Here is a 130,007-nt window from a genome sequence, read left to right as displayed (position 1 = left end):
GGCAGGTATTAAAGCAATAAAGCAAAGCAATATAAATAAATAGATAAGTAAAAGAAAAAAACAATTAAAAGATGTTAAAAAACGATTATTAAAAAAAGTCATCACATCAGAGGAAATTAAAACAGATAAAAATGTTTGAAACAGTCAAACAAATAAATAAGTAAATAAAGAAAAGCAATAAAGGACGGTAAGAATAGAACATCAGATGAGGACACATCACATAAAAGCAAGTCTGTAAATCTTCTTGTCTGTAGATCTGTTTGTGGAGGCCTTGTTGACTTTCCTGTTTTAGCCTGGTTTGATGTGGTCGCCTGCTGCTCACTGTCCACCATAATGTGAGCGATGGGTTCACTAAGCTCCACAACATTTGGGAGCATTTATGTAACTGTTTAACCTTGAAAATTTAGCATTCATCAAACTCTTGTTCACATTCGGTCACTTCTGTCTCCTAAAAGCCAAGATGAGAATGGCCAAATTACTAAAGCTTAAAAGCTGCTAACCACAAACCAATGGCTACATCCATTTTTATACACGGTCTATTAAACACACTCCCAGAGTTCACGAGAGAAAAGGTAAAGAGTGTGAAGAATAAAGGTCAGCAGTAACTTGTTGTTTTACTGGCTGTAATAAAAACAGCAGCTACAGATAAAGTTCATAAGAGGACGTTTGGTGATTCGATAAAATGTGTCTAAAGGGTAAACATTAAAACATTTCAGCCACAGAACCATGCCAGCAAAGATGTGATATCCAGTTTCACGTCCTGTTCTACTAAGATGAGCTGTTTCACCCTGTTGTCACTCTTTATGGCAAGCTAAGCTACAACTTCATATTGAACAAACAGATATGAGAGCAATGTCAATTCTCATCTGACTCTCTGCAAGAAAGCAAATGTTTGCCAAATGTTGAACCACCTGTTTTTTTATTTATTCTTCAAATCCATTTTTACTACTTTCTGTCTGACATCATATTTTTATCAGCTTGTTCCTACTTTTTATTGAAGCTATATGATATTAACCCTCAAAAATCTGCTAATAACTACATGCAGCACCATTATATCAACTGCTGGGCCGGTTGTTCAAAGGTAATCTGATCGGATTAAGGCTTTCAGCTAGGATCAAATCTAAGACCTAAGATAAGGGAATCAAATCTTGGCTTTTATTCGTTTAAAACCTCCAGTTTGTGTTCAAAACTTCTGACTAGGATTTAGACGACTTTGCTCCCAAAAAAACTTTTACCTAGCTTAAACAAAACAACATTTTAACAAGGATGTTGATACTCTAGATGTTTTTTTAATGGTTTGCTCTTAAATTGTTTTATCGCTACCTTACCAGAAATCATCCACATAAAATAACTCACTAAATATCTGTTAATATCAAACAAAAACATTTTCAAATTAAAGCAACTGTCAAGATCTTTTATTTTGTGTGGATTTCGGCGCCCCCTGTGGACAAAGTATGTAGCATGTCGTCGCATTAAGAGCTCTGGTTATCGGGATTTGGTAACTCTTAAAAGGCTGTGTCTGGAGCTGGTTGATCCTATCAAGTTTTCTTTGAAAAACCGGGATAAAAGTAGGATGGATTATCTGATCCCCGATAGAAAATGTGGATAATTCTTATCCAGATTAAACTTTCTGAACAGCAGGGCCCAGTATGTCCTGAATTTTTATTTTATACCCAAAGTTCTGCTGTCTACTTGGTGTCTCTGGTGACTTTGAAGTTGAATTGACTTTATTTTGTTTGTGAACAAAGAAGTTTTAACAATACATGTGTTTTCTTAGTTTTAACAATATTGGACATCACTGATACCGACCTGTATCATGTCCATGTTGAAAACATCATAAATTCAGACTTAAATTTGGCCACAGGGCATTTCACTTAGCGACATGTGGTGTCTTAAATAAACTTTTTCGCTGATGTGTTGGTTCATGCCCAAAGAATGAGTGTCCTGAATGAGTGTGTGTGTGTGTGTGTGTTAGTGTGTACTGTGATTGTGTGTGAATCTCTGCCTCAGACGCGGTGCTGCGTAGCTTCCTGCTGGTCTCATGGTGCCCCCTGATAAGCTGGTGCTGCAGAGGGTTTCAGAATGGCGCCGGTGGCAGTGGAATTAGCTTCCATTGTCATGATAATGACAGTGATACTCTTGCCCCATCCCCGACTCAGACCAGCCATTGTATGGAAACAGGAATGCAATTTCTCCTGCAGCGGCAAGCGACAATCCTCTGTGAGAGTGAAAGGTCCCTAAATGACTCTCCATTCAGGCGAGGCTGAGGGGCCAGCAGCCAATTAAAGTGGGAGCAGCAGCACAGCACCAACCAGAAGACCTAAGACTGCCTCTAAACACACACATTAAGCAATACAAAGACACACGTTCATACACACACACACACACACACCTATTAGTCGCTGTATTTTCCTTTTACAAAGAACATCTAATCCCCTAAACTATCTTTCCCCTTACAGCACTAATTCTTCTGGGGGCACCGGCAGCTTGTGCTAAACACAGGAGGTTTATTCAGCACAATGCGTACGCACACTCAGGAACACGAGTTATTGATTTGAAAAAGGTTAAATATTGGAGTTGGGAGGCAGAGCTCCCGAGCAGAGCGGAGACTTTCTCCACCTCCATCCGTCATGGTTAAACTCGGCTGGTGTTTATGGTATCAGAGAGTCTCCTCTGGGCGTTTATCTGGCAGCTGAGGCAGAGTCACCACGGAGGGTGAAGGGTTTCAAAAGTGCTCACGCTAGGAGCTGTTAGTAAAGTGGATGTGTCTGCGGGGCTCTGAGAGCGGAGGAGAGGCCCATCGAGCCAGGTAAGTTTGTTTAAAGGAACAACACTAATAATGGCTCACCGCAGCTCGATGACGATTACTCAGAGGTTCTCCTCAGCCTTAAACACTCCTCTTCACTCCTCTTAAACATGCCTTTTTTATTCTGCAGCCACCTTCTTCACAACATATTTTCCACTGCATATCCAAACACTTGTTTTTATAATCTTTAAAGCTCTATAGTATTCTTGGTTAACATACACATTTAAATGTCTGTAATGCACAGTTTCAGGTGGTCGGTCATAGTGTTGCAGACAGTTGTCCACATGAGAAGTGAATATTTATACGGAAAAGTTCAAACTGGCTCATAAATGTCAGATGCGGACAATCCTGTCAGGACGCCCAGCAGGGAGAGTTCAGTCCAGTCTGCAACAGCTGGACTCTCTGAGATAACTGTAATTACTGCCACTGTACGGTGACCCTGTATAAGAGCTTTTTTCATGTGGTTATAGAGCTTTTTAAAAGATCTGATACAGGAACTAGAGGCGTCTGTAAGATCTCATCTACCCTGTGTAGTGTTCATGTTTTGCTGTGGCTGCTTTGAACAACATGGGCACTGTAGTTTATTTTAAGCCAATCCTTAATTCCCCCTCATTGGGTGCTACATGTGCATCAATAAGCAGCTGAAAATTGTCTAACTGATTAGTCTAGCTGCTCTAGTTAATTATTAAGCCTTTAAATCATTAAGCCTAAATTATACAAATAATATAGAAGCGATGCATGCCTATATGTGACCCTTTCTTAAAGTTTAAGGTCTTCAGTAGGAACCAGTGTTGTAGTCGAGTCAGAAGTAGACTTCATGAAAATAGACCAATTGGACATACGCTATAAGCTGGCTATTAGCAGTATGTTGGCAAGCACAGAGTATAATATACATTTGGCCCCAGCAACACACACAAAGTGGAGAATATCCATCGGCTGATATCACAAGACGGGCTTAGATGAAAGCTCTCAACAGACTACAGGATTTTTTTCTTATTGTAAATGAGGCTCTTACGTGTTGAAGCATCTTGTGATAGTCATTGAAAGCTGCAATCAGGCGCCAATTATCGCTCTTTACATCTCAATGAGGAAATCCAGCTGCACCGTGGGACATGATGATACAGGAGGAGGAGAACTGTGTATGTTTATGAGGAGAGGTGGAGGATACTTAGAGACAGAATTACAGGGTGATTTCTAATCATCTGAACAAATAGTAAGGATTGCATTAAGTACTCGCTTCATGTCTCCACCTGCTCGTGGGTTGTGTTTACTGGAAATAGGACGGTCTCATCTCTGCCATGCTCTTTCTAGTGGTTTTTGCGTATGCACATTTCTGTTTTGAGCCTCTATTGTGAGAGTAAGATTGAATTATGATTAGAAATTCAATTTAATTATTTGTCTGAGTCAGTTATGCTCGTCTAGCTTCGTTTCTAGTTCTAAAAAACTCAAATGGACAAAGAGAAGTATTGGTAAAAAAAATACTTATCAGAGTTTCAGATATGAACACAGTTTAATTTAACATCAAACCAATATTCAGTCTAGTCAGAGGACCACGGTGATTATTCTGCCCGTCCTCAATCACCATTAAACCATTATTTCTCCGCCCTTTATCTACATGATGCCCCCTCTCCCTCTCTCCGTCTGTCTGTGTCGCTAACGCTCGCTTTGTCTTTTTCTCTGTTCAGCGCAGACAGTATTGAGCGGTCCACAGCATTTGGATGCAAGATGAACTTTGATAAGAGTTAATGAGAACACAGCATTGTACGCAGAAAGAATGGCTCAGGCTGCACTCAAGAGCCTCCTCACCAGGAAATGGACCGTAAAGAGCGCCAGACGCACACTCCTCCGGGTTTGAAGGAGGAGGAGAGGAGAGTCAGAGGGAGACAATGGACGAGGCCAGGGAAAAAATGTGTGAAGGACAAAGAAAAGAAAAGGAAATATATGGTTGAGACACAGAAATGTGGAGTACAAACATAATGATAGAAAATTACTGTATGTTATTTGAAACAACTAAATCGTTCTGGGCTCAGATGCTGTATGTCTCAGTGTATGTGCACAAAACTGTTATACATTTGTTCTATAATGTTCAGTTTAAAGATGAGTTTTCTCTGCTGTTACAATGTGTTAACTGAACTGTGGTTGAATTATTAGTTACAAGTCTTCTTACAAGTTTCAAAAATGAAAACCCAAACAAGGTTCAATAAGCTTAAGACATTTACATAGATACAGTTGCCATAATGTTCTTCTTTTGTTAGCGTCAGGTCCGAATTCGATACTAGCATTCACAGTCTCGTGTTTAGGTAAAACAACAAAGGGAGAGGACCCAAATTTCTTTAAACATAAAAGACGACAAAAAAACAAGGCAAAAACAAAAGACTTACTTTTAATCTGGGGAAAATCCAAATCCAAAAGATCCAACTTAAGATCCAACCAAAGCAACTGAAAACACAAGGAGAGCCACAAGGAAAATCCACACTACAGTCCAGGTATTATCTTAGCTAAGTCCACAGGAGAAAACACGGGGGACTTGGCGAAAGGTTTGACAAAAGACACACTCACACAGAGACCAGAAGGCAAAAACTAAATATACAGGGGAGGGGAGGGTTATCAAGCACAGGTGAGACGAGCAGGGGGCACATAATCAAACAAGTCAGAAAACACCCAAAGGCAGGAAGTACAACATCACAGGACACAAAGTGACAAAGTAAAACAGGAAATTATATCTGAAAAGCAACAATATAAATTATATACAAAACTAAACAAGAATAACTCATGACACAGCAAATTTCCAGCATACAGTATGTTTTCTTCAAACCACGAAAAACAAGGGGAGAGTTTTCACTATCAAACAATACATGCTGGGAAGTCTGCTAATATATTTCTTCTGACTTCAACATATAAATGTGTTCTGAAGTGGTTTAAAAAACGTAAGTTTAATTAAGTACATATATAAAAGAAAGACAAGTACAAACGTGAATTTCCGAAGTCTGATGCTTTGCTGATGACACTGTCATTTACTGGTACGTTTAACCATGCTTAGGTTTTGCATCTTCAACATTGCTTCAATTGCAACTTGTTCTAAATACAGACCAAAAATCACCTCTGCAAGAACAGTAAGACCAGCATTCTCTGACAATATTGTTACCCCGGATGGTCAGAAAATTTAGTTAATGTCCGCTATTAAATACCCAGGGTTTTTAATTAATGACCACTTTTTTATGTTGCATGTCCAGCATGTTACTAAAAAGTATTGCACAAACAAATCTTGCTTCTCTTCATGTGAACGAGTGGAGACTACCTTGTTACCTTTACTCATTATGTTGATGTGTTGTACAAAAATGCCTCTGCTTACTGTCCTCATATGCTTGACAGTGTGTATTATGATGCACTACAAACGGTGGCTTTATTTCTCACTATAATGTTTTCTATTCAAAAGTGAATTAGCCTACTTGGTCACAGCCTACTTGAGTCCTGGTTTCCCCTGCCTTCCATGGTTACAGCACAACTGTGTGCAATTGGATGATTGGACTGCTGAGAGCACACCTGTGGAGGATGATCATCAAGAGTTGAATTTGAGAGCTGGCAGCATCATGCTGCCAGAGCGTTGTAGCTCCTTGTAGACAGTAGTCGACAGCAGTAAAAAGTTTTGTCATTTCTGCCTTAAAGCATTTTGTAAATTTGTAGTTTTCAGCCTCTCAGTTTTTAGGTTTTGTGCCTTGGTTTTGCTTCGAGAGTGCTCCTGTTTTGTACTTTGTTGTTTGAAGATCTTCAGTAAAAGATTGCAAATTCCCAACTCCCCTGTCTGAGTCTGCTTCTGGGTCCTTCTACATACCTCGTGTCATACTTTGATCCAGACATTGGCTTGTTTTTATTTATATACTGTATGAAATGATCCTACCACGTTAAATAAAGGTAAAATAAAAAAGGTTTATCAGAAACATCATTAAGATTTACACTAGATTTTTGTATTAAGTTTTAAATTGCAGTGGTTTGACTGCTGACCTTTCTGCAGACATAAAAGTGTGTACAGCAGGGTGTGTTTGTACACCTTGAGGCACATGTGAGCTAACAGGGTGCCCCTGAGGTAAAACATACTTAAGGAAACTGTGTTGATAAAGTATTAACAGTATGCACAGGTTTGAGAAGAAAGTAGTTTTCACATTATCCATAAAGAAATGCATTTTCAGCCTTAATGTGACCGAATGTAAACTTAGCATGGGCTAGAAGATTATAATATGTGTATGTTCATTTTAGGATCTTAGGTCTCTATTTTTTAGCCCACTTCTGTTTTCCGGTCAGTCTATGTGCTTTAAGGGTTGGTCAAGCTTTTCTTGTTATTTCCAACAAAACCCTTCTCTGTGCTTCCTGACTGCCTGCAGCAGCGCCTATAGTTAATCCCTGTTAAAAGACCTTAAGTGCACACTCTTGTACATTAGCATTTTTCTAATATTTTAATGCTGCTAATCTGTGATTATAAGGTCGTGGCCTATGGCTGCCTGAACGACAGGAAAGATTTATGGTTCACAGTTCAATGCTTAAAATGGTGTATAAGACATTTCTGAATAGCAGATGAGAAAAGAAATGAGTAAGACATTTACTTTCAGAATTCAGACATTTTCCATTTAAAGCCTTATAAAAATAAAATATCAGTGTGCCTAGAAGGCCAGACATCTTTTTTTAACTCAAGTTTGTCAAGAAAGATTCTTAGCACTAATTCCCCCACCTGGATCACCTACCATTGTCTCTTTCTGCAGAGCGGTGTGTGTCTCACTCTGCTGCCAAACATAAAAGCAATGCTTACAAAAAGCACAAAGATAGCTCATCATTACTTGTAGTTGTGTGGCAGTTCAACTAAACTCGGAGTATCAAGATGCCGTTTTTTTACATGAGCTGTGGCAGGCGTGCAAACTTTCCCTTTAAAGTTTGTCTTGGCAGTGTAGACTGTTCTCAACAGAGAAGCAAAATCACTGCATATTCCCAATCGTCTCCTTCCTCAATCTATAAAAGTTGCCTCTGGCGAAAGAGTCTGAACATTGTAAGAGTAAAATCTCATCCAGAAAAGCCCCTTTTGAGGAAAAATGCTTCTGGGAGAAGATTTAGACAACTTTGGTTCAAAAGTATTGATTTTAGAGAGACATTCTACAGAGCGATTCCTCCTCTGAATGTTGAACTGAAGCCACTTTACAAGGTTGCATTTCATTTCTTAAGTCTTCATTCTCTTTTATATATTCCCTGCTTGATTTGGTATGTTAAACTGGCTTGCAATGATGGTTTGTTTCATGACATGCGATGATATTTGGCATTTTGAGTTGTCTTGTAAGAAAACCATCTAACCAAACACATTTCCAAACATATTTCAATTGAATTCCTATGAAATCAACTCAGTTATTTCAGGCCATGTGAGTAAACACACATCTTTCTGTACCTTTGTATCGAAGAGGAGAGAGATGGTGGCAGAAGAACAAGATACAATGATGGGAGAAGAGGACTGACGGACAACCAACAACAGAGAGTATCTATTTAAGGGGGGATATCATGATGAAATCTGTAGAGGAACAACCAAAGCCCGTTGTTAGATGTGATTAAAAATAAGACATTAAAGCCTTTATAGTGTAAAGCAGTGGAAGTGCTTGACACACCGACGAGAGGGGTCTCTAACAGCAAAAGAAGAGAAAAGAGATCAGGAGGCAAGCGAGTGGAACATCTTGAGAACGGTGCAGATAAATGAATAAATAAAGAGTGGAGAGAGGAGAGGGCTGCTCAACGATGTCATATCTTAATTGAAAATGACAGCTTCAATTAAAAATGTAATCATTCTGTCCGTTTTCTAATTAAAAGCGAAACGACTGATAGTTTTGAGTCATTAACTTCAAAGAGTGATGCAGCCTGACAGAGTGGGGGAAGTGTATCATTTGCTGAATGGAGAGAAGGAGCGAGCAGATGAGAATTGGTGCAAAGGATGGAGAGAGCTGATGTGTCGGGTGAGGATAATCTGCTACAGTCACTTTGTATAAGAGAGGGAGACACAGTGCCTGATCAGTGGTTAAATAATAATAACCAGGAGGTAGTGAGTTTTATTCAGTGTTGTCATTAAGGTTGTTAGGCCCGTCAAAAAGCAAAATGCTCTCAGCAGAAAGTGACAATTATTTTTTTAAACAGAGCAGACACAGTTTCCCCTCTTAACGAGCCAAGAAGACCCCCACACTGATCTGATGCTCATTACTTGAGCCAAATGTTTGATTCTGACATCAGGAGAGGGCCATTCAAGATCCAGCCAACCGTTTCAGAGGTTGTTCGCCGTGTGTGAGGACAATCAGGATCAGCTTTATTGGACAAGTATGTGGGCACATGCAAGGACTTTTACTCTGGGGTTTCTTTGCTCTCAAAGTACAGACACACATACTAAACTTAAAAACAAAGACAGGTTAAACAAGGAAACACAGACACTTGGACACATTTTCTCATCACAAGTGAATGGGATAATGTGTCCAAACTTTTGACTGGTAGTGTATATGTATGTGTTATATTCATAATCTGTTATCGTCGTGTGTAATGGTTCAGACCGTCTTGTGGTGACAGTGTGCCAGTATGTGCCGTCGTTAAGCCTTGGACAGTCTGATGTAACCTCTGGTATTAACAGTAAAAGTAATGTCATAACGACTTCACAATAAACTGGTGAGACGTTCCCCATCCCCATCCAGCTCATCATCTGTTGCCTATGTGACAGAATTGAGCTCCGTCAGGATGAGAGGGAAGCTGCAGCTTTGAGAACCTATGACAATTAATCAAAAGGAGGGAACGACTTGTTAAAACGAGGCCCCGATTTACTGTCTGGTGCGCACAAGGTAGTAAAACGTGCGCTCGTTTTATTTTATTTTTATTCCATGGCCACTCTGGGGCTCCGTAGTCACCTCCTCCCGCACAGATTTCCAAGGGTCAATGACAATTAGACGAGAGTTTTTAGACAAACACTTCTGCAATTTTTAAATGACAGTGGGTGCCAAGCTGCATTTGTATTCAATGTAATTTTTACTAAATTTATTGTCGTGTGAGCACACTTCACACCAGCAGATTAAGATTATCCGGAGCACATGTTGCAGGTTCAAAAAATAGTTTTTCATACAGTTATTTAACTGTTTTTAAGGAGCAGCATAAATAATAGTAAAACCAAAGACACTTTCTGCTGTATGTGTGTGTGTGGTATACTATATAAATTATATATTATGATTGGTAACACTTTACCTTAAGAGTACCATTTATATACTTAAAGGGCTATTTCAGTTTGTTTGAAGTGGGGTTGTATAAGATACTTAACAATAGTAAGAGTACTACATTCGGTGGATGCCGGTCAGGTCCTGGCCGGAGTGCTGGCACAGAAGCTAGGCTATATGCCACTGCAGATAGGGCCCTAAAAATCAATAGTGGTATCGATTGTATGCTATATTTGAAGAATTCACAGCATTTCACTTTTCAGTAAGAACGCCTCTTTATTTGGCCCTACTTTGTGTGGACCGCAACACATGCGTGTTAACTTACTACGCCTGCAGCGTACGGTGTCAGATCAGTTGTTCGTGTCAGCGGTTTGTAGAGACAACAAATAAAAGGTAATATAATATTATTATGACGACAAAGTGCTGTTCACGGTGGGGAGAACAGAGGACATTGTTTTCCTTTCATGTGTTTAGTGTTTTATACCGTATGTCAGCTGTTTGTGTCAGAAAGTGCTGCGGCTAGCACAGACAAACTTCACTTTTCTGAAGATATCACCGTTGGTGCTTGCTTGTTTTTTTCCCGGACTGTTTAAACAAAAAGTGTCCCGATATCCTTATAGATTACACTGAGTTCTGCTGAGTGATCATGGTGTTAGATAGCAGCAGCTGCTCTGCTAAATGTAAACATCAACACTCCATGCGAAACACTGAGTCAGCTCCACAGCTGCACCGATCATTTTTCTGAAGAGGATTAATGCAAAATCAACGCGAATTATCCAGCTGGACTCTTGCTAAAAAGCAATACTGTACCTAACTATCAGGAAAATTAAACAAATGAAACAACTCACCAAACAACTGCAGAAGTTTCCCCCTGTCTCTCTGTCGGCCAGTACCTCCTCTGTGTTCTCTGGTTCGTAAAAGTATCCTCTAGTCTCCACCGTGAAGAGCCTTGGTTTTGTATAATCCGCTTCAGACAAATGATCGGTGCAGGCGTACAACTGACTGAGTGTTGCGCCTGAATTTTGGACCGCTATCTAACACCATTGTAACCCAACAGTATGAAACACTTAACAGCATGAAGGAAAACAATGTCCTCTGGTCCCCACCATGAACAGCACTTTGTTGTTTCCATAATATTGTATTTTCTTTAGTTTGTTGTCTCATCTACGAAACGCTGACACAAACAGCTGAGATGACAACCATACGCTGCAGGCGTAGTAACACGTATGTGTTGCGGCCCACAGAAAGTAGTGCCAAATAAAGAGGCGTTCTTACTAAAAAGTGAAACACGGTGTATTATTCAAATATAGCGTACAATCGATACCACTATTGATTTTTAGGTGGGACGTCCTTGTAAGTGGATAAATTAGGTGTGGAATTGACCCTATCTGCAGTGGCATACAGCCTAGTATCCGTGACCGGCATCCACTGCATGTAGTACACTAACTATTGATATGTATCTCATACAACCGCACTTCCAACAAACCGAACTATCCCTTAAATTAATGCTTAACTAATGCATGACTCATGATAATTTAATACATGAATTAAGGCAGGATGTATAATGAATTCCTGTTGCTCACCATTCACTCACCTTCCAATGTTTTGGGCTAATTAGCTGCAACAGATTGAGGAGCGCATGGAGTCACACAGGCTTCAGTCATTGTTGGTTAGAGGCGGCTTGCGCTAGAGCCTTTATTTTGGTGTACTTCGGCTAACCGGCAGTGTGAATTTGCATATTAGCTAAATATTTTGTTTTATCAAGATCAAAAGTTTTATTAGATATCATATTTAGAATATCCTCCTCAATCTGTTGCAGCTAATTAGCCCAACACATTGGAAGGGCCGTTTTGGCTTCAATTCAGGCTTTGAGCGATACAACAGCATCCACCACAGACAGAACTCTGTAAGTTTGTTTTCTAACTTGCACGTTCTAACATGCTATCCAATGTTAGCATGTAAAGCTAGCTATCGTTATCCCAGTATTCATTAGCTTTGCTGTGTAAGCCTGATGCGTTGTATCATATTTGCGGTGGACATTTGTTGTGTTGTGAAGCATGACAAATTCACTTGTCTACCACAACTATGACACAAATTACACACTACATAGGCTAACCCATCAATGCTTACAGTGGGTTAACGTTAGCTAGCTTTACATGCTAACGTTGGATAGCATGTTTGAAAACGTGCAAGTTAGAACACAAACTTAGCGAGTTCTGTCTGTGGTGGATGCTGTTGCATTGTTCACGTCTTAATACTAATTTGTAAATGATTACTTAATGAACAAAAAGGGAGTATTTGGTAGTTGAGTTCATCCTTACTAAATGGTCGCATGGTATACTAAATGGATATACTAAATGGTTGCATATCAATCAATGTATGAAGTAACTGTGAATTAACATTCCTTAACTGATGATCTATTAAGTGTAAACTAATCACACAGTGACTTCATCTCTTAATGGTGAACAACAGGAATTCATGATAACTCCTGCATTAAATCATTGTGAGGCGTGCATTAGTTAAGCATTATGTAAGTATATAAATTGTACCCCTGATGTGAAGTGTTACCATGCTTAATATCCATATTGATCACTACAGCAATATTTACTTTTCATCAGCCCTCCCTGCAGAACTAAAGAAATTCCCATCAGCCTTTGCTGTACTTTGCATTTCATGCTAAATAAGGGTGTAAATCACAGGTTTCATCACAACATTTTATCGATTCGTTGGACAATGATAAAGAGGATATGATTAGATTGATGGGTCTAAATTGCAGTATCATCCTAGGCACCACAATGGTTGACAATATCAGAGAAATGCCATCTTTATTTGCAATGGCAAACTTTGTCCTTTATTTAAGGCTTTTAGGTCACGCCAGCATTGGTTCCTTAGCTGGCCCGAGCCCTGTATGGAGACCTGGTAAAACTCCAGCGTACTGGAAGAAACCTTTGGACCTCCAGTTCAAGAGTGATCCCCTCCCCACAGAAGGAAAGGCAAAGAGGGGGTTAGAAGGAAGTGGGGGCTAAGGAAAAGAAGGGGTTAGACAGAAGTAGGGGGCAAAGGAAAGGGGGGGGGTTAGAGGGAAGTGGGGGCTAAGGAAAAGAGGGGGTTTGAAGGAAGTGGGGGTTAAGGAAAAGAGGGGGTTAGAGGGAAGTGGGGGCTACGGGAAAGAGGGGGTTAGAGGGAAGTGGAGGGATAAGGAAAATTGGAGGTCAGAGGAAAGTGGGGGCTAAGGGAAAGAGGGGATTAGAGGGAAGGGGGGTTAAGGAAAAGAGGGAAGTGGAGGGATAAGGAAAATTGGAGGTCAGAGGTAAGTGGGGGCTAAGGGAAAGAGGGGGTTAGAGGAATGAGGTTAGAATGAAGGCTGGGATGGTTTGAGCCAGGGGTGGAGCTGAAGCCGTTGGAGAGTTGCCCAGTCTTCTGGGTTGATTGTTAGACTCTGATGTAGGAAGTCCAGGCAGCCTAAAGAGAAGGAGAAACACAATTTAAGATTTAAGAAGAAACAAAATACTCATGCCTGTTTTGAGAATGTAAACATGGCAGATGTTCAATTAAAAACAGATCGTGAAAAGCTGTCACTCATCTAATCTAATTCAGACTCTTGTTATCCATCAGTCTCTTGTGGTTAACAGAAATATAAACATGAATTGAAAATGGCCCTCAGGAACTGATAAAGCCTAAAGATGTGTTCCGACGCAAAGCAAAGTGAATGTGGTAACAAATCATCAGGTCTCAATTAATGCTGCGTCAGGTCCGTCTGCAAGACAACAAGCAAATAACTTTAATATGCTTGTTTGGATTGACTGTTTTTTGAACTGCAAAAGACTCATGTTTGCTGAATTTGCATTTAACAGTAAAAATGTGCCTCCTTTGGCGTCTTTGTGTATCATTTTGGAACACAGAAATTAACTTCACTTGTGGTCTGAGAGCACTCTACAGTTCTTGCTTTCTCATTCAGAAACTGGATGTTGTACCTCTGGATATTTGAGAAAGTGCACGGTGCTGAATGACAATCCGTGCATCATTTTGTAGAGCAGGGCGCCAAGATGCCAGACAGTGGTGGATCTAGCCCTGTATTCTTGGTGAATGTGATACTCTTGAAGGGCCAAAGAAATGGTTCCTGGAATACAGAGAAAAGAGAATGAAGAGGGAGCTCAAACATGTAGGCCAACAAGTAATAAGCAGCAGCAGAGGACAGATATCATACCGCTGTAAGACAGGTGGGTCTTCTCCATCTCAGTGCTGCCGCAGACAAAATCTATGATCCCCAGGCGTGGGACTCTGGAGGGGAATTCCACCAGGATATTGACTGATTTATATCCCGGTGAAAGACCCCTCTGTTTCCATGTCTATCGCTGCTGAGATCATCTGTCGCATGAAGGCCTGACATAGAAAGTGAGAGAAACAGATGCTTTTATACACTTGTCAGTGTAAAAATATCAAGAAGCTGTTGCCTTGCTTGGATGAGGAAGAAAAATGTGGCTGCATTAAGAAAAACAAACTGCAAAAATAGTGCAAAAAAATTCAAACGTTGACACTTAATTGACGCTGAAGCATGATGAAGCATGGGATTTTAAATCTTCAGTACCTTAGCTACGTCCTCCTTTAAATAGCCCCCTTGTCCCTGGAGATAAGCAGAGAGGGTGACCGAGGGATCCAGCCTCTCCATTATGATGACAAGCTCATTCTCCATGTTGTACCAGTCGAGCAGGCTGATAGCGGCAGACGTGCCAAATGCCTGTTGTCCGGCAGCTTTCTTCATGAGCTCCACCTCATGAGGGATCTTCTGCAGCTATGAAACCCAAAGAGCTGTAACCACACACTCTAAAGAGAAACGTGGATGTGAAGGAGAAGGAGAAGTTAAATGATCAGATAATAGAGCAGAAGATGAGTGATCAGTTTACTTACTTTGAGCTCACGTTTTATGCCTGGCCCTTCGATGCATTTTATTGCAACCTATAAGACAGACACAAGATATGAGTTTTCATTTTCTTTGGATATGGTAAACAGTTTATTGTCCATTTATATTTCTTTATAAATAAATTGTAAATAGTAGTAGTGTATAAGTAAATTGTATCGAGAACCAAGTATCAGGATTCGTATGAAATCGTTGAGTGTATCGATACATCCCTAGTATTAAACCAACACACAGACGTGCAAACAAAAACCTCCTGCAGTTTTAAATGACAGTCACACAGTTTAATAAAGCTACTTGAATGAACAGCTTTTTGTTCAACGAGTCAAGGTCGATAACCAAGACTATGAGTTTAATGTAAATTATGGTTACTCAAGATTGTTGACTACATCATCTCATGTTCCTGATAGACCCCTATGTGATGTGAGACTATGAGATTAATGATTTTATGCTTAATAATGATGTTATGAGGTAATAATATTGTTTCATTATACATGCTTATGTTTTTCTCCAACCAGTCAGCAACCGTGTAATTGGTCCAAACAGCCTCAATCTGTGAGTATTACAGATGTCACTCAGGCTTATACAGGATATGGTGTTTTCCTGTTTAAAATATTAATTTGATGCACAACAAAACCACAGTAAAGATAACTTGTGGGGATTTTGTGCAGTTAATGGGGTGATTCAGTCTTGGGCTGTCTTACACAGTCTGACAGGAACTGGCAGACACTTGCAGATTTTTATAAAAAGATCCATTATTAGATACAGAAATACCACGTTTGCTCTGCCCCATCCCCTCTTTTTCTTTTTAAACAGCCACCTTTTATGAAACATTCACAAGCCACATATTTATTCCAACTGTGCTTTGTAAAATCCTTTGTTGTCGTTTATCGGCTGTACATAAAAACATTTAATACTGACTTTTTCTCACAGTTTTTTACTTGTAATACATTTTTTTAAGCAAAAAAGTTGTCTGCGTCCTATACACCAGTGCTACCAATATAGACTACCAGTATAAAATAGAGAGAGAGTTATTTTATTGTGTTACATTATCCAGACGATGGCACTATAATGTATTTATGTATTTTTATTTTTTATGTACCAACACGATGATTAAACTCTCTGTCCAACCGACTCGGGCTGCTCTCTAGGCCTCTTGCTCCATCCTTGTCTCTTGCGCCGCTTCCAGGGTCTGGTCCAGCTGCAGTTGCATTTCTGTTATCGTTGATCTATTGAAGGTCACACTGACCCTTCTCCCAGCTTGAACACCTATCTCATATACGACCAGGATATTCGTATTTGCACCTGTTAGCAGTTGCGCCGCCTGAGGGCTGATCTCTGAGGCAACACCTCGCCTGAACTTGACGAGGTGCGAGCCTGAAAAAGTGAGGCTTCAGGCGGCTCCAGGAATCTCACATAAGGGCCAAAGTCTCCTAGCGTGACAGGCCTCCCTGTAACGCATTAGATCACTAGTAAAGATGTTAAAGCCCAACTCCGGCATCTTATTCAACATGATCAAATCTCTCAACAGGATGTATACTGCAATTCTGCAGTCTCGTAGGTAGTGTGTGAGATGTTGCACTACTCTCATCCAGGGTTCTGCGTGATAGGCCTTAATACTCAGAGCTAGGCAGACAATAGTCCATCTTACAGTCAAAGATTTTCTTAGCAAACGAGCAATTGTGACCATTAACCGCCCACTGAATTGAAGATGCTGTCCTACTGTTGCGAACACCCCATCTATCACATGTCTTACCCTGGTTAAAGCGTTCCTGATGGCAGCATTCTGGCAAGTTAAAGCTTTCTGTGCTACACAACACAAAGGCACAAATGGCGCTCAGTACCTCCTGCAACTGGGCATTTCCAGCTTGGTAAAGGTCAGGGTTCCTGAGCGCACCCATGTTGCACCTGTTGTATCTGTTAAGAGCCCCTTCCATTAATTCGGCACATAAACTGCACACCGTCCTGCACCCCGAGGATCAGACACTGGCAGAGCAGCGCCTCCGCCACTTCACCGTGTGAACCATTGTCTGGGAGGCCTACTATAGCCTCCATGGCCAAGACAGCTGCATGGCCAATGTCCCTGTTGTTGAAGTCAGGGTCTAAAGCAAGGACCGTCTTCTCATGGGCATGGACAGTTGTATCGGCAGTCGACACTCGGTATCCCGCGCTTATTAGCAGCAGATGCCTTGATAAGTTCAAGTAGGTTTATATGAATGGGTTGAGCCATTTCGGAAGAGCAAGTAAGAGAGAGCAATGAAACATTACATTTTTGTCTGTGTGTGCTAAAATTTTGCTACAGCGTTGTCACTGACATGCCCCAATGCCGCGAGCCTCACAACTATCAACGTTACCGTAGGCTGAGCTCAACTACTGCACCGGTAGCTAGCAGGATTGCAAGTCGACATGCAGAAAACAGAAAACTCGTTTTTATTAATAAATAGCCATAGAAAACCTTTTTTCCCTCTGGGATACCCCCCGAAACAGACTGCGGCATAGATTCTGTTGTGAATTGTATTCCAGATTTTACGGTAAATCACTTAATTTGGTAAATCATTTAAAGCAACGATAAGGCTTAAGTTAGTCAAAGCAGGGCTTGAGCCCCCGAAGCAATTAGAGAGCATTAGAGTAAAACAATAATGTAAAACTGCTTTACCTAGTGATTTTAGTTTTAATCACTGGGTTAGTTTGAGGATGACATCCTATAAAAAATAAACAGAAAAATTCCTAACCAAAGTACAAGCCAAGCACATTTAAAGAAGTTAGCACCAGTTCAGCTCGCCGCTCATGACTTTTGGACTTAATCATTCGGCCCGGTGAAAAACCTTAAGAAAAAGGAACGCTAAAGGGTCATCTTGGGACAAGGTTTGTGAAGCTTGCCCAATGCTCCTGCATTGCTGTGTACAATGACAGTAAAAAACAGAAGTGCAGATACTCAATGGACTCGTTTCAAGGTCTCCTCGACTCATGTTTCGAATCGTTAACTTTTAGGCCGTCCTACAAACAACAGGATACCATCAAGAACATAAGTGAAACACTTCTTTTTATCATGTAAAATGTAACTGTTTTTGTTAGAAAAAAATACAGAGTTGATTGCCAATGAAAATTTCAATTGGGAAAATGTATGTACCTTACAGGCCAGCAGCGGTTCCCAACTCCTCTGTGGACAAAAACCCTGTTTACCTTCAGTGGGTGCTGCTGCAGGAGTGCTGAGTCCGGACATCATTTTCTGCTCTGCCTTTGAATACCATCTGTGAGCTTAAACTCGCTACTCTGTGAATATTTGATGTTGACAGCTTTCAAACACCAAAATCCCACCTACACTGCTCATACACACATGTGCAAACACAGTTTCTTTTAGTGACTCTAAAACAAGGCCTCGGCTACAGAGAAGCCTGACATGATCCCAAAGTGCAATCATCTCACTGAAGCTGAACATGACTAATCATTCCCAAATGAGAGAGCAAATGTATCATTACACCATTAGCCTGCATAATGTTGCTACATGAGATAAGTGGGAAACAAGGCTCGACTGACCTTCATCTGCCCAAAACACATACAACCTTTGAGAATGAAGACAAATAACTGTAATATTCAGTGATTATTTAGTTTAGTGTCAGTTGGAGGCCAGATAAAATCACAGAAATGAAATGCTTAAATAGCAGAGTAGAGCGCAGCCTTATCTGCTCAGCTTAATAACAGCAATGTTTTGGTTTTGCTTTTCTGTTCTGGTCCAATCTCACCGCCCCCTTTAACCTCTTTTACAGTTGAAGCTGGCAGCTGTTTTCAGTCCCAAAAAGCCCTAAAAACTCACAGTACACTACCTGCCCAGCACAAAATATCCACATAGATCATGGAGACTGTCTAAAGGACTGATATGTTTCTCCATGTTGGCTCACAGGTTTGCCAAATCAAACTGAATGCAGATTAAAGTGCAAATCGAATGTAAGCTCCTGTGAGGAGTTTTCAGCTGGTTGTGATAGAGAGACATTAATACTGATGCCTCTTAATGAGCTACAAAAGCAAACAAGACCATCAGAGACAAGATTAATTGTTTTCTATATAGGCCAACTAATTTTCAATTCCTACTGCTGCCTCTGCCTCTACGCACTGCTGAAACAGAGAAAGATTTACATTTAGTGATACATGATACGCTTAATTCTGTTTTTGTGACATAATTCCAGTAGGATAAGATCAGTAAAGAGATAAGACAGAAGATATACTTGCTTTTTAACCTTACGTTCGCGTACACAACCGGCTGCATCATGAATGTAATTGTTCACATACTTGTCTGTGCACTACCTGTGTTTCTGGAGGATACCTCTAGAGGGCACACCAGAGAGCTCAGGCTGTATGTGCAGGATGTAAACATGCAAACATGGCGACACTCGATTATTAATATGTTAATTCTGAGATCACGGCGACAGCTTTCGTATGTTCGGTGGACAGAACACACCGTCAGCACCGTCCCCGCTCCGTCTCTCCAACATGCTCCTCTTTGCACGGATGCAACGGTCTCTGACTCGTTTCCATTTGGTTTTGCAGGTTTCCACATCAACTTCTAAAATGGAACTTATCGTCTCCAGCTATTCTGACAGGCATGTTTGTCGCTGTGCAGTGGAAATGACACATCGTACAGATGCTTGCTTCTCTTCAAAACTTTCTGCCGTTGTTGTCCCTGCTGCTGTGTCAACCCTGTCACATCCCCTCTGCCGCTACACTATACCGCTCATGTGCATACTGCATCTCGCGTACGAGTAACCTTAATTTTTAAGAACATGCACAGCTGACACTCCAAACAGATGCAGGGAATGCGTGGCAGCCATCATGCGCATGTAAACGTATAGTTAAAAGCAAGTATATCGCCGGCTTTAGACGTTTACGCTTCGTCCACAGGGGTCGCCAAGATTGACACAAAATGAAAGTTCTTCACAGTAGCTTAAAGTATCTTAAATTATTCTGATAAAAAAATGGTTGAATCGTCCAGAAAGGTTTATATTTTCAGGTCGTTCTCAATGCAATAGCCGACTTCAGACTGATTTACTTTTGCATTGTACTTTCTGAATATATATACACATTTAGGGTGAGAAGTAGTATCCAGACAACCTGTATTTGAAATTCATATACTGTTTATACTTTGCCAATAAATGCTAGAGCATCAAAGTGTTTTTATTTTTTTGTAGCTTCTATAGAGGATAATTAGTCTTTGAAAAAGACACATGATTTATGATTTTTTACACGAGGGCAAATACCTTTTCTTTAAATGTTTGCCACTCTTTTTTGACGTTGCTTTTGTGTTGTGTATTTCTCTCAGCTCTGATTTCTGTCAGGCTCTCCGGATGACAAAGAAACGTCTGCTTAGTTAAGAGAGAGGTTTTTTTCCCCGTCTCAGCTGGGCAGTCTGAGTGAACAAGGCTATCCCTGACACAGAGAGATAGGGCTGTGGGGGATGATGAATGGGGCTGCTTGAGAATGCTACTCAGATCAGCCAGTCTCTCCTTTGTGTCTGTCTCATCGAATGAGGCAGGGGAAGAGGTGCTAATGCAAAGTTAACTGAGTTCTACTCTCGCACACACTCTCACTTTCTATCAGCATAATTGAATCCTCCTTCTAATTGCTGTTCAGAGGCTGGCCGATAATAAATTGGATTATCCTCAGAGGAACCTGCTCTGTTCGTCGTTGAGACAGTTTTTCTTTTTTACAACACACGTTTGGAAACGACGAGCAGCCGGCGTGTGTTCTGTATCCCAGAGATGCTCGAGGGAAAGAGGGCGTCATCCAAAACTGAGATCAAACTGGACAGAGGAGACGCTGGTATTACAAAACCAAACCCTGACAACAGACTCTGTCTTCATGTTTTACATCACTGTACACCAGCTCACAGTTTCACAGAAAGCAGGGGAAGTTTTCACTTTAATTTCCCCTTTTTTATGTTCAGATTTTGACATTTTTACACCTTTTGAGATAAAAATGAATCATAAGTTCCCACAGTGATTGGTTTATATGCTTATACTTGATTAAAAAAGACACACTGGTGCTTAAGACTGTTTTTTTATTGGACGAGAGAGTCTGTTAAGTGTAATATCTGCGACCTGGCAGCAAAGCAGAGTGAATGTGGTGCCATTTAAAGCCTGTGAAATGTGCAGCTGGCTACAGGCCTCATCATCAGCCTGTCCAATAACTCTGCTGCCACACTCACCTAATGCTCGAAAAAACTCTCCTGGACGCTGTCACACTGATGGAGGCCTTCCAGATTTATTCACCGCTGATCACACATACACGTACGAGCGCACACACAAACAGGCATGAATGCATGTGTATCCACGCACACGCAGGAACACAATACAGGCGCACACTGGCTCAGACCTGGACTGTAGCTCTCTGTCCAATTGAGTTTGCAGGTCCAGTAGCAGAACATAATGAGGTTTTCACACCGAGACACTCCAGCCAGAGAGAGTGGCGGGCCCGGACGGTGTGAGGGGGAGTCAGTGGGTGTGACACGGAGAGAGGAGGGGAAGGAAAGAGAAAAGGCACTCAATGATAATGTATGAGCTGTCTGCACTGCTCTGTGTTGGGGGGGAAGAGTGCAGCAGTGCATTTAAAAAGAAGATTATCATGTCAAGATACAGAAATACCTCGGTGCACACTGATTTTCATTGTTACTGCTGCTCTGCTCTGTCTGTCTGTCTGGGTGTGAACACTAAGAGGGAGTAATCAGGAGAGGAGGGGGTGAAGGGGGCGTGCTGGCTCCAAGATGGCTGATAAAAATCATCATGATGAGTTAAAGCAAAAACCAACCAGAGAGCTTACACTGTTTTTTGGATGTAAGACTACTGATCTTATTTATACAAAGTAAAATTTGAGTGACCTTTCCATTGGATTGTTTTGTAAGTTGTAAGAGCCGGTCCCAAGTTTGCAATTTATGTGGAGGTTGGTTAACAATATAGAGTCGCATCTTCTGTAGCATCATGTCTCATGCAGTTATATGTGTGGACCAGTGGTTTCATTAAATCCTTCTACGTGCCAAGCGGGTAAGAATCAGTTTGTTCCTTTGTTTTAATTCCCACCAACATCATCACACCATCCACACACTCCTGACATGACTGATTTCCCTTCGACTCACATACCACATCAATTAGTTGAATGTTTACTGATGTGAGTTATGTGGTGCAAACACTACAAGATAATCAAGACTATTTTGGGCATGATTCCCTCCTTCCAACTAAAGTAGGCAAAGTCACGATTTTTGGATGTTTCTAAAGATTATCTTACCAGATGTTCCTGTCGTATGAGGGATGTTAAGAGTGATTTTATTTCAGCCGATCTGATCAGAAGAACGTTGTGTATGATTTCAAATCATGAATATTAAATATTTATTCTGTTGTGTGGGGGGAACCCCGAGGACAGCCAAGCACACAGTCTGTGGATTGTCACATGGAACGAAACAAGCAAGCTGACTGAAGAAGGAAGCACAACAACCGCTGTAACTCGCGCTAGCTCAATATCCTATAACATGTACAGCCCATGTTCACGCTGTCTCCACGACTTCATCCATATTTTTTTCTTTTTCTTTGTGAATTTTCAGTAAAATGTACAAAAACTATCGTCAGTTTTGTCCTGCCCATCATCCACTACGTCTGTTTACTCTAAAGTCACGTTTGACCATGAGAGATTTTGTGAGATTTCCGGTTATGAGAGTGGGGACTGTGGTTGTTGGTGCAATGACTCTGTTAGTGTGTGGTGTGCTGTTTTGGTCATAGTGTAGCTCTCCACACACTACAGGAACAAAACTGTTAAATCTATCATTATTTGTCGTCATGTGTCTCTGTCTCTCACATTTTCAACATCTGTTAAGGTTTTAAAAATCTTTTTGTGTGGGCCAGGCTTGAGACGGTAACAATTAGTAGCCTACTAAACCACAATACTTTTCATAAACAACATTTTTAGGGCTATGAAGTTTTTTTGGTCATACCGTCTTGTATTTTGAAAAAAAACCTACCACCATTGAATCCAAACAATATATATAACTAAAAGTAAGTTCAGTTTAAGGAGTCTGCATGACCTTTCTTCTATCCCATAGAGATTTACTGCAGCGTCTGCCATGTTTTTCTCCGCCTGCTCTTGGCACCGCCCTCTTGTACCCTGTTCAAGTAACAGGGACAAAATGATCTGCCAAAGCTCCAAACCTTTGATTTCCAACCATTTTTCTCTGCTGCTGCTGCCAGCGCTTTATTTTCCTCTCGTAGGCCATTTCTCCTGCATCCTCCCATGGGACTGTCAGGTCCACCAAACACACAACACACTGGGTTTCTGATAACAACACAAGAACTGGTCTTAGATTAGTGGTTGCTCTAGAGGAACAATGAGGTGTTTACCTGATTTATACATTCATTTTCCAGTTGCTCCCTGCCCTTTAGCTGCATTACATCATGCCTGTTCCAAATGTCTTGCTGGTTTACCTTTTTCATCACACAAAAAAACCAACAAAATTCCATCTTTTTTTCCTTTTGCATCCAGTGTGTTCATTTTCTAAGTGTGTGCTTGTTTGTATTGAGACACTTCCACACTTGGTCCGGTCTCGAGGTGTATCACCCTGGAGACAGGCTTGCTTTACCCCCTGATGCAATGTGCCAAAGTAAACCTAAACATAAAGGTCACGTTGGGTCCTTGCCTTTCTCGACTGCCCCCCCCCCCCTCCGCTGCCTTCAACTTTGGCTTTTCTGCCTCTTGATTGGAAAGAGAGGCCGAGTCAAAAAATGGAGAGAAAATAGATTTTCTGCTGCATATTTATGAGGGTTGTTCAAAGAGTACACAACACAGCATTTAGGTGAATGATGAAAAACCATTCATGGTTGGTTTCAGATGATTACCCCCAGGGGATTCTGAGGATGTGACACAACATCTCAGTGATCTCAAAGTTAGAGTCATTTCAAAATCCAAACGACCCTATGCTTCAGTGTTAGTTTTGCTTAGCAAGAAATAAGGAGTCATATGTACAGTACATGTCAGGGATGGTGAACCTACTGGAAGTTCTCGTGCAACTCGCTAAAGTAATGTTTATTGGAAGAACATTGGAACATGAGCACCTTCAGTGCTGGACAGATTAGGCAGAGGGACTAAGGATATCTTTGGATAAATGTCAGTAAAGCCCCGTTCATCAGTTGAAGCTGTGAAATCATGGGCATGCCCAAGCAGTGAGTATGATTGCTCTTTCATTGTTCCCTCCTTTTTTGGATATTACGGCAGATTGCGAAAATTGTCTTCACAGACTGTCATCCACTCACCCACTTTGGGGCTCCATTGTGGCTGGAAAGCCAGGCAAAAAGGCAAAGCTTATAAATTATATCAAAAAGGAAAAAAGGCCAGAATGAAGCGAGGACAAAGAACACTGGTACCACTCTAAAGAGCAGTTTGGGCCTTCGGGATAAAGACAATGAGAAAGCTGTTGAGACTTCAAATAGTCTTACCGAGGCACCTGTCTTGGTAATCGCCAACTCAGGACTGCCTTAGTTCTTGCATATTGATGCAAGCAGAGAACATTTGTTCTTTTGTAAAGGCTTTGCTTCCAGTCGCTTTACTCAGCAGAAACCTCTCTCCTACAGAAAAAAACTACCCCACAAAATCTGGCTTCGAAACGGGCCATCACCAACAAAATGCATGAATAATTCTATGGGTCAACTTTAAAGCTGCTGTGAGGAGTGTTTGGGTGGTTATGAAACAGACTGAATTAATACTGATGCTTCAATATGACCTACAAAAGCAAGCCAGACAAGTAGTGACAAGATTGATTATTTCTATATAGTTATTTTTAATGCCTGCCACTGCTGCTGCGGGGTAGGTGTCAGACCAGGAGATTGACAGCATGTGGCGAAAAAGCCTTTGTTTACATTTTTCACGGCAAAGATTCTCGATGAGTGATATGTTTAAATGATAAAAGAAAGCAGGAAGAGACTTGTCACCAGAAAACACAACTTACATGTGTACAGGACAAAATCAGCAAAGAGATAATAGGTACCTCTTTGTCCACAGGGGACGCTTAAATCAGCACAAACACAGGAGCTTTAAGGTCCACACAGAAAAATCACTGTTAACATGTTGCCTGACCACAGATAAGTTGGAAGCAGAGGGGCATATATGGTTAGATGCACTGTCAACATATGAATTCCTCCTAAAGCTGATGTGGATAAATTGCTACAATCAACAATGCTTCTGAGGAGGAGGAGAAAACCATGCCTGCTGTAACAGTCCAAGCTGTCCGTCACATGTTGGAAGTCAGGCCACATCTGGTCTTTTTTGGGCACTTAATAAGACCCATTGGAAAACTGCGACATGCTTTTATTCAGAACATTGCCTATTGTGCAAACAAAGGGAGATGTCCTTACGTGTCATTGTTAAAAGAGTTGGACAAGCTAAAGTATCAAGACTCAAGAATGAGTTAGAGACCAAACAAACCACTCCACCAGCAAATGTTGTCCTCACAAGGGTTCAGACAGACTGTGATCCAGTCCTCGCATGACCGATCAGACCATCTTGGGTTTTACAAGACTCATGACCTGATGCAGAGAGGTTTTATTGGCCTTGAATAAAACACCGACTGACAGGGACTGTGAAGGCTCTCCCAGGTAACCAGAGCTAATAAATTACTGTATGTCAAGAGCAAAATGCTGTAGTTTAAGATGTATATAACTGTGCAGGGATGTGTTTACAATCTGACATGCGAAGACATTAATGACCTTAAGTGTGAAGTGTTGTCGTTGGTTTGAGTTCTTTTTTATTGATGAGGCAGATCCAGGAGCCTCCCTGAGGTCAGGGCGACTACAGCTCACAACAAAGGTATGAAAAAGGAGTACTAGACAAGAACTTGGAACAATAATAGCACATTTTCTCTCAGGCAGAAGTTCAGGAATGATGAGTCAAACTGCAGCTCACCAAATTAGCATAAAATAGCAAGCATGTTTAATATCAAAAATAGCACACAGGAAACAGAACTTTCTCTTTCAGTCACCAGTTATACCTCAGAGTCAGACGCTCATACTCAGGTCTGTCTACACTTTTGATATCTTATTTTCAGGTTCACCCTTCAACCCATTTGCATTTCAATCTTTATGTGAACTCAGCCGTGACTCGACTTCAAATTACTTCTGAATGCAGCAGCAGTAAGTGGTTTCTGTATAATAAAGGCGTGAAAATCTCAGTAATCAATCATCTACTTCTGACTTCTCAAGATCCATCAAATAACCAACTAAAATGCAACCAATCTTCTTGCACTTAAGTTTCCAAGAAGGAAAGATTCCTACATTGTTTGGGGGGACCATACACGACAGAGTTGTTTTTATTTTTTTTGTTTCAGTCATTACTTGCTGCCTGCTGAACCTCAGCGTGGCTGCCTGCCTGCCTCCTCATGAGAGTTCATCAGCAGCACATAGCCCACAGCCAACATACCCAGCTACGTGGTCAATTTGTCAGTTGGCTAAGCACAGCTTGAGTACGTCAGCTAAACCAAACCTTTCTGCAGACCCATGAAATACTTTTAACATTAATGCAGAGGTGCTGTTTATTACACAAACACCTCTTTACTTACCGTAAACAGCAAAAACACAAATTGTTTTCTTCAACCTAAATTGTCTTTAATGTATTTGTTGTTACCAAACCTGCAAGTATATCCGAATGTGAATCCATCCCTCACTAAGGCTCCTGTCTATCATCCCAATTATCTTGTTTTCTCCTGCACTGCAAGTGTTCTTGGTCATTTTTACTTACTCTTGTAATGGGTCCACATTTGTTCCTTGTACTTTTGCACTATTTCGAACCATTTTCTCAGCATGCAGGCTAATTTTCTCTATCTTCACCCGCTTCTCCTAGCTTCAGCCCTCCCTGTTTAGGTGAGTCAGCCAGCTGGGCCGCATCGAGCCGAGTTCTGCTCCACTACCTCCCTTCCTCCCTACTGTCTGCCTCTCGCCCCCCTCGACTCTCTGCTGTTTCTCTCTTTAATCCCTCTGAGAGCTGACGGTGAGCCCAAACGCACCTAAAGTCAAACACCACACTCTATAAAGTTATATATAGTTAGTACATTTTATTTTTTGGTGTGTTTCTGCAGAAATAGAGAGGACTGTCTGTACATGCTCCTGATTCCTTGTGTGCGTAACAAGCCTGCAGGAGCTGCGCTGGCAGGGCTGCAATTTTAGCACAGTGGTGACAGTCTGAATTGTTGTTCATGTGAGGCAGTCTGGCCCGGAAAACCTATTAAAAACCCTGGCTAAAACTAAATGAGAGGTTCTTGTGTAATCCGAATCGTTAGCCAGGCTCAGCCAAACGTAACGCTGAAAATATTGGTGGTGGCACTGCAAAAGTTATTTTCTCAACTGGTTTCTACCCTCAAACAGTTTGGTGTCTTCTTGTTTGGCCTCCACATTGTCCACAGGTGTGAGCTTTTGCTTCCTGGGCCTTGATTAAAATTTTACAAATATTGAAGCTGGTTTGAAGTTCATCATAAAAAGAGTAACAATTCACCCATTTGCAGTTCAAGGTCTCCTATCAAACGTTTTTACCAAGATGTTTTATTGTAGCTCTATGGGGGAAATGCTTTATGGTCCACAGGAGACTTTTGTATTGTTGGATGCTGCAGTGCGAGCTCTCTTAATAAACCAGCAGCATACACAGGGTGATCCACTCTATCTGGATTGAAAGCAGCCTCATTTTGGGACTATATTTGGCTGCTCTGACACAACTGACATCTTCTGCATTTTTTCTGCTGGTCCTACTGAGTATACCGTCAAGGGTACTGATATAAACCAATCAGCCATAACTAAATGACCACTGACAGGTCGAGTGAAGAACACTGATTATCTCGTTACGATGGCACCTGTCAGTGGGTGGGATATGTCAGGCAGCAAGTGTGTTGTAACCGGTAAAAATGGGCAAGCGTAAGGATGTGAGCGACTTTGACAAGGACCATATTGTGATGGCTGGACGACTGGGTCAGAGCACCTCCAAAACTGCGGCTCTTATGGGGTGTTCCCGGTCTGCAGTGGTCAGTATCTACCAAAAGTGGTCCAAGAAGGAAAACCAGGGTCTTGGGCAGCCAAGGCTCACTGATCCGCGTGGGGAGTGAAGGCTGGCCCGTGTGGTCGGATCCAACAGAAAAGCTACTGTAGCTCAAACTACTGAAAAAGTTCATGCTGGTTCTGATAGAAAGGTTTCAGAGCAGACAGTGCGTCACACGTTGTTGAGTATGGGGCTGCATAGCCGCAGACCGGTCAGGGTGCCCATGCTGACCTCTGTCCACCATGGAAAGTCCCTACAATGGGCACGTGAGCATCAGCAGAAGACAAGCCATTAATGAGGATGTTACTTTGACACATACCATCTACCTTAACATTGTTGCAGACCAAGCACACCCCTTCATGGAAACGGTATTCCCTAATGTCAGTGGCTTCTTTCAGCAGGATAAAGCTCCCCACCACACTGCAAACATGCTTCAGGAATGGTTTGAGGAAGACGACAACGAAATCAAGCTGTTGACTTGGCCTCTAAATTCCCCAGATCTCAATCCAATCGAGCATGTGTGGGATGTGCTGGACAAATGAATGAAACCTTTATTGCACCTAGAGGAATTTGTTTTGCACCAAGAGCATGAAACGTAAATAATAAAAAACATCAACAAATAAACAGGACAGCACATAATATACATAAAGTAAAATATAAAATCATCACGTGGTAACCTGCGAAGAGTAAGTGAAATAAAGTGCAGACTGTTTGGACTAATTTCAGGGCTTGTTAAGCAGCTGAATGCTGCATGGAACAAAGGAAGTAAAGCCTCTTTCAGTCCGCACCTTGGGCATTCTGTAGCTCTGACCTGAAGATAGAAGTTCATATTTAGACCATAGGGGGTGCAGTAGGTCCACTATGATCTTGTGAGCTAATTTCAAGGTGTACTGATCTGTCAAGACTTGTCAAACAAGTCCGATCCATGGAGGCCCCACCTCCATCTTACAGGACTTAAAGGATCTGCTGCTCACGTCTTGGTGCCAGATACCTCAGCACACCTTCAGAGGTCCAATGGAGTCCATGCCTCGACGGGTCAGGGCTGTTGGCTGCAAAAGGGGGTCCTACACAACATTAGGCACGTGGTTGTAATGTTAAGACTGATCAGGCTATACTTTTGTTAATACCTAGATATATTGTAATTTAGTTTTAGCTACTCCATCTTTATTTATTGCTCTTTCCTGCCACTTCGTTTAGTGTCCACCATGTGAAAGATTCTACTGTTTACATGCTTTTGCATAATTAAGACGCAGATGCTCACCCTCTTCATTCAGTCACATCTCATCAGAAAAACTTACTGCCAATGTATCCTCATGTTCGGTTATTCCAGGCATTAGACGAAATATAAAAGAGTAATGCTGACTAAATACGAGAGAGCTGAGAGGGCTGCACCCACACAAGGCCGAGTGAGCACTAAACCAAACTAAGCTTTTGTCATGACAGTTTGGCATTATGTTAATCTGTGTTTGAACATTTTATATGTCATCAACATATAACACATTTTGTTCCCCTTAAGCCTTATAATAAAAGTCTTCACATTATATATTGCTAACCCAGTGCTAATGTACCTTATAGACGGTCAGCCGGGGGCTAATTTATCTCCTTGTCACACTGAGAGAAGAGTTACCCAAGGGTTAACAGCTTAATAATGCAATTGTGCTGGGTTAAGTGTACTGTGAAAAGAGGTAATAATCATTTTAGAGTTGACTAAGATTAAAAGTTTGGCTCACAGCCAGTCTTACTCTGTGATGGTTGTTAAAGAAGCTAATTAAACCCACATGAAAGCCTCTCCTCCGGAGCCAGGAAAGATTAACAGCCTCAGGTGTGTTTTCTCTTCGACTACCACAAAAAAAACAACAACGATTAGACGGGATGCGCGGTTTGCAGCGTGTAAGGAAGAGATGTGTGAGGGTGTGTTTCTTAAACGTGGCTTTAGTTATAATCTAGATCTCAGCGGTGGAAGTATTTTGTTCTTATGATGATGCTGCTGGAGATTAATCGAGGCTTCAGTCTGTTTACATGCAGATCACCTATTAAATGTGCTTCAGGCTTAGTGTGCAGATTAAGACACTGTTTGTCTGAGCATTTCCAACTTATAATTGCTTATTAGTTCATCAAATATGCTGCAGTCAGACAGCAAATGTTGTTAATCTTTCTGTCTCATGTCTTACATAATCACACCAGACACTGTTCTTTCTTCAGCGTGTGTGTGTGTGTGCGTGCTCTACTTACTCCCATATGCCTCCCTTTAATACTAACTAATACATAAACGATCCTGTTTAAAGATGCTAAGTCTCTTTTTTCCCCTCTTTGTCCCCTCGTAAGTGTGATCCAGTGTTTAATCTAGTAGTCTGCAGAATGTCAGTGTGAAGGAAAGCAAGTGCACAGCTGTGTCTTCAGGTTCCTGCTCTTTGACATGTGTATTAAGGCACACACGCTTGCACACACACTCCAGCAGCTTCCTCTCTCCGCCTGGCTGGAATTCGTGAGCCCCGAGCTCCTGTTGCTGAGGGCAAACCAGCTGCACCCTCATCCAATCCTCCTCCCAGCTCTCCTGCTAATGGAACAGCCCGGTGCACCCCTCTCTCCACCCCTGCCACAGGAAAACATTTGGTACATCCCATCGGTGCTTCTCTAGCTGGTTTGTTACTGACTCAGTAGTATCATCAGCAGTCAGCCGAACAGCAGCCTGAAAACACAGAGAGAGAGAGAGACACACACACACAGGAAGAGTGAGGACGTAAAAAGAGAGAGTTGCAAGAGAGAAGCAAAGAGACCCTCGGCTCGCCTGTCTTCTCTCTGCCTCCTGGTTGTTTTGCATCCCTGATATGACCCTGTTCAGCCCAAGATGTGAGTATAGCAGGGTTTGTTCCTGTGTATGTGTGTGTGTGTGTGTGTGTGTGTGTGTGTGTGTGTGCGTGCGTGTGTTAGTGGCTGTTTGCATGCAGAGCTGTGTTTCTGAAAGACTATTTTCCACTGTGCCTCTCATTTCTGTGCTCCCCCCCTCCCACCTCCTTTACAAGCCTTTCTTTCATGGACTCAGACTGTATGTGCTTCACTTCATCCTGTTCACTCTCACGTTTCTACTGGCGTTCTCATACTGATCCAGTCAGATGAAAAGGATCTGTGGCGTGTTAGAGATCATGATTTAAACATTGTGATGCATTAGCAGGTTTTCAGGGACAACTTGACGCCAACAAAAAAAACTGCACAGGTACATGTGATCAAAGCTCAACCTGTCTCTCGCGTTGGCAAGGTCAGCACTCGCTCTCCGGGCATCACGGCTTTACTTATGTTCTCGGCTGATGCACTAAATCTTCTTTTTCTTAAACTGTGGAAGGATTGATGCATCTCAGTGAACAATTCCTCATCAGGGCGACTAAGAGACACACAGGCGGAGCACTTAGACTTCCTCACAACTTCCACACTAGTTCAGACACAGCACTCCACTCACAGAGGCTTCAAAAGACTTTGACTCAGACTTAGAGGCTCTCTCTCTGTATCGCTGTCATGTTGTAACTTTTCAGGGTCTGTAAGCAACACTGTGTCTACTGTATCTCCCTTACAGTAACACAAAAGCTTCCACTCATCTCCTTTCTTCTCTCCACATATTCCATCTATCTGCTTCACTCTTTATCTGTTAGGATATGAAACTCTTGTTTTATGCTGACAGCGATTGCTGTGATTATATTGCATTTCTCTTCATGGTTGCTCTAACTTTGACCTGAGGTCAGTTGCAGTGCAGGAAATGAAGAAGATGCAGCGTGACAGAATGCGGAGCCTGTCAGTAAGAGGCATGCACGCTGCACTTTTATACCCACTTTAACAAACTACCTTCTCTTTATGTAAGGCTGCAAGACTGTGCATGATTAACACGCTGTGAGGGAGTGAGGGCTACCAAGATGTGTGCGTGTTATTTTTGAGTTAGTAAGCATTTTAGAAGGAAGGAAAATGCAGGATGCAAACAAATATAGCAACAAAAGACCTAATAGATGATGTAAATGGTGAAACATCATTCGCCATCTAGAAAGAGTTAAGTACCAAGATTTTTACCATTGCAATCAACTTCCAGAAGGCGTATTTCTTTTATGCCTCTTTTTGTGTTTTTAAGCACAAATAATTTTTTATTTGACAACTTTATTCTAAGCCGAGATGATCAAAAAGTTGAAGCTTTTAGCAACGTCATTAAAAAATCGAGGAAATTGAATAATAAAGAGAAATGCACCAAATGAAATCAAGAGAACATAAAAATATATTACAGCAGCTTTTTTTTAGCAAGGTAGAAAATAATTTCTTGATTCTGCCAACGTGGAATCAAATTTCAGTCCCAGTTGCCGTAGTTGAAATGATTGTTGCAACTGTGTTCAGCCATAATTGCTTTGTTTTCTGTTTGAGAAGAGATTTGTGAGCAGGATTACAAAACGTGTTCCTCAGATTAAAATAGTCCTGAAAATACGATCAGCTCCAGCGTTTGTGTTCTGCTCTGATATTAGTTCTGCGATTTCGACATTGAAAAACACGTTTAAGATGTTAGCATGCGGTTCAACCCATTATGTGAAAAATTGAAGAGGCAGGGAAAAAAAGAGCATGAAGATGGAAGACAGAAAATGTAGCGTTCTTTTTATCTGATCATGTTGTTATCCCATCTCGCCCACATCAGGGACTTCAAAGCGCACAGATTAATAGAACATACAGGAGCAAATTACATTTCCTCACGCACATTACTGTGTTTTTATTTGAGGGCAAATTATTCTGGCCTTTTTCCAAACGCAGAGTGAAATCCTGCAGACATGAATAGAAGTGGTAGCATGCGTGTGTTTGTGCGTGTGGTTGCTCAGGAGGTGGATGAGGCTGCATGCCAAAAAAGCCTGTGAACATAAAATTCCTGCTGTGCACCAATTCCCCAAATTCACGTGTTTCTGCAGAGGCCATAACTTCTGTGGTGTTTCATTCTTGAGTTTTACGGTTGCAGGGAGGTGAATGCACAGGTTCACACGTAAGCTTTCCTCGAGCTGGAAGGAATTGAGTTGTCAGAGGACGTCTGGTCAGTTGCCCTGCCCGCCCTTCTCCTGCCTTTTCTGGTGATGCCGAATCACTCTGAATAAGCTTTTTCACGTGTTTAATTTAGTTACGTAGTGTGATTAAGCCGGCTCTCACTTTGGCTCGTTATGAAGCGACAATCTGGCACTCAGTGTGGCGTTCGCTGATACAAAGCGCAGTGACAGACTGTGGTGGATGAGGATGAGCTTTTTAACTGATTATGTCTGATCGTGTGTGACCTTGATGCGTCCTCTGCTGCCCTCTGCTCCCATGTTGTCATCTGTTATCATCCATACAGGCTGGAGTCTAACAGACTTGTCTCTGATTCAGCTGATCTGTAATAAGTTCCATGATTCATGACGTTTAAAAGAAACGCCCATGGTAATTAGGATCACCATACAACATTTCCTGACAGTCAATATAATGAACAATAATTGTCTTTGAAGTATCCCAACATCTGTGTAAATGAAGAGGCAACATTAGCACGAAGATGGTAAAGAATCCTTCAGAAATTAGGAATCATTTCTGTGCTACACAAGTGATGTCACTTCTTATCCCATCTGAGTATCCCGCTTTAGATTAGTCATCAAAGTAAACTCTGTTTTGAAGGTGCGATATGGATAACGTTTTTTTTGCATAGTTTTATTAACAAATGTTTTCATGGTAAAATGTATCATTTTTGCACATTTTCATCTGCATTCACCCTCATGATAGCTGTTTATAAAGCACTGCTTAATATTTACATTATGCATATAAAGGCTGAATAGGGTAAGTTAAGGTTAAATGCTACCGATAAGGATATCAGAAGGGAAAAATTGTATAAGTGCATCACAACAAAAAGTCTCCTTTATCATCACATTCATCATCGCCAGCAGTCGGCACAAAGTTTAAGAGTAAGGGCCGCTGGTTTAGCTCAGTGGGTAGAGCAGGCGCCCCGCATACAGGGACTACGGTCCTCGTTGCCACCGCCACAGGCTCGACTCCCACGCTCGGCCCTTTGCTGCATGTCATCGCCCACTCTCCTCTCCCCATATTTCTTGCCTCTCTTCAGCTGTCCTGTCGATAAAGGCACAAATGGCCCAAAAATAATCTTAGAGTAATGTGAGTTATCACTGAAGACGTGTGACTTTACGTAGGCTTCTGTGTTAAAGTAGAGGGGGAGAGCCCATGTGAGGCTAACACAGAAGTAAATCCATCATCATCATGCCATCATTCAACTTTAAAGACCAGCCCCAGTCGTGTTTTACGACAAATACAATGCTCTGCTTGAAATAATACATTGTGTCTGATATGTTTTTTCTGCTAAATATATTTAATTACCTTGTTAACATCCTCCCAAGGCATCTCCTTCTTTTCCTTCATTTAAAATTCATGAATCTGCATAGGCCCCGCCCACTCTGTGCTATGTTTCTCCTTTTTTTAAAATTAAGCTGAAAACAAAACACGGCAACTTGTTGAAACTTAGCTCGCTTGAAATGTAGTAATTAGCAGTAGTAATGTTAACGTTAGTAGTCAGTTCGGTTACAGTTACAGCTGGCTTGCGCATCGCCAAAGTGGTTTTCATAATGATATGCATTGCGTCACCCCGCCCATTAACGGGATTGGCTCCTTAGGTTTGTGACGTCTCAAACCTGCCAATCTGAAAACGTGTTGTTCAGCCTGTCCTTGGTACACTGCAGTTTAAAAGCAGACAGGCCCAGCCATGGAGATGACTGCTGATGTTGTCCCTGATATGTCTTGTAGCACATGAAGAACACCACATGGAGATGTTTACAAGGTTAAACACTGGATTCTCACTAGAGGGGGGCTTAAATCCTTAACCTTCGCTTAACTGCTGAAAAGCTGAACAGTTCTGAGTTATTATTCTATCTGTACAAAACAGGTTCAACACAAACCTCAAACACCAGCTCAAGAAAACAACTTAAAAGCTGTAATCAATACATGAATCTGTCAATGTTTGTATAGGTGTGTGTGTTTGTGTGTGTAGCATCTACACAGGAATGGTGTATAGGCTTCTGTTTACCAAATAGCAGTCTGATTACCTCCTGAGGTTTAGTTCCCGCAGAGCGAGACAACTGTGCTCAGCAGCTTCCTCCCCTCTCTTCCTGTGTAATGGCTTCCTCATGCAGTCAATCATACAGTCATCATGAGGCTCAGCAAACACATCATAAAACTCTGTTGTGGCTCCTTCTGCCACACAAACACTCCAGCCTGAACCTGTGCAGACGAGAAACTGTCTGCTATTTGAGAGAATTTCTTCAACACCTTTCTTTTTCATCTGGCTCAGACCGGTAATAGTTAAGGTATCGGCAGCAGGGGCCACTTCCACACCAGCAGAGACACTGTTGGCTGCAGAGGAGCCGTCCTGCAGGTCCCTGTTTGACTCTAAACTGTCAGAAAATTATCAGTGCTGCGGGAGGTAAAGGCACATACACGTGTCTAAATTTCTTTTCACACATTCGGAGCCATACTTAATTAATTGCAGCTCCCAGCCATTTGACAGTCACGCTGTGCGAGTGTATGTGCAGCTGGCCCAGTCACACTCCATTCACCGCCCATCTGTCCATGTCAGACCGGCCTCCTCTCTTCTCCTCTTCTCCTCCTTTTTACTCCTCTGTTTTATCCCCACTTTTACACTCACCTTTGGTAAATCACTGCTGAGCCGTTGGCATATCCTGTAATCAAGATGGCTCACGGTTAATTTGCTGATTGGAACGTGTGTGTGTGTGTGTGGAAGTGTTTGCAGGAGAGACATACAAAGAAAAAAGAGAGATTTGGTTTGGCTTTTGAGACAAGTTTAAGCTGCACCAGTGTCGTGATGTACGCTTGCAAATGGGAGACAAAAATGGGGGTGAACAGCTGGCTGGGAATGGCAGAAGCAATCAGCAGAGAGTGATAGAAGACGCACAAGAAAAAGAGGCAATGTCAGTCACAGCCGGCCCTTTGGTCATTATCCTGTCAGATGATGACAACAGCTACAACAGATTAGGTCGCACAAATAAAGAGTACACTTTGGTGCGGGATAAACATGACCTGATAATAAAGGTTTTGCAGGCTTGATAATCATCTAAACATCTGCTGTGTTGTTGTTTCTCTTTGTTGTATCAGTACAAAGCTAATTGGCTGCTCTTCCATGCAGATATGAGCATGAGTGGAGAGTTGAAGTCCAGCCGCTCCAGGGCAGCGAGTAAGAGGGCCAGCAACACCACTTACGGGTGAGTACGAACCCCCCCTAAAACACACGCACGCGCACAAAACCCCACTCAGAGATAATCATGCACTCCATTATTTGCTGCAGCCCTTTATCTGTAACTCAATAGCTGCACCTCAGAGTTGCAATCAATGCAGCATTATTGGTTATTAGCTTCATAGCATCTGTGTATGTAAGCTGTTATTGATTTTGGCGAGGGGCGCTGTCTCCATCAGTCAATGCTTTAATCTATCTGTTGATGCAGTGCACACGTATGATTGGAGCTGATTACTGTTTATTGCGAGCGGTTCAATAGAGCGCTGTGGAGCTACACTAACATTAATTGTGTGCTAAGATAGATGGTGAATGGAGCGGAGGACAGGAGGGGGAGAAGTCAGCGTGTGGGCTTGTTTGAATTAATTCATGCCTTCATTACTCTTACCTGCAAGCCTCTCCTTGAACTGCATCTCTAACTCCGCTCTGTAGACTTCAGCCCGTCTAATGAGCACAGATAGTTTCTCTGTGTGTGTGTGTGTGTGTGTGTGTGTGTGTTAAGTAGATTCTCATTTCTTATCCCTGTGACTGTGCAGCTGTGCAGGTGCATTCTCTCATACATGTCCTCTGGAAGCCCTATAAGGTCCTTCATACGCTGGAAGACGTGGGAAAAATAAGCAAACCACTAAACACATAAATTACTTAATCAAAAAGAGAATAGCCTCAGCGTTTTTGCAAAAATATCGATATTAGCTTCCTGGAAACATGCTCTTGAATCCTCTTGCAGAGATGTGAAAGAATAATAATGAAATTGCACAAACACAAAGCTTTTTGCTGACAGAGGAGATAGTGGAAGAAGAATTACTCGCATTAGGGAATCGGGGTAAACATAATAAATAACAATGAAATACTTTGAGGGACATCCACCCTAGGACACCAAAATGCTAAATAGTTCAGGAATACAAAGTAGAATAGGGAATGAATATTAACAGATGTACTAATATTAATGCCAACTTGTTTGTCTCGCGTCTAATCAGCAAATCTCATTATTATTCTATCTCCTGCATAACAAGGGCTGCACATATGTTTCCTAGCTCCACGATAAATACTCATGTTTTCCATCCTTGGCAGCTCCATTTCCTGTCCATCTGTTATATTCATCCTATCACACAGCCGTATATGAAGGTATAAATATCAGTGTCCTTCAAAACAGTGAATCCAGCTCACTCCATGCTCCCCACTCCGCTCCCTCTGACCGTTTCTGCCTCACCCTCAAACCCCCACACGTTATTTATTTGCCCAGTCCACCATGTAGTTATTCAGCAGCGTGCAGCCATGCATTAATGAGGTTAGTCATACAACACACACACACACACACACACACACACACACACACACACACACACACACACACACACACACACACAATAACAAACCACAAATGGAACACACCTGAGGTATCAGGCCTGAAATAGCCTGGGCCCGTCTGATTTTTCACAGAGATGACATGGACTTTAAGCAGAACAATTCGGCTCCCTGTGGCCATTTCAGGTTCATGGACACGTCCGGTGGACTGAAATAAGCTGAGGACCTGTCCAGCCTGTTGACATTCAGGGAAGAACAAGAGTCCTAAGCCAAGCTAGCAGCTCTCTGAGGCTGTTATTATGCATGGTGGTATTTTGAGAACAGTGCTAACCTCAGCATGCTAATAGGCCCACAGTAAAGATGCTGACATGCTGATGTTAAGCAGTTCTAATGTTGACCATGATCACTATCGTAGTTTAACATGTTAGCAAGCTAACAATTTGGAATTAGCACCATAGACTGTCCCTAGGAAGTGGGCGTATCCACACCATAGACTGTATAAAAAGATGGACGACATGACAGCTCCCTAAAAGTGAACCCTCTCTATCGCCCCCTGCTGACTGGCTGCAGTATAGGTCATAAAGCCCGCCTCCTCCATGTTAACAGATGGGACATGAGTCAAACTATAAAATCAAAATAGACGCCAAATAAATGTTTTTCAAACATGGTTTCTGTCATTATAGTTAGTTCTTAACATGCTGATTTACTTGCTTGATATACAGTTATTGATCCATACCCACCTGTTTTGTCACCCATTGGTTAGTTACTCCCTGTAATGAAACTGTAATGGAGTTTGGCATATTGGCTCTTGCCATCTTAGTTTTTTGGAGCCAGAAGAGACCTCATTTGGACAGGGTAGATACACATTGCTACGCCTCTTTACAGCTATTATTGTTGCCACAGTCGTTTACAAAATGAATACCGTGCTGACGACTAGTAATTGACGCGATAAACCCACAGGGAAAAATGTCAACTGAGACATTAAATTAACTGACAAGTTGGGTCATACCATTAGACTTCTTTGATAACCATTGGAGTCAGCCCTTGATGGTTATTTGAAAGAATGAAGGTTTAGGGAGCTTCATAATGGCTTCACTTTTGAGACCATGAAGCTACGTCCCCTACTTATAGTCCATGATTAGAACGAAACACCAGCTGGGGCTGATGGGAATGCCATTATTTTTGCACATATTTGGTACTAAAAGTATAAGATTTTGACCCAGTGATGGTACTACACGAAATTACAATCATCCCATGTAGAGCATAGGTTAACTGTCTGGCTGTGGCTAAAAGGTAAAGCAGGTCATCTTCTAATTGTAATGGGTTTCATCCTTTGGGAACCACGAATGTACAAAATTCCATGGCAAAGCATAGCATGGCTAAAAGCCTTCAACAGCACATGATGTGAATATGCAAATATAATAAGTGATGCAGGCAGCCTTTAAATGTATTCCTTCTTTTCAATACTCAAGAGATTTCAAGTTTAAGGCAAGTCAATCAATATAATCACCTCTGAGAGACAGTGACTACAATACAGCTAGAGTCACAAATGTAAATCATGGCGAGACTGACACCAAAAACCTCTCTGTCCAGACTCCAATAATCCTGCTCTGTGCTGCTGGCAGCAGTGTAACCCTTCTCCTCTCTCCTCCCACTGCTCCCACAGCGCAGGCCAACAAACACCACTGCCTGTGGCCTAGATTACTCTGCAAGCAAACTTTCCACCCCTTGTCTAAGACGCTGGAGCAATGTACTCTGCCCATGCAACACCATGTGGGCTGCCTGCAATTCTGAACTCTTATTGATAGAGAGTTGGACTATAAAGCAATAAATACATAAAATTCACCTTTTTTCTGCAGTTGACCTTTGGTGTTAATGTCATCCATACCGTGATCGCTTATTTCCCTCCCACTGCAACTATACGTCTCTCACTACACCATTTAATCAGAGCAAAACCTGACAACATACAGGTTTTTTCCATCGTTTATCGTCCGTGCTTTCTCACTGCCACAGGTGCCCTCTAGCTTGGCGAGCCCCAGCTGTGGAGTGAGGGACGGGTTACAGAGAGTGGCGAGCATTTCACAGCCCAGATGCTGCTGCTGCTGCAGCCTTGATCTCTGTGTGCTCCAGTGCACTACTACAAAAGCTCACTGTACTGTGTGGCCTGTTCAGGGAGGCGCAGGTGCAAGAGGAAGACCCCAGGGATTATGTGTGTGCGTGTGGGTTGTGTGTGTGTACACAATTGTCTAATGAGTATAATAGCTGTGTGGGTTAGCCAGGACAAAGGCTGGAGATTTCCCAATGCCTCCCAAACTGATTCAGTTTTGGTAGGCATTGGGAAATCTCTAATCTGATAGTTAAGTGTTGTCCAATACCAAATACACCCCCCAATACTTATAATAATATACAACAAAATATAAATATTATATTTGTAATAATTAAACAGCTGTAAGCTTTACTGTAACATGATTGCTAGCATTGTTGTATAGTCTGACTCAGTACACTCAAGAAACCTAAAAAACAAGCTGAGCTAATGTTAGCGACTGCTAGGCTGTTAGCAACTACTATGCTGCTAGCAACTGCTAGGCTGTTAGCAACTACGCTGCTAGCAACTGCTAGGCTCTTAGCAACTGCTAGGCTGTTAGCGACTGCTAGGCTCTTAGCAACTACTAGGCTGTTAGCGACATGCTGTTTCCCTTTAAGTTTGTCATAGAAACCCTTATTTTTAACAAGAAACTGCTTTATTTTGTGTTCTATTAATCTTGACCTTAAAGAGCAACTTGCAGGTTAAATGTTTTTACTACATTAATACCGAATCTTGTCTGAAAATGGCTGTGGAAAAGGTTAATCCTTGATTTTATATTGACGTAGGGCACAAATTTTGAGGAAAAGGTTTTCAGTAAAGCTACTTAAAACGTCACATCATATTACGTAACAAGAGGGACTCCCAGTGTCCGACTCTGCCTTAACTCAACGTGCAGAAATAGGTGGTAGTGAGTCTGAGCGTTCGTATCGTATTGTGTAGATATTATTTCGATAGTCTAACAGTGAATTTCACCAGTTGTTATGATGTTACTTTTTGCGTTGCACAAATTCTAGCTTGACAGGACACAAGCACTAATAGCCTTTGGTATGTGATAAACTTAACATTGTTGCGATGTGAGCACAGCGTTAGATATTGCTAGCTAACACCAGTCACTCATCACGACACTTGCCCAGTTCTCCTCTGGTTCTCGTCACACTGCAGCTCACAGTCTCTCCTGGGGCCGTTACTTCTCCTCATCCTGGCCTGTTCCTGGTCTCTTTGTTGCCTAACAGGCTCGGAATTATAAGCCTGTGGTCCATTGTATGCATATTAATTAACACTTTCTTCATCTTCAATGACAAGACTGGGATTTAGATCCATACACGTCATTAATTGGCGGGACTCCCTTATGTCACATCCGGTTGTCTGTTTTGATGCAGAAATATAAGAAAACTATATTATATATTATATATATTATATTTATATCATATATTTTGTTGAAAATATAATTACTAAATCATTTTCCTATACATTGATTCACTGGAGTCTCCAACCTGCAAGTTGCTTTTTAAATTGAATGAACATGATTGGAAACAGTGACTGATGACATTTGGCTATTTTTGTCTATGCTACAGTCTATGCCATTACCATACTGTCCTTTTTGCCACATTTAAACAGTAGTTGCAAGTGGCCGCCATAATAAATATTATTGCCTTACAGTATAGGCTTCTATTTTGGAGGAGAAAAAACAAGTTTATTTTGGTGAGCTAATAAATTATTGTTTTATAACCGCCAGAGACTCGAGTTCTCCCCAGTCCTCGCTAATCAGGATGCATATTTAAGGCAGCATAGGAGGCATTATGGATAATGGTGTGAGGACAACTCCACAAGAAAGTGCTGTAGTTAAGCAGTTTTTTGGTTATTCTTACTTTGTCTCTAAGCCTGTTACTGTTGCTCGACTCTTTCTTCCCTCACTGATGGTTTAACCAAACCTCTGACGTAATCTAAGCCTCCAGCACTGATCCTGAGTCTGTGGCTGGGTGGTACAAGTTTTTTTCTGTCTAAATGCCCTGTCTGTGTTCAGGTCAATACAGCCATCATTTTATTATCTGCTCCATTTTGCATCTCAGTAAAGAGGCTCTGGCCTGAACACAGAGGGGCAGAGTGTGCTGAGCATCTGGTCTCTGGTATTTCTGTCTGCTTGCACGCTTTATATTCCCTTTAACATTCTCATCTGTTTTGTTTATCAGAAGGGCTCGTTATAGAGGAGTTTGATTTAGGATGGAAACGATGAAGCATCTCCATCTGTCATTTGGGCTCAGAGAGGCTGATCAGGGCAGAATAAGTGTCAGGATATGAACTGTTCAGTTACCAGGAGCAGCGAGTGATGATTTCCTGTCTGTATCATGTGATACACAGCGTATCGCAACTTCAAGGCTTATCTGATGACACATATTACAAAGATGGAGAACAGGGTGACAGGAAATGGGTCACAAAAGTAGACTGGGGCAACTTTAGAGATGATTCTGATTTATCTGATTTCCTGTTTCAGATTAGACCATATGTACTTGTGTGTGGCTGACATCTGGTCAAACGATGGTCTTACTGCTGGTTTCTTTCCCATCTGACTTTATTATAGTGCCAACCAAACTGATTCCATATAAATACATGAACATGACTTTTTTTTTTTACATTTTCCAGGGCTAAGATTGACAGGGAGAGCAAAGAGATAAGAGGTACCGTTTTGTCCACAGGGGGCGCCAAAATCAACACAAACCGAAAGTTCCTTATTGCACCTTTAAGAGAAGAGGAAAGCCTTTCAAAAAAGTGGTAAAATCAGAATCAAGTTTATTGCAAAGTAGGTTTACACATACAAGGAATTTGCTTTGGTGTTTAGGTGCAGAACAATTAACACAGAACTAGAAATAAAAATAAAGATAAATAAATAAATTTAAAAAAGTAGAATAAAATAAAAAATTGACAATAAGGATAAGATATAAAAAAGCAATATAACACAAAATATGTACAACAGTTGTAATTAAAGAGCTGTACAGTATATAGTCCAGTGTGCATTCATCTAACGCATAAATCTGAATTTAAGACTTTACATTAATGTGATGTTAAGTGAGGATGAGAGTCCATGTCAAGTGGGGTGCATGGGGTCGGGGCCTTGCTGACGAGGCTGGCAGCAGAAGGGAAGAATCTGTTCCTGTGTCGGGAGGTTTTGGTCCTGATGGAGCGCAACCTCTTGCCGGAAAGGATGGTCTCAAAGAGTCTGTGTCCGGGATGAGAGGGGTCGGCCTCAATCTTACCTGCATGCCTCAGGGTCCTGGAGGTGTACAGGTCTTTCAGAGATGGCAGATTGCAGCCAATCACCCTCTCTGCAGAGCAGATGATACGCTGCAGCCTGCCCTTGTCCAGTGAGAGTGGTGTCGTCTGCAAACTTCAGGAGCTTGATGGACTGATGACTGGAGGTGCAGCTGTTGGTGTGTAGGGAGAGCAGAGCGGATGGTTTAGGCACTAAAACTACTTATTTAGAAAAAAGAACATGGTTTGGGTTAAAATAAGTCAGTAAAGCTATGTTTGTAAGTTACGTTAAGTTATGTTTGTGATTAGAGGTAAATAAATCAATATAAGCTTTTGTCCCGAACAATGCAGTAAAAGTCCTGTGTTTGTTTGACTCATCCAACGGCCACCACAGACAACCCACCACTCAATCTAGATTTAATGGCTTATGCTACATCACCTGACTTTGCAACGGATCCTAATTAGATATTTTTGGGGGCCTTTTGTGTCTTTATTTGAGAGAGAGGACAGTGGATAGTGAGACAGGGGAAGAGAGAATGGGGGATTACATGCGACAGGGGGCCGGGGTGGGAGTCAAACCTGGGGCCACCGCTTTGAGGACTGTAGCCTTTGTACACAGGCCGCCGATTTAACTCCTGAGCTAAATCTGTGCCTGCAAATGGATCCTAATTGACTCCATCGGCATTGTTTCAGTAAAGCTGGTATTTTATTTTAGCACATTACGTGCCACTACCATGCAATGCGGTGTTAAGGGATTGTTGCCATTTCACACAGTTCTACGAGACCACACTTCTCAGCTGTTACTTTTGTGAGTACAACCCACAGAAATGATGAAAAAGACGCTTAAAAAAGTTGGTTATAAACCTGAATTACTCTTTAAGGTTTAACAGAGGCAGTCCGGCAGTATGTTTCTGTGATCTCCAGTATGCAGCTTTTGTTTTTCCTGGCGGTGTAATTTTAGCCACATCATCCTCCGTCTCATTTGTTCCCATGTAACACTTGTCACTTATTATGACAGATTGTATATGTGCATTTAGCCTGAGGCCGGGCTGGCTGACATCTGTAAAACCACCACAAGCAGTGAAAAAGCAAAGGGCAAACAGCAGCAATCTGCAGCCAAGAAAGCAATGTTGAAGTTCAGCCGTTTTTTCATGAACGACCTCTTTCTGCCCGTCATATTTATTCTACATCACTCTGGTTGTCACAACACAGCTGACTGCCAGCTGCTGTGACACCCACCCACAGCTAAACCTGTACACACAACATCCTCATCGGCTATGAACATTATTCAACACGCACAGGTTCAAGGACAGATATAACTTGTTATATATAGTTGATGGAAAAAGGTAGCATGTTGTTGCTCATGGAAACAGAAATCAAAGTATAACTAAGTTTGCTCGAGGTCATTGCAGCATTTACTTGATGATTCTTCATATGTATTCAGAAAATAGACTAAGAAACAAAAACGAGGCAAAATACTAGAAATACAAATCACTTACTGCAGCATGAATTAGGTCTGGCTGGTTGATTTGCCGTGTATTGAAAATCACTTCAGAGTAAACTCCAGTTCACAGACATGAATTTCTCTCTGTTTAGTTTCTCCTCGCGTGAAGCAGGAGCGTTCTGCTTATGTCTGCACCTTGTAAAAAGAAGTTAAATGAAGTGTGAAGAGAGTTCCAGGCCTGTGTGCAGTGTTTTTATTAGGAGTTAAAATGTTGTTAAAGCCATGTCAGACACCATGCTGACAATCGGGTCCTCTAACCTAGCATGAAACCTGAACACGCTTGGTGCAGACCCTGGCTTTTCCCCAGCTCATTACAGGGAGACTTTGTGTGAGCTATTCAGGGCTGGATGATAAAACGATCTCAGTGGGGATCACAAATACATTTAAGTTGATAACGCTGATAAACTTTGACAGAACATGCCGCGATACACGCCCACGTCTCCACTGCAAAGCATTGTTTTAGCTACCAGTGAAGAGAGTGAATGTGTTGTGAATGTGAGAAAAATAATGAGTGGAACCGAGGGGCATGAAGCGGTGAAAGTGAACTCCTGTTATTCTCCAAAGATGATGAAAGCAATGATTAAAAATGTAACGCAGTCAATTATAAGGATGTTCGGGTAGTTTGGCCTCCTCACCGGGCATCCTTTGTCAGCCGAAGAGTGTTCGAGAAACACAGTTCTCTACGTTCAAACTGCTCTGTTTTTTACCAGTTTGATTACCAGGTCTGTTTGTGTGGAAAATGATGAGACCTCTGCTGATTACTCCACCCTGGAAAAAACCTTGTGAACCACAAATACTGTACGAATCCTCACCCAAGTGCCAACTAAATCCTAGAGACAAGCTGAGCTGATGCAGTAGCTTTTGACACTTTATTTTTTTGCGTGAAAATCCTTTTTTTAAGTGTTAATTACTGGTTTTATATACCAGGTCCCTTTGTTTTGAAAAGTAGAAGACCTCTGCAGGTAATTAAGCTCCTGTTGAAAACCTTATGAACAATGAACACTGAAGGACACAAGTTTACAGCAGTTCAGCTCGGCTTCAGTCCCTGGATTATTCATTGCCGTGTTTTCAGCATAACATGAATCAAACCAATCAGAGCGTCAGCTCTCATTCCATTTAAGAGCCCGGTGCGCCTGCAGGCAGGCATGTAGCTATTTACATGGCAGATTTCAGTCATTCTTCTCAAATAAACCGGACTCAGACCAGCATATTTAACTAATTTCTTTCCTCTGTTCCCCTGCACGTGCACATGAAGAGAGATGCTGTGTACGTTTACGCACGAGGCACAGCGTAACATTAATTATTCCAGACACGCCGTCAGGATCGGACAGGATCTTATGTTTATTAAAGTTCTGTTTGCTTATCATCAGAGAACGGTCGGCTTTAAATGTTTATTTACTTATTGTTGCTGCTGGATCACATGGATGTATTCTTCACGTAATGGACAGTGTTTTAATATCTGTGGGCACAATTGTCGGTGCCACAGGGAGCTATGTTTGAGTATGGTAATAAATTTACCTCGTTGAGTGTGTGTGAGTGTGTCTCGGTTTCTGCTGTATTATAGAGTGCGTGCGTCAGAATAACCGCACATTTTGGAGAGCTTTGATTCGGTCTTGGTTGTTTTTGGCACATGCGTGGCTTGAGCAGGAATCTCCCTGAGGTGAAGCAGGTGTGTGTGGAGGCAGCGGTGAGCTCCGGCACTTCTCAGCAGATCGGTAACAAACCGAGAGCAGTATCATGATTAAAGGAGACGAGGGAAACAAACGCTTGCAGTCTCAGAGTCCTGTGTCCCATAAACAATTTATTTCACTGTATCTGCAAACACACTGCTTTTTCCTAATGAGTAGAAGCGCTGCTGTGCGTCCCTGTTTTGAGTGACAAGCAGACTTGTGTTGTAATCTTGCCGGTGTATACCCATAATGCGCCCTTTAAATTGCAATCACAGATTGTGCCATAGACTTTAGAATTTAGACCAGGTTTTTGTTGGCCGCTAACGTGGGCGCTAGCCCAGCTAGCAGGGAACGTTCCCATAACATTGTCTAACATTACCTACAAGTTCTAATTACATTTGAAAGAAAACGTTTTAATCTAAGGATGTTTATCATTTCAAATAAAGTTCTTGTAACGTTAAAACTTAAACTAAGACAAAACGTTTTAACTGCAAAGATATTTTCAATGTCGAAGGTAGAACATGCTCACTGCAACATTCTGAGGATCCTTTCAGGATGTTAGTGCGGCCTGAACTATCAGAACGTGATTTATAAAACGTTCCAGAAATGTGCTTTGAACATTCTCACTGCAACTTTCTGAACATGTTTTCAGAGAACGTTCTGGGAACCAAATAAAAACGTCCCGCTTATAACATTGCCAGAACATTGCACGTAACAGTCTCAGAACGTTCTTAGAACAAAACATTTCCAGCTGGGAGATCACTTGCTATTTACACAACGTGGGCGCTGGGCGTCAAAATGACGGCTGCATGGTGGAAAATAGCAATGACACTTGTGCTGTGCGCTTTGCGCCGGCTGTACGATACCAATAGGTCATATGAAAATTACTTATTTAGTGTTTTTACCTGTTTAAAATATATATAATATACTCTAACACACCTGATTTGAATGATCTGCTCGTTATCAACCAACTGAAGCTCCTCAGGGGACTGATAAAGAGCGAAACATTCGAATCAGGTGTGTTAGAGTACGGAGAAACCTAAAACATGCAGGAAGGTAGCTCTCCAGGAGCAGGGTTGGCCACCCCTGATCTATCCGATAATATTTTCTGCCATTTGCCCAGCCCTAATGCTGTTATTTAAATCCATTAATCACTGTCTTGAATGAATGAAGGAGTAAATGTAGAAATCTGACCGGCTGTAAACTATTGTATTATGTACCCGTTGGGTTGTACAAGTGAAGCGTGTTCATACTAGTTCCTCTGAACCATACTGAACTCTCAAACCGTCCCTGAGTGAGCAGGCCAGTGACCACCATTGGTAAAAATAGTAAAGCCAGTAAAGTTGTCGCTTGTCCTGTGGCAAGAAACGACTATCTTTCACCAATGCCCCCTGTACCTCCCCGTCCACTTTTACTTTAACAGTGAAACTGCCTCTCTCATTTTTATGTGCGGCTATTCCCTTTGTCCTTAATCGGCTTTCTCTCTGCATGGACGCACAGGCAATGTGCTGTCTGCAGTCCGTTCCTGGTAGAGATGACAGGGGCTGTACTGTAGGTAAAGGTCAGTGCAGTCAGAGGTGGATGTACTGCTGGGGAAAAGGTCACTGTGTGCAGAGGAGGGAGGAGAGTGCGTCTGCTGGTTTCAGGGCCGACAACAGTGAAGAAGAGAAGATAGGGGGCGGGTGGATACAGAGAGAGAGGTATAAAGAGAGGGTGATATGGTTTCTGTACACATGATGTTCTGTGGAGAAAGGTCAGGAGTTAGCCGCGGTGACACCAGGAGCTCAGGGCATGAAGGCAAGAATGAGCGTGATCACTTTACTGACAAAATGAAGACATTCTCCCAGTGTGTGTGTGTGTGTGTGTGTGTGTGCGTGTGTAGGTTTGCATCCATATATTCTGCAGCTGGGTGCATTACCAAGCCATATGAGTTACCTCTCCGGTCCTGCAGGCTTATCACTCTGCAGGGGTTGGTCCCTCTGCTAATGAAGTCATCTCTATCCCTACTGCCGACTCGACGCTGGGAGGTGAAAAGTAAGGGAAGCAGGTGGGAGAGGAAGAAGAGGAGGCGTGAGGAAGGATTGATGCAAAGACAAGAAGAGTAAAAACAGCACAGAGGATAAGTTTGAAACAATTGAAAGAGAAGCGAGTGGATAGTTGAGAAAAAAGCAGCGAGAGAAAGAAATAACAACAGTCAAGGAGAGTGAGGGGTGAAGAAAGCAAAGGAGGGAAAGCAAGTGAGCACTGCACTGCGTGTCATTGGCCCCCTGGCGTGAACAATCCATCTCAAATTGATCTTGCAGCTCGGCCCAGCAGGGCATTCTGAATCAATCTCAAATTGATCTCTGTGCCAGAGGTCGGGAAAACTAGCAGCGGAGCTTATCAGAAATATAGTGGTGCTGGGAGGATCTGACAGGGAAACTTATCACACTGCACAACAGGAAATGGGCTCCGAGCCCCCGGGGCAGCGAGAGGACGAGCCTGCTCCCTGTACACACACACACACACACATACACAGAAGCACACACAGATTCAATGTCTCTGCGTGTACCCAACACAACCATACACTGACACATGCTCCCCCAGTGTTCAGCACAGTACGGAGAATGTGCACAGAAACACACACACGTGCGCGGCACAAGCATCAGTGCACAGCTACAGGCTACCGCTGAAAATAGAAAGTTTGTCAGAGCACAATATGTCAATATATTTTAAGTTAGACAGGTGAGATTTGAGGCCTGGAGCTCTTAATGACTTATAACACGTTTAATGTGTCCTCAGCAAGGCTGCGTGAAAGGCCAGAGGAAGGACGATCAATACCGGCTTGCATTTAGAGTCTCAGTCAGCTTAAGGGAGCAACCTGCCTCTCCAGGCCCTGTGAAAAAAAATGAAACCATAAAAACAATTGCTCAAAAGTGACTTTCATCTCACAGCATCTCTGGAAACACTTAGAAAATACAGACTAGGGCTGTTGAAACTCAGCACTAAATGCATATTACCCAGCCTCCCAAGCAAAATGAATGTCATAAACTCATAAAACTATAATAAAATAGACTCGTTGAGAGTATTTTGTAACTTCTCCAGTGTGCTTTTATTATTGTCTAACGGCATGTGTTTCCATCTTCAAGCGATTGTGGACTATGCTTTTTCTCACTTCTCTTCCCTCCTCGCATCATCACATTGAAGCTGACAGCAACTTTACAGAGCACGACCAGGGACCAGAACACACAGAAACCCGACTCAAAGTTCATTCAGATGACAGAGAGAGCTGCAGAACGACACAGAGATAGCGTGAGGGGAGCAATACAGCCACTGAGAGACTGAGGGAGAGCAATGAAAAGCATCGAGGAGAGGAAGGGAGGAAGTGTGTCTTTGAGCGTGTCAGCTTTTGGGAGGCAGCAGGAGAGCCTTTTCTGTGGCCTGGACAGGAAAAGCTCTCCGTCAGCACCGAGAGGTAATGGAGGTTAGCAGGGTGAATAGAGGGAGCGAGGATGAGTGCGTGAGTTTATAGAAAAATGTAAGTGTGTGGGTACAAGTGGCTGCATGTCCCCAGGAGCACGACAGTGTATCAGTGACCCCAGTGACCTTACAGGGAAATACCAGAGCACACATACATGCAGATACAGCCAACTCATCAAATATGGCAGCTTGTTTAGTGATCCAATGCATCAAAATATGCTGTCCTGGATGGTAAATGGACTGCACTTATATAGCTCTTTTCCGACCACTCAGAGCTGCTTTTACACTACATGTCACATTCACCCTTTCACACACTCATTCAAAGGCCTAAGTGCTAACTTCCAATCTGGATCTATGCCTTCATATGCGATGACTGTGCCTTCGGGAGCAATTTGGGGTTCAGTGTCTTGCCTAAGGACACTGTTTTAATGTGTCGTTAAAGTCAGGTAACGTAGTATGAAAAGTACACAAGTCTGTCCATGGTCAGAGGGTATCAATGGGCCAAACACAAAACAGATTTTCATCCAGTAGATTGCACATCCAAAAAAAAAAAAAAAAGGTCAGATGTTATTTCAGCAAGCTTTGCTTAAAGGAGCAGTTCACCCCCGGAAAAAGCCACTGTCAGTCAAAGCTGGTGTTTTCTGTAATCGATAGAAGCAATAAATATTTGAAATTGGCGCCATAGCTGTGGAGAGAGTTCTACAAACAGCTCGTTGTTTCGCACATTCTACATTCGCCCCTCCCTCTGAAAGGAACGGCCCAGCGAGAGACGCTGAAGTGAAATACTACCGTTTTCACTGCAGGCAATGGCTCAGAGCGGTACAGGATCCGAAATACGATGAGAATATACCGGTGGATCGTCTAAGGAATCTTCAGATCTGCAGTCTACATTTCAAACCTGACGATTTTGAACGAGACATGACTCTGCATGGCATGAGCAGGCAGCGTTTCAAGGCGCCTCAATGATTCCATTTTATGGTGTCTGTTTTTTTCAACTAAACACTGCAGACATCGGAGGCGGGCGTCCTAGATTGAGGAAGTGTAGTTTAGCAGGCTCCCTGGCCTCTGGGCTCCAGGGCCCATTGGAGAAGCGGATAGCGTTCTCCAAAGGAACAGAGCCAAATTGCCTTTTTTTCCTATCACAATGGCATTAGCTCCCCATAATAGCATGATAGGACTGAGGTTGAAAATCTGCAAACTGGCCCTTTAAAAAATCTTTTTGGATGTTACCTATTTGCTGATGTTGCTTAGTTGAACACAGAGCCCTGAACTTAAAAACAATTACACTTGAGGGGTACCTGCATCGTCATATTTTGAAGCTTAAGGGTGCTAACAAAGCTGCCTTATTTGAGATGTGAGATACAATATAGCTGAGACTGGGAACGTATTTATATATATTCACTCATAAACCACAATGCATCTTAAATTTAAAAAAAGTCACAGTGGGGGGAAACTAGTAACTCTGGAAATCAATAGCTGCGATACAAAGACAGAAGCTGATTTAAAGACGGATCGTTAAATTGACAGGGTGTTATAGCACAGCCCTTTTTCACCATGTAGTGCTGATCAGTGCAAAAGCACCACCTTGTGCTTATTAATGCATCAGCAAAAAAACCCAGACCCTTTTCTGACCTTTGGCCCCCTTGAGAGATACACACATGCATGCACACACACTTCAAATCCACCTCCCTGCAGTTCTTTCAGTCTAACCTCTGTTACCTACTGATGAATGCCCTTCAAAAACCACACTCACAAACCTTTCCCCATCGTCACGCAGACCTTTATCTGCTGGACGAATTCAAAGACCTTTTTCACAGCAGATATTTCTGACTCGTTGTAGCAGGAAAAGCAAATAACAAATGTTTTTTCATGATTGTTTGGTTGAATCAGCCTCCCAGTAAGCCATTCTGGCAGTTGAGCCAGCAGGACTCTGGAAGTAGTTCACCTGAATGGACTGAAATTAATATTGTTATCAATAACACCTGTGCTTTCTGCTACGACGAGCCAAAACCTGTGGAAAAGGTCTGTTGTGCATGCTGACACAATGTCACTGCTTCCCAGGACAATGAATACAACAGAGCAGTTGTTAATGGCATTAGCAGCACCTGCGTTTCCAACTGAAGAGTCAAAATGCCTCTTATAAAAATAGATATACCATTATACATATACCCCTTATCTTAACCATCACTAATGTGGAGTGGGGCAATATGTAATCTCTGTTTACAGATTCTGCATAAAGTAGTGTTGTGATGTTCACCAACGATCCGATTCTTTTGAACGGCTCTTTGGTGTGAAAGACGGGAACTGAGTCGTAGGTGAGAGACGTTCCTTTTGCAAGCCGAGACCCTCTCCTTTATGCCGAACTACCACAGCCAGCTTTTTTCAACTGCAACTCCGCCATACCAGGCCACGTGCAGCCGAGTCATGTCACCACAACATAGTGCTGATGAAGAGCAACATTATAACCCTCCACCATGTTTGTTGTTTTTTGTTGACATCTCTGTGGTCATACAGAGATGTATCACAAAGAAAGGAACGGAGCCAAAAGATCCGGCTCCCTTCAAAGAGCCGTAATTCCCAACACGAGCATAGAGAAGATCTAATTTGATGTGTGTTTGTAGTCTGAGTAGTATCAACAGGATTTGGTAGCAGGCAGGAAAAACAGCAAAAGAGTCGACAGCAAAAGGGGTGCAATGCATCAGCTTTAATGCCATCTTGGCTCCCATCGGCGGTCTGACGACGATTTCACTGTCTATTAATCGCTTTAAACAGACATCTGCATGCAAATGCAGCTAACAATGTGTTTAATAGACGTTTTATCGTAACTGAAACTCTCGCTTCTCAAGTTGCCAGTCAGACTGTAAACAATGCAGTGCGCAAAAGTCGTGATCGTCAGCCACTGGCTATACTGGAGACCCTGAAAAGTTGACTCCGAGCGACTATATTGCCGTCAGACTATAGTAAATGAGGTCCGAGATTGAGCAGTATGGATAAAACCTCTAGTATGATATGTTAATCTATATTATCATATTGTATGTCATGTTGTTCTTACAAATCCAAATTCTTACAAATCTGTTTATAGAGTACAACTGTGTGTGTCAAAGAAGAGAGAGCTGCGTTAAGCTCGATGAATAGCCTGAGGTCGACAAGACGAAGGAAGCGAGCTTACCAACCAGATAATATTACAAAAATCATAATGGTAGACATTCTGTATGTTTGTTGTCTTACTGAAAATCTAAATGTCACGCAGTGCTAATTCAGACCAGCCTGATTTAAATGCTGCCCTTACTCTCAAAGTGTACAATTTAATCATTCACTAACTCTGAAGGTATAATCACAATTTTCTAACATATCCTCAAAAACTTTGGTCAGAGTGTAATGTGAGCATTTAGCTCTGCTGTAGGCCTGGTTCCTCCTCTGCTAATGGCTCCACTTCTGCAGAAGCAGCCCACAGAGGTATTGTTTCAGCTGTACAAACACAACGTCTGAAAGTCGTACACTCGTCTCCCTCCTTAAACACATCTCTGTCTCTGATTTCTCTCCCCCGTTTTTAAACCTTATCTCAGTAACAAAAGTCAGGCAGATTGATACAGGAGGGTTGTTGACTTAGCATAGCTAATGTTAGCTGAGGTTAAAGTTTTGTCCAGCGAGGACGGCAGACTGCAGTCGGAGGTTGACTCTGTAAATGTCAGCTCTGTCGATCACGGTTAAAACCACACTAAATTCTCTTGAGGCCATTTCTGAATGGCAGCTTAGTATTTGCCTTCAATATCTGCTAAATGTTTCGATCCTCTCCTGGGGTCCGAGGAGAGAACTGGATTTGTTTGCTCTTCAGCTGGATTACAAAGTCTAACTCGACACAGCTACACACATACACAGAGCATTGGCGTCTTCGTGACAATGTCTTGTCTTATATACTTTCCTTTCAGTAGCAGGCTAAGCAGCTAATTTTAGCCTGGTGTAGCCATGCTGCTTTGCCCTTCATGCAGTTGAGCTGAAGTGACTTTTAGCTTTTAATTCTTCGGTAAATTCAGGACAACAGAACAGTTCAGGACATGAAAACGATGCAGGGGCTTGACAGGGTGGAAAAGGCTGGAAGGATTAATTACTCCAGGCAGCCTCGGGTAACCTTTTAACTTTGAGTTGGTTTTGATGGGGGTAGTCGCCCCCTTTAGAGCAAGTGTGCTTCTCACACTCTTTTCACAGATAATGGGTTGAGGGGAGGTGTCTCTGTAAGTGCCCTAGATGTCACTTGTCACCTTACTGCTGTGTAATGCCGCTAATTAGCTCTAAATATCCTGAACTCTGATATTTCCAATTACTGCTCCCAGCGAGACCCTGAGCTTTTGATGAATGCCACAAAGCTAAAGCGGTCGGCCCTCCTGGAGAGAAGCCACACGTCTACGAAGGAAGACACGCACTGCATCGCTGACATGCTAACCAGCCAGTTTCCCACTACCTCTTTCCTCTCTCGTGAGCCCGTGGAAAAAGCCTCTTCAAAGTCGGTAGAAAAAATAAAACTAAAGCAGCATCGTTTGCTCATTTTGTTTTGTGTGAGTTGAGTGCAGATGGTCTCAAGTCATGCAGGAGAATCGGACTTATCCCACTCCAAACACTCTGCCTCCAGCTGGATTAGGCCGCATTGTCGAGGCGACTGAGGGGAGCATGTTTCTACATCCAACACTTATCTGCAAATGCACACATTTATGCGTGCATACATACCTTCACCCACATACATTGTGCACTCTTTCACGCAGTCACTGTAGCTGTATGCCTTCTAGTGATTTAAATTCAGAGGTTTGAGTTTTTTGGCTCTGTGATCTTTTTATATATTTAGTCTTGCTTTGTGTTTCTGTAGCAAACAGAGGCCAGCCAGATCTAGCACCTGATCACACTGGGTTATATAAAATGTTTGTACTGTGACAACAAAACATGTACAGTATTCATGAGTCCATGTCCTGTCCTGCGAGAGAGCTAAATAAGTAATTAATATGAAAGCTCTGTGGGGTTTTAATCACAGTCAACACCTGTAACACAGTCTGATTTGAAAGGGAGATTATGTTAATCTGTTGTTTGGACAGTCCAGGAACATTTACAGTGAGCTCCCCTCCTGTCCTGTGCCTTTTTACCTCCCCCTACTGTATCTGCAACATCACCGTGTTTCATCTCACTGATTCTTTTATGTTTCCAGTGATGTGGAGCTTCTGTTCAGTCTTTTTAATCCTTAACAGTTTCTGTGTGATCAAAGCCCGGCCTTAATGGTGGCATTATTGTGTACCGGTTACAGACTTTAATAGAACTGCCCCCTAAAAGTCGACAATTTGAATCATCGCTTGAAAAACTCTGAGTCAGTTGCATTTTATAAGTTAAATGTTGGCCCTTTTGTTTTTTAACTGCCTCATTTTACACACAGAAACAGCATGGCAGGCTGTAAACTTAACAGAGAGTACATTTGAAAGGTTTTTACTGGCAGGGGAATTATGCGCAGGCGTCTCCTCGTCTCTAAAACAAACAGACCCTGTAATTAAAACGGCTGAATAAAGTAGTCTCATGTAAAAATCAGTGTTTCTCTCGTGCGCTTCTTTGTGAGACATGTAATGTCAGGAGGGTCTGCGAGGGGAGCTCCTGTTTGCTTGTTTGATGGTGCAGAGCTTGATTGGGATTCCTTTCAATATTCATTGTTTCACAAGGTTTTACCAACAGCCGAATTTAAGAAGAGGCCTCCAAATCTCCAAAACAAACAGAACCAGTGATTAAAACCAGTAAAATCACTGAATACAGCAGTCTCACGTTAAAAATCAGTGTTTCGTCAATGGTCTTTGGAGGCTAGCCACTGTGCCGCTATCTTTAGCCCACTAGCTAGCTAAAATCCTTCATCCTGTCAAATGACACAGTTAAAAACGATGGTGACGTTACTTGAACAATTAAGAAGATGTATCGGCTCAAAGTGTTTTAATGTTCAATCGACAATGGGGTGTGTATTACAGGTAAAACTTTAGATTCATGTAGGGTGATACAGGTGTTGTAATGATAGTCTTCCGCCTTAAAGGGATAGTTAATTTTTTTTAAGTGTGGTTGTATGAGGTACTTATCAATAGTAAGTGTACGACATACTGTACATAACAGTCAGCACGGCCCCTGTTAGGAGAAGCCGGCCAGAGTTCTTACACGGAAGCAAAGCAAAGCGGCGCTGCAGACGGGGTCACGAGTACTTTAGCCACTTAAAAGAGTCCGACATATAAACAAACATTTCAGTTGTACCCTGTATTTTATTTTTTCATCACCACTTCACATTGATGTCAGACAGCCCTTTCCTTGTGCAGTGCAGAGTCTGCTCTATGTCTTGCTCTGCACGATGGTATACCTAATACGCATGCACCGCAGGGTATCAGCTGTAGAAGAGACAACAAATAAAAGAAAATAAAATATATAATATAGGAAGGACGAAATGCTGTTCACTTCCCTTTGCTGTTACCGTTCCCAGTATCTCTTTAATACTCAGTGGTGCCAAATGGTCAACATATTGAGTAGCAATGAGCTGATGGGTGTCAGTTTTTTGTTGGTATTGACAGTGTCATTTATGAGACTTGCTCATGATTTCCAACACTAAGTATTCTGGTGAGTCTCCTAATCAAACATTAACCATGACACTCTATTCCACGCCTGGTCGCTCCCATGGCTGAGCCTACAAGCCGGCCGTATCAGCGAGGAATGTCCACACCCTGACAGCTGTAGGGGAATCTGACTCATTCCTCTTTCTGTCCCCGTCCTCCTTGTCTCTTTGACAAACGAACCACTCATCCTTTCTCACCCTCCCTGTCCTCTGCACTTTATCCACTCTTGTTTGAGAGCGTTGGCACGGTGGCACTGCCCTCTCCTGCCGTTTGAGTGTTGGTTTACTGAGGATGAGTATGAGGGGACAAGGAGGATGCAGTCTGATGGACAAATGAAGGGTCAAAGAAGAAAAATCTTTCTCCTGTGGGACACTTTTTATTGAGTCTCCTGTTCCCTGATGCGTGCCTGTTGTCTGATAAGTACTGCCTGTTATGCTCCAGCTCCAGTCCTGGCTCCTGTTCAATGGCTTATTGATGCAGCAGCACTCCCCAGCTCCACTCTATCAATGCGCTGCTCCTCTTTTTGGTGTGGCGGCAATCAAACCTAAAGGGCTGTCAGCCATTCAGCGCTACTTAAACTAAAGTGAGGAGGGATGAGTGCAATCCGACACAAACCCTTATCTCTGTACCTCTATTCCTCAGACTGGATAAACTGCTCTGGAGCCATAATTTAACCTTGATGCATGTAGGATATAAATTTACGAGCTCCTTGAGTTGCCATTACTCTAGTTCCTCTCATGCTCGGGGCCTGTGGCTGTATATCACCATCCTGCAGTACATACTGTGTGATGCAGACCAGTGGGCCAAGCAGTAATGGATGTCAAGGAGCAGCATTACATGGTGATGCGTTATTGATCGGCTACTGTCCTGCACAGGTTATTGATTAAAGCAGCAGAGCGTGTGATCGCTGCATGTGTAAGTAGGCGCTCAGGAAATAATAAAGATGCTCTTTGTCAAGTGGTAATTCTCCCTCAGGACGAGTTGTACAAGCTGCCATGGGGGCGTGTCTGTGTGTAGGGGTTTGATATAGGGATAAAAGCTTCCACAATGGTGAAGGTCATTTTGTACTGCAGTATCCATATGTAATATAATACTATCAAATATTGTCAGATGGGGAAATCAGGCAGCCTCAATCCATAAAGCAGTCTTTCTCAGTGATAAAATTTGGCATGAAGTAGTAGAAATGCATATATGACATTAGAGTCTCATCAGCATCCATGAAAATCTGTGTGCCAAAAATAGACAACAGCAATTGAAAATCAACAACCATGGGCCTACATTTTCTCCACGGCTGCCAATACTTGGCCCTGCGGGCAACGCTAACACTTGGTGTAAACAGTATAGCTGTAATGTGGCTTCTCCTGTGATGGGATCAGGTGATTAATAACATGATAAATATCCAAGCTTAGCTACGCCCAATTCAAACCCAATGTCGGGAAAGTTTAAATGAAAATATTTTTAATTTTGAAACAAATTCTTTAACACATTTCAGAAGCTGAGTATTATGTAGGCTATGTTTCAAAGTAAGATGTGGATTGCATATTTGGGTTTTCGGTGACTAAAAGGTGCCGTATCTTTTGTATGGATATTTTCATATTTTGCATGGGTTTCACATCTTTGGGTGTTTATTGTTCACAGTGAATGACATGTTTAAAAAGGTCGCCTCTGAAATGGGCCGTTCAGAACAGCTGCAGGTTTCTACGTAGAACCTTGCTTTAGCTGAAATCAGCCAATCGTCATTCACCGTCGTTCAGCTCAGGCTGCCTTCTTGCACTCGCTTGTAGTCAAGTCAAGATTTCGACTTACCGTTCTGATACCTCCTGGCGATTCTGGCTCGTACATATAAGGCTGCATAACCGATCCTAGAGCAGCCATGTTTTCTACAATTTTGGAGTGACAGTGCAGTGCAGCCACTGGGGGAGGGGCTACACGTTCACTCTAAATACTGTCAGCCAATCGTGGCTAAGGTCTGACCTTTGAATGTCAAAATGTCTTGTTCGTTTCAGGAGGAAGGAGAGGCTCCAAGAAATATTTTTTTTTAAATATGCATACATTTTTAAAAATGAAACAAACTGATTCAAAAACACAGTAGAATAATAAGAATAATTGATGGCATAATTAAAATAAGTCCCCTTTAAAAGTGATAGTGATGTTACCACAGCCTCAGACAGTGGACATCCTAGTCAGAGAGAGTGGGCGCATATAGCTTACAAGATATAATTAGAGAAGATTGACATTTTATTCTCTGGCTTACAAATGACATATAATTGACATGAATCCATCTGAAATAATAAACACTGTATTTATCTCTGTCTGTGTGCACTCAAATATATGCATGTGTGTATTTAAAAGTATGGGGATCTGAAGCATCGCTCGTGTGCAGAAAACTGGAAAGACTCCAGTGTGAATGTGAGTAAAATGGAGTAAATAACAGCGGCAGTGATTAAATGAAAGTGAAAGAGGGAGTAGATTAGCTCAGTCTGTCCTCAGTGAGTGTCTGAGAGAGAGGACGAGCTGCCAGCTCTCCCTTCATCTTCTCCTCCTCCCTCATCAAAGCCTCCCTGCTCTCATCTTGATCACGCTCGCCCCTTACGACCCGTGGTCTCTCTCTTTTCTCCTTCTCTCTCCGTGTCTCCCTGATTGTCAATCCATGAACACAAATGTAGTTTTCGACATCATTTTTTTCCCGTGGCAGGGCGAGGAGAAAAAATCCCAGAGCACAGTTTTTACACACAGTAATCTCATTTCTTCTTGACTGCATGCTGTTTTCAGTGTTTCTATGTAGGTGTGGGTTGTGTTGCAATGTGTTTCCTGTTGATTATTCTGCTTTGTTGTGTTTTTCTTATATTGTCCTATGACTGTGGTTACATACCATGTTGACTAGTAAATACACACTATGACTGTAGCTGAGTTTTCCCGACTCTAGTGAAGATATAAACACTTTCTTTACTACCAGGCAATTAAAATTCTTATATCTGACTGAACAATCCTGTTAAAGTAAAGGCCGAAGCGTGTGTGTGTTGTTAACGTTTGGTTTAATTCAGGCACGAAACAATGATAAGGGACCATCGTCATGCCTGTAATAACTGGAGCTAGATTAGGGGACAATCGTGTTCTGAGTTTAAAAGTATCCATCGTTGGCTGAAACAGGAATCAAGCAGCCGTCTCCCCTTTTAAAGTCTGATGTTTTGTTCACCCATCGATCCACCCTGACCTCCCCCATCTGTCGACTGTGTGGCTCTACAACAACAAACAACATCACACCATTATCTACTTTGCCCCTGATGGATAAGAGTCATGACTCCTGCAGCCACTGAGAGACCTAAAGTTGTCTCCGGGCATGTGAGACAATCTCGGGGCCTTTAATGGCAATGTTGTCTCTTCTGTTGAAGTAATCACTGTGGTTTAATGATGAAAAAAGTTACTGTTCAAAGGTTATGTTCATCTTTTGTAATTTCATTGCAACAAGATTTCAGGCCTTGTTATACATGTGTGCTGGTCTTGTCTGGCTGTTTTCTACTTTCCAGTCTGTCCTTCAGTTTCATCAGCTGGGTTTTTAACATGTCTCATTGCACTCCACTTTGACGAACGCAATTTAATGACTTCTTCTGACCTTTGCTTTTCCATCACAAAAGATATAAGAGCTCTGGGAGTCGCTGCTGGGTGTTTAATGGGCAACTAAGCTGTGAGAGAACATGGAGAAAATACTGGTAACCAGCAAGTGTCTTTGGTCTGTGAGTCAGTCAGACACTGAATCTCTCTAATTTTTCCTACTTTCAAAACACATCAGCCTTTCAATTATCCTCCTGCTGCCTGTTTGACTGTGTGAAGAATATGCAAGCAAATCTACTGCTCATTACCACAGGTAAGCAGTGTGCAATGGAAAACATCAAACCATTCACACGCTTAACATAATTTGGTCACAAAGACTGTTAAAGTTCAACTGTTAGTGGTGAGTTTCAGTTCCACTGTAAATAGTAAGTTACACAGAGGCTTCACTCTGGCTTACTTTAGCGGTATGAACCTGCAACAACTTTAATTAACGGGTTTTACCTTTGCCGAAATGTCAACATCAAGATGCAGATTAGTAAAAAGTAAAAATGAAGCTTTGTCAGGTCTGTCCTCAAGAGGAGAAGAAAACTACTTTTAAAATGCTCGTTTGTTGAACGGACGCTGGATCGATCATTTCTGATGCATTCAAGGAAGTTGGGAAATCTGAGCGCTGAATGGCTTTCGTGACACAGCGTCAAAGGAATTTATCTCAAGTTGAATTTTAGATCTAGAACAGATTGTTAGCTGTTAGCGTGCAGATGTCTGTTTATAGAGATTAATAAGAAACTAAATCATGTCAGATCGCACTGATGGGAGCCGGGATGTCTTTACGGCGCATTGGCAGCCTGCTGATACGTGATTGGTCAATACTACTCGGACTACAAGCATACTACAAACGCGAACAGAACACTTGCCTTCCCTAAAATGTCCACGTCCCTGCCTACAGATTCTACATTTATATATAATATCTGTAAATAGAGATAAGTACGCGAGACATACAACATAATGTCTTTTAAACAAAGACCCAGAAAGTTTCTGCACACTCTAGCATCGGTAAACACCAGCCCTAGATTTTCAACCATAGACTGTATATAAAAGGTTGGTGTATCCTCCAGGTTTGCAAAGTGAAGCTAAAGCAAAAATGCCTTAACATGAGTTCTTCTTAATGCTCAGCCGGGAGCAAATCCAGCGGTTGCAAAAAGAAGTCTGATTGTATAAAACTAGTTGTGAAAAGAACTGTACTTCTCAGATAAAACAAAACAAATGTATGGTTAAGTTGCTGCATGTACTTGGACGAGAGCCTAAACAATCCAGAAATGTACTCCCGTACTTCATCCTGCAGTACGGCTTGATAGGTAATTACCAGAGTTTTATATTTAACTCTAAACTCCGCTGGTAGATAATAGAGAGAGGCCAACACTGGAGTAATTTGCTCCCTGCGCTTCCTCTTTGTTAAAAGATGAGCTGCAGTGTTTTGAACCAGCCGAGGGCGAGCTGCTGCTTCTTGGCTGAGACACGCATATAGAGAATTACAGTAATCTAAGCGTGAAGACACAAAAGCACGGATTAATTTCTGAGCACTTTAAAGGAGGGAATATGTCTCATCCCAGCATTATTTCTTAACAGGAGAAAGCATGATTGAGTAAATGTGTTAATACGTGTGGAAAGAAATCCAGACTGGTTTAAAAGGGATGTAAAACGGCTAAAGTGAGGGGGCAGTCTGCAGCGTCTGCAAGGGCTTTTTTTTTTTTAAGGGCATGCATTATTTTCTATTTGTGTCATTCGCAGTCTGACTGCATTTTCTCATATGGCAAATTGTGTGACAGGTGATGAGGTGTGGAGCCAAAAAATACATTATTGAACACAGTGAGAGGCACATACATAACCTGCAACTTGCATTCATAAATCCAGTACCTCTGTACATGCAGGTAGGCTGCACAACAACCTAGATTGCTTCAGTGAGAGACACTTTGCCTCTTTATTGATGGATTTATGAAAAGAAAGATCATGTCAAACTCCGTCAGCGTCAGTAGTAATGTTAGCAACTGGTCCAAGAGCTTTAATTGTACAGAAGTCATTGTATGAAGGAGATACTGTGAAGTATCTGAAAGGTGTTTTTTGGCTTTTTACATAATTTCCAAATGCATCTGTATGCAGACGATACCATTTTATCCCAAGCTGAAAATTCAGTTGCTGTAACAGATTGGTTCGACCCAACTGCAGCACACGAACACATGGGATCATGGTTAGGCTTAGGTGAAGGTGCAGGTAGGAGACGAGGCTGAGGAAGCAGTGGGTCCAGCACCAGGGTAGCACTCAGTTGAAGCAGAAGAACCAGTAGACAGCAGACGGAAGGTGAGTGGGGGCCAGGCGGAGATTTGGGGACACAGTTAGAGTCTCTGAGCCACCGTAATCCACAGGTAAGCAAAACAAAGAAAGGGGAACACCAAGCAGTCAGGGGAACAGGCAGAGAGGAACCAGGAATGCTTCGGCAGAGCGCATGGTCGGGGACAGAAGGCTGAGGGGATTTCTGGGATTGCGACAAGGCTGGCAGGTCAGAGGCAAACACGGCTGGCAATGAGGAATCAGTCTAGATGTGAGTGCTGGAGAGTCATGCATGGAAGGTGAAGAACAATGTGGAAATGAGTGTGTTAGAGCAGGAGAGGCTTATAAACTGGCTTGATCGGAGATGAGAAGCAGCTATTCGTGCCCAGGTGAGCTGAGTTGGCTGATGAAATGGGAGTATAGAGTGGCGCAGTGGTGGACTAAGTGGAAAAGTAATTGAAGAGGGCAGAGGAGCAGTGCAGGAGAACTGTGACAATTAGTTTTTGTTGTCAGATTAATGACATAATCCTGGTGTCCTGGTGGTTGGTTTAGACTGTGCGGTGTTTCATTGAGCTGGTGGTTTGGTGGGATGGTCGGGATGTAAGGTTTGCTGCCGTGTCTTTGTGACTACTACATGTTGCCAATGTCAGAAATGTTCAAATCAGGCTTTAAATAAAATATTAGATTAACTTTTTGTGCAGAAACAACATGAGTTCTTGATTATGGAGACACGTTGCTTAGTCTTAGTTGAAGTACCAATTCAAATCTTTGCCACTCTACGTGGCCAAGGGCAAACCCGCTACAACAGCTCAAAAGAAAAGTCCAGAACAATTGCAACAAACTGAAACCTGCTGAAAATGAAAAAAAAACGTGTTGCAGAAAACTCAAACAAACATATTACCAGCAAATGTGCTGCAAATTCATGTGTATCTATTTGCCCGTCAGCTACCTTAATCAACGGTACAAGAGTTCAATATTCACACCTGTATTCTTTATCGCGTGTCGCATCAAGTAACCTGCTGAACCGTTTCAGGAAAGACACGAAATCCACCATCAGCATCATCACCATCATTCAATCTGTACTCTAAAAGTAGCCCAAGACAGTCAGTGAAACATGTCTGACTCTTTATCTAATTTAATGCAAATGTAAATCAATGGCCGTCACATCTTTGGAGGCGGAGGAGAGAGAGAGAGAGAGAGAGAGAGAGAAAGGGAGCTCATAATAGGTGTTGAAATTAAGTAAGTGGAACTAATTCCTTCTTTTCCTGTGACGAGCGTGCTTTACAAATCTTTCCACTGTGCATGACCAATGAATGAAATTATTATTCCTTTTCATTAACACTGGAACAGTTTTTTGCACAGATTGCTTCATGGATTGTGTGAGTAACGTTTGTCTGAGTGTTTGTCAGTGTGCCCAACCATTTTCCTGCAGTTCTGAATATGAAGGAACATAACGTACACGTGTTTAGAGATTAATTTGTCAGTAGCGACTGTGTGGGATCAGTGGAACAGGTTCCATTTTAAAAGCAACATTTACCTTCAACAGATAAAAAGGAAAAATTGACGGAGGCCCAGATTTTTGCTATTTTTAGCTTCCATCTACTTTAAGATCTAACGCCCAGCTGGAGGTCCACGTTACACTCTGAACAATCACTGTGTTAAGGCAACACTTTGGTGACTTCGACAGCTATTTTAGATTCTTAGTCTTTAGAACAAAATGCTTATTAGTTTTAGTCACATTTTAACCTTTTAAAGATTTAGGCGACGACAACTTGTAGAAGACGTGTCAAATGACCCGTGACGCGCCTTTTTTTCTGTGAGCGTGCGCAGAGCCTGAAGCAGAAAGCCCGAGTTAACACAGAAAGGTCATGATACCTGATATCTCTAACCGGGGCTTCAGGCTTTGTCAAGCCAGCTTACGTAAAGAAAGCCTGGGTATGTTGAACTTGCTTTGTAGTACTGCCCTCCGTTTTGTGTGATGTCGTCATGTTGTTGTCAAGCTGCCAATTTGGGACACCATCACCTGTATGGCTGGGTGGGACTCAGGGGGATCTGCACACCCCAACCAATCAACCAGTTACAGGGATGCACTGCTTGTATTTTGAAAGATTAGACGCACAGTGGGGGAAAATATGGATTTTAAATGTGCGACAGTCCACCACTAATATTTTAGTCCCGTCTCGTCTCATTAACGAAAAACAAAATATACGTGACGTCAAAGTTTTTATTATCAAGGTTCTATTTTTAGCTCGCCAACGTCTCGTCTTCGTCATGGACAAAAAGGTTTTTGACGAACATTTATCGTCATAATTTTCATTCATGAAATTAACACCAGGTTATAATGAAATTATGGCCATTAGTTTGTACATATTGTAGTAACATCAATTGTATTCTGACTCACCAGTCTGATAACTACACAGGGAGCTGTTGACAGAGTTTTGAATTGTTGGTAAAGACGTGCAGGACAAAAGACTAAAGTAGTGATTATTTATCACCCAACATGTCACCACAATCAAGAAAACATGAATCCCACAGAAAACGTCACTTTGATTCATTGTCAGTGAGATTTAGATTGCATCTGTCAAGTCTCTAAGCCAACTGAATCTCTGATAAGTCATCGTGCACGTGCACACACACAGAATCACACACATACACCTTTGAGGTTCTATCATTGATTCAGCGTCTGTGACTGAACTGATGGTTTTCTGCCTTTGGTGCGTGTTGACTGTGCATGTTGGAGGGCTGCTTGGTTCACAAAAAAACACGTCTTTGTCTAATGCACACCCTCACACTTACACTCTCTCTCTCACACACACACACACTCTCTCTTACACACACAGGCACGCTGAGGCTGAGATGATTTATAGCCAGCCATGTCTAATGGATTGCTTTGGCACTTGAGAAATTATGAAAAGAAATTAATTAGCCTTTAGTGACCCTGCTGTCCATCTGCCTCTCTCTCTCTCTCTCTCTCTCTCTCGCCCTCTCTCCCACACACAAACACACAGCTACAAACACACACACGGGGACCCAGGCACTTGGCTGCGCACTTTAAAGGTAATTGCAGTTTAAACGAGCTGTGCTTACCTGTCACGTGTATTGTGTCTAAATCATTTGTGTCACATGAGACTGTTCACTTTTGACGTTTTTATGCCCTCACCATGATCACAAGATGAATGACCAAATATTTATCACATTCAGCGTTTAATTATCACAAAATACAGAATAATGACCAGACCGATACTTTTTCATATCAAAGTGTTTCTGTTGAATTGTTTTCATTGAAAATGTTCAAATGACGTACTGTGTGTAGTGTAATAGTGTAAATACTTGAACATTTATTGCTCATTATTGCCTGATGATTCACACATTGTAAGATTTTAGTGATGTTATGCACAAATAACTAAATAATGGATGTTGTCACCGTGACGCTATCCATTGGATTTCGAGATTTGGCCGCCATGTTGGTTTTCTGAAGCCAGAATGACTGTCGCAATCCAGGGGCTGCATCCTTCGAAGGACGTATTTCAAGGCTGATTGCGTCACAGCGGCGCGTTGAAGGCTGTCCCATTTTGACGGCTCCTTCAGATGCAGCTGACAAACGCGTCCTCCTTTTCCCGGGCCAAGAAGGATGCATCGGGTGCATCCTTCGCGGCCCAACGTTTTCCCAAGAATCATTGTGTGCCACTTCAAACGAGATGGCTGCCGAATGAAAAAGTTTGGTGATGCAAGGTAGACCAGTCCACCTCGTTTCAGTTTGGCCTTAGCAGTCTACGCAGGCTACAAATGACTCATCCTCCATAGACTGCGTCCTTCGAAGGATGCAAGGCTGAATTGAGACACAGCTCATATTTGGATGAGAGGGTGGTGCTGGAGAGGACCGAGGTTAGTTATCAAAGCTCAACAGTCTGTGGCTGATCCATGAGCTCGTGAGTGAGCTCGTTTAACTTCATGTTTCCCGCAGAAGAGATTCTATCTGTGATGGTGACTGATGGCGGATGTTTATTTATCAGATTAAAGAAGTAGTGGAGTAACTTAAAATAACCGGTGTGTCTGCCGTAATCTCTCCCAAAATATCCCCAAAAGGCTCCAATTGCACAAACACGGCTAAGAGGTTAAGTGTGTGGCTGCGTTGACGTCTAGCAGACAGCCAGCAGTATGCACCTGTCACTCAAGGTGGCCCCCCCTAAAATGTAAGGTTTAATATAATGAAAACGGGTTCATCCTCTGTAGAGAAATGATCTATTTAAAACAAACTGTAAACATGTTTATGTCAGCTTTAAAATGGGCATATTAACATGGGCACAAATGGCTTTAGGTGGACACTCCAGTAACTTCAGTTTCTTCCTCATTGGCTTCATTTGTCAATGCCAGAGGCTGCCGCTCGTTATATTGATAATGAAAGTGCTTTACATTCAAGAGGATAAACGACCATAAATAAAGTTGAATTTAAATATCAAATGGTGTGAAAAATATGCAACCACATGTGTAGAATAACAACAGACGAGCCAACAGAAGTAATGAACGAGGTTAACCAGTGAACGCTGATGCAAAAGAAACAGAGCGAGCAGCAGCTTAGTTCCCCCTCAGTGAGGATGTGGGGAATAGCTGTTATTTTCTGTCTCTCTTCTGGCTGATTTCACTTGCAGAGCAGGAAGCAGCTCAGCTGAGGAGTTTTTCTTTCTCTTGTCCTCTGTCCTTCTGCCTTTGTGTGTCCTTAAGAGCATTCACTGCCCTCCATGTTTTGTGTCCTTAGATACACATGCATCTACATGTTTCAGCTGGTTTAACAGAATGAGCTACAACAACATGGACACATCCTGCATTTCCAGTAGGGTAACAGAAGGAGTCTTTAAATTAGAATGAAATGACTTTTTCCTTTTTTGGCGAGAGTCCAGTTCAGACATGAGCAGTTGTGATGAATTATTTTGTGTTTTCCTCTCTCCTGAGCTCCTCAAACCAGCTGGAAGGAGACAGAGACAGAGTCTGTGAGAGTAATGCTGGAGGAGATGTGAATACGGTCCACTCAAACATAAGTCCCCCTCAGATCCACAGACCAGAGGAGGTTGAGACGATTTCACTTCACCCAACCCTGAGGTGTTTGTTTTTCTGTACGTGCACAAGTTTAGACTGTGGAGAAGCGTTCCCTTTCTGTGTATCCTGACATACATACAAAAATACATCTTTGAGATGAGCTACATGACTACAACCGAGAGAATCGCCGCCTCCCTGAGCGACGGATAAGCAGATGGAAAGCACTATGTGTGTCAGTTTCCCAAAATATGCTGAAGTGTCCTAAAAAATAACACGCTTTTTTTTCCCATCATTTATTTTTGAATACGTCTTCAATTTTTGACGTTACTCTTAAATGTGTCAGGGATCTGTTCATAGTCTTAGTTTTATGTATTTTGGTGTCTTTATACTTTTTTCATATTTGCTTACATTTTAGTGGCTATAAATTATACTTTTATATCAACAATGAACCTAAAGCTCTGCGTAGCGTTTAGTGTATTTCAGCTCATTATTGTGGTTTCTGGCCTGTAGCTTTATTGTATTTTTACTTGACCTTTGTTCCACCAGCAATTAAGGTGCAATTAAGGAGTCCTAAGGAGTCGGAGGAGACCAAAAATGAGAATATGAGAAAAAGTGAATATTGGAGCTAGGGGGATAGGAAGCTGGATATGAAGGAAAATGTTTATTTCCACCAGCTGGATGTCTAAATAACTGGTGGTGCAGTGGTTAGTGCTGTCTCCTATAGAAGGGTCCTATTCGAACCCCGGTTTGGATGTACGAGGCCCTTCTGTGTGGAGTTTGCATGTTCTCCCCGTGCATGCATGGGTTCCCTCCGGGTGCTCCGGCTTCCTCCTACAGTCCAAAGACACGCTTGTTACCCCTCAATCCCACAGGATCCGTCTCCGGCGCGTTCCGTCTGCGCCGTGTTTCTGGTCCGTCAACGGCGCAAGCCCTCGCCCACAGGAAGCGTGTCTGGTCCGCAGCGCAGCGGAGCGCTGGCCCAAGCAGCTGGATTCGCGAGATCACAAGATCGCACGGGAATTGAGAAACTACGCGATAACATCAATGTTAGCAGAGCAACACACAAACTACAGTTCAGTTTGCACCTCCAAGGTTGATTATCTGCTCATTTGGAAATAATTTCATGATTTCTGTGCTTCTACCATGGAGGAGTACAGTACTTAATTAAAAGTGTTCTTTTTTTCGAGAATTCAAAGTGTTGATCTTAAAATAAACGGGAAAAAACGGGAGTCTGTACCGGTCTGTACATGGTGTTTTATTTTGAAATGACCGGATGCTGTATGCTGCTTTCGTGTGTGACTTCCTGTTTGGAACGATCTGCTCTGTTCAGCTTGACGCGTGTTTAAAGCAGCCTCCGTCAAAAATAGACCCAGCGTATGTCTTTAGTGGAGCAGAGCGGAGACACGCTTCTGGGACGCGCCGGAGACAGACCGCGGCACGTGCTGTGGAATCACTATCATTGACCTTAATGGCCGCGATGGACTTCGGAGGTTGCGGCGCACACAGAGCGCGCCTGAGACCGATCCTGTGGAATCGAAGGGTTAGGTTCATTGGGGACTCTAAATTGCCCGTAGGTGTGACTGTGAGTGTGAAAGGTTGCCCTGTGACTAACTGGCGATCAGTCCAGAGTGTACCACGCCCCTCACCCAATAACAGCTGGGATAGACTCCAGCCCCCGGCGACCCTGAACAGGATAAGTGGGATAGATAACAGATGGATGGATGTTTAAATAAGCAACTGCTAATAAACGTGCCATATCAATTTGAATGTGTACATGTTGCATTCAAAGCCTGCGCAAATGTGAAGTCATACTCAGAAGATTATGATGATTAAATATAATGTACTGATTCACTGCTTTCCTCGAACAAAGATTGTATGTAAGAAGTTGAAAGTGAAGCCACTGCCCAAGTACCTTGAACTTGCATTCTTTGTAATGACCAGCAGGGGGCGACTCCACTGGTGAACAAAGAAGTTAGAATCTCCAGAAGTGAAGACCACCATACTTCTCAGTTGAGTTACTACCTCAGTTGGCATTTTTCTAATGAGCTCATTGTTTCAATTACCATAAAATTTGCTGTATAAGCACTTTTAATACTTTTTTTTTTTTTTTTTCCGAATTTTATGGTACTTGTAAAAAAGTTTTTTTACAGCATGTATATATATTGTAGTTAAACTGACAATAATAAGGGTGTGTTTTAGGGTGTGGCTACCTGTGATTGACAAGACGCTACCAAGGCTGCCTTTAACCAGGAAAGACATGTAGCAATGTGTATCAGCCCTGTCGTCCAAATATGGTCACTTCTGGGTCCAAAAATCAAGATGGCTTCAGAAATGTGCCAGAACTTGACAAAGGGGGCATTAACAAAAAGTTATTTTTTTAACTGTACGTAATGATAGGAATGAAGAAAGCAAAGCAAAATAAGACGGTAAATAAAAGAATGACAAATAGGACAGAGGGAGTGAGTCAGCGAGAGGGACAAAGGGAGACAGAGGAGGGTGAGCAACATGGAGGGATTATTAGCGACTCTGTGCGGGGATTAGAGAGGAACGCCGAGGTCTGACACACCACAATGTGATCTCACTCTGGCTTAGTGTCACTTTTCTCTCCTCCACTTCTTCTGGCCTTTTCTGCAGGTACACACCAGCTACTACCGGCCCATATAAGTTCACTGCTGTCACATCTCTCTCCTGCCTTTGATTCACACACACACACACACACACACACACACACAGATGCCTCACCGCGCTCACACATGGGGGTGTTCAGTGAGGGGTACAGTTAAAGCGTGGGACAATTTCTATGGATTTTCCACCTTGGATGCTGCAGCAGAACAAATCCATGTCTTTTTCTAGCTGGCTGCGGATCATGAACGCTGCGTTCTTTCCAGATGAAGTTATTGTAGCGTATAACTCCGATGAGACTGCACGCATTCACACTCTGACTCACAAACTAATCTCACTCTTTGTTAAGTAAAATTGCATCGTTTAGTTTTGTCACATACTTTTCTAACCGCCGCCTCGTCTGTCTTTCTTCATGCAGATCTGAGTTGGACCTGGACTATGACAGCTACCATGAGGACTACTATGACAGGTACTGTCAGAAAGCCTCGCATGGCAGCTCACACACCTCATTGCTTGTCTATGTGTCAGACGAGGCTAAAGGAAGAGGCTAAAGCGGATTCTTCATCCTCGCTGTCCCCAGAAGTCTGTGCTCCCCGTCGCTGTCTGCCACACAGCTGTCACTCAAACCTGTCTTTACAATGTTACAGCCACACACTCGCACATCACACCGACAGAGCACACTCTCAGAGACAAACATTATCCACATATCCACTGTACAAATCATTCAGTTAGGATGCATCCATGTACGGCGAAGGATAATGCTTTGAACTTCAAAGGCATGTATATTATTCATAGCAACATATGACCCTGTACTGTGACGTATCAGTTCATATTGTTGTATATTAATATTAATAATCCAATTATCACTTTCTGCAGACTCATTTCTTTAAAATCCGTGCGGGTGGGCCGCAAAGATCTCCATGAGAGGAAACGGGCTACAAATTCTGAAGCGATGCCAAATCCACAAAACAAACACTTCTATTAACAAACTCGCTGCAAATACAAAAACTATGCAAAGATTAAACACACAAAGCCAGAAAACAGATGCAACACAAAAGCGCTGAATATCCAGTCATCCCAAACGGAAGTGCTCCAGACCTTCAGGGGGAGTGCTAAGTGGAGCAGCTTGATTTTTGACCCGAGAGAGAAAAAGAGAGAGCGAGAGAGACGAGGCTCTAAATTTGATGAATATACTGTTTATGAGACCACTAATGAGAGGCAAGAATTACATCAGAAAAACAATTGACGCTGCCAGAGCAGAGTTTTTCCCAGGGCCTGCTGTCACTGAAACTGTGTTTATGTTGACTTGTTTCTGAATTTGCAGCCTGTTTCCTGATGGAAATCTTTTGGGCAGCTATGGGCCCATCACTACCTCCACCCTAAACCCTCGCACTGAACCCTCAGTGACTTTAATGATGTCAGACGTGCAGTGCGTGAGTGTGTGAGGGTTTGAGAACTGTATAAAAATGAGGAATGGGACAAACTATCATGACATCACATGTTGCCTGGAAACAAGATGGACCATTCAGTCTAATAAGAATTAAAGTCTTGCATTACAGTGTTTTCATATTTTAACAAACTATAAAAAGTCAGAGGCATTATTGTTAATCCTTTGCAAATTTCAAGTTATTATCTCAGTTTTGTTCTATTTATGGCGATAAACGGCAGTTGTGGGGGCGCATTTCCCAGATAACCATGACGTGCACAGTTGGCTCCATTTGTCACGGTTGTAACTCTCGATTTTCCTCGCTTTCCTTTGTAGACTGTTTGCTTCATCTGAGCGTAAAATTTGTTTCTTTTTTTTTGGACTGACCCTATTTGAAGTTGTATCTGTAGTCATCTATCTTTTCTTTGTTTGTTCAGCCATAGTAGATTACTGTTTACTCGCAACACTTGCAGAGACCGGAAAAGCAGCCGCTTAGCTCCGCCTACCCTCTCTGGCAGACCAACCACTGCTGGGTGATGGAAAACACGTCACTAACTGGGCGCCGCTTGTGATTTTTTCCATGAAAGTCGCCACAGACACCCAGTCTGTAATACTGCAAATGCAAAGGCTTTCATCAGTGGGCCATAGGCTCAATCAGTGATCAGTGATAGATAGAGACTTAACAGACATTTATTTACATGAACATTCCTCCAAACATGCTATAAATAACCACAACACATGTTGTCACTTACAGATAAACTTATTTGCCGTTTTTGCCATCACCGCCCATGCTCGCTTTATTTATTGTTTTTTTTTGTTCAAACTTTACTGAATACTACTTCAATATACAAACATTTGTTTACATTTAGTCGGGGGCTGGACAATCACGTTTGTATACGTCACCAAGTTAGCTATGAACTCTATCAACAACTATCAAACTATCAAAGGAAATTCTACAGATATGCGGACTCATGGAAAGTCCGTAATTTAGCGTTAAGAAGTCGGCATCAGAGCCCTCACACACTTCATGATATGACAGTGAGACAGCACTAAGCACTCACACACTTACTGGGAACGCACCTCAAAACCTGTGAGTACACGAGTGTGGAGGTTGGGATTAGGCCATAGTGGGTTTGTCCCCTGTCAGCCACCGTATCATTGGGCCAAACTAGCATGAAAGCTAATTTATATTCTATTGCAAAATATTCAAGATGATTGACAAACTGATGCTGTTGTCTGTGACACACATTGTTGTTGATGATAGTTTAAGTTAAGATGTGTGTACTTCTGTCGACACTTAACGTAGGGCGTGAGAAACAACTGGACTGGTCCAAAAGGAAATTCAGTGAAAGGAGACCAAGAACTGCTCACTTTTGATTTGTTTAATTTGAGGTAAAACTCAGGCCATCATTGCAGAATTACAATTACTTTAAATAAAAAATTGAAGTTGCTGCCATAAGTGATGCTGCGACACCAGGCTGGAAACAACCACACATTAGGGTTTCATAATGCCGCATTAAAACACTAAAATTGTTCAGAACTTTTCATGAACTCTCAGCTCAGCAGTGAGTTCGTTGTTTGTGTGTTTACCTTTCACATATCCCTGCAGAGCACCCTCCGGTGCATTGTACAGTAAGAGCAGTGGTTATGTAGATGAAGTCGACTGTGGCTCTGTGTGATTGGTCCTCCACTGAAATTGCGCAGGGACCGTCCTACATCCCCCAGGCTTCACTCATAAACACTCCACTCAGCACATCTGAATAACAGAATGCAGCCACACACACACACACACACACGCAGAATAAACACCTCATTTCATTGCCCTCCTCGCACATATCGATGCTCTGTTGCTCCGAGTATTAACTGTCATCTTTTCTTTGTTTTGTTTTTTTGCTGTGGTTTTCCTTGCTCTGCATTTTCCCGTGTTTGCTCAGGGGGGAACACTCACCGCTGATTTTCAATTTGTTTTTAACACAGTGCATGATTATTCCCGATGCTGGTGGCTAGCACTGCTGACAGCTCTGTGTGTGGGTATGTGTGCATATTGATGTGTGCGTGCGCATGTGTTTGCCTCTGGATGTGAGTGCGTGGGGACAGAGTGTATTTGTGCACATCAGTATGGGGGAAAGGGAGAAATGACGGTTTTCATTTGCTGTCCTCTTGTGCAAACGCAGAAGAAAAGTGCATTTCAACACACAGATAACAGCCTGAGCTGACAAAGCTGCCTTCCGTGTGAGGTCTAATCCGTAGAGACAAACACTCCCTCTCACATACACTCACACACTTTTTGTAATCCTCACTCGTCTACAGTCTCTCATTGTCTGAGCTTCCTTTCTCTGAGATGACACTTCAAAGCTGGTGTAACAACACATTGTATATCTGCCCCTGCAAACTGCGCTGAACGACTTTAAAGTCCCATAAGTCTTTGGTGTCTGTGTCTCCTCACATGGACGAAGCTCAAAGCTTCTAATCTCACACACTTATGGCGGCCTAATACACTTCATCCCTGTATGACACATGTGTGAGTCTCTGTGTGTTCACTGTGGATGTGCTGGCAAAAGGCAGGAATCTCTGTAACAATTAGAGAGGCTTCACAGAATGAAACAGGAAGGAAACAACAGAGAGGAAAGTTTTCCCAGAAGCCGGGCTGCGTCAGACTGGCTAACAGCTCAATCAGTTAATCTACATCGTCGTCTGGCTCCAAGTCCTTGCAGCCGACAGCTTGTCTCTTTGTTTTTGGCTTGTGATTTACAGCAGAACAGCTTTTTACTTTCATCGCTTTGCAGAAATGAGACTGTCCTCGATCCAGGTATATCCAGATTGTGACTATATCCAGTTGAGATGGATTGCCATTATCATGGAGCACCATAATGCATCGCTAATGATACTGAACTGCCGTTTAGATTCAGGATTTTGTAGATCTTTAAAACGCTCTGAATGTAGCTGCTTAAACACAGGTGTTTCTTATGTAATAGTCCTGAAAACATTATTATACTTCTTTGTGAGGAAACTCTGTCGGGAGAAGTTATACATCCATACAGTACAAAAGACACTGTTGAATAGTTGATTGCCGCCTGCATGAGGCCGTTTTAGAAAGAAGAAGAAGAAGAGAAATTCAGTGTTTTCACTTTTTTATTATTACAAACATGCTACACACACAAAGGCCTGAAATACACACACGTATAAACAGGACCCTACATGCATTAATGGAGAGATGTCAGAGTGAGGGGTCTGCACATGGACATGCGACCCAAGCAGTTGAGGGATTCAGTGCCTTGCTTAAGAGCACCCTGGCAGTGCACCTCTTCATTTCCATGCTCGGGCCACCCTCCGGTTCCCGAGCAAAGACCCTACTGACTAAACTATCATCTACCCCAGCATTGTGGCGGTTCAGCACCATCAGACTGCTGGCTGCTGTAGAAGGGAAACTCATTGTCTCATGCATAATAGTCAAGTGTTAATTATTTAATTATAGCAGCAATTATAACACTGAAACTGACTTAAATTATTAATGAAGCTGATAATCCATTCATCAATGGATCAACTGCCATGTATGCAGACACAGGCCAAATGAACTGATTATGTAATTCTTGTTATATACAGATAAGAGAAGAAAATCGTATCCATGTTTAAAAGTCAAAGCACCTGTGAGTGCCTGATGGTCCCTCCTGATCTTTTTACTAGCTGTGGTCTGACCTTGAAAAAGGTGTAACATTTCATTCTGTGGGCTATTAAGAAGGTCCTTAAAAGGATGTATGTGGCAGAAACTGTGGCTGTGGCTGTACTTTGTTTGTTTTCTTTGAGACAAATCACTCTCAATGTGGTACTCACTGCACTTACTGCTACAATTAAATAGAAGCTGGAGCATCATTTCTTATTGATTTCATTGTACTAGTTTAAGGACTGAAGTTGGCTCTGTATTTGGCAGTCAAATCTGACTCAGCTGTTAAAGCTTCGACTACTTCAGTTCAGTACCTAACCAAACTCCTATGTCAGCCTAATGATTCCCATATTTCACCTGTGAGACGCTCGCCAGACGACTAATAAATTATTCAAGTTGTTTTTAAAGATATCATGTGACTGGATAATGGCTTTAAGGTTAAAGGTTGGCTAAACTTGCAGCAGCCAAGCCTCTGCTAAAGAGCAATCAAGAGACACCGTTTTTTATTGCAATATTCACTGCTTTATTCAGTGTATTGATGACCAGGTGTGTATTTTCGTGGAGGGGATACCTCTGCGGATAATTCAGCCTTATTAATGATGAACGCTGTTGAAATCATATCTTTAAAACAAGCTTGCAGCAGCAAGGTCCTGCGTCCACTGAGGAGCATGAAAGAGATTTTTGTGTGTCATTTCAGGATGTTTACAGCCCGCCTACCATCGCCCTGCATTTCTCTGCACACAATGACACAGCAGAAATAAATAAATAAGAACAGAGAATCGACTGACAAAATGCGAGTCGACTTGGGGTCTTTCTGGCTGATGATTTGAATAGTAGACTTTTTGGGGGCAGACACAGCCCGTTTCCACGCTTCCCTGCAGCGTTGCTCGTCTGTGATTGGCCGATCGTGTGGCTGTGTTTCACTTAGTGGTCGGCCTCAGTGAGCGCCGAGGTCTAATGTGGGGTCAAATCCCTCTCTGCTTCCATCAAAGCATCACCTCTATTTCTATTAAAACAAGCCAACATGCACAAACACACAGTGTTGTTTCTGTAAGCACTACAGAGTTTGACTGTGATACACCCCCTGTCACCAGCACTACCAGCCTGGCGGGGAGCTATTGATTGGCCCTGACAGAACCAATTACATTCAGTGACAGATAGAGACATGGAGCTGTCCACAGGGAGGAGGCGACGCCAGTGTGTGTGAGGAGAAACAGAGATAAAAGACAAAGGAACATAGAATATAAATATCCATATTTATCTTGGAGATGTTTGAACAGATGCTTTTCCAACTTGCTTTCCTTTAATGTCTCTTCTTTACAGCTTGTACAACAGCTTGTCTGAGAAAGGGCTTGCTTTGATTTGTTCAACAATGGTGTCAGTATACCTGAGCTTCAATACTCACATTTTTTTTTAAAGAAACATATATATTTTGTACAATACCCTTTTTTTTTGACCGAGCCGAAGGTCTCAAATCTAACACAAGCAGCTGTACAAGAATAAGATACAATATAAAATGTGAATGTCTAGAGAAGAGAGGCTGTGGTCAGCTGATACTACCTGCAGGATAATCATCTTCCCTGCTGCCCATCTATTAGTCATGTCTCCCATTATATGACTAATTATGTTGTTTCTTTCTCCATCCTCTCTCATGCTTTCAGCTCTCTTTGAAAAACACATAGGCTGCATAAAATCACAGAGCGCCTCCCTACTACTTCAGACAACCTGCTGCATGGACACATTTTAAATGTCTACTGTATTTCCAGGGTGTATGACTACCAGCGTGTGCCAGCCTCCCTGTCTCCTCTTCCCCTGGGACCCAGCCTGGCCAAGCGTTCCCGTTCCTCCTCCTACTCCACCGGACACAGACGCAGTCGAGACAGAACCCACTCTAAAAGCTCCAGAGCCCACTCCACTAGTTCATCCACAGCCAAGCGTGAGTAATATCAAGTCACAGAAACAGGTTGAATGAGATGCTGCAACTTCACTCTGTATGTGGACATTATATATATTTTATTTCTTATCCTTTTAGTATAAAGAAGGCGTCTAACACATAAAACGTGAAAGTGTAGTTATTTGAAGGTCAAAGGTCAATTTTGAGAAAATTACTTTGTTTTCTTGCAGAGTTATGTTCGACGCCCCCGGCTCATATCTGTACTGTACCTTTAAGAAACTGAAGGAATCAGCTAGCTGGCTGGAAGCAAGGAGAAACATTTTTTCAGGGGGATGTGAAATAATTTCTCAGCTGGGCCAAAGGCTGTGTATAAAGATGGACGGCGCATCTCCATCTGCTCTCATTGTACGAAATTGATGCCAAAATAGCCCCGTGACGGCTGCTGCCATCTTGCGATGGTGACGTAATTTGGAGCCAGAGCTGCACAGTCGAGATCGGCAGGTGGAGCTGCTGTAGCCACTTCTGCTAACCAAAACACACACTAACCTTACGGAAAAAAACAGCAAGGATCCCGCAGGTCAGCGTGTTTAAAGTCGAGGTGATATAAAAAAGGTCATTTTAATCCTTTTAGATCACATCCCCGGTAATATTGTGCATCTATTTGACAATATAGGCCAAAAAAAATACAGAAAATCCATTTCTTCGTATTCTTATATCAAAATCCGATCATTTTTTCTTCCAGTAAAATTACATTTTACGCGTGCTTATGTAAGTTAGCACCAAACTATTTCAACCAATCAATCTGCAACATTTAGCCGCAGAGCACCAAGAATGCTCGGTCAGTTAGCTAACTACTGCGCTGTGGAGTACTGCGCTGCGCGTCCGTCTACGCCCACTTCTCAACGATCAAATCCCTCTAATGATATGTCCCGCCTGCACGTCCTGTTTCACTCGGAAATACGTCACAATACAGAAGCTAGATACTCTCGAAATGCCGTTTCAGCTTGACTTTAACAGCATAACAGCTTATTTGTGTTGGTCTGAAGCAAACTATCACAGATATGGAAACTTCAATGGCTGTAGTGATTGTTTTCGTTACGTTTCCTCTCGCCGTTCCTCCTCTACTCTGCTAATCTGGAACAGACCGGCTGCAGGAGCCGTATTTGTCAACAGAGCGGTCAATCATCCTTTTTACAGCATCAAATAACTTATAATATAATATAATATATATAATATATATAATTATTTATTTATAATTAATTAAAAATAAACTTGTCAGAAAAATGAACCCTTGGACGTAAATCAGCATGATAATAACTAGCTATAATGACAGAAACCATGTTTGAGAAAAATGTATCGGGCGTGTATTTTGATTTTATAGTTTGACTCTGACTCACTGTTAACATGGAGGAGGCGGGCTTTATGACCTATACTGCAGCCAGTCAGCAGGGGGTGCTCAAAATGTTTTGACTTCACTTTTAGGGAGCTGTTATGTTGTCCATCTTTTTTTACAGTCTATGGGCTCTGCACACTAACCTTTATGATGGGGTGTCAGGGCCACATTAAAGAAAAAAAAATCTGAGATTACGCAGCTAAAGTCTTTATTTTAGGCTTTTGTTCGCCTATATGTTTTTATGATGGGGAATATCAGAAGATCAGCCAGCCACCTGCGCTAAAATGAGAAACGTTGAGCATCCTGTTTAGTTTTACTTGTAATTGCACAGGAGGCTTAAAACAACTTTAGCCAGAGCTAAATTTATTGAAGACACGTGGTAGTATGGAAGCAGCATACATGTACCTCACGAGAACATGGCGAGATTCCCTAGTCTCCTAGGTTTTCCTGAAGACTGTTACCGAAAACAAATATGAAATAATTTTTTTGGCACTTCAGCACCACATAGTCATAAGTATCAGGACTCTGAAAAGTGTTTTTATTAGAAAATTACTCATGATTTTAGTCTTTTTAACGCAGGCAGCAGGCGGCTCTTCTGATATTCCCCTTCAAAATAACATACAGGCTAAAATTGCGACTTTAGTCTCCTAACTTCAGATTCATTTTTTCTTTAATGTGGCCCTAATACTCCGTCATAGACCTTGACATTGTAATGCTGAAGATTTTTTTTTACTGATCATAAAGTTATTGGTAGGTGGATTTTTGGTACATTTTGACCATGCTAAGATAGCGACTTCCTCTTGTTTCCAATCATTGTGCTAAGCTAAGCTAACTAACTGTTATATTTACCAAACAAACATGAGTGTTTTAAATCTTCTCTTCCAACTCCCACTGTCGCTTTAAAGCTCTCCCTAAAGACATTTCCAGGTTGTGTAATGTCTCTGTTATATTCTCCCTCTCTGCAGTGGGCATGGAGGAGTTACAGGTGATTAAAAAGGAGCTGACTCTGATAAAGACACAGATCGATGGGCTGCTCGACAGTCTGGACAGGATGGACACACAGAGGAGTGACCACAAAGGTAACACACTCATTCACAAAGACAGTGGAGGCAGGTTGCTGTGAGATCCAATGATAGATAATCTATCGGCACATCAAGAACATTTTAAGGCGGTCTCCAGCAATATGCCAGATTTCAGCCTGATTAGCTTCACCCATCACAACCCTGATCAGAATGATTCAGGATCTGTGCCGTGGGGAAACTGGGCGATGGGAATTTAACTGCACCTGCAGACCCACTTCTGTTCGACCTGACGAATCAGTTATTTCCCTCCAGTCAGGATATTTTCAAAAAGTTAAATTGAGGCAAAACTTGAGTGCGGGTCCCTTGATTTATAGTTGTGAGCAAATATGGAACATGCTGATCAAACAGAGTGGTTAACAGACTGATGGAGCTTCAGAAAACAGGCAAAAATCAGGGCGTGCATTGGGGAGAAGAGCTGCTGCTGCCCTCATGTGGACATATGAACACATTACAGTCACTACCAAGGGGAGTAGCAGCTCAGGGAATGAGCAGGTCAAAGCTTTATCATCCTTCCTAAGGGGACAGGTTTTACTGCAGCCTTATTTAAACTGATCGTAAACTGAAGCGCAGTTCACACCAATCATGTGCTGCAGTCTACCTCCCTGTGAGCTCTATGTACCGAGTCACTGCTACACGAACAAAAATAAAGTTCTTTAACCTGGGACCTACAATCATAACATTGATGTATATAAAACCGAATGTGTCCAGGCCTCTGCAGTTTAGCTGCTGTAGGTGCATACCTTCAGGAAAGTGTGTGTGCATGTGTGTGTGTTGTATCTACTTTGACCGACCTTGAGGCGATTGATAGCTCTCATCTTCATATTAATTTATCTCCGGCTCTATTTGATTCCCCTGTCCCTCAGTATCTCTGTCTGCTCCCTCTCTCCTTCCTCTCACTATCTCCTCATCTGTCCTTCATCCTGTCACTTACAATCTTGTTTCCTGCCCATCATGTCGTGCAAAGTCAGTGGGAATTTTTTGTCTCCGCCCCACAGAATAAATGTATTTTTTCCTTCACATTTCTGTCGAAAAGCTACACATCTAAATGTAAACACTGACCCCCTCTGTGTTTATGTGTGTGTTGCAGGGTCTCCCCTGAGAGAGGACAGTCCAGCCGGATCGCCCTACGCTCTGTCGGCCAGCAGCCCCGAGCACTCCCTCTCCTCCCTGTCCCCACCCAGCTCCCGCCATCGAATCCACAGGGAGAGCCCCGACCCGAGGGAGCCCGATGATGACCACCACACGGTAAACACACCTGGACTCTGTGTGCACTTGTTTGGGAATAACAGAATCAGAATCACAATCAGGTTTATTGCCAACATACAGGGAATATGTCTTGGTGTTTTGGTGCAAGAACAATGAACACAGAAGAAGAATAAAAATAAGTAAAAAGCTATTAAACAGCATTTTTCCGACTGTCAGTGAACTTAAATGGAATTAGATAAAAGTAGACTAAAAGAATAAGATTCAATTAAAGAGCTGTATAAAATTAAATATGTGCAAAGACTGAAATAGAGTCTTAACATTAAAGTGATGTTATGGGAGGGGTCGGCCACATTCTTACCTGCACGCCTCAGGGTCCTGGAGGTGTACAGGTCCTGCAGAGATAGCAGATTGCAGCCAATCAGTCTCTCTGCAGAGCGGAGGTGAGGGCCGTCCCACTTAATGTCCTCAAATCAGGATGCAAAGTTCGGGCAAAAATTCATAGGAAAAAATCAAAAATCTAAGAGATTAAATTTGAATTTGAAACTTTATTTAATGAGTTATATTATAACAAAAAAAAACCTGCTTTTGGTTTTAAAATTTCATACACAACATGTTTTTGACTTGACGCCACCACTGCAAAATCAATTTACACTTGTGCAAAACATTTTTCACTTTAATGAAACGTCTCTTTGTTTCCTCCGTCCCTGTCCTGTCTCTCATTGTCTGCCAGATGAGCAACCACAGCTCTGACCGTGAGGACGAAATATGAAGGAGGAAAAAACAAGAAGACGTAGAAAACGTGGATGAAGTGCCAAACATGGAAGAAGAGAACAACAACCACCAAGCCAACACTCGTATCAGAGGATCACCTCCCCTCCAACAGGGTGTACATTTCAGACAACACAATGCATTTAATGTATCGCAACAGCTATGTTTCTGTGAACACACTTTTAGGAAACACACGGACACTGGTGACTCACATCATCGAGAAGAATTTGTTAGACGGAGAGCGACAGAGAGAGAGAGAGAGGGATCTTATCCAGAGCGTAATTATAAAGATTACCTGGAGGCACGGTGCTGAATTAAACTTCTTATAATCCTGCCGGAGCAGGCGCTCCTATTGTGCTGTGTGAGAGGGTCTGTACAGCACCAATATTCCAGTATTAATCCAAATATAGCAGTATTAATCCAAATGAGACAACAGACTTCGATTAAAAAATTATATAAGCAGCTTACCAGTTTATCTTGTTCACATTAAAATCCTCATTCCAAAACAGGCAACATAATGTGACACTGTACGACAGAAATCAGTGTGTGGTCATGTTGGTGTGCTAGAGGAGCTGTGTTGTGTCTGTCTCCAGAAACAGACACATTAAAATACTCTCTACTAAAACATGTGTAAAAGGAGCTCTTATTATGTACAATAACATAGGGACATGAATATTGGGGATCGAAACATGAACAGCTTACTTAAAATTATTTTCAGAATAAGGGCGTGACTGGAATATTTCTGCATGTACGATAAAATAAACGTCCCTTCTGGTGTTTTCAGGATATTTTAACTTGTGAAAGAGAAGAAATCTAAACACTCAAATTTGATCATTGAAGAGGGCTTTGTATACCAGGAAATAATATCAAGATTTAGCAATCAAATTAAATCACACTGTCGTTTGGAAGAGACAGAGATGTTTTCATTGTGACTGACAGAAATGATCTACAATCGGTCTTGTTGCAGAAATAAAGGTGTTTTTTCTACTTTAAATGTATTAGCGGAATGTCACAAGCTCTCTTCCTCCATGTATTTGGCACTTTAAGACGCGCAGACGCCCAGGTCAGTGTGTAATATTGTGTATTATTGTAAACTTTTCTGTAATTGTTGAACTGTCTGATTTTATTCTTGCTTTAGGACTTCTCATATGTTTTTTTTTCTTAAAGGAAAACAACAATGTATTATTATAATTCCTATGGTGTTACATGTTTTTGTTTGCATTCTTAAGATAAGCCAAGTGGAAATACTCATTGTCACAGTAGTAAAAGTATTTTCATATTGAGTATAAATTCAGTGCGTGTGAGTGTGTTTTTATTCTGAAAGAGACACAGGAAGAAGAGTAAAAGAGAAGCAAACATATGGGGAAATAATGGCAATAAAGTGAAGCATTAAGAGTTATATTTAATATGTTTAAAGTCCAACACTGTCTCAAACTGGAGTGGTAAGATGCATCATTATTACAATGACTGAGACCATACTATAGTCCAACAGAACACAGTAATTAGACCACATCATACGATCACATGTCTACTTTAACCACCAACATCATCGCTTTTCCTTTAAACACGGTTTGACTCAAAGGTCAGTGTGACCCTCAGGACACAGAATCATCCAGACTGTAAGTGTTGTGTGCAGGAAACCACCAACTCTGATCGGACACAGACGACAGCAGCTTCCACCCAGAGCGAGATGTCTGAGGCTCCAAAATCTCCAGAGAACTCCAGTGACAACAAGGCAGAAAAACTCCTGATTTGTTTCCCTCTTCAAAAGCACATCCAGAAACTCCTGCTGACTCACGACACTGAAAAACTAATCAGTCCTGACTTATACAAATCTTTAACACCACCTGCAGCCGTTTTTCTAAAAGCCATGTTAGCCTGCTGAAAAGATTGACATAATAACTGATAACGGACACTATTAGTCCATAACCCGACATATAGCTGTGGTTTTATTTGATGCTATATAGCGAAGTTTCAGGAGCAGGACCACACCTCAACCACCTACCCCTCTCCTCCTCTTTCGCTCTCGCATTCTGCACCCCTACCTCCCACCCCTGCTTCTTCTGTTTCTTTCTGTCCTCCTATGCGTAGGGCCCTGAGGGAGTTCGTCTCCAGTGAAGCGTCCCCAAAAAGCTGACTGCAAGAACTTTGACATTTCCACATCCAAGCATCATTATCATCAATCTCAGTAATGAATAAATTGTTAGATAGCATCCTGTTGATGGTGTGGTCCTTGCTAGTGAAGTAACCCTTAATTGATCGTCAGATTTTTCTATAAAACTTGTTGATATTGGATCAAAAGAGAAAAAAGGGATAAATATAGGACGTGATGTAGTTCAAATAATGAAGTGGTCTCCTTGTTGAGACTTAATTGATGACAAACCGTTCTAACCTCAGCAAGTAAAAGATGCCATTTAATATGATGGAAAGCTCTGGTAAAGGCCTAAGCATGGCCTATTTCTATGCATGGAAACAATAACAATGTGACTGATTTACGATGACGGTCGACAATAATCTAAACATAATAAATTCAGGTTGCTTCATGAGGACATCTCAGTCAATAAAAGATTAGTAAATGAATGCAGCCCTTCGAGATAGATTTCTGCCATGCTTTTCTCCTCATAACATGTTCAGTGTTGCACCTTAGACTGCTCATAGTTGTCTTGGATCACAGCAGCAGATGTGTGTCAGTTGATTATTTGTGAAATTCAAGCAGGAAGTTGTGTGATCAACTGTTTCCACAAAGTTCAAAGAGTGACAAAAGGAGCTCTTGCACAACCAGTTTTCTGTTGACATAAAGATAAGCACATGTGTGCTGACTGTGAGTAGGGCGCTCTGCAGAACTGCAGGACGACAATGTGACATAAATCTGATGCTGCTTAATAAACCGTAAAATTACTTCTCTTGGTTTAAACTGCTGACCCAGTTTGGATTCATCAGAGCACATGAGTGCGAACAGGCTGCAAAAACTCAAGGGTCATATTTTGCTTGAAAATAAGGTAAGCACAAAACTTTACATGAATCTAAAATTAAAGATTATTACACAGGCCTGAGATCGACATTATGTTAACAGTACAGTATATTGTATTGTACCAAAGAAAGAGTCAAATAGAAAGAACAGGAAAGTGAGCATACGATAAAAGTTACATTTTGGAAACATGAATGTTAAATCCTAAATCCAGGGTTTGTATTTCCTACAATTATACAGTCAACTGTTAAAGTTAGACAACTCCCTGCTACTGTGGCTTGTAGAAAGGATAATTTGTCCAGTTGTGAAAAATTAAAGGAATTATAGATATAATTATATAAACAATAGTACAGTTTTTCCAGTATTTTAAACACATGTTTTCTGATTGAAAACTTTAATAAAGTTGTCCTTTAAATTTAAAATGGGGTGTTGAAGAAGAAAAACTAAAACCTTGTGAACTGAACTGTGATGTAAGAGAAGGAATGTCTGAATTAAAGAGTCAAAAAGGGCAAAAAAGGGAACTGAAATAGCTGTCCCACATGATTGTTAAGCAATCATTATCTTCTTTAAGTTTTATAGTATTGCTTTCTTATTTCACAGATCACAGCAATGGCAGGCTTACCGAGTCCTCTGACCACCCATGTGCTGAACACTGCCATGGGTGTCCCTGGCTCCAACATGGCCCTCAATCTCTACCGACAAGACCCCTGCACTAATGCCTGGAGTTTGATAACTGCGGGGTAAAAAAAAAGGGACAATTTAGCTATATCAGCAAAATACTGCGCACATAATCAAAAAATATGATCACAGGGAAATCTCCAATATTACTACTGTACAAGCTAAACTTGATTCATCATGTTTTCTCAACAGGACTACTAATGATGATGGACGTTGCCCAGGACTCATCACAAAACAAATGTTTACACCTGGTGTGTATAAGATGCATTTTGAGACTGCTCAGTACTGGGAGAGTTTTGGACAGAACAGCTTTTACCCCTATGTGGAGGTGAGAAATGTTTACCCGTTGACATGTTTACATCCTGAGAGGTTCTGCTGCTTTACATGCCTGTGGTGTGATCCTATTTTTGTAGATCAGTGACTTTGTATCCTCATTTAACCTAATATATACACATAGTCTTACTTTAAACTATCAATGTCTTTCTTGTGTCTTGTTTTGTTGCAGATTGTTTTCACTATAATTGACCCTGGCCAGAAGTACCATGTCCCTCTGCTCCTGAGCCGTTTTTCTTATAGTACATACAGAGGGAGCTAGTGATCAAGCTGATGGACCCCCTGAGGATACCTTCATCTATGAGCTAACACATCACAGGCAGAGGAAACTCTACCATATTTTATTATTCTTCAAAATATATGATTTGATTATTTTGTAATTAAACATTTACCATATAAAAAAGGTGTTTAACGTCAAAGGTGTCAGGCCTAGTTCTTTGTAAACACTCATTTGAATCCATATGCTAAACTTTTTTTCAAAACATCAGCCCACTTTTGTATTTTAGACTAAATGAAAATTATTTAATATCTATTTTATTATAAATACCATTATATAAATTGTATTGCTCTGTACTCTGCTCCTGTTCCCCAAATTAAGCCCTATCAATTCCCTTGACACTTCCTCCATCCTCAAATGAATAACATATTGTTAATAAATAAATAAATGAATAATATGAGAAATCATAAAGTTGAAATATAATTTCTTTTGTATATGTACATTTCTGAACTCTTCCGTATAGTGAAAGTAGGCCACACGAAATAATCTTTATGCTATTTGATCAATAATCTGACACGTTCTCTGTGCTCGATTGCTCGACCCTGTGTGCTGGATCGTTTTTTTGGATTTTGATTACACTCGCCTGTGTTGCGCAGGGCCTCGCCTCTGACGGGAGTTTAGAGTGCATTATATTGCGATACCTCGTACTTTTTCAGTCCTCTTAGTCCACATAACAATTGTAAACCATGGCAGACGAAGAGTTAGAGGCCATTAGGCAGCAAAGAATGGCGGAGCTACAGGCAAAGCAAGGGGTAAGAACAAAACATGAGCTGGGAAACGTGTTTGCGGCCGCCTTATAAGGAGATGCTGAGTTCAGGGTGCTACAAGCTAACGTTGGTGTAGCTAAACTGGTCACCCCAACGCGACTGTTTTGACGAACACTCAGGGGATGCACATAGCTCACTTGTGACAGCCATGCTCAATGTAAATGAAATGTAACTGGGTCAGTCGATAGCGACATAAATCACAGTAAAAAGCACAATCTCCGCACTGCTAGCTTGACAGCGCACACCCCTCTATAATGACAATGCTAGCTAAGAAGAATGGAACAAAGAGTTGAAAAAGATTAGTCTATTTTAGACAAAAGTTATTGGATTGTCTGTTAGTTTTGTGTTAAATGAAAAAGCAGGAGAGTTACATGAATACAATGTAAAGTGTTTCGTTACTACATGATCAAATGATGGTGGCAGCCCGATGGTGGTCTGACACATTTATGAAGATTTTAGCTTATCAGCATAGATACATTGTTATTGCTATGGATAATGGCAGATCAGTCTGAACACATTTCAGTAAAGAATTGCCACAGATATATTTGACATAATTAAGAAATAGTTCATCTTTTCCATACCTTGTCCAAAGAGTGCTGACTAGTTTATATTTTAGATTAAATTGTCCCATCCAGTACACATCTCAGTACATAAATGTCACTACAGTTCTAATGACAACAGTATTGTCTGGGATGAAATCCTTGTCTATAGGTTATACAGCCTTCACTAAGTTAAATGCATTTGACAATGTATGTCATTGTATTCTTTCAGAATGCTTCAAATAATCAGCAAGGAGAGGAGGCCAAGCAGAGGTAAGATGTGTTAAATGTGTGTTAATTTGAAAGTCTACAAGTAAAATGATAAAATACACACTTTTTTGTACAAAGAATAATATATACTATACACTACTTATGTTGTATGAACTGGGCTGTATAAATTGCATTTAAAAATATATATATACTGTAAATTTAATAACAGCTGTGCATTGAAATATCTACAAACTATTGTTACATACTTAAAGTAAGCTTGAAAGCAAAGTAGAAATTACACTTTATATAATATAAAGTCTGTCAGTGTTGCTGGGGGATCAGGCCAATTTTTTGATGGGTTGACAGTTAAATAAATGTTATTTTCTGTTCCAAACAGTGCTAAGTAGTGCTGAGGTGATCTCATTGTTGCTTTCTATTCACAGAGAAACAGAGATGAGGAATTCTATACTGGCTCAAGTCCTCGACCAATCTGCCCGCGCCAGATGTAAGTGTGCTGTGAGATTTATTTCTAATTTGTGAAAGGGATCCATTTTGAATGTTTTCATGTGCTTTTCATTATAATACTTGGGGGGGAAACAGACTTGCAAAAATTTGTGTGAAAACAAGATGGTAAATATTGCAATGATGGCCTATTTTATAGCTCTTCTTCTGTGCAATAGAATCACCACTACCTATAGGCAAGTCACTACACATTTGCAAGCATTAAAAATGTTGTAGATATAAATAACCTGTCTAGTGCTCAAATGAAACTGTATTGTGGAATGCAAGAGTGATGTATACCTATAAATACCACTCACATGTGAACTCAAGGTGGTAAAATACTTTTTTCTTTCTTTTCTCAGTGAGCAACCTTGCATTGGTGAAGCCGGAGAAGGCTAATGCAGTTGAAAACTATCTTATTCAGATGGCTCGTTTTGGAAAGTTAGGAGGAAAGGTAAGAAAATAACCTCTGATGCCTGCAGCACAAATGCTCTCAATATTCTGTAACATTCTGGCAGTAACATTTCTCTCGTCAGATTTCAGAGACGGGTTTGATCGAGATTCTAGAAAAAGTCAGCCAGCAAACAGAGAAGAAGACAACTGTTACAGTAAGTCCCACTGATAACTCTAATGTACCCCTCTTCTTTTAATTATATGTCAACTCATCTTACTTTCTATCTTTACTTCATAAAAAACCTGACTTCCAACACCTTCATGTGTTACTCCAGGGATGGAGTATTTTTATGCTTATGAAATGCCAGCTCTTAGATGGGGGAAGAGTGATTGGGAGAGTTCATGCAGAGTTCTACCTTTTTTATTTTATGTTATGTTTATTTGTCTAAAGAAATCACTAAAAATATTTCAGGGAAAAAAATATGTATTTTATTAATTATCAGTCACTAATCTTACAACACCTGTTCTCTGTCTATTTTCAGTTCAACAGGCGGAGGGTGCTGGACTCGGATGATGAGGATGATTATTAACGATGAACAGGAATCCTGGAGTGATCCAGGACATCAAGAGAGGACGTACTTCACTGGGACTCTGATAGTACTTTTGACTAGCTGAATCCTGGGAGGCCACACCAGCTGCTGTGTTCTGGAAACTGTATGCCAAGAGGGAAGACCAACAACGTGGAGTTTACACTGTGGCATAAGTGGTGGGGGGTTGAATACACACAGTGTCATTTAAGGTGTTCTTTTGAGATCTCTTTTCAGTACAGCTGTGCACTGCTTGTGATTACCCCTGACGGCTCATGGCGCTGCTTGACTCCACTAGTCCTTCTCATTAGTTACTTTTCTTTTCTTAATTTTTTTTTTTACCATGGTTGACAAGAAGCTAAATAAAATGCTGCTGGTGCATTTTATCTAGACTGTTCTATGAATACAATACATTGTTTTCTTTTCAGGGACAGCTTCCCATAGCTCTGGTTGTTGCCCTTGTATATTTCTTTTTGCCAGACCTGTATCTCAATGGTTTACATAAAAAATAAAAAAAATACGCCTTCAATTCAAATGTTTGATTTTCCAGTGAACAATTACTAAAAATGATCTTTTATTATATCCTCGTGTTCAACCTTTGTTTAAAGGTTTCCAATGTTTTCTTTTTTTCTCCACAAATTATGTTCTGCTCTATCACTTCACACAGTTATCTGGGTTGTGGATCTGCTCAATGCAAGAACAGAAGAAACTGCAGCAGCATCACACACCTGCTTGACTCACTCTCTGTATGAATAATCAACCATTTTTGCTGAATCAAATAATCCAATAATTCAATAATAATTCATATATAGGATTCCATTTCCAACAATAGAGTTAAACAGATTCCCAAATGTATCAGACTTCTTTAAAATAAAAGGCATAAAATAAGACTCATTTTGGTATTTTTCAGCTTTAAAAAACTCACTGTCACTCCAATAACACTAGTGAGCCACAGTTGTGAGAAGAATGAGAGAGAACAGACTGGAAAATTTGAGCATTATCTCAAAATGAAACTAAGTCACATGAGTATTCCCCAACACTGTAGCACTTAGTTGTATACTTATACTTAATTTACTACAATGATATACGGTTACATTATATGTATTTGGTTTTATTTGTTTGGTTATTTAACAATATATTATTGCTGAATCAGTTATTATGCTTATTATAAATTATATATTGGAAAATCCCATACATTATTAACCCTAATCAACCCTAATGCCCTGTGGGATGGTCTCTGTCCTTGCCCCATTTCGCACGACCGTGGTCAGATGACTTCTCATTGGCTATTCCGCTTATTTACTCACAACTGCTCGGCTCTGATTGGTGGTTGGGTTAACCACATGTTCCACGCCAACCAATTGAGGGCGACCTCGAGGAAACGCTACAGTGAGGTTCAAAATAGTTAGCTTAACTCGAGAGGAGCATTGTACAGTGTGTTTGAGAATATTCAGGCACCATTATATATATAAAAAACACCGGTTTACATATACAACTATGCCTGAAGACAGTATGGACAAGCCAAATATAGTTACATGCACCGCTCCAGTGAATATAGCTGTCGTTAAATACTGTAAGTATCACCTTGACATATGTTAAGCCTATGTGAAGTAGCTTAAATTTAGCCTAATTATTTATACATCTTATTTTGTATGGTGACTTGTGTATCATGTTTCACTGAATTCTGCCAAATAAACGACTGGATTTAGTGTCGAGCATATCCATATGGTTATAGTGTGTAAATATGATAATACATTAGCTATGCATGCTATCTTTTCAGGGGGGAAGAGGAATGAAGAATTAATTCTACCCATTAACTCATCTTTGAGCGTCACATTGCATCAAGACCAGGTACTAAAGTAAACAGCATTTATTTTAATCAGTTAGACTGTGTGTCTGCAGTAAAACAGTCAGCTAGTTTGTGTGTCTCAGTCTGGCAAATATAATATATTTGCCAGACTGAGACATATATATATATTATATGTATTATCAAACTTTGTTGCAGAGCTGGTTTTAGAATATAGGTATAACATGTATACTGTAAACTGTTTCTTTGAAAATTGTAATGAAATCATTGGGAGATGATGGAAATACACAATTATATTTTGTGGCTGAATTGTACCCGAATGACTGGTATAATTTTTTCATATTTGATTTGCAAGATCTTTTTGCTGAAGTCTTAAGTCTGGCATTATATTAGTGATAAGGTAGCTACTTTTTGTTATAAATCTGCATTTTCTTCCGCCTTCTGTTCAGCTAAAGACAACCACAACAGTTGCCACCAGCAGATCGTTTCAGGAAGATCGAATATGGCTCAATGGCAAAGAGGAGGACATAACCCATCCAAGACTACAGTCCTGTTTGAGAGAGAGTGAGTCCTTTCTTCTCCTGATCAGAGAAAATATAAATTGGGAGTTAGAGATAAAGTGCTGGGACCTGTTTAATTATTCTTTGTTCTGTATTTAGTTCGCCGCTTAGCGAGGAAAAGACGTAATGACGGGGACCCCGCTATGGATTCGACTGGTTTGTCTCACAAAGTCCACATCTGCTCTGTTAACAACTTCCCCACTGCTGCCGGTCTCGCCTCCTCAGCGGCTGGATTTGCTTGTCTAGGTGAGCCTGTTTGAGTGTGTAAGCTCATTTTGAATGCATGGCTGAAATTACACTTCTAATTTTATTGAAAGATCTGCAGCTTCTTTTCAGCATGGAATGGGAAAAGTTGTAGCTGGACTACATTGCCCTTGTTTGTCCATTTACCAATGTTACAATTTCATTTAGCAGACACTTTTGTCCAAAGCGACGTACATCTGAGAGTTATTATCATTATGACTTATCAATAGTATAATTGATCTATCTCCATTTTGATCTTACACTCCCTCTTTTGCCCCTATGTTGCAGTGTACACTCTGGCCCGGGTGTTTGGCGTAGAAGGGGAGTTGTCCGTGATTGCTCGGCAAGGTTCAGGCAGCGCATGCCGGAGTATCTATGGAGGGTTTGTCCAATGGATCATGGGACAGAAAGACGACGGCAAGGACAGTCTGGCCCAGCAGGTGGAGCCAGAGACTCATTGGCCTGAGCTTCGAATCCTTGTGCTGGTGGTAGGTCGGTTTGGGTGTGTTTGAGAGAGAGACAGAAAGTGACAGAATGAGACTCAAATGTAGATGCAAGACTGTTGGGTCTTAGCACATTTATAAAAGTGAAACTTCTATCTATAAATGTGTAATTTATGCACTTTTTCACAGGCCAGTGCTGAGAGGAAGCCAGTGGGAAGCACCTCTGGGATGCAAACAAGTGTACAAACAAGCCGTTTATTAAAGGTACTTTGTTAGCCCTGAAACTCACACAATGCAGTGTTCTTACATTACCCTCTGTCCTATTAAAGTATAGAACAAGCTAGTTATCACTGCATTTAAAGCTATCGCATAAGTTCTATATCTGTGTGTCTTTTTTTCGTGCATCTGTGTAGCACCGGGCTGAGTCGGTCGTCCCCGGCCGGATGGAAGAGATGATTAAAGCGGTGCGAAGAAAGGACTTTGCTGCATTTGCTGAACTAACAATGAAGGACAGTAACCAGTTCCATGCCACCTGCCTCGACACGTACCCTCCCATCTTCTACCTCAACTACGTGTCTCAACAGATTATCAATGTGGTGCACCGATACAACAGACATTACAGGGAGACACGGGTGAGCAACTTTTTACTTTCCTTTGTAGCCCTCATGGTGTAATGTTTCAACACCGTGTTCTGTTGTTTAATGTGGACTGCTGTGTATTTATCTCTTGTGTGCATAACTACACAACAGTAATCCAACGCTGATAATAAAAGAAAGTAAATCAAATGATAGCTTAAGATAGTGTTAGTTTTGCTAAATGAAAAACACTAAAATAGATTGAAACATGTCTGCTTTGCAAATTGTCTTGTGAATGTATCTCATAATAATATACTTTATAAAGTATTTTTACCCTCCTTACTTTCCTATCATTGTACCAAGTATATGATCTCTTCTCTTGTCTGAGTTCATGCTGCTGAATTTCTGAGATGGTGTAATGCAGATGTGAAACTGGTTTGGGGTTTTTCAGGCTGGGGAACAGAAAATCTCTCTTTGTGTGACAGTCACAGTCTGTTTGCTTCCTCTAGTTGGCCTACACGTTCGATGCAGGACCCAACGCTGTGATCTTCACGCTACAGCAGCATGTTCCCGAGTTTGTTCAGGTTGTTCAACATTTCTTTCCCCCAGAGACCAACGGTGGACAGTGAGTTAGCAGTTTCAAGATCTCTAATTCATTTGTGTATATATTTAAAACACAATGATGAATATGTGTTTTAGTCTACAAAAATGCTGTTTCACTCTGTTGTTAAGGTGTGTTTGTTTTCAGCCTGTCTTGAATGAGTCATTGAGTGTTTCCTGCTTCTCTGCAGGTTTATTAAGGGACTACCAGTTAACCCTGCTGCTATTACTGAGGAGCTGAAGCAGGCTGTTGGCCTTGAGCCAATGCCAAAGGGAATAAGCTACATTATTAGTACCAAGGTACACTCATACACACTGGTATAGTCACTATGTTGAGTTATTTATGTGTTTACACTTAACAGCAAATTAAAATCAATGTTTGTGTTCCTAAATATATGTCATAGCATGTCTGTTTGAATTCTGCACAATATACAGGTGATAGGAAATGATAAATTCATTGTCAGGCTGCAAACAACTTTAAATTTATTTCCACATTTCCTTTTAACATGCTCTTAAGTAACATTGTGTTGCACTACTTCAGTTGAAAATTGTGTCAGATATTGTGATATACAGTTCCTTCACTGATGTAATGCTAAAGAGTGAATCTGTTTGATTTTATTAGGACAAGCTCTTATATGTGATGCATTTTTAGTTGTTAACATTCTGACACACTTACAGAGAAACAGTCTTTGGAATAAGTCTTCTCTTCTTGTTCTGTGTTCAAGGCTGGACCCGGCCCTTGTGTTGTGACAGATCCCACTCAGCATCTACTCAGATCTGACGGGTTGCCTAAAGAAACTGTGTGATGCCTGGCAGCCCTGAGCGGACTAAGTGCAGTGATGAAGACAATCAGCAGGGTTTACATTTGTGTTAGTAACTGTACAGTAACTTGTTTTTACAAGTCAAAGTAACACCTGACACCTGCTTCACCATTCTGAATGCTAATACTGTATGTCTTCCTTTAATTAGCAAACTGTATGATTGTGTCTCTCATCTCTTTATTGCACATAATTTCTGTATTTTCTTGTTTACATTTTCTGTAAGAATAATAGGTTCAGGTGTAGACAAAAGCAGGTGCTTGACTCTGTGATGGTAAATAGATGACAAAGTAGCAAGACCTTTAATACAGTTAGAAAAAACTGATCTTGCTCTCCAAGCAGCAAATGATTTTGCTTGTAAGGCTTTGAACTACATATTATGTATGCTTTGAAAAATGGTGTTTTAAATATAGACATTTAAATTTTGGTTTCATTATGATCTTATGAAAACATAATTTCAGACCTTCAGTACATGTGAGTTTTATCCTGTAACAATAAATAAAATATATTTTAGACAATATAATTGTTTCTTGTTCGTGGCTTTTTCCATTGCCAGATTCAAGTTTGCTTTTGTAAGATGTTTTCTTATCAGGAACGGATGCAAAGAAAGGTTAAGAACGTGAAAGTCTAATGGTATGCTCAGTGTGCCTCACTTTAAGAGCTGAATAGCATTATAGCATTGAGAGTACTGCATGTTAAAAATGTGCTTTAAAACAATGAACATGAAAGAAGATGATTCCCTTCCCTTTGTTCATACAGAATAACGGGAAGACAACGATTCAAAATATGACTTTCATGCACTGCACCTGTTCTATCATTACTGAACCTGTCACATTTGATTGATCCGCCCCTCCTCTCTGGTATTACACGGAAATAGCGACTTAATAAGCCCCGCCCCCTCCCACAGCGCGCACATCCACACACCTAAATCTCGTAAATACATTTGCTTCCTCGTAGAAAGAATCAGAACTGTGAGTCGCTCTTCTGGAAAGGTAAAGCTGTCTGTAGAGGAGCTGTTTGAGTCACCGACATGGGGAAAATAGAGTGGGCAATGTGGGCCAACGAGCAGGCTCTGGCCTCCGGACTCAGTGAGTAGAAAAAAAAACTTTCTCATTAGATTTAAAAAACTATTTACTGAGTTTAATTCTATAAAATTCTATAATTTTAATAATATTTTATTTTCGGAAGAATTTGTGTTTTTAGCTATTTTCACCTGTATGTTTATCATGTCATTTCTACACATTGATATTATCTTTATTTGTAGTTATAAGATAGTACTTGTTTTATTACATGAGTATATTTCATAGTTTATATCAGCTGTAAGTTAGCGCCTATATTAATAACAAATTAGACTGCAATTCAGTAAAGTCAATGTATAATTCAACATGGGCTTGCCTCACTGAAAATGGTCATGACTTGGTTAAAAGTGTTGTTTTTAATGTTCCTGTTTCCTTGTTTCAGTCTATCTCACTGGAGGCATTGTGGGGGTGGCTGGACAGTTCAGAGGCTGGGAGTATGCTGCTTTTGCTGTGTATCCTTAATGGCTACATTGCCAATTCAAAGGTTCAGTCTAAAGAAGAAACACTCAAGTTTTATCTATGTGAAAATGTTCAGTATCCAGTTTCCAGAGTCTCTAGAAAAGTTAAGGCATTTAAGTACAATTACATGCTGTATAATAATTCATATATAACAAGCCTAAAGGTACAGATATGATTCTAGTTTCATGATTAAAATGCATTGGAGCTGACTAAATATAAGCCTCTACTTTGTGTGCTACAGTGACAAAGAACGTGCATACTTATACTTAAGACTTGCTATCAGTACATCATGCAAGATAACTTTGAAACCTGGCTTGAACCAGAATATAGTAAGTTTTAAACATGTCTCCATTTGGATAATTATTCTTATTATCTTTATATTAAAAACAGGTGAAATGTAGAAAGACAAAGTAGGAATAGTTTTTAATTTAATCTGGCATTCCTGGAATATTTTGCACTTACTCTCCTTTATAATCAGACACAATCAGTCCATCCATCATTTTCTTTCACAAAATAGCTTTGATGTGTTATCATAGGTATTATGTGACCCAGTGCATCGTGTAATGTGAACCAGCCTTGACAGATAACTAGTGCTGCTGGAGCGTTTGTGTGTCTACTTGAGTATCCCAGAAGCAAGAGGTCCAAAGGCACGGGTGTGGAGAGAACGTGAGTGATGTCATTTTCATATCATTTTATACACGCAGGATTTAAACATGTAAGTTATAATGGAAGAATTAGTTGATGATTGATGCTCATTCATGTGTCTTGCTGTTCCTCAGGGGCCAGTACTGCTTCACTGTTTGTGTCAAAGCCTTTGGGCCGCTGACGAGGAACTACTATGTCAGAGCCTTTTTACATGCAGCGTGAGTAATGTTATCATCCACTTTCCTTTGCTCGACGACATTCCTCTTATTCACTGTCAGTCTCTGCAACAACAGACGTCACTTGTCCTTAATATACTTTTGTCTTTAAAATCCCTCTCTGTCTGTCTGTGTAGTCTCTGTGTACCTGGAGGATTCATGCTTGCTACCGTCCTCGGATGTGTCTGCCTGGGCATCGCCAGCCTCATCTACCTTGTGGTAAGTAGTTACCTTTTACAACTTAAACTTCCAGTAAAGCAGACGAATCACTGTAAACTTTGATAAAGTTGTTATATGAAGCAGGAAGTGCTGGTTGCTGGAAACAAGGAAATAGCAACAAGGAAGAGATTGTTTCATTAGCTGTGTTAAGACATGGCCCTGTTGTTGTGAAATCCAGCCAGTCAGGGGAGTGCCTGAATTTTTTAACTGAACTAGATGTGTCAACCAAAGTTATAAACCTGTCAGGGCTTCATATTTAATCTTATAATAATGATGCATGTGCACAGGTGTACAGGAAGTAGGTCACTGCTACTTAAGGTCCTGATATCATTGTAGGGATGTGAACATAAGGTTTCAGGCAGCTTTAACTCAATAATACACAAGCCAACCATCACTGACTCGTATGCTTTGTTGTATACTTGCTCTTTAGGCAGCTATCCGAGGTGAACACTGGGAGCCCATTCTTCCAAGGAAGGAGGTCCCGAAGCCTGCGGGAAGTATCAATAAGCCTCCTCAGAATCCACCACCGAGACCTCCTCCGGAGACGCGCAGGAAGCGGGTCGAGGACCTGGAGGGAGCAGCTTACGACAACGCCATTGATGTTACTGCCGACGAATAACCAGTTGAGCACCCAGTCCTCTATATTACCTGTCCTCTGTATAGCACAATTAAACCTACAAAACCAGTCACAGATCAACAGGCCATCAACAGATCCTGCGACTCTGGACAAATGAAGAGTTTTCTGAAGTTTAGTGAAGCTAGTGGCTCGATTACATGTTAGATCCACCCCTTCAGACCTCAGCCTGCAGAGAAATATAACGCAAACAGAGATAAAATGTTGATTTTAAACGGCTAAGAGGTCAAAGGAGGATGGATAAAATAAATGTATTACTTATGAAGGAAAGAACATGCCACAGGAGATGAATGGAAACACTCTAGCTGCTATGTGGCACCCACATACAGATGTTGATGTCAGTAAGTCAAAAGATATGTTGGATTTTTCACTGCTGTATCACCATATATATTAACCCACATTGTATCCATTTCATTGGGTGCATAGACCTTACATTGTGTTGTATTATGTACTTACACTGTCCTTAAAATATCTATTTCTTGAAGTCAACTGATCAAAACACTGTAGGACCTTAGAGGGATTAAAATGAAATATTGGCACACGTGGCTGATTGTAGCCATTTTTTCTTGTACTTGATGTCTTGTAAATAAATCCCTTTTGCTCTCTTCATCGTGACCTCTCTTTGGTTTGTACTTTCAAATGTCTTATTTGACGGGTTTCCTCCGGATAATTATTTTAAGAAATGACATTTGCAACTTCCTTCTTTCGCAAACCCGCTGAATTTCAATACATTAGAGTTTCCCTCTCCTATCTCAAGTCCTTCTTTTCTCACATTCTTTGTCACACAGCACCCATTGTTGGCTTGAGATGTTATATCATTAATACTTATGGCATCACTGCTGCTTGTCAGACAAGTCCTGTGAGTTATCTTTTCTCTTCTGTCATGCCTTGAGGTTTTCCTTTTGTTGGCCACAGCTGACCTGTTGAGCAGCTGTGTGGTAACAGCAGAGGTATAATGGTACTTCCTCATTTTATTTTTTTAACCGTGAAAGGGGTAAATACCAGCAATGTGCTGTTGTGCTGGTAGGATTTATAGTATTACAATTCGTATGTATTAATGACTACTATACTTTTTTCCCCCATACAATCTGATCTTTCTGCGTTACTTCCAATAATCAACACAAAAAAATGTAGTGTTCTAAATTGAATGTATTTCCCAGCTTATAGTGTTGAGTTAATAACAGTACTATGCTGAGGGCAGATACCGCTTGTCACGTTCAGGCAGTCTGACTCAGGTTAATGCTGCCACCTCCTGCTGCATGAGAGAATTTGCAAACTGAATGATAACATTTGGAGCAGTATGTGTTATATTACTGTGTTTGACTATGTGAAGCTACACAGGTTGTTTATACACACACTTCATCCACTAAGGCTGTTTCAGAGAACTTTTTTGATTGTTAAAGTTGAACTTTAAGACTAATTTAAAGAAAAGGAGTCTAATACAAATAGCATAAATTGACTTAAAAATATTCCCAAAAAAATTATGAAGAAAATTATAAACAAATCTGTGTCCAAAATCTTTTTTTTATTGTATTTCAAATATGTAAGAATTCAAATGTAAATGCTTTAGTTAAAGGTAATCTGTAGTTGATGGAGTCAGAGTTATATCGTTAAATTAACAAGACAGAGTGGTATGAAAACTACAGAAGCCCTAAGTGGACTATTATTAGCGGCTTTGTGTGTCTTTTCCTGCTCTGTATTTGTACATATGGTAGTCTGTATTTTTGCAATGTATCATTTGATGATGATATGACTTCTCCAGTGCTTTTAATACCATCCAGCCCTGCCTTCTAAGGGACAAGCTGCTGCCGACTACCTCACTACCTCACTTGCCGGCCACAGTATGTCAGAGTGGATGGCTGTGCCTCTGAGGTGGTGACAAGCAACACCGGCGTGCCTCAAGGAACCGTTTTGGTGCCATTCCTCTTCGCTCTCTACACCTCAGACTTCTGGTTCAACTCTGGTTCCTGCCACCTCCAAAAGTTTTCCTTCGACTCCTCCATTGTTGGATGCATCTCCGATGACAACAAGGAGAAGTACAGGGGACTGATAGAGAGCTTCATCGCATGGTGCAATAGCAACCACCTGAAGCTTAACATCAGCAAGACCAAGGAGCTGGTGGTGGACTATCGGAGGAACAGGAGGTCCCCTGCCCCAGTCATCATCCAGGGAGAGGAAGTGGAGAGGGTGGACTCATACAAGTACCTTGGGGTCCAATTCAACAATAAACTTGACTGGTCTCACAACACTGATGCCTTCTTCAGGAAGGGACAGAGCAGTCTGTTCTTCCTGAGGAGACTCAGGTCCTTCAGTGTTTGCAGCAGGCTCCTGAGGCCTTCTACCAGTCTGTAGTGGCCAGCGCACTGTTCTTTGCTGTGGTGTGCTTGTGGGGTGGCATCAAGGCTGGTGAGACTAACAGACTCAACAAGCTGGTGAGGAAGGCCCTCTCTGTGGTTGGGCTTGAACTGGACACTCAGTGGTTGGAGTCAGTGGTTGAGAGGACCATAAAGGACAAAATTAAAGCCATCTTGGACAAACCCTCTCACCCTCTCCATGATGAGCTGTGGCAGATGGGCAGCACATTCAGCCACTACTTATATACCTGCCATATACTGTAATATCTACCAGGTGGTTATATCTTCATATACTGTACTGTACTTACTACTTACCTCCATATTTTACTGCACTATTTTATACTATTATAATTACTAGTCACTGTTATGAAGTATAGAATATTATACAGTGTTTTATATTGTAGTATTCTGTATGTATATCTTCATAATGTACATTATTACGATATTGTTATCGTCACCATACCATTCTGTATACTATATTATATTACACTATACTATATTGTAAAATAATTGCAATTTTAACAGTTATATTACAAACTTTTATACTGCACCTTATATTGTACCATATCGGAAACCCTAGAGCTCATACCACACAGTATTATCTCATCCTGCATACAATGTCACTTTATCCCCTAACTGTGACTTTATCTTGTCACTTACTCCTACTTGTATAACAGTTGTATATACCTCGGATTTTTATTTTTTATTTATCTATCTGTTCTTATTTTCATACTGTATTTACTGAATTGCTATTTTGTCTTTGTACTGCTGCAACACCCGAATTTTCAATCAATAAAAGATTATCTTATCTTATCTTATTTTGGTATTATAATTTTATTTATAATATATATTATACATATGATATTAGAGATATTTTGACAGTCTGCCCCAGAAAAAAGTATATTAAACACTTGGCACATGCATTTGAAGTTGTTCAATTTCAATATGACTGACACCTGTAAAAATAATAATAATACATGCAATTTTCCATCCCTCCCGTTGGGGGCAGTAACAGACTCAGCAGCGTTGACACTCTCAGGAGAAGAAGAAATAGAAACCAATGGAATTGACCCTTATTTCATTGGCTTGTTTGTGTATGTCAGCTTGCTAAACACACTTTGGACACTTTTTAATCGCGAATATTTAAGTGTATGTTTCCCATGAGAAGTGGACAATGTCTACTAGGGCTCTGCGAAGACTGAAAGGGAAGCAGCGGGGTCAGGAGGCCTTGGACCTCGGGGAGCTAACTTTGGGTGACAACCCGGAGGAGCAGGCTGCTGCTGGGGAAGAGGAGCAGCTGGAAACGGCTAGTGTTTCTCCCCCGTCTAACATAAAACCCAACAGCCGAAAGGCAAAGAAAAACAAGGCTCAGAAAAACTTCAGCAACATTTATGAATTGGTAAGATGACTTGAATAACATTAGGATGTGTGTCTTTATGGTCATTTACTGTTACAGTCAGCTCTCTGTTTACAGCCCTTGCTAACACAGGCTAGCTGGTGACGTTAGCACACCTCTCAGTTTATTAAACGTTAACTAAACTCAGGTACAATACATTGTAGGTTAAGGTTACATAACAAGGTGTGTATAACAACAACAACAACAACAAAATTACAGAAGCCTACGTCACCAGCCTTATCTACCACTGGCAGGTAACATCATGTGTACTTTCTTTTTCTCTTTTTGAGGCCAAGATAGTTATCTATTATTGAGTTTAGTAGTACTTGAATTGACATTGCCATTTCAAAAGACCTATTCTGATAAAACATGTTATTTGAAGTTATTATATTATTATTAAACAGTCAGGATGTGAGATTTCTTACGTGTTATAAAGCAACGTATGACTGTAAATCAATACATTATTATATCTAATTATAATCCACTTTGCATTAACTTTGTGGCTGGAAGTGAAGCTGGAATCCTTTGACAAATTCATAATAACTATGTGTGCAATAGACCTACATGCTTCTTTTTCTCAGGTTCTCAGTTTTAGTACACTATCTAACTACTTTACAGGTTGTAAACTAGGCAAGATGTGTTCAGAGTTAAGATTCATAAAGACTGAAACTCTAGACTTAAAGATACTTTTCACCAAAACATCAACAACCTATGGTATGCAAAACTGACTTTTTATATGACTTCTCTTGTCCTCTTCAACACATATTGTTCATGAGTAGTGGTTGACTATCATTGTTGTAATCTTTGCATGAATTAAGGAAAACGTTTCCTAAACTTGGACAAAGTTTGTGACAATGTTCTATCTACCTATAAGGATGTAACTCACTTTTAGCACTGATTTACCCAGTTAATTTTCTTGGAAATTTCTCATGTTTGCTAGATCTGTGACGCAGACAATGAGGCAGAGAAAATCTCACCTGATGAAGAGGCAGAGAAACCAAATGGAAATTGTGGCACAGAAAAGAATGATAACAGAGATGTTGAGAAACCAGAGGAAGCTAACACAAAGGTAAAGATATAAAAAATGTATAAGCATTTCTGTGATCTTCAAAGTTGACTTAACAAATTGTATGTCTTTGTATATATCAAACTGTCATGTCTCTTCTCTTGAACAGTCTTTGTCCGGAGACAGAGTTAAGAAGAAGAAGAAAAAGAAGAAGACCAAAGTGACGTCAGAAGGTGGACAGGTATATTTGAAAAAGGATTCTTTATTTTCTCTGGCAGGACATTTGTAGGACTATGATAAACTCAACCAAACCCACACTGTTCTACAAGATAACGATCAGGTTTAAAATGTTTATGGTTTGTTAATGTTCATTGCATGAAATGAAAATAGTTTTAATGATAATGATATTGTCATGCAATCCATCTTACAATGAATATTCACAGTGTTCTTTTTGTTATTTTAATGACTATCAGGAGGCTGCACCAGACGATGACATTGACGTATTGCTGCAGAACCTGGAACAGTCTAATGGTCTCAGTTTGCAAAACGAGGACTGTGGAGGCCCTGACAGAAGATCAGTTCTACACGTGGAGCACAGGTTAGGAGACAAACTTCTACAAAATAAGTAGATTAATATGAGATATCTTTTCATTGTTCATGTTTTTCACCACACAAACTTGATTTTGGTCTTGACAGATGTACTAATCTCACTGGTCTTTTCCAGTAGTTGTATTAAATAGATTATTCCACTGTGTCCAATCTATAATTGTTCAAAATAAACACAATTATTTGTGAATATGTGCCTGGAGAATGGAAGCTTAAATATATCTTGATCGGTTTATAACTGACATGACCTGACTGGGTCAATGGCTGACTGTAGTAAGTGAGAGGCCTCACTTACTATTATAAAGCTTTCTCTATGATTAGCTATCTGGTACCACATGGTGGAGCTTAGCTCCCAGAAAAAGAGCAAGCTAATTGGAAGCTGTGCACTTCAGGTTAGCACTGCAGTGAATCAACACATTTTAAAATTAGTTGAAACATGTTGCACCTCAGGCGACACAGCCTGTGATGTCAGTGCAGCCGATTTAAGGTCATTTACCCGTGTCGATTTCAAAGCATGAAAAACACATGTTTCCCTGTTTTTGTTCATTGACAGAAGATTAAGTTACGCATGTAGAAGTTGTATTTGCTAACATCACACAGGCACAGCGCATTTTAACAATGCAATCAATTATTAATTAACTAAACATAACAAATAATAACAAGGTGGTCACACACTCTGTCAAAATCATATATACAACTCTTGACAACAATTTATACACCAATAATGGCATCAAACATTTAACCGCTCTCAAAGTTTTGTTTTGCTTTTTTAGTCAGAAATGAAGTGACAGAGTTGAAAGAAAATTGGCCCTACTGAATGAGACATTAGGTCATGAAATTATTTATGAAATTAATTTCTCTCAGATTAATAAAATACATTACAAAGGAATCATCAACACCCTTTTCCCATTTTCAGTGAAAAACATATTAAAATGATTATGGTGTGTTTTCTGCAGTGATCTGTACCAAACAAAGATATTTAATAATTACGTCTGTGTATGACGTGTAGGCCAGAACATCTCTGCAGCACAATATTTAAATTAAAATGGTATTTTGACAGACATTTCACCTTTAATCAATATTGCACCTCCTGTGATTTGAAAAATGCAGCAGGCCATGATGATGATTGTGATTTCGCTTGAATTAATTTCTGTTAATTATTCAGCCCTAGTATGCATGCAGAAATGTTTGGGTGCACATAATAATATTAATGTTCATGTATGTATATGAATATGTCGTTCTTCCTTTTTTTTTCTCTCCTCTGTTTGTATCACCAAGTGTAGAAAACACGAAACAGTTTTACTTAAAGCACACGTTTATATATCAGAGATTTTCTGGATGCAATGAATCAGAATTTGTTGCAATAAAAGTATAAAAAACAGGCGAAACATCAGATTACAGAGATTTGTTTCACTTAGGTACACTTAATTATTATCATTATAATCATAATCATAATTATCATTAACTCTAATGTTTGTGTCTCACTGCTGTGAAAACTGACTCATTTGATCTTGCCTTATATGTATACTATCTGCTCAGTATGGTGATGCATTTATTTGTTGCATTTGTAAAGTAAGAGCACACATTGACTGACACGTCATCTGAATCCAACATGTTTGCTTATTTCCCTTGTAATATATTTACTCAGCTGGGTCACATTGTCGGGTATCCTGTCCAGATGTTTACTGGTTTTCTGCCATTTTATTCCAGGAATCTCAACCCAGAGACGGAGCTGAAAAGATATTTTGGGGCTCGAGCTGTTCAAGGGGATCAAAGGTAGGAAGAAAAGGAGACCGATTGTGACGTTTGGATTTTATGCTTTATGTATCTGTACAATATTTTCCAATGCTTTTTTGTTGTTTTTCTTTTGACAGGCCGCGACAGAGAAACAGACAGTTTCACCGTAGCACCTGGATGACCAGTCCTAAAGACAGCTGGCCTCGCTTCAGCCGCCCAGGTAGGATTTTCCTGACAGTCATGTGAAATATTTTTGAATATAATATTTCAGGCTGCACATTGAGTAGAATAATACAGTTAATAAAACAGAAATATACAATATCAATTACATTGACCCCCCCTTACATCCTGTTTTTGTCTTGTTTAAAAATGTAAACACTTTGGGCTTGTGGTGCCCCTATGGTATAAAGTTTTACGCCAAAGTCACATACTCTCCCCCATTATTCTGACACTGTTTAAAATTGAATGGCCATTTAAATTGATATTTAGTTTTACATTTGACTTTATCCTCTAATGTAGCCAATTATAGAAATTTGGATTTGTTTTGTGGACATGACGGGGGCACAAACCGTCCCTTACACGCTCTCATTGCTCTGTATCTTGTAATCCGAAGGAAGCGCAGGCAACAAGACTTCCTCACTGTGTTCACACTGAATGTCACCATTGATGTATTTTTTTGTGTATTTTTTCTGTCATTTGTTCAGGCTATGGTTTTACTTAATCCAGATCAGAACACGTAGTTCCTCGTTCAGACATTTACGGGCTCGCTCAGACTGCTCCTTTGTAGAAATGCTCAAAACAAAATATTTTTATATTATATGTTGTGTAGTAAACATGAATCTTTTTTTAGACAGAGATCATCACACGCAAAATGTCCATCGTTTTATAACAACGTTACATCAACACTAAAATCCAGGGTTTAGGACATCCTGTGATTAAGCTTCTCTGTTATTGCGCTGAGATTCCCTGAGAAGACAGAATTTATAGTGATTTTAGCACCGACAGAAAGTGTCAACAGGCAAACAGGTAACAGGCAATCCTGGTCAGAAATGTGTTCGATAAATCATTTTTATTTTTTATTTATGCTAATTAAAGTTATAATCTTGAAGAGGTCAGTTTCGCTCTTTTTTGGCGGCACCTATGGCGATAAACGGTAATTGCAGGAGCACACTTCCCAGATATCCAGACAGTGCTGCATGTGTGACGTCCACGGTTGGCTCCGGTTTTAACTCTTGATTTTCCTCACTGACGGTCGCTTTCCTTTTCAGACTGTTTGCTTCATCTGAGCGTCGAATTTGTTTCTTTTTCTTTGGATTTTCACTTATTTTTGAAGTTGTATCTGTAGTCATCCATCTTTTCTTTGTTTGTTCAGCCATAGTAGATTACTGTTTACTCGCAACACTAACAGAGACCGGAGAAGCAGCCGCTTAGCTCCGCCTACCCTCTCTGACAGACCAACCACTGCTGGGTGATGGAAAACGCGTCACTAACTGGGCGCCGCTTGTGATTTTTTCCATGAAAGTTACCCAGACACCCAGTCTGTCATTCTTGCAGAATGCAAAGGCTTTCATCAGTGGGCCACAGGCTCAGTCACCATTGTGTTACCTCATTCAGCGATAGATAGAGACTTAACAGACATTTATTGAAATGAAAATCTTCAAGATTATTACTTTCAGCAATAATGTTCTTTACTGTGACTTAAAACTTGACGTGACTCTTACGCAGTGAAGACATTTTGTATCATAATCAGATCTTCTCATTTTCATTTCCACTCTCCTGAAATAAATATATCTTCACCTTGTATCACCCAACTGCGTCTTTTTTATGTCTTGTTGCTCTCAGCTGTGCTTCCTGTCTTCACAGGAGTCTCGATGACCTTACTGCAGTCAAAGGATGGTATTCAGTACTTTGCCTTTGAGCACAGCCGGGACTACCAACAAGTACAGTTCAAGTTTTTGGATGCCGTCGAGTCCATGGATCCCAACAACATTGTGGTAAAAACATTCATCTAACAGTGCAAGTTAATGCCTGTGATGTAGTTGTCTTCACTTCCAGACTGGAATGTGTACAATAAACACTGACACAGGCCGTTATGGTCTCATAACATTATGCACACATAGTTTTCTGTTTCAGTCTTTTAAAGTCTTGACTGGGCATGACACAATTTTATTCAAACATCAAGTTTAATCTTGAAAAAGTTATCTTACAGAGCAGGATTAGACTGTACTCTTTACACAGTTTAGATCCAGTTGTCATAACTTGTGACTATGCTTAATGGATTGTTTTATCAACTTCAATGAACTATCCAACAGACTTGTGTTTCTCCATGGAAAGTGATGGATATATATGTACATGTAAAACCCAAGGCAATTTCATTTTACCCACATGTCCATTCAAATACATGAAGAAATCTACAGTAGCAGAAATAGTGTAAGCTATGGAAGCCTTAAGGTGAAAATTCATTCATTTTTTTAGTCTAATCTTAACAGTTTCCTCTCCTCTGATTTTTCAAGCATACTCTTTCAAAGATTTTTTGAATCTGAGAAATATGCGTGGAAAAAAGTTTTGCCAGGTTGAAAAAACTTATTTTGCAGGGATAATTTTTCAAGTTTACCTTTTTCTTATTAAAGCTCCTGTGAGGAGTTTTTTGATGGTTATGAAACTGACTGAAATTAAATCTGATTACTCTGTATGACCTACAAAAGATTGCAACAAGATTCATTATTTCTATATAGTAATTTTTAATGCCTGAAACTGCTGGCGGGGGGGTAGGTGTCAGACGAGGAGATTAACTGCACGCTGCCTTTGTTTAGATTTTCCAGGGCAAAAATGTAAAGTGAGTGATGCATATGACTGTCAAAGAAAGCAGGATGAGATTTGTTGATAAAAAACACCACTTAAGCATGTACAGGACAAAATCAGCAAAGAGATAAGAGGTACGGCTTTGTCCACAGGGGGCGCCAAAATCAACACAAAGTTCCTCACAGGAGCTTTAAGTGAAAATAAATTGCAGGTTATAAAAATGTTGAAATGTTCCTGGCCCGATTTGTTGTTGCTTTTTGGCCAAAGAGGCTGAAGTGCAGCACTACTACATTTTCTAAAAAGGCCTGAAAGCATTTATTTTTCTCATCAATGTCATTACTGACTGTTGGTTTAAATATGTCAAATTATAATTTAAATGCATCCCCCCTCCCCATAATATGAAGTAGTGATGAATAAATTGCCTAAGATTTTTTTTCCACCTCCTGGAATAAATCATTTCTACGTCTATATCAAATAGACGTAGAAAATTGATCCCCAGAGCTTTTTTTTCTCAACTGCCTCTCAGGGCTTTCTCAGAAACCACAACCGCATTTTTATAAAGAATTCGACCCCTGTATTATAAGACCTACTTCTGTTGAAAATATGTCTCCTATCTTGGCTTTGTAGATGCCTGTCAATGTCACAATTTTCTCCTTTTCTGTGCAGGCCCTGCTACAGCTGAACCCGTACCACATTGACTCCCTGCTGCAGCTCTCTGATGTCTGCCGCATACAGGAGGATCAGGAGATGGCCCGGGATCTCATTGGTGAGAATCATGGTCTCCTTCATTAAATAGCAATATCACTGTACCAAAAGCATCAATATAAATGTGTTTACTACAGAGCAATGAACAACATCTTTAAGCAGTGTTTTTAGAAACAAACCCACTCCTCAAAATTCCTCAAAAAGTCTGCTTCATGCACAAACTCTTCTCTTCAGTCGGATTGTTTTACCAAATTTTGGCATAGACGTGAAATAACACAGTCACTCTCCAAACATGTTTTTTTCTGTAAGTCAAAGTCTGTTTTCCTCATGGATAAGCTGACCTTACGTATACATTATTATTATTTTTTTAAATTCATCCATTTATTTGCTCCCAATAGGGATCTGGCTGGGATCTGTTTTATCAAAGATTTTCATGTAAATAAACGTCTGTTAAGTCACTATCTATCTCCAAATGAGGTTATACAATGGTGATTGAGCCTATGGCCCACTGATAAAAATCCCAAGCGGCACCCAGTTAGTGGTCTGCCAGACAGGGTAGGCAGTGTTGCGAGTAAACAGTAATCTACTATGGCTGAACAAACAAAGAAAAGATTGATGATTTCAGATACAACTTCAAAATAAGTGAAATTCCAAAGTAAAAGAAACAAAGTCGACGCTCAGATGAAGCAAACAGTCTAAAAAGGAAAGCGACCGTCAGCGAGGAAAATCAAGAGTTACAACTGGAGCCAACCGTGGACGTCACACACGCAACACTGTCTGGATATCTGGGAAGTGTGCTCCTGCAATTTATTTATTGCCATAGGCGCCGACAAAGAGAACGATTAGCACTTTAAGCAAATTAAAAAAGTGTTCCCTTTTGGTCATAGTTCTAAAGTATTTTTATGTTACAATGGAGCTTAGCATAATTTGGTGATTCATCTTATCTATGTCATCATAGAAAATATTAAGCACATACAAAATCTTTGACTGTATAATTTTGTTGACATTGTTTCTTTTTTGTCTCTTAGTAATACCATAAAAGCAACCAAATTCCTCTTGTAATAATGTGTATTCTCAGGTGGCTATATGAAGTGCCATTTTTACATTTACAAATCATCTAAAAAATGTGTTTTAAAAATGATACAAACACAACATTAATCTCAAAGGTCTCTTTCCCGGACTGATTTAATAACATGCCTTTATATAAGTGAGACAGAGGTTTTTAGTTGTGGTCTTTGTGGTGCAGATTCCTGCAGGTGAGGTTCAGGTCAGTGAGAGGAACATAACTAACAGAGTGCTGCGTGTGCAACGCTGTTTATCTCAGTATGGCTTCCGTCAACGTGACCTGTCTAATCTGCTCATGCTTAATTGGAAAAGGGTATGTGCATATAACTAATTAATAATATGATTGTTTTTCAGAGAGAGCTTTGTACAGCTTTGAGTGCGCTTTTCATCCTCTCTTCAGCCTGACGTCAGGCACCAGCAGACTTGATTATATGAGACCAGAGAACAGGTTGGTTCGTTATGTTGTACTCTTCTTTTGCTTTTGTCAGACACGTTTTCTGTGTGATGTGTCAGTGTAGATAATACTTCTTCTCTTAACTGTGTTTGAAGTGACACAGACATCCAATAATATGTTGTTCTCTGTTTGCAGGGCGTTTTATCTGGCTCTCTACAAACACATGATGTTCCTCGAGAAGAGAGGATGCCCACGGACGGCTTTGGAGTACTGCAAACTGATCCTGAGGTACACACGGAAAACCTTTTTCTATTCTTTGTAAAAACCAAAAGTATTTAATTATTCAGGGAGTTATTAGTAGCTCAGTAACTAATCAAATCAATAAGATTACGATACAGTAAACATTCCTGCTTAGCCAGTACTGTGAGTTATTCTAGCTTTGCCCAGATGTTACGTTACCAGACCGTGGACGGAAAGGCGTTGCTGTGCTGTGTTGCAGCTTGTTAGGCCGACGATCCTGTTGCTCAACCGGGCTGGGGGAGCAGTGGTTCTGGTGAAGTTGCAGTCGTTATGTTGGTGTCCAGTTGGAGGGAAACTGGTCCTTCGTTGCTCCATTGTCCTTATTTGAAAAGCGGGCAGAGTCTTTCAGCTGCTGCTAAACTACGGTTGCTTGTTCGTGCTGAGTAAACCGATAATCTTATCAGCAGGATCTTGCATCGCTGCTGAGGCCTTGCTCTGTTAGCAAGCCATGAGAGCTGTTGAATTGGAGGGAACTGCAGCAGCAGCTTCAACCTTCTTGGAGGGCCGTGGAGAGCTTCTGAGCTTCAGAGCTTCAGAACAAAAAGAACCCAAAAACAATGGTGGTCTTCCGGTTTTATAGACCTGGCCAGGGGGAGGTGTGGAAAATGGTGATGTTGGTGGTTAAACCACAGCGGGGATGGTGTTTGGCTTAAGCCTAGACGCCCACCATGTGACCTGTGTCGATCAGTCAAGTTTTGTGGCTGGCAGTGGATTTAGTGGATCAGCGTGTGTTTTGTCCAGTGTTCGGCGCGATCCTTGGTGTGATCCTCGGCGCGAACTAAGGTGGATCCATGAACGGATTTGGCCAGATTGTCTGTGCAGGTGAAAAGGGAATACAGCCAGAGTCAACAAGCTTCTGGTGGCAGAGGACACAGGTGACGAGATGCGGTGCAGCGATGTGTTCAAGTTACTTTAGAAAAGTAGGAACTTTTACAAACTGTCTCTGTTTAATCAGCGTGGAGCTGATTGCGCACTGGTGCAGTTAAAGTTCACTTGAACGAGAAAAATTACCTCCCACAGGACTCAAGTCGCTGTGGAACGGCTAAAAGGGAAAAAGTACCTCCTAATGCAACTCTGGCTACACATGAAAGGCAAACACGTGGATTTCACTGGCTTTTATAACCTCCATGAAATTCTGGCTGTGTCATTGGGACCCCCTTGGGTGCCCTCGGCTTTCCTCCAATGAAAGGGGGGATTTCGCCCTCCCCTACTTTGCACTTAGGTGTGAAGGAAGGAGCATTCTGGGACACTGAGTCTTTGTGGTGTGTTAGTACCCTTATCCAGCTCAGCATCTCCCAAGTAGGCCTCTCCTTTGTTTGAGCCACACGGTGAGGTTCCAATAGCTGTGAGAGAAAAAACGCTGCACCCGGCAAGAGAACGCTGCACGTGGGTTTTGTTTCTATGACAGCAATAAGTTGTGGGTCTGTTTTGTTCCCCAGAAGCAATCGAAGGTCTCCATAATTCGTATGCCCTGCTGATATTGACTCTAGTTTTCCCCCTGACGTCGGTCACATTCCTGTTTGGTCAGACGGGCTTCACTAGAAAAAACTGTCTCGTGTTGCACACTGTTGACTGTAGTGGCGTAGAATGAGCTCTTGGCAGAGGTACTCGCGAATGCGCAGATATGTCACATCCTCTTGTTTCCCAGAAAAACCGTCCCGAGTGCTTTACGTAAAAATCAGACCACAGCTTTTAAGAGGCAATGGAGGAAGTTGGGGAAGGTCTCAATGTATCAGTTCCTCTACTATCCCTTCACACATTGGCAATAACAAATGATATTTGATTGATGAATTTATGTAAAATCTTACATATAGCCCCTTTAATAGATTTTTTTAAAGAGAAATCATCTCCACTTTAACTGGGACACAGTTGAATAACGGCTTACGTAAGGTAATATGTTTGTTAAAGATGTTACACATTACATCATTTAAACTGACAATAAAATCAAGTGTTTAATTCTCAGAATATGACATGAAAGCACCTATGTCATACCAGGACCGTGTCCACTTACATAAGTCTATACACACACTGAGAGGGCTGTTCCCACACGCTGCTGTAATGGCTCAGGCTTTACAGCCTTTCATATAATGGTCAATGCTTATCTGAGATTTCCATCAAACCCCATCTTCCTGACTTCATAACAGTTATGTTCTGGTCCTTTTGTAAAGCAGCACTGTGGGAATGAAAGCTGACGGCTGCAGTGGTTAAATCACAGATAACAATTATTGATGCCAGAATCTAAAGAAGCTCAGTTTGAAGAAGAATCTCAAATATTATGTTATTAACGATTTTATTTTTCAAAACATTTTATTTAATATCATCATGCGTTCTCGGATCATATTAAGTGCATTGTGCTGGCTTTTGATGAGAACCAGAAAAATCTGATTTAATTCACCATCAATTCCCGTCACAATTTGAGCACAGCACACTGAAAAGGAAAGTCACTCGATGGTTACTTATGTTACTCAGCTGCCCAAGCTTCAAAATTCAAACAGAGCAAACAGAAGGACATTTTTATGGTGTCTGGTTTTAAATTTGTAATCTCGACGATCTCAGTTTTGTTCTCTTTGGCGGCATCATAAATAAATGACATTTGTGGAAGCACGCTTCCCGGATATCAACAACAGTGCAGCAACAGTGTTGCGTGTGTGACCTCTACGGTTGGCTCCGGTTGTAACTCTTGATTTTCCTCGCTGACGGTCGCTTTCCTTTTCAGACTGTTTGCTTCATCTGAGCGTCCAATTTGTTTCTTTTTCTTCTCACTTATTTTTGAAGTTGTATCTGTAGTCATCGATCTTTTCTTTGTTTGTTCAGCCATAGTAGATTACTGTTTACTCACAACACTTGCAGAGACCGGAAAAGCAGCTGCTTAATCTACTATGGCTGAACAAACAAAGAAAAGATGGATGACTACAGATACAACTTCAAAAATAAGTGAAAATCCAAAGAAAAAGAAACAAATTCGACGCTCAGATGAAGGCAAACAGTCTAAAAAGGAAAGCGACCGTCAGCGAGGAAAATCAAGAGTTACAACCGGAGCCAACCGTAGAGGTCACACATGCGACGCTGTCTGGATATCTGGGAAGTGTGCTCCCACAATTAACGTTTATCACCACAGCTGACAAAAGAGCCAAAGAGAACGAAACTGAGATCTTTGAGATTACCACTTTAAATTGTATGCGATCTGTGCCTGTTTTTATGATCTTGAAGTAACTTCAGATTTAAACATTTAAATTTAAGCTAAAAGTCGCCTGTACCAACAATGCTCGTATGAACAGATTACACAGGTTGAGCAGCTGTAGTGTAGGATGACCCTTTTTATTCAGATATTTGGTCTGTCTCTTGTTTACATCAAGTCCTTGCTCTAATCATTTCTTTGTGCTTTTGTGTGTTTCTCTGTCATCAGCTTGGACCCAGACTCTGACCCACTTTGCATGCTACTTCTCATTGATTTCCTGACGCTGCGTTCCAGAGAGTACCACTCCCTCCTCCAGTTATATCAGGACTGGGAGGTAACGTTTGCTATCCTATGTAGATGTTTGCATATGTGTGTATGTGTTTGTGCCAGTGTTTGATTTTCAGGGTTTTTTTATTGTGTTTCAGGTGCACAGAAATCTGTCCCAGCTGCCAAACTTTGCATTCTCCACTGCACTTTGCCATTTCCACCTCAGTCAGCAGGAAGACTTGGATCCTGAAGAGGGGGACAAGCAGAGACACAAAGCTGACGTGATGCTGCAGAACGCTCTCATCATGTTTCCTGGAGGTCAGACATGATATCCCTTCTCTGGCTACTTTACAACGTTTATGAGATGACTAAAAGGATTTTTTGCAAATAATACTACTTACAACTTCATTCTAATCAGGAGGTTTAAATGTGAATTTCCTTTTAATAATGTTACTGTAAATATGTTTCCTGCAGTCTTGATGCCTCTGCTGGATCTGTGCACTGTGCAGCCAGACACCACGGTCAGCTCTCATGCTTTTTTTGGCCCAAAGAGTCAGATAGGGTAATGTATCCTCTGTTTTCTTAACTGTTGTAAATCCAGCAATTACCAGCACTATGACAATCACTACTATTATCTTAATTTACCTCTCTCGACCTCCTGTCTCCAGGCAGCCTGCAGCCCTGGCTGAGCTGACCTCCCTGTACGTGGGGAGGACTTGCAGCCTGTGGAGGGAGGCAGCAGTGATGTTGTGGCTGGAAGAGTCTGTGAAAGAGGTGCTGCGTCGAGTTGATGCCAAAGACCCACTGGTGGAGGACTGCCAAAACAAGTAAGATCTCAGTGAGCTGCTTTGATGCCACATGCCACACATTTCTGTGCAGTTACCTTCATCTCTCTGTTTCAGGAGGAAGCAGAGGTACCAGAGTGCGCCAAGGAACATCCATCGTCACGTCCTGCTCTCTGAGATCAAAGAAGCCACCTCAAGTCTGCCTCTAGTAAGCACGGATCAGAAAGTACTCTTTAACACAACATTTTCTCCTTTACACCAAAAGACACTGACAGTGTGATGTGTATGAAAAGGATCAAAACTACAATTTTCTTACGCACTCCAAAATACATGTAGCCTCTCGCTCCGTGTGCTCACATTCTGTGATCTGCTTATTACAGCGTGTATTAGTGCATGCTCCAATTCTCCTTTTTTTTCAGTTTTTATTCTTTTTATTTGTTTTTTACTCAAGAAGAACACAACCAGTTGAGAGACAAAAACAAATCCAGCATTTGGGAAAAAAAACACTGGTTTATATGTTTAAATACAACAAATACAAACAACAAAGCGCTCCATACACAAACCCTGTGTCTTTATTTTTCAGTTCTCATGACCTCCGATCAGCCTCTCAATATTAGATTCGAAGTACCACTTTGTGGCCAGCCTCGCCCTTTTACTCTTCAGGAGAAGACCACACATTTCTTGTAATTGGATTATCTTTTCGGATTTGTCGGGAATGTAACCATTTAAAGTCATTCTGCAAAAAATGTAACCGCAGACTAAGAGTCATAGCACAAGTTAGTGGCTGGGGAGGCTAAGTTACTGAAGACATGCGCTCGGCAGAAAACAGGTTTGTACAGGGTAAGTGTCAGTGGAGTATGTTGCCATGTTCCCTGAAAAAACTCTACCAGTAAAATGAGCTTCAAAAAGGAACTTAAGAAACTGATAAGATGCATAAAATAAAGATTCAAGCTTCCGGTGGGACGGCAGAGCAGCATGCACGGCTGAGTTGAGAGCTCCCCCAAGCCAACACGATAAACTCCGCCAAAACTCGACAAACTAACTCAGAAGGGTCTTTAACCCCCGAAAATGAACGGAGGAGCAACTAAAATAAGGACAAAAAGAAACCTGGACAACCAAAGTAAAGAAGTAAACTGTCCGACCGATGCAAAAAGTATGCTAACACCTGAAGCTAACGACGCCACGGCGGTGTTTCAAACCAGTCTGGAAGGCATCAGCAAACAGATTCAAACCATGCAAAACGAACTGAAAACAGACCTCAAATCGGTCAAAGACGAAATTACAACCAGAATGAGAAATGAACTGTCAGAACTCAAAGATGACATGGACCACAAATTCGCCAAAATAACTACAGAGATAGGAGAACAGAGGGAGAAGGTGGACGCTGCTTTAACTCGCATTGAAGAAGCTGAAGCTTGGAGCTCCGAAGCGAACTGTGCGCTGCAGGAACTGATGATGGAGCGGCAAGGAATGATGGACAAGCTAGACGACCTGGAAGCGAGATCCAGAAGGAACAACCTGCGGATTTATGGCGTACAGGAGGATGCCGAGACGAAGAGCGACTCGGTGGCACAGTTCATGGAGAAATGGCTCCGAGATGAGCTCATGATAGACGCGGATCTCCAGATACAACGCGCCCACAGAGCTCTGGCACCGAAACCTAACGCAGGTCAGCCTCCCAGATCAATCGTCCTCAGCTTTCAGCAGTACACTATGAAGGAGATGGTATTGAAAAAAGCATGGGAGAAGAAAACAGTCAAACTCGGGGCTGACAGGATTTACTTTGACCATGATTACACTGCGAGGACGCTGCGACAGCGTAAAGCCTACACGCACATCAAGAAGATCCTGAAGGGAGAAAGCATACGCTTCCAGACCCCCCTCAATAAGATGCGCATACACTGGGAAAATGGAGTGAAAACTTACAGAAGTGCAGAGGAGGTGGCCAGCGACATGCGGAGAAGAGGATACGAGGTACAGGACGTCGGGGGAGACCCCGGGGAACCCCCCCTCCTTGAGAAGCTACAGGCGGCTGGGACCGCGACATGGAGACACATCAGAGGCGACAGAGGTCTGGAGACAGGGAAACGTGCGAGAGGACGGCTGCAAGCCTTTCAACGCAAGGACAATAACGCAAGATGAAAGACTGGGCCGACCTGAACGTCAAAGAGATGGAGAATGGCGGACTTAAAACATCTTAGAAAAGAAGAATGTCAGGTTTGAATTTGTCGAGCCTGAGAGGGTTTCTGAGAATAGACATATTGGCTTAAGAGGGATAAAAACACGGCTGCCTACAATAGAGCTAGCTAGTGTGAGTAGAACAACTCATCTTGGGTTGAAACTCACAACTGGTTGGGGGCCCTCCCTACAAGGAAGGCTTTCCCCCTCAAAACAAAAAGGGAGTCAACATGTAAAGAAGGATGTTGACACCTCTGTTTGGAGGTCACCTATGTTCAGAGTTAAGGTTAAATGTTCTAACCTGTTGTTTATAAAGTTGATGGTTACTTATGAATGTGTTACTGTTAGCCTGTGGTTGAGTTATTATACACTGAATAGATCCAACTATCTATGCAAGAGGGGATAAAGTTTATGTCTTTGAATGTTAACGGACTAGGAAACCCAGTCAAAAGAGCTAAAGTAATGGCTAAAATTAAAAAGGAAAAAACACAGATTAGCTTCCTACAAGAAACACACTTATCACAAACAGAACATGAGAAATTGAAAAGATTTGGATTCAAAAACACTTTTTATAGTTCCCACACTAATAGTCGCAAAAGAGGAGTAGCAATCCTAATATCTAACGGGACCAAATTTGAATGCCAAAAACAAGTAAAAGATAAAGAGGGACGATACATTATGGTGAAGGGGTTAATTGACCAGTAGTTACTCTGGTGAACATATATGCACCACCTGAGAGCAATAAACAATTCCTGAAATCCCTCTTGGATACTATCGCTGTTGAAACGGAGGGCATATGTATATGTGGAGGAGACTTTAACATAATAATGGACTATGAATTGGATACAACCAGCTTAAAGAGAAATAAAAAATCTATTACAAAATTGGCTAAAAATACATGGGAGGAAATGGGCTTTTATGATGTGTGGAGGGATCTGCATCCTCTCAGGAGGGACTACAGTCATTTCTCAGCAACACACTCCGTTTATTCCAGAATAGATTACTTTTTTATGCAGAAAGGGAATGGAGATAGAATCCAAGAATGTCAAATTGGGGTGTCTGATATGTCTGACCATAGTGCCATTTACCTGAAGGTTAAACTAGATAATACACATAAAGATACAATATGGAGATTAAATGTAGGAATATTAAATAATAAGTCGATAGTAGAGCAAATCAAGAAGGAGATCCGAAAGTATCTGGAGGAAAATAATAACGGCGAGACAGATCCAGCTATAGTATGGGACGCATTAAAGGCGGTCATAAGAGGAAAACTGATTGCAATCACAAGTAACCTCAAGAAAGAAAAAGTGAAACAATATAAGATACTATTAACTGAACTGAGACAATTGGAACAAAAACATAAAAGAAAAATTGATCATAAGACACAACAACAAATGAAAGAGGTGAGAAAGAAAATTAATGATTTATTGCAACAGGAAATGGAGATAAAATCAAGATACTTAAACCAAAATTACTATGATTCCGGCCCCAAAGCAGCCAAATTACTGGCAAGACGAATACGGAAACAACAGGCAGATTCCAAGATCCATAAAATACGTGAACCAAAAACAAATCAACTCAAATATGAACCAAAAGAAGTTGAAACCATTTTTAGAGACTATTATAAAGAACTTTATACCCAATCATCAGCCCCAAATCAAAATGATATCAAAGCTTTCCTTGACACCTTAGACCTACCCACTATAGGAAAGGAACAAAACAAGTGCATAACAAGAGAGATAACTATAGATGAGATACAGAAAGCAATAGGAAAGCTTTAAACAAACAAGGCACCAGGTAGTGATGGATACCCTTCTGAGTGGTACAAGAAGTTTGAAAAAGAGTTGTCACCCCTACTCCACACTTCTTTTAATTGGATTATGTCTAAAGAAACTATTCCTCCTTCGTGGAAGGAAGCGATAATCACAGTACTACCTAAACCACTGAAGGATAAGGAATATTGCCAAAATTATAGACCGATATCGATTTTAAATATTGATTACAAACTCTACACCGCCATTATATCAAATAGGCTTAAGCCATTCGTACCGGACTTAATAGACGAAGATCAGACTGGCTTTGTTATGGGTAGACAAACTCAAGACAACATTAGAAGAACGCTACACATCATACACAAAATACATAGAAATAAGATACCATCAGCATTGATTAGCCTAGACGCAGAAAAGGCATTCGATATGGTGAATTGGGACTTCTTATACTTAACTTTGGAAAAATTTGGATTCAACAGAAAATCAATTAATTGCATTAAGTCTATTTATAACACACCCACAGCTAGAGTAAAAGTGAATGGATCTCTTTCAGAAAGGTTCATGTTAGAGAGAGGAACTAGACAAGGCTGTTGCCTTAGCCCTACTCTATTCGCTCTGTATATAGAACCATTGGCGCAAATGATCAGACAGGACACTTCAATAACAGGAATAGACATTAACGGACATAAACATGTAATAAGTCTCTTCGCGGATGACATTATGATCCAACTAAATGATCCAGTTAACACCTTTATGCATCTAATGAAAATTTTGGAACAATTTGGCTCATATTCTGGTTATAAATTGAATATACTTAAGACTCAAGTCCTCATGTTTTACTGCTCACTAGATCAAAAACTTAAAGAACTAAAAATAAAGTGGGATGCAAAATCACTTCAATATTTAGGAGTAAAAATACCTAAAAATCTAACAAACTTGTATAAATGCAATTATGGACAAATTGATCTCAACATAAGGAAAGATATAGACAGATGGTCCACGTATCCATTGGAATTGTATGACAGGATAAATGTGACGAAAATGAACATTTTACCACGTCTGCTATATTTGTTTCAGTCTCTTCCTGTGAGTATACCACAAGTTCAATACACTAAGTGGGACAAGCTCATTTCAAGATTTATCTGGGAAGGTAAAAGACCTAGAATACGTTATTCCACTCTTCAGTTACCCAAAGATAAAGGAGGAAGGGCTCTTCCGAACTTGAAGGAATATTATCATGCAGCACAGCTCCGTCCGCTTATTCACTGGTGCAGTGTAGATTATGTAGCCCGATGGAAAGATATTGAAATGTCCACACATAAATACCCGATTCAAACAATTATAGGTGAAAAAAAGATCCCAATCCATGTAAATGAAGTACTAGACCTAGACCCAATAACAACATTTACTCTAGAAACTTGGTACTCTATTGGTAAACAACTAAAACTGGGAAAGGAACTTGGCCTATTAAGATGGATAGCATTTGATGATAAATTCGAACCAGGGAAAACTGACATCCGATTCAAACAATGGGCAGAAAGGGGCATAACCGCTATGTGCAAAGTAAACAAAAAGGGCGAAATGATAAGCTTTCAAGAATTAAAAAATACATATCAATTAGTGAATCAGGACTTCTTTAGATACCTACAAGTGAGGGATTATTACAACAAAAAAATCAAGACAGGAGAGGAGGAAGTTCATCCAATCATTAAGGTGCTAACACAAGCATATAGTAAGGCTATACCCAGAGTAATATCAATCCTGTACCGTTGTCTGATGGAATCTAGATGTGACTCAACATTATATGTGAAAACCAAATGGGAAAAGGAGCTGGATGAGGAAATCCCAGAGAGGATGTGGTATGACATGTGGAAATCTCACCTGAACACGACACAATCACAGGGATGGAGAGAATTTGTTTGGAAGAACCAGATTCGGTATTTTATCACACCCAAAATTAAAAGTAAACAAACAAAGACTCAACAACCATGCTGGAGACTATGTAGCCACATGGAACCAGACCACACACACATTTTCTGGAGTTGCATGAAAATACAGTCTTTCTGGGATGGTATACATTCAGTTCTTTGTGAGGTCTTGAGTTACAAAATCCCGCGAACGTGTCTTGTACTGTACTTGGGACATGTGGAGGGAGCTGTGCACAAAAGAGACCAATATTTGGTCAAGATCCTCCTTGCTGCTGGAAAGAAGGCAATCACAAAGAACTGGCTAAAGACGGACGCTCCAAATCACAAAAAATGGCTGACCATCATAGATGATATTCAAAAGATGGAGTATCTTACATACAGGATACGGATGAATGAAGGACAATTTGAAAAAGACTGGGGAAAATGGTTAACCTATTTAACAAAAAGACAACGATACAGCTAATAATGATGCCTGGATAGAAGCTGGATTCATTTACTCCTGCAGGCTCTGTTCATATTTTGTTATGTCTTTGAAGGGTTTTTTTTGTTTTTTTTTCAAGAATGTGAAAAATGTGAAATTTATGTGATACATTTTCATAAATAAAAAAGTAAAAAATAAATAAATAAATAAAGATTCAAATGTATATTTATACTAGATACACTTTAACTAAAAATAACTTCATAATAGTGGGAAATTATAGTTTGAATACACATATTGATATTTGATGTGTTTAAATTGGAAAGAGTACTGCCTGAGTGACATCCTACCTTTCCTCTGTCTTCTGCACTGAGCGATGTTCACTGAAGTTGATGGTGTTTTTTCGAGAGTGGGGTGATATAGGGTACTGGGTGGGTCAGGGGATTTGGGTTGTGGATCAGTAAGACGGTATGATGGTTATACTATCTGTTGTCTCTTGAATGTCATTTTATGTATTGCTGTCTCATGAGTGGACCCCAGGAAGTTGCTGCCAACAGTTCACAGATCATTTATCACACAGTTTTATTCATAAAGCATAATTATGGTCATACAAGGCAAAACCTTATATCAATATAAGCAACATCAAGGGAAGAGTTTATACTTAAAGTAAATCTTGATTCAGAGACCTTCAGACAATCATAAAACTGTGCCATATCTTCACAAAGCTTATAATGTTGGTCCTGTGTGTGTTTGTTGAACCCTTACCCTTGTTTCTACATCTTTCTTTATAGTAGTACAACATTCTCAATAAAGTGCTGATGACCTCTGGAATATTCATGTATTTATGTACTCATGCAGAGGACGTGACTTTAACCTCGCTATTTTGTTTGATACTGTCAGGAGGTGACCAGTCAGCCGGTGATGGGCTTTGACCCCCTGCCTCCACTGGACTCAGTGATGTCATACACCCGACCAGAGAGGTAAAGAAAGACCTGAACATCTGTCCACATGAAATCCACTGTGCAGTCGAAGAAGATGCAAATATTACCAGCAGCACTTACATCCGCAATTGTCTTTGCACTTTTAGGCAGCATGTCGGTGCATCCAATGAGAGCACTCTGTCGCTGTTTTTCCGCTCTTTGCTGCCAAACTTCAACCTTCAGGTGAGTTGTATGGAACATTATTGATAGCTCTGATAGGAAAGAGGCCTACATAAATGAACTGATTATCAAAGACTCTACAATCCATTAATTCACATTGTATTTATCATGTTTAAAGTGCAAAATTAACTTTTGACACTTAATCGTAACATTATGAGCTGGTGCCTCCTCAACCTGGATAGCAAACACTAGGCATGTCACTGAAAGACGAATGTTGTTGCTTGAATAATAAAAACACTTCTTTGGACACGGATAAAGAACCCATGGCTGGATGAGGGGAAATCATGTGATTAACAGGGAGTGCTACATTCAAAGAAGCCTTTTTTAGTTCAACAGAGCTTTATGAATAACTGCTACTGAATACTTCTTGATGCTGTTATTTCCTGTAAGATGTTGCCTGTTTTTATTACATTTCCTGTCCACGATCTTTGACGGAGCACAAAGTTGATCTGGTAAAAGGTTAGGACAGCGGTCCTCAAACGGCGGACTGGGACCTATTCATAGTTTTGACAAGCGCATCTATTTTACCCTGCGCAGCTCTTGGTCTATGCGGTAGTGATTTGGGGGGTCCAAGAAACTCGCAGATCAATTAATTCATTGTAAATCGCCACACATGACGCTACTCAGCCAATCAAATCTGTCACTCAGATCGCGACTGACCCAGTGTGGGTGTGTGAGAATACAGGTACAGACTGACGAGCCAGCCGACAGGAGAGTTACAGAGACGCAGTGGGAGAAAATAAGTGAGTTAGGGAAAAGTAGACATGGCGTGCTCTAAAATGAGAAAAGTAGAGAAAACTTTCAACTTTTAAGACTGGACAGACTCGTATGTGTTCTGTGACTCTGGCGATTATTAATCGCGGACATTGTCTGACACTGTCACTCCGTTTGTCTCTGTCAACAGAGACTCCAGGCTGCAGTTTAGTTCAAACACTTCATTGATAAACCTGAGAGTTACACAGAGCTCCATCAGGCTTCATCATCATGACTAGTTTTCCTCTTATTTCTGCAGTTCTGTTCTCATATGTACCGGTATGAGCCCTCTCTCTCTCCCCCTCGCTCTCACTTTCTCCAGCAGTCCGTTTAAATGTTATTTATTTATTTCATAGTCATTGCCTGTTTTAAAACTCACTATGACTCACCAAGAGAAAAAGTCAAAACATATAATAAAATTTGGCAAACATGAAATAAAAGATAAAGTGAATCCTCCTATTACGGTCAAATGTTTGAAATATTCTGTAAGGAGGCAGAGAGATAGCAGCTTAAGTGAAGAGCTGTCTCTCTCTTTCATTTGATTTCTGCATGGACAACATTATACTACCAGTAGTACCAGACGTTATATTATTTGTTTTCATTTACAAACGTAAAGACACTTCCATCACAAACTGGGGCACAAAATAAACCAATATTACAGGAAATAAAGGTTTCGACACACAAAATTTCCTGGGGGAGAACGCCCAGACCCCCCGACATACAAACACACATTATATTTCCTTACCAATATTGAAGTATTCATTATTATTATTGTTAAATTATGAGAGCTCTGTGTTAAAGTCATTAGCGTTGTTGTAAAAATTATTTAGCCTAATTGTATTTTCTTTTTTTGATTTGACAGACGTTCAAAATGTATAAATGTGTGGTACTGAATCATAACGCAGGTCAGACATTATGATGTTCTGGACATCTGCTTGAGAAAAAAACTCTCTAACTGGACCTCTCTCAAGTTTAATTGAGTACCCCTGGGTTAGGAAATGGCTCGGTTAACGATTACTAAACAATGCACCCATTTAGCAGAAGGTTCCCCTAGTGCTGCTGGAAACATCTAAACTGTTTAGATCTGGCACAAATTTTAACAACACATGTTTTTCACTGATGGAATATTAGCTCCAAAGACTCATGGTCACCCTTGGGGATGACAACACATCAAAGAAGGCATATGACCTTGCCCAGTTAAAGCTGTCCACCCTTTCCCTGTGCCACTGAACAACCAAACAATTACCACATTCATGATGTACAGAGCTGTTTGTGGCTCTGACTTCTCTGTCTTAACAGAGAAGTTCAATATTAACTTGATTTATATCGACAACTTCTTTGGTCAAACTTGAATGTGACCTGAAACTAGAGGCGCAAAATCTTTGCTAATGTGTAGCGTGTTCGGGCCTGTGTCCACTTACAGCGTTTTTTGCGCTGGCAGCGCCCACGACCTCAATTTCAGAGTGTTTCTCCCAAGTATCTACTGTTGCTAGGTTACTAAAGTTATGTGGCGCCACTACCGCTTCCCTTGGTAAGTCTGTTTCAGATTGATCTGTATGTTTAATATTTGCTTTTATTAAAGGAAATTTAGCAAAGAAAACATCAAAACAATGGAAAGGAATCGTGTCCTGGCATTAGCAGCAGCTCAGACCTGGAAGTTGTACCCTCGAAAAAAATGAAAGGATTAGCTTCTCCTCCGCCATTGTTGTTGACATTGTAAGTCCCGCCCCTTTTGATTTTGATTGAGGGAGAAGTGACATTGATGATCGCCGCGTTGTTCCAAAAGTTGAACTATTTCTAACAGAGAGAGCTGTGACAGCTGATGCTGAGGCCGTTTTTGCGCTGAGGGCGCTGAAAACATTGAACTGCACTGGTTTTGTGTAGAAAATAGGTGCTGCCAGCGCATTAAACACTGTTAGTGGACACAGGCCTTTATGCAGATCATTCTTTCTCTCTTTTGCTTACACCTGAATATTTTACAATTCATTTACATATTAGCTTTCTTTAAATGTGATGGCTAACTTGAAATATGCTCAATAAAAAGAAAAAGGAACACTACACTGTCCTGCTAGTCCTGCACACTTTATTGCAGTGGACATTTTTTCTTAGTTGGGAGCAAAAGACAGAAATAAGAACCAGGCTTATCTGTGGCTTCCAATGTCTACCTTCTTTGGGCACTGTGGACATTTTACACTTAGACGTAGAGAATTAGAAGTACAAGTTCTTCTGAAACCACAAACCCAGTCAGTCCAATGGACTTTTTTATTATGAAAAATAACCAACGAGTTATAATTAGATTTTGAATTACTTTAAACATTAGGAATACATTCGTCAATTTAGGTTGAGGTTGATAAAACACAGATTAAACCCTTTGACTAGTCCTCAGTCCATATTGTCCCCAGCAACAGATGAGTGTTTGCTCTTTCTGCTCAATTGCTCCTTATGGTTTGCTTCGCTTCCCTTTCCTTTTGAGAGAGATTGTGTGAAAGAGGACAAATTTACAGAGCGACATGAAAAAGTATCTGTGTCCATATGGTCTAAGAGCACACTGATAAAGGCCACAAGTTACTTAAAGGTGTGTTGAACCTGATGTTGTGTAAACATTTCAATATGAGCTCTCGACAGCCCTGCAGTGCTATTATACATAACTAACGAACAGCTGTCATCGGATATGCTATTATAAGTAATTTATTTGATGTTTAAAATAGAAATGATCTGGATGTGATTTAAGTGCATTGGCTATCATATAGCCCTCTTTACAGGCTTTCCACTACTATTTGTGCTTGTCCAGAGGAGCAAGGTATACGAGGGGGGTGGGTTTCTGTCAGCTGTCTGTTTTCTGATGTTAGGTGACCGCTGCGGTGTAAAAAGCATTTGAATTCAAGACTGTAGACACGAGTTTGCGTTGACAATTTTCTATCTCTGACCATCAGTCAGTACTGGTTTCTTAAAACCATGAAGGTGATCTTTCCTGAGCCGTAAACCATCAGTACGAGACTCATCACGAGACAGAGCGCTGATAAACAATGTTTGAGGTATGAGAGCTTAGACTGTATAAAAAAATTGACGGCATGACAGCTCCTTAAAAGTGAAGCCAAAACATTTCGGGCGCCCCCTGCTGACTGGCTGCACTATAGGTCATAAAGCCCGCCTCCTCCATGTTAACAGATGGGACATGAGTCAAACTAAAAAATCAAAAAACACGCCCGATAAATGTTTCTCAAACATGGTTTCTGTCATTATAGTTAGTTATTATCATGCTGATTTACATCCAAGTGTTTATTTTTCTGACAAGTTTATTTTTAATTACTTATTTGATGCTGTCAAAATGATGATTGACAGCTCTGTTGACAAATTAGGCTCCTGCAGCCAATCAGTTCTGGGTGAGCAGAGCGGAGGACGATCCGCGAGTAGAAACGTAACAAAAACAATCACTACAGTCATTGAAGTTTCCTTACCTGTGAACGTTAACCTCAGACCAACACAGAGAAGCTGTTCTGCTGTTAAACACGCCGGTGTGCCGGATCTTCGCTGTTTTTTCGCTAAGTTAAGTGTGTGTTTGGGTTAGCGGAAGCGGCTACGGTCGCTTCACTCGCCGATCTCTACTGCGCAGACTCTGGATCCGTATGACGTCACCATCGCAAGATGCCTATTTTGGCATTAATTACGTACAATTGGAGCAGATGGAGACTCGTTGTCCATCTATATATACAGTCATTGATTCAAATACACACTTTGGTCTGCTTTTTATCATGTTTTGTTTTGTTCAGTCTCATGATAACTGTGGACCGAAGCTATCTGACATTTTTCGTGCCAATCGTGAGAGCATAAAAAGTAGAGTATTAAGGGATGAAAAACTGATTATCAAAAAACACTCCCTATTTCATCCAAAATGTCACAAGCCCCTTTTACATTAACACTAACCATAACCAGTTCAAGGCAGAATTATCACGCCTCTGTTATGTTCCGTCTTCTTTGTAAAACACCCGGAGGGAGAATGGTGGGGCGAGGTCGTTCCGCCTCTGAGCCGGCATTGGAGATAGTGACAGAGGCGTAATGGCAGAGCTGGCAGGGCGGAACAGCGCCATGTGTGTGTATGTAAAACACGCCGTTTGTTTACACTTTTTGCTTCTGCAACGCCGGAACGCTATTTTAAAAACACACACTGGGGCGGCTTTACAGCGTGGCTTGGTCCAAAGTAAAATTACAAAGGCGACATGTTGGCGGAGCTTCGTTATGGCACTGTGTGAAACCGCGTTGTAGAAAGGGCTACAGTCTTGTCGGATCATAAATTTAAAGGTCCCCTGTGGAGTTTTTGAACACTAGCTGCACTATGGAGCATTTAGTTTCTCGTCGATGTGCACAAAAAGTTCAAAACACTTCCAGTTTGTTTTCTCAAATCTGAGTCTTAAAAGCCAGTGTGTAGAATTTTACAAATTTCCATCTTCAACACCCCTCAGGAGCAACAAATAGGTGCTGTGCCAGATGGCAACTTACATAACATCAAATAGGTCTCCCGTGACAGTATTAGTTGAATTGTCTGAATGCAGCAGATTGACTTAACCTTTTTTAAATAGACTTAACCTTTTTGTTGCTTCTCTTAATAAAATAACAACTTAACTCAAACTGACAATCTCAAAGATTTCAGTTTCGTTCTCTTGGGCGCCCAAAGATTATGACTTTAACTGAAACTGGACTGTTGTTGCCAAGCAACCCAAACATTCTCTTACACTCTGCGTCTACAGGTACATGTATCTGTATGTTTTAATTTATCATCAACCAGTGAAATAAGAGTCCGCTGTGTGATTCAGAGGTACCAGCTTGTTCAGTGTAGACATACACAGTCTGCTGTAATGTTAATTAACAGTATTTAGAACACCTGGCTGAGGCAGAGTGATGTTGTTCTCTAAATCAGCACTCATGGAATACCTCTTATCCAGAGCCGTATCTTCTCTTATCTAATCAGTACTAACTGTTGTATAATGATCCAGACCCGGTCACTACGAGTCTGGTTTATGTCCAACAAGAGGCCTTTAACAATTTAACAATGTCTGAGGTGTTTAACAGTTTAAAGTTAGGGGATCATACATGTCATGTGAAGATAAATATGTAAATATTTGAAGTTACAAAGTTGTGTCTTTATCATTTCTGTTCTGTTAGTTTATAGTTTGTAGCATGAAGCAACTGCGCCTACTTACAGATACATATACCGGGTAAACCCCCACATAAAACATATAGTGGATCAGCTATAAATGCTTATCGTTAACAGATGAGCCCAAGGCATGTCTCCATCAGGACAGCCCATCTATCTTGATAATGTTTTCTACTTAAAAGAGAGGAAGAGATGCAATATGGATAAAAGAAACTTAGCCTGAGGGAGATATACAGCCATGTCTTTCTTTTAACTGTTGTAATAAAGTTATGTCACTTTTTTTAATAAGATCATGTTATTTGATACAACGCAGCCCCAGATAACATTGGGGTCTGTTATTCAACACACAAATGTTAAGTAGGACAAATCAAAACATCAAATACCAAATGTTTTTATTTATATTCTGGATATTTGTATATTATTAACTCACATCTCTTTTCTTGTTAGGGTGGACTCAGGCAGGAGGACGACATGGAAGTAGCTCGAGCCGGCCAGGAGCTGAACCAGGAAGTGGATCGTCTGATGGTGGCAATGAGGGAAATGCTGGCGAACATCAGGTTTCAGGAGCCACCAAGAGACGACAACCCCTACAGAGATGAGGACGAGTGGGACTGAGAGCGGAGGGAGACGGAGGTGGAAGTTTGGATGAAGAGGCAACCAATAGAAAGAGACTAAATAAAGTTAAAAAAAATGAAAGTATTTAATTGTGTTTATATTAATTGAAAAGAAATGAAGTGGGACGGTTGGATAGTATTTTTTTAAGAATCAAAGAACAGGAGGAGGCGGCACTCTGGGGTATTCGTGAAGATTGTAAAAAAGGACCTGAAACGGATTACCGAGTTGAACCCATCACTAAAGTTGTTTATAATGAATCCTTTCTTATCTTCAGTCAAAGCCAGTTCAGCAGAACTAACACATAATGGGATCGACTCTTCTTATTCTGCTTTCTGGCTTTCAGAGAGTTCTTCATGGTCACAAACAGTGGACGTCTTTATGAGACAAAAACAGTGGAAACAGTTCTTATGTTGAGAGCAGTGTTCAAGTCTGTATCAGAAATTCCAAATTTATCAGCAGAAATTCACTTTAATGACGTGTTTTAAATCTCCCGTGAACCTGTCCTTGATGAATCGGATCAACAGTTGTAAACTTTGAATGAACACAGGTAAAAAAATGAAGATTTTTAATCATGTTTCATGCTGGTTGCTTTTCATGAATCTCTTACTGAGATCTTCAACAGAGATACAACAGCCCTACAATTACATTCAGTTATTCAGAGACGCATGTGTGAAGGTTTGCTGTAACTATAACTGTGTACAGAGATTGCTGTAATGTACAAACAATATTAAGTAAAGAAATCAAGTAAAAAAAGTCAATAAATGTGAACATTATTATATTTAAAAAACTTCTGTCCTTGCAAAGTAAGGAACAAGACTAGGTCAAAACCTATATGTGGCTGACCGCATCAGGTCAATGTGCACTTTTGTGGTCAATGTGGTACAAGGACTGTCCTTATGAGGCCGATGACGACGTGTTTGAAAGCAGCTGCGCGCTGCAGACATAGGTGAGGACAGCGGAGGAGTAGCCCCGCCTACTCCCTGAACAAGGTATCGAGAGCCGTCAAGACAGAGAGTCGCGTCAGTAGTGGTCCAATATGCTCTATGATCCGCCATTGCGATGTCGCAACTCTCTCTCTCTACGGCTGTGAAAATACCGTCACTCACTCACTCAGTCACATACAGACCCGTGTGTAGGGCTGATCCTTAAGAGTAGGGCAAGTGACTCTAAATACAAATTTTAGAAGTATTCAAAGACATTTAAAGATATAATCCTGAAGATCTGTTTCGTTCTGTTTGGCAGCACCTATGGCGATAAACGGTAATTGCGGGAGCACACTTCCCAGATATCCAGACAGTGTTGCATGTGTGACGTCCACGGTTGGCTCCGCTTGTAACTCTTGATTTTCCTCGCTGACGGTCGCTTTCCTTTTCAGACTGTTTGCTTCATCTGAGCGTCGAGTTTGTTTCTTTTTCTTTGGATTTTCACTTATTGTTGAAGTTGTATCTGTAGTCATCGATCTTTCATCGACCTACCCTCTCTGGCAGACCAACCACTGCTGAGTAATGGAAAGCGCGTCACTAACTGGGCGCCGCTTGTGATTTTTTTTCTGTGAATGTCGCCACAAACACCCAGTCTGTAATGCTGCAAATGCAAAGGCTTTCATCAGTGGGACAAACAAGACCCAATCAGATCCTGTTTGGACTGATAACCTGCTCCGATTGTGAACTGCTGCAGATATGTTAAAGGGGCCGTATCTTTTGAATGGATATTCTCATATATTTTATTGTTCACAGTGAAAAAGTGAAAACGGCATAATTCCGCATTTTTCCAGAATGACATTTTTAAAAAGGTCGCCTCTGAAATGGGCTGCTCAGAACAGCTGCAGGTTTCAACTTTGCTTTCGCTTAAATCGACCAATCGTCTTCTTGCACAAGCTTGTAGCTTACCATTCTGATACCTCCTGGCGATTCTGGCTCGTACATACAGTACTGTGCAAAAGTTTTAGGCAGGTGTGAAAAAATGCTGTAAACTAAGAATGCTTCCAAAAATGCAAGTGTTAATAGTTTATGTTCATCAATTCACAAAATGCAGTGAATGAACAGAAGAGAAATCTAAATCAAATAAATATTTGGTGTGACACCCTTTGCCTTCACAACAGCATCAATTCTTCTAGGTACACTTGCACACAGTTTTTGAAGGAACTCGGCTGGTAGGTTGCAAACATCTTGGAGAACTAACCACAGATCTTCTGTGGATGTAGGCTTCCTCAAATCCTCCTGTCTCTTCATGTAATCCCAGACAGACTCCATGATTTTAAGATCAGGGCTCTGTGGGGGCCATACCATCACTTCCAGGAGTTCTTGTTCTTCTTTATGCTGATAGTTCTTAATGACATTGGCTGCAGTTTGGGATTGTTGTCCTGCTGCAGAATACATTTAGGGCCAATCATACGCCTCCCTGATGGTATTGCATGATGGGTAAGTATCTGCCTGTATGTCTCAGCATTGAGGACACCATTAATCCTGACCAAATCTCCAACTCCATTTGCAGAAATGCAGCCCCAAACTTGCAATGAACCTCCACCATGCTTCACTGTTGCCTGCAGACACTCATTATTGTACCGCTCTCCAGCCCTTTGTCGAACAAACGGCCTTCTGCTACAGCCACATATTTCACATTTTGACTCATCAGTCCAGAGCACCTGCTGCCATTTGTCTGCACCCCAGTTCCTATGTTTTCGTGCAGAGTTGAGTCGCTTGGTCTTGTTTCCATGTCGTAGGTATGGCCTTTTGGCTGCCGCTCTTCCATGAAGACCACTTCTGGCCAGACTTCT

The 130,007-nt window shown here is 41.1% G+C and overlaps 6 protein-coding genes across 6 annotated transcripts; all 6 read left to right on the top strand.

Moving 5' to 3' along the window:
- The first annotated feature begins 30,658 nt into the window (after positions 1–30,658).
- Positions 30,659–82,484, top strand: LOC138585861 (heterogeneous nuclear ribonucleoprotein C). Its single transcript, XM_069657843.1, has 7 exons — positions 30,659–30,826; positions 36,156–36,231; positions 70,096–70,146; positions 76,531–76,700; positions 79,017–79,130; positions 80,221–80,378; positions 81,070–82,484. Exons 1-7 carry the CDS (start codon positions 30,805–30,807, stop codon positions 81,106–81,108), a joined length of 630 nt encoding a protein of 209 aa, XP_069513944.1. The 5' UTR covers positions 30,659–30,804; the 3' UTR covers positions 81,109–82,484.
- Positions 82,485–83,930: 1,446 nt separating this feature from the next.
- On the top strand, positions 83,931–85,706 carry uraha (urate (5-hydroxyiso-) hydrolase a). The gene is made up of 4 exons (XM_069662888.1): positions 83,931–84,106; positions 84,676–84,815; positions 84,946–85,081; positions 85,259–85,706. Exons 1-4 carry the CDS (start codon positions 84,053–84,055, stop codon positions 85,346–85,348), a joined length of 420 nt encoding a protein of 139 aa, XP_069518989.1. The 5' UTR covers positions 83,931–84,052; the 3' UTR covers positions 85,349–85,706.
- A 254-nt stretch (positions 85,707–85,960) lies between these two features.
- Positions 85,961–89,229, top strand: pdcd5 (programmed cell death 5). Its single transcript, XM_069660742.1, has 6 exons — positions 85,961–86,115; positions 86,902–86,942; positions 87,323–87,384; positions 87,743–87,834; positions 87,917–87,988; positions 88,316–89,229. Exons 1-6 carry the CDS (start codon positions 86,050–86,052, stop codon positions 88,361–88,363), a joined length of 381 nt encoding a protein of 126 aa, XP_069516843.1. The 5' UTR covers positions 85,961–86,049; the 3' UTR covers positions 88,364–89,229.
- A 568-nt stretch (positions 89,230–89,797) lies between these two features.
- On the top strand, positions 89,798–93,892 carry mvda (mevalonate (diphospho) decarboxylase a). Its single transcript, XM_069661620.1, has 10 exons — positions 89,798–89,933; positions 90,141–90,211; positions 90,617–90,731; positions 90,827–90,973; positions 91,259–91,458; positions 91,603–91,677; positions 91,827–92,045; positions 92,498–92,613; positions 92,780–92,888; positions 93,314–93,892. The coding sequence occupies exons 1-10, from the start codon at positions 89,858–89,860 to the stop codon at positions 93,392–93,394; spliced, it is 1,209 nt and encodes a 402-aa protein (XP_069517721.1). The 5' UTR covers positions 89,798–89,857; the 3' UTR covers positions 93,395–93,892.
- A 477-nt stretch (positions 93,893–94,369) lies between these two features.
- cyba (cytochrome b-245, alpha polypeptide) lies at positions 94,370–97,264 on the top strand. Its single transcript, XM_069657816.1, has 6 exons — positions 94,370–94,494; positions 94,868–94,937; positions 95,536–95,610; positions 95,724–95,807; positions 95,942–96,023; positions 96,454–97,264. The coding sequence occupies exons 1-6, from the start codon at positions 94,437–94,439 to the stop codon at positions 96,640–96,642; spliced, it is 558 nt and encodes a 185-aa protein (XP_069513917.1). The 5' UTR covers positions 94,370–94,436; the 3' UTR covers positions 96,643–97,264.
- A 2,846-nt stretch (positions 97,265–100,110) lies between these two features.
- Positions 100,111–127,993, top strand: tcf25 (transcription factor 25 (basic helix-loop-helix)). The gene is made up of 18 exons (XM_069658021.1): positions 100,111–100,410; positions 101,348–101,476; positions 101,583–101,654; positions 101,887–102,011; positions 103,730–103,795; positions 103,894–103,976; positions 105,620–105,750; positions 107,225–107,324; positions 108,683–108,776; positions 108,918–109,010; positions 112,429–112,534; positions 112,626–112,785; positions 112,942–113,029; positions 113,136–113,294; positions 113,370–113,460; positions 120,452–120,531; positions 120,639–120,714; positions 127,064–127,993. The coding sequence occupies exons 1-18, from the start codon at positions 100,186–100,188 to the stop codon at positions 127,229–127,231; spliced, it is 2,046 nt and encodes a 681-aa protein (XP_069514122.1). The 5' UTR covers positions 100,111–100,185; the 3' UTR covers positions 127,232–127,993.
- The last annotated feature ends 2,014 nt before the right edge of the window (positions 127,994–130,007 follow it).

Source organism: Semicossyphus pulcher, unplaced genomic scaffold (assembly GCF_022749685.1).
Source record: "Semicossyphus pulcher isolate SPU_LCO1_2020_fin unplaced genomic scaffold, fSemPul1.0.p SCAF_1, whole genome shotgun sequence".
Lineage (NCBI taxonomy): Eukaryota > Metazoa > Chordata > Actinopteri > Labriformes > Labridae > Semicossyphus > Semicossyphus pulcher.
This window is presented reverse-complemented; position numbering and strand designations above follow the sequence as displayed.

Excerpts from the sequence above, each read along its gene's own strand:
- mvda (XM_069661620.1), top strand. The coding sequence starts at position 89,858 with ATGCCTGAAGACAGTATGGACAAGCCAAATATAGTTACATGCACCGCT. Across the intron at positions 90,974-91,258 it reads GGCTGGATTTGCTTGTCTAG|TGTACACTCTGGCCCGGGTG; the intron begins GTGAGCCTGTTT and ends CCTATGTTGCAG. Across the intron at positions 92,046-92,497 it reads GACATTACAGGGAGACACGG|TTGGCCTACACGTTCGATGC; the intron begins GTGAGCAACTTT and ends TGCTTCCTCTAG.
- pdcd5 (XM_069660742.1), top strand. The coding sequence starts at position 86,050 with ATGGCAGACGAAGAGTTAGAGGCCATTAGGCAGCAAAGAATGGCGGAG. Across the intron at positions 87,385-87,742 it reads CCAATCTGCCCGCGCCAGAT|TGAGCAACCTTGCATTGGTG; the intron begins GTAAGTGTGCTG and ends TTCTTTTCTCAG. Across the intron at positions 87,989-88,315 it reads AGAAGAAGACAACTGTTACA|TTCAACAGGCGGAGGGTGCT; the intron begins GTAAGTCCCACT and ends GTCTATTTTCAG.
- LOC138585861 (XM_069657843.1), top strand. The coding sequence starts at position 30,805 with ATGACCCTGTTCAGCCCAAGAT. Across the intron at positions 30,827-36,155 it reads GACCCTGTTCAGCCCAAGAT|ATATGAGCATGAGTGGAGAG; the intron begins GTGAGTATAGCA and ends TCTTCCATGCAG. Across the intron at positions 79,131-80,220 it reads ACAGAGGAGTGACCACAAAG|GGTCTCCCCTGAGAGAGGAC; the intron begins GTAACACACTCA and ends TGTGTGTTGCAG.
- cyba (XM_069657816.1), top strand. The coding sequence starts at position 94,437 with ATGGGGAAAATAGAGTGGGCAATGTGGGCCAACGAGCAGGCTCTGGCC. Across the intron at positions 94,938-95,535 it reads GAGTATGCTGCTTTTGCTGT|TGCTGCTGGAGCGTTTGTGT; the intron begins GTATCCTTAATG and ends ACAGATAACTAG. Across the intron at positions 96,024-96,453 it reads CCAGCCTCATCTACCTTGTG|GCAGCTATCCGAGGTGAACA; the intron begins GTAAGTAGTTAC and ends CTTGCTCTTTAG.
- tcf25 (XM_069658021.1), top strand. The coding sequence starts at position 100,186 with ATGTCTACTAGGGCTCTGCGAAGACTGAAAGGGAAGCAGCGGGGTCAG. Across the intron at positions 102,012-103,729 it reads GTTCTACACGTGGAGCACAG|GAATCTCAACCCAGAGACGG; the intron begins GTTAGGAGACAA and ends ATTTTATTCCAG. Across the intron at positions 120,715-127,063 it reads TGCCAAACTTCAACCTTCAG|GGTGGACTCAGGCAGGAGGA; the intron begins GTGAGTTGTATG and ends TTTTCTTGTTAG.
- uraha (XM_069662888.1), top strand. The coding sequence starts at position 84,053 with ATGAGTGCGAACAGGCTGCAAAAACTCAAGGGTCATATTTTGCTTGAA. Across the intron at positions 84,107-84,675 it reads ATATTTTGCTTGAAAATAAG|ATCACAGCAATGGCAGGCTT; the intron begins GTAAGCACAAAA and ends CTTATTTCACAG. Across the intron at positions 84,816-84,945 it reads TGGAGTTTGATAACTGCGGG|GACTACTAATGATGATGGAC; the intron begins GTAAAAAAAAAG and ends TTTTCTCAACAG.